This window comes from Lepidochelys olivacea (genome assembly GCF_965140295.1).
Source record: "Lepidochelys olivacea isolate rLepOli2 genome assembly, chromosome: 20".
In the NCBI taxonomy this organism is placed as follows: domain Eukaryota; kingdom Metazoa; phylum Chordata; order Testudines; family Cheloniidae; genus Lepidochelys; species Lepidochelys olivacea.
In genome coordinates, this window is record NC_140430.1 from 2,113,623 (window position 1) to 2,222,848 (window position 109,226).

Consider the following 109,226-nt stretch of genomic DNA (forward strand, 5'->3'; position numbering starts at 1 on the left):
ACCCGGAGGCAAAAACGGATAGTAGCAGCTGGCAGAGCATCTAGAGCTCTAGATGGAATCTAGACCTTTTGGTTCCACTCCTCCAGAGTGACAGTGGTTCCATCAGAGGGGTGTATGGGGGTTGGGGTAGGTCAGCCCACTTGTAACATTCCTGGTTGGGTTGGTTGGTTTACTTGGAAGGACAATGTCAAAAGTTTAATGAGCACTCGCTTTTGTTCTGGTCGCGTCTCCCTCGAGGCTGCTGGGAGCTGCGCCCTGCATCACCTGCTTTCCCCAGCACTCGGCTGACCTAATTCAGAGACAGAGGGTGCAGGCACGCAGGGGCATGGAGGGCAGACAAATTAGGACAGGGACAGAGCCAGTTACCTCCATCCTGGTGACCACCCACAGCCATGTCAGAGGGAGGGGTTGCAACCCCATGCCAGCTATGCCATAAACTGGCTCTCCTAACCTTCCCCCTCCGTTGCCTAATAAGACAGTCCACATGCAACATTCACAGTAATTATACCAGCAGGCAGGGAGCTTGGCTGGGATCCACTGATCCTGCTGACTCTGTAGCAGGAGACACCAGTGCTCCCTGTAAAGCAAGGACTGTAATGCCAGTAGCCGGACAATCACCCTGGAGAGGTGGGCACAAGCTAATGCACCCTGCCTCTGATAAAGCATGCATGGGTCCCACAGTGCTGTACAGGGCAGCAGCCAGTCCATGACACAACAGATGGTTTAGGGCAATTTTCATCCAATGGGCCCAGCCCAAACTCAGCTATGGGATGTCCTTTGATTGTCCACGGGCTCATGGGCACAGCCCGTAGACCCCATGGAACACAGCATATCACCGTGGAAGGACAAAAGGCTGAGCTGACCCTGCTGCAGAGCAGTTCCAAGCCGATGGTTAGAGCCCTACACCACCTCCTCCTCAGGGACATCCCTGTCTTCTAAAGGTTCGTCCCCTGTCAACCATGTCTTTATAAACCTCAGCCTACCAGCCAGTAGGGCTAAGTGGCAGCTTTACAGAGGGTGCTGGGACCAAAGCTCTGGAGAGCAGCTAAGGATCCATGCATATGGACACTTCCACCTGCCACTGTAGGTGCTTCGGAACCTTGCTTCACACCTGGGATAAGGTATCCTTGACGGAGAAAGGCCAAGCAGGCTGGGGAGCAGCAAAGCAAAGGGGCAGGTCACCCTGGGGCTGCCGAGAGCGTGGCGGGAGCAGAATGGCGTGCACACAACTGTGGAGAGAAAATAAAGATCCTCACTCTATTCCCCACTCCCCCTGAGTCTCTTTTCTTCCAAGGCACCTAGGATGAGATGAGGGGGGAGAGAAATCTCCCAGTTATTGAAAACATCTTCCCTCCTGAGACTCCCTGACAAGTCAATTACACCACATAGGAGCAACAGGAAACATCTAACATCTGACCTTCATCTCTGGGAGCTCCTGGCTCAGTCCCCTCACTCCACCCTTATACCTGAGCACAGGGACTGGGGGATTCTCCAGCCTGTGATATGAAGGAGGTCAGATTAGAGGACCATAGTGGTGCTTTCTGGCCTTGTAATCTCTGAATTTATGATACATCCATACAGCATCCAGCACAAGGGGGATCTGGCCTGGCTGAGCTCCGGGCACCATGCTTCCTGTGTAGCAGTGCCAAGAGCAAATACAGTAGGACAGCAATGAGAAGTGTGATCTGACAGCCAAGGGGCGAGGTGCTGGGGAGGAAGATTTGACTGCAGGAGCGATCTGGGGAAGAGAGGACAGCCCAGCTCACTCCCTTCTCTTCAGGCCTTTGCCAGAGCATGTGCCTCCCGAAGCATGTCCTGAAGGGTCATCACATGGCCAACCATGGCACACGCCTCTCCCTCCAGCTTCAGTGCACCTAGCAAACAGAGGTGCTGTGGGGAGCAGGTAACACACAGACACGTACTTCAGAAAGGGGCAGGACTGAGGGAGCAACCATGGAGTTGGTTAATGTCCAGACCCGTTCTTGCAAGGGAGGGGAGCCAGGATGCCTGGGTTCTACTGCCAGCTCCCTCCGAGTCAAGCCACTTCTGCTTTCAAAGGGTTTCGGAAAGCCACCATACAGCCCAAGTTTCCCCACACAGAGGGAGCCAGAGGCTCCCTGAAATGTCTTAACAGCCACTCAGCCAATCCAGAAGCCAGGACTCCAGACTCCCGGCCCCCACCCACTAGACATTACCGCTTCTGAAGATAGGAGTAGAACCCAGGAGTTCTGACACCAAAGCCCCTGCTCTAAGCCTTGGTGTAGAGATGCCAGTCTTCCTGCTTTAACTACTCAGCAACGTTCCTTCTGTCCTGAAAAATATTTGGGGTAGTGAAATTATATTCATTATATAGAAAATCCATCCCTGGCCTTGAATTCTGGAGGCAATGTGGGCTAGATCACCTAACAGGCCTTCCTGAGCTCCGATTTTTAGGGGAAAAGCACAGTTGACTCTCGGCCCAAGCAAGCGGCGTAAATCACACTTTAACTCGTCCTGAACCTCTTGGGCCAGCCAGAGACTCCAGGTATTGAGCCAATTGCAGCACCAGCTCACCAGGTGCTACCAGGGGGATATAGACGTATTTATTTTTTAAACAGTCCATTCAACTCCAAATGCAGGGAGGAGGGGAAGAGAGGGGTCAGAACTACAGCTGTTCAGGTGCACAGAAAGGGCAGCACCTCAAGACCCAGCAGTACAGAACAGGAGGTGCCCTTGCTGTGAAACTAACCAGCCCTTGTGACAATGGGGGGCAGGGGAAGAGGATAACCTGTAACCTAATCAATTTGAACGTAACACAATTTCAAGAAAGGGGGTTTACCTACAGTCAGCTTCAAGGCGACTCCAGAAGAGGTTTTAATATAGGCCTATAAGGTATTTTAAACTGTGGGGAGGGGAAGAAAGGGACAGAAGAAATCTTACTGTATTGCTCTGTATTAACCCCCCCCCCCCATGCTCTGCTTCGGTTTCCTTATTTTTCTGAATTTAAACTCAAGAAGTTTCCAACCCAGCCACAGACGACTCAGGGGCAGGAGGCCAGTGGGGCGAAGCGGACAGCGCGAGCAGGAAGATGATGTGTTTGTGTTTCTTTGTGAAGGGGCACGCACGCACACGCGCACACCCGCACAGTGCCCATCTCTCTTCTCACCCCACCTCCTCCTTCCCTTCACATTGTGCAAGCCCACCCATTTCTCACTCTCCCGCCCCCCACCCCCACTCCTCCCGCCAGCCTGACCTATAGTCCCACTTTCATTTTCAGCCCAAGCGTCTGTTGTGAAAAGTGACTTCATGCTGAATTTGGGCACTGTGCGGCGTTACCAGCTCTCACGCTGCAAGCCCTGGCCCTCCTTTTCTTTCGCTTGCTTTCCCACACTTTCCCCCGCTCATTGTGTGCCCGCTGCTTTTTTTCTCCACCTATTCAGCCCAAATTAGTCACGAGCGGCTCCCAGCTTGGAGAGGAAAAATAAATTAGGTGGTGTTTTAAACACAGTGTGATTAGAATGATTTCCCCCCCCACCCCACAGAGGGGAAAGCCCAGCATTTAAAAGAAGCAGTGTCCTCTACAAAATAAACTCCCACCAAGAGGGAAAAAGAAGCAGGGGGGAGAGAGAGGGGAGGGGAGATCTCTACAGGCAGCGATGCCCCCTGTAGCACTGGCTGCTGGAGGCAGCTGCTGGACCAGGGCTGGGAATACAGAAAGTGCCTATATCCAGGCAAAAGGAGAGAGAGGTTGATAAAGGAGAAGGGAGGGAGTAGACCTGGGTTCATCATTATGTTGCTCCCATGGCCAAAGGAAATGCATCCAGAACAAGGGGAGGGAGGTGAAATGGGGGAGCAAGAGACAGTCAGGTAGTTTTACCAGAGCAGAGGGAAGCTATCAGTTTGAGGATGGGTGGAGGGGAGAGAATGCCTGGGGAGAGGAGGGGGCAGAACATGCATTAGTGGCTCTAGAACGTCAGGAATTATTTGGAACAGCCGAGAGAACGTGCAATGGAGGCACTGTCCATGGTTGTAGTGATCCCATATGCCCAAGGGAAACTGAACAAGCTGTGCTTGTGTGGTTTCTAGAGGCAATAGGGGCTGGGTTCCAGTGGTCAGACAACAGGACGGCAAGACAGGATATTTGGCTCCTATTCCCAGCTCTGGGAAGAGAAAATGTTGACTAGTTAGAACAGGAGACTGAAGTCAGGACTCTTGGGTTCTGTTCTTGCCTCAGGAAGGAGAGTGTACTCCAGTGGTCAGAGCACAAGAATGGAAATTGGAACTCCTGGGTTCTACGCCCAACTCTGCTGTACAGTCTTGAGTCCCTTTACCGTATGTCAACCTGTACAAAGGGGACCCCACTTACCTACCACCCAGGGGGGATTTGAGTACCACCAGCATGCCTCCCTGCAGTACTGTCAAACAGCCGATCATTTATACCACGTGGGTAGTATACGGAGAAGTACAGGAAGTGATCAAAAATAAAGCAGCCAAGGACACAAAAGGATATTTGCATTTGCCAAGCAGACCAAGGGAAATCCTAGAATTGGGAGCATCTGACTTCTTAGTACCAAACAAACAACAAAGGAGACCTGAGCACTATATACACAGCACCCTGCATGTGTAAGATGCTTTACAGGACAATTAAAAGTGAAGTCCCTACTCAAAAGGGCTTGCAAAGTTTAATGAGGTCAACAGGAAGTGAAGAAGAATTCTGTATCCAACTGAAACTATAGGGAAGAATTTAGGGAGGCAGAACTGGGAACTAGGGTTTGTCCGGGATGCCAGGGGTTAACAAAAAGTATCACGGGATCTTTCATGACTACAAGTGCTCAGGACCCCTGTGTTCATTCAAAGGCAAGGGGCACTGTACACCGTGGGAAGTCATTTAAATCAGGGCAGAATGGACGTAAATCGCATTTTCATTTGGCCATGGGATTGACGTGCACTGTACATGGGTGTAAAGAACACCACAAGATGCAGAGTCAGAGAGAATCAGACCCCAGTGATGTCTGGCTCCTTGCTAGTACTGCCCAGCCCTGACACCACAGGAAAAGCACTGTTACATCACACACCAGACAGGCAGATACAGGTGTTGCCTTGAAGAAGCAGTTTTATTATGAAATCAAGAGTGAAATGCAGTGTTTGTCCTGGCACACTTCAAAACATTTCAAGCAAATAACCAGCAAAAAGTCATGAGCAGAATAGAAAATACATATTACAAAATCCTACATACAGAAAAAAACCACCACCAGAATAAGGTTATTCCACTAAGTCTGGATATAGACAGGGGGCTTCGGTTCATTCTACCATAGACACCCCAAGACACACACAATGCAACCTGGATCCTATAGCTGCTGGGCAAGCAAACCAACCTCAGATATTGCTTAGAATCGCCTGGGGCATACAGCGGAGACATCAGCCTGGTGCATCAGTGGTGCAGAGCACAAGCAATTTGAAGACCTCTACATTTAAAGAAAAATATACTGCTTTTCAAGAGTCTGTACACAGAGCTGCTGCTCTCTAGCATCTGAAGGAACTGCGTGCGACCAGGCAAACATCTTTCCAATAGAGGGTACGGCCAGAAGCAACAATCCCTGGATGCAAAGCTCTGAAGCACAGGCACATTCTAATCAAAATGGACATTTAAAAGCAAAGATCAATCAAGGGGAAATCTGCCCAGCTGTTCTATTTTTCTGGGGACCTTGATCTAAGTTTAAGGGTAAAAAAGTTACATAAGATGTTAGATGCACAAGGAATACCTGCGTGTAAAAGAACCTATTAAGCAGACGAAGAAAGGCACCATACGTCTTCCCTCTCTGCTGAATCACTGCTAATAACGTGGCTATTTGCCTCAGAGGCCTAGAGCAAAGCATGGGACAACAGCTCTCTGGTATTAGCACACACTCTTGCTCCATCTACACAACTTAACACGGAGAACACATTCCTACGGCTCCCTAAAAACAGAAGGTACCATTTGATAGGCTAACCAGACAAAAGGTGCATAACAAGTTGCAGCCATGCTGTGTTTCACTCCTGTACCAAGCGTGATGTTAAGCTGTGAAAGCAACGTTGCAGGGAAAATGGAGAAGTTAATGTGACAGGAGGGAGATTCAGTTCAGATGCAGAACAGGTTCACTGCAACGCTTTTTCAAACCACGTACTCCCAGTAAAAGGTTGCTGCTGTCCCCCTTTGCAAAAGGTGAGGCTGGGAAGGCTGGTATAAGAGTGTGTGAGGTGTTAACAAGCCTGACTGAGCTAGTCTGGATGTTAGATGAGGACAACACAAAATTCAACCTGGGAATAAAAACTGAGCAAAGGAAGGTTAGTGAGGTATTTCTCTTGCCTTTCAAAAAAATTCCAGGAGATCTGAACATTTATACTAAATGCCACAAGCCCCAGAACAGCCCCTAGAGGCAGGTGAAGTGCAGCAGCCTGAGTGGTTTAATCTGTAAGTGTTCTAGTATTGCCCTCTCCTTATTCCAAGGCTTTGGCTTTGATCTTCTGCCAATCACCAGCTGCTGCTCCCACCCATTCCCCATTAGGCCACCCCTGGGAGCAGAGGTAACTGAGAAAGACCCTTTAACATATAGGGTGGTTTGAGAAGTTTAAAGCCTCTCTCATACAAGAATTACTACTATGTTTTCAGGCAATATCATGCAATATATTAGAAAGGCCCTCCCAGGCCAGCTAGGCAGCAAACACGATGTCACAAGCTGAGAGGGGCAACTCAAGTAGAAGTTGATGATCCACAGCAGAACCTAAGTAGGAATGCATGGTGCACTTGAGCTGAAGAGTGTTTTTAGCCAGGCTATTGGTGTGCATGCCCTGATTCTGCTGAACTTAAAGAGTGATTTCCTCAGGCTGAAGGAGGGAGAGGAGGGTTTCTTTGCCCAGGGCAGCCCAGAGAAATGGAGAAAATAAAAAACAGCAACGTTAAAATAAAAGGGAGGCTCCAGGTAGTTCCTGCTTTAAGTGGCATAACCTGCTTCTCAACCCAAGGGTGCAATTCCCCAAGACATAGCAGGGAGATCAAACCCTTCTCCACCTTCATCCCTGAATGGCATTATCCTTTCCTCATCCTCCATCTGATAGATGCTTGGCCACTCCAGTTCTCCTTCCCCACTTCCTAGGTTCATCCCTGAACCTTGTATGGGCATTTACACCAGTGCACGATGGGTGTAAAAAACTTCCAATTTTGATGTGGTGGCATTACACACCTGCTTTGCACTGCTGTAAATAACTGCACAAGTGGCAGGGGAATGGAGAACCAGGCACTGGGATTTCTACCCACCACAGATATACTAAACATTTTTGCTCTTTGCGCTGTATATATATTTTTTTTTAAACTTCACAGTTGAAAAAATAAGCAGCACAACTGTACAGCTATCAGGGATTCTCTATTAGGTCCTGCACGGGGAAGAGAGCCTACACTCCTTACTAGTGCTACTGTGTGTGTGGTGGGGGAAGGGGGGGAGAGAGAGAGCGAGCGCACACACATGAGCGTGCTCCCCCACAACAGGTAAAGCCTAACATGGACAGATATCAGACAATCCCAAAGCGTTCTGCTCTTTTCCTCTTCTTTGCCTGCAAAAGGGATTGAAAGAAAAATCAAAACCAAAAAGAAACATTCACAATTCAAACCCCACACACATTTGGATGAAAACACAACACAAACCAAAAAAAAAAAAAAAAACACAACCAACCACCACACTTGATGGTAGAACATGACCCTAGTGCATGACTGACCCAGCCCCTGTCTAAATACGGGATCACAGGGTTAGTTCAAGAGGGTATTTGGTATCAATGTTTGGCAAGGAGCTACAAGATTTTAGTCCAGCATTTGAACAAACAAAGCTTGAAATCAAGTTGCAAAGCATACAGTGCCCAAGATACAGTGCTGCTGAAGTCACTTCATCTCGCTGGCAACAGTGCTACAAAAGGGAACAATGCCTACTTGAGAGGCCTGGAAACCCTTCCAGGCAATGGGGAGGTGGGAAATTTAAAAGGGCAAAGGGTTAACACTCTTCTATTCATGGAAAAGGTGAGAGGGACACACTAAACTGCATTAAATATTCTATTGCGTCTCTCAGATATGCCTTTAACTTGATACACGAGGGGTGTATAAATCTTAATTTTTAGCAGGATAAATAGCCTGGGGGCAACAAAAGCCCGAACCAAGAATCTCCAGGGGAAAGGTGCATTTGAGCGCACACAATACTAGTAAAAAGACCTTTTTGTTCCAGGCACAACCTGTAAGTGACCTAGTGGGAAAACATGGAATCCTTCACCCCCAGCCACCCCCTCTGCTCAGACTGAACAGGGGCTTGTTCTCCAGTGCTGCTTGCAGAAGGCTGGGAATGCCGTGCACCATTTCATTCAAGGGAAGCGTTTATCAAAATGCTACAAAAACAAAACAAAAAAAGCCCCCAAACCCCACCTGAATTGCTGAGATCACTCTTCGGAGCCAAACAAAAAACCACTTCTTGTATGTCAAATCCAGAAGCCATCTGGTTAAGTAGCTTCTGAGACCCCAACAGCTCACCCTCCCGCAACCTTTGCCAAATGATTGTTAAAATTAAAATCCACGCCAGCAGCTCCTCTGTGGACAGTGATGGGGGCTCAGCTCTCACTGATTTATGCTAGAGTAGGATTTATGCAGCACCACTGGTGTGCCTGGTACTCGACAAACAGGAACGTAGGAACTGCCACAGGACCATCTAGCCTGGTCTCTGGTACCAGGTGCCGCACAGCAAGCCATATAACTCCACAAATAAAATGGTGAGGCGCCGTCTTGCAGAGCTTACAAATTAAAAATCAGACCAAAAGACACAACAGCAGGACAGAGGTGTCAAAACAAAAGATGGAGGAGAGAAAAGCAAGGGGTGTAGTCAATTTCTTGATCCTTACTTGTTCCTTCCTTTTTTATGTTGTGAAATTTACATGCATTTTATGATGAAAGGAGTGAAGCAAGTTTAAAGCTCAAGGGCTTCCTGGATAAAGGAAGTTGTACGGAGGGATGTGAAAGGGAGGTGGTATAGTAGGCCACTCCAGGCATAAAGGGAGCAGTGTGGAGGAAACTGGAGGAGAACGGTTGCTCCCAATTTTCTGCAGGCATCCGTATTAGTTTGCAAGACTAAGAGCTCAGCTGCATTGGCCAGCGCCAGCCAGATCTTGTAGCTTGGGCTGCTCCAAACCAATCTGACAAGCTCCACAGGGGGGTTAGAATGCATGCAACCCAAAAGAGGCAGATGCTCATCAAGGTAAAGATGATAAATTATCTTTGCAATATCATTGGGGTACCTGAAGGAACTGAATATAAGTACTTGCTTGCGGACCAGTAGGATGAGATCCACTTGAGGAGCGAGAGGTCATGTGTGCAATAGTTACAGTGGAATATTCAACTCTCCTAATAATTCAGCATGGAAAGTGTTCTCAGCTGCCCTTCCACCCCCAAACTTCTTATCATGTGTCCCTCTGCTTGCAGGTTTGGCATTTTACCTCTGTGTCCTCTGTGGCTCCAGCCCCAGCCGAACTTGTTACAATGCCAAACCGCTCCTTCCTCTTCTTCAGCTTCTCATCATCTTCGCTCTGAGTGGAAAGAAGGTAGAAGATTTAGTTTGCCAGACAGGCCCAAAAGAATCATTTTAACAGTTGATAAGGTTCCTTTCCTTGCCCCCCAAATCTTCCTGCTTTTAGCTACAAGACCAGCTGCTAGAAAAGAGTAGTTGCAAGATGATTTTGAGGTGCACATGACTCTGCACAGAGCTGAACATACACTTTAGCAGGCATCATCATGCTGGCATGGTTAGGTGCCCCGTCCAGAGGGGATTTATTGAACAGATGCTCAAAAGAACCTCCCAAGGAGTATTTATGATAAGTAAGTTCCCACGCTAAACCTGCTCTCCCTCCATGGTAATCAATAAAAAGTGAAACCTATTTCTCTGGAGTACAGTGGTGAACTTCATGGAGTTTGTAGGATTAATGGCTAAAGCTAAGTAACCTGTGATTTTGCACCTGCCTAACTTTGCAACTGCTCTGTCCCCTCCACTTTAAATGTCTTTATCCTGTAACTGTCCACACCTTAACAGGTCAAGTCAAAGCAGAGCCGACCACGATAGCTAGTAAGGCATGGTGCAGTGAGGTAGGGAGGAAAAAGGAAAAGCTTTTATATTTCCAACAGAGTAAATGAAAGGCACTGGATTGGCAACCTCAGGGAGCGAGTCTCTGTTTAACCAAAGCAGTACAATTACCTGGCAGTTGCAGTGTAAGCTTCCAGTCAATGTGTCCCAATCCTGACAGGGAGGGCCCCTTACTAAGTTCTCCCTTACTGACCCCATTAAATCTTTGGCCTCAGTATTGTAACCCAAACTCATTTCACATAGGCCACTGAGCAGCAGACCAGGGTTGAATTTCAGTTAGGAACCTAGAGGTGAAAGCCTCTGTATCCCTATTACCAACCCAAGTGTAGGCCCAACATTGAGGATTTACAAGATCTCACATTAAAATAAAAAATGTTGCTCCAATGCAATGCTCCAATGGAAATGGTTTTAAAAACTGCCCTGTGAAGTTTGCAACATGAAGAGAATTTGCACTAGAAGCAGAAAGTGAAGCTGGCCACACCCTGCAGAATGAATGTAAAATACAGAATAGCATAAACACTCTTCAGCAGCTCTGGTGAAACTAGTAGCAAAAGGGAAGAACCCAATTCACTTTGATGAGGAACTGTCTGGAGCATCACCACTGACTAACACCAATCCACCTGCTGCATGTTTTTCCTCATTGGGAAATTAAGGAATGTGATAAATCAACATGATAAAGAGGATGCACCCTCAGAAGAATGCACAGATCGGGTCAGACCAGTGGTCCACCTAGCTCAGTATCCTGTCTTCTGACGTGGCCAGTGCCAGATGCTACAAAGGGAATCAACAGAACATGGCAATTGAGTGATCTATCCATCATCTAGTCCAGCTTCTGGCAGTTGGAGGTTTAGGGACACCCAGGGCATAGGGTTGCATCCCAGACCATCTTGGCTAATAACCACTGATGAATCTATCCTCCATAATCCTCTCTAATTCTTTTTTTAACCTACTATACCGTTGGTATTCACAACATCCTCTGGCAACGAGTTCCACAAGCTGACTGTGCGTTGTGCGAAGTTGTAGTTCAACGTGTTTGTTTTACAGCTACTGCCTATTAATTTCACTGGGTGACTCCTGGTCTGTGTGTTATGTGAAGGACTAAAGAACACTTCTTTATTCACTTTCTCCACACCATTCATGATTCTGCAGACCTCTCTCATCTCCCCCCACCACAGTCATCTCTTTGCCAAGCTGACCTGGCCCAGTTTTTTAATCTTACACTTGATCCTGCAGTGAAACCATAATGCCATGTTTGCAACATCACCTCTCTCTCGGAGCAGACGGTCAGCCACAGGACTATGTGAATCATCCAACATAAGCCAAGGGAACACTTTAATCCCCAGGTCTTATGTTGTATGGTTTCCTATGCCTGCCCCAATGCGATAGACCCTGAGCTTTAAGCACTAGCTGCACTAGTTTCCCATCTGCCCTTGAAGACTTCATGGATCATAATGATGGCCTCAACTTTTATCCAGAGAGCTCTCTGGCCCGTTCATAAGGGAGCGCTGATGTTACTGAAAAGTCTCTCGAGTTAACGAATGAGCTCTCTTTGTTGCTTCCAAGGAGGATTTTTATGGCTATATGGATTTATTTTATTATTATTATTTCCAACACTCAATTTCTTGCATTTTCTAATCCCGTATTTAGAGAGGTACCCACTGACCAGGAGGATGCCATCTGTCAGCGTATCCTTTCTAAGCCAAGGGAGAGCATTTTCTGCAAGGCAGCATTCCAGTGCAATAGAACAACCCTAAAAATCCACCGAAGCTCAATCTAGAGACACAGTCTTAGCATGGGCCCCAAAGATCTTTGGTTCAGCCTCAAGAGGACATTTCAGCATATATCCTATGTACATTTGCACAGTAGAGCAGGCAGATTAGACAGCATAGATATTGGTTTTTCACATTTCGACTCCTACAGACTGATGTGACAAATAATCCATCCCACAAAGAACCCTAAACTCTTACACTTTCAACAGACCATGAGGCTCGGCTCTGTGGTTCTATTGTTAATGATGTTAATGTAAACGGTGTACATGAGGTCACTCGGGATTTTTGAAAGGTACCTTCTGTTTGAAGCCTTCACAAAAAAACATACATCCCTTAAAACTGGGAATGTCCTAACTAGACTGTGGTTAATTCTCAGTTAAGGGTTTCTACACCTTTAACACTTACAAGCTTAGGGCTCTTTCCTGTGGATTGTTAGTAAGCAGAACCCCCAATAAGTTGATGGCAGCCTTGGATGAAAAAGACCAGGCCTGTAATTCGCTGTAAAATTCTACAGCTGCTCCTCCTCCAGGATCTGCACAAGCAAGGAATCTCACAATCCTGTCAAATGGTATTTTTCTATACCATTAAATATGAAGGCACCTTTCCTTTGAATTATTTGCTGCAGTGCCCTTGGATTTGTTAGCTGTGGTTCAATAAACCCCACGGGTAGAATCTGGCTTGCTATCCAGTGCTAGGGTCTCATTTCTGCAAGCATCACAAACGATGTCTGTCTCATGGAGCTTGACTCAATTCTTTTGCTGACATTCACTTTGCACTCCAAACTGTTTTAATGGGGGATGCTTCTGATTAGGATATTTTACTTCTTCACTCCTTGCTCCTTCAGCAAGAGCAGAGGGGTGGGCATGCGTGCTCAGAGGAGTCCTTCTCTTGCTATGGACACAAGACATTTGGCTACCGCTGGCAGGATGAGAGATCTGATCTACTAATGGTTTTCAGTCTAGCAAGAGGCAGTGGAGACAGTCTGATAAGCCAGACAACTACTCCTATACGCGTCATAGGTCTCTTGCCCCCCTTTTCTATTCACTGCACTGACCACCATTCCTCTCAAACGCATTTCCATTTTGACATGATCATCTCAGCACTCACTCAACCTACCTTCACAAATTCCATTTCAGTGATTTGCAGCCTGAATGGACAATTTTACTGACATTTCGCAGAACCGTCACGTCCCTACATTTCTTGAGATTCTCCACAAAACCAGAGGCTTTTATTTCCACTACCACTACCCACACGGATGCCTTGACTATCAGTAATAACCAAGGCCATCATTACCCTTTAAAAGCCTCAATGCATCCATTTTCAATGGATTTATTTCTAGCTTTGGCTATTTCAGCCCTCATTTAGCCAGTTGTGTCAACTCAGGCTGTCCAATTACCTTGCTACACTCCTATAATTTCTCCTCTGTCCCCTGTCACTAAGTATATTTCATGTCTTCCCCTCCAACACCATTTGTTACATTTCATGACTTGTGAGAGCATGGTCCGACAGAGACAATAAAAAGGCATTCATTTGCAATCAGGTGAAGCAAGCAGAGCCATCCTTGTGATGACATAAATAAGAGATGTAACAAATTGAAACCATCACCAATAAGGCAGTTGCCTGGAACTCCTCACTGGATGCACAACTTCCCACGTCCATTAGGCATCTTAAGTAAATGGGTATGAAATTGGTCGTCGTTTTGCTTTACTAAAAAGGCACCCCCCCCATCAGAGCAAGAACTCAAGAGGCCCACTGTCTACAGCTAATAGAAATGATATATTAGTAACAAGTAACTTCTAACCCCAATTGCTCCATTTTAATAAACTGATGTTAGCCAGGCAAGCAGAGGAAACAAACTAGACACTTAGAAAAAAGATCCATTTAAATGCAAACTCGCAAAACAGACCTAATGACATCACCGGTGTGGTGGCCAATTTTCATGACAAAAGTGACACTTGACACCCCCTCAGCGAGCAGCTGGACAGCCTTCGTTATGTCAATACCTTACATAAATGACACCATAGCAACCGGCTCAGTATTATTAATTATGACATCTCCATGTGTTGTGGCAACAGGGGCGACTGAAAAGTTTTAATTGAAAACTCAGCAATTTCTCATGAGTTTTGGCTCCATAGGCAGTCATGGCCTAAACAGCGCATTCACTTCTTTCTGTTCACTTACAACACTTCACTGGAGTAATTATTGCTAAATACAACTGCTAACTTTTCCTTTTGTTCCAGGGTCCCACTTAGCCCTTGAACATCCACAGACCTGCCATGTTTTTAGTCTCTAACCTCCCTTCCCAGAAGGGCTCTCGAGACCCTGACTATAAACAGTCATTTAAAGGAAGCAGTGCAACGTAGCAGCTCTGGCATCCATCTGCCTGCTAGGGACTGGGACTCTATTCTCAACATTACCACGACCTAGCGCCTTACCTAATCTCCAGCGCAGGAGCATCACAGCGCCTCTCCGGGCATGGCTGTTTAGCACTCTGAGTTTTGGTTCCCCATTTGTATTATCATAACATCTAGAGACCCTAGCTGAGCTCGCGTGCATGCATGCACGCACACACACACCCTGCACCCAAAGAACTTTTAGACAAGGCACAAAAAGGACTGGAGAAAAGAAATGGTGTTATTCCCATTTTACAGCTGGGGAACAGAGGGGTAGACAAATGAAGTGGCCTTCCCAAGACACACAGGAAGTCTGTTGTAGAGCAGGGAACTGAACCCAGTTTTCCTGTGTCTCAATCTAGGAGGCCATCCTCTCTAAGTGTGGTCATATCACCTCCACCATCCCGAGAAAGGTGGTTGTGAAGCTTAGAGTCTATGGAACCACCGACGGTGGGCAGAATTATGTATCATTTGGGATCATAGGGGCGGCAAAAAAAAAATCACTGTTTGGAGAAGTGTAATCTATAAGAACATAAGAATGGCCCTACTGGGTCAGACCAAAGGTCCATCTAGCCCAGTATCCTGTTTTTCGACAGTGGCCAGTGCCAAGCGCCCCAGAGGGAATGAACACTTGATGATTACCTGTTCTGTTCATTCTGTCGCTTATTTCCAGCTTCTGGCAAACAGAGGCTAGGGACACCATTCCTGCCCATCCTGGCTAATAACCATTGATGGACCTATCCTCCATGAATTTATCTAGTTCTTTTTTGAACCCTGTTATGGTCTTGGCCTTCACAACATCCTCTGGCAAGGAGTTCCACAGGTTGACTGTGTGTTTTGTGAAGAAATACTTCCTTTGGTTTGTTTTAAACCTGCTGCCTATTAATTTCATTTGGTGACCCCTAGTTCTTGTTATGAGAAATAGTAAACAATACTTCCTTATCTACTTTCTATACCAATCTTGATTTTATAGACCTCAATCATATCTCCCCTTAGCCATCTTTTCCAAGCTGAAAAGTCCCAGTCTTATTAATCTCTCCTCATATGGAGGTCGATCCCTACCCCTAATCATTTTTGTTGCCCTTTTCTGAACCTTTCCCAATTCCAATACATCTTTGCAAGCACTGATGCTGGTAGAGAAAATCCACTCCAATCTGCTCATTTAACTATCTACAACCAGGCTCTTCGATTGCTATGGGTGACCAAAGTGTTGTTCAAACCCTGCTGGTGGGAGAATGGCCCAAATACAAACTTCAGGAGAAACAGGAGCACTGTGTCTTTAAAAGGACACATGGGAGTGTCTCTTGGGGGAACTGCTCTGAGCTGCAGGTTATTTATTTATTTTTTCAGTAACCCCTCCACCCCCGATTGTGGCCCTGCAGAGAAAGAGTATAACAGTCTCAGTAAATCAACACTGTTCTAATGATCTTGCTCACTTGACCCCCTAGCATGACAGTGTCAGATGCAAACACGCTTACAATAAACTTCACTCCATCTTTGGCTCCTCGCTGACAGGTTTTGATTCATGGGGTGCTGAAACCCATCTGAGGAAAATTACCTCTATCAAAACACTGCTATCTCTGCATTTATCAAGCCCTGGGGCCATGCTTGAGTGTGCAAATGGGCACATGTGCATCTGCAGCGAAAGCTGACCTTTCCAGCAGCATCAGACCAATTTTCTAACCTCTCTGTTACTAGGTTTGCTCCCTTTGCACTCACACTAGGAGAGGTTTTTTATATTTAAAAAAGGGGGGGAGGGAGGGAGGTGGTGGAGGGCTTTCCGTGAAGGATCCAAGCCTGAGAGTTAGAAACTTTTAAAGCGTAACGGGCATGGGGCAATGTGCAGGATTTTAGACGTGTAACTACACATTTCTACAAAAAGAAAAGGAGTACTTGTGGCACCTTAGAGACTAACCAATTTATTTGAGCAAATTTGCTCAGATAAATTGGTTAGTCTCTAAGGTGCCACAAGTACTCCTTTTCTTTTTGCGAATACAGACTAACACGGCTGCTTCTCTGAAACCTGTCATTCTACTGCGCTTACCTAGCTGCAGCACTTTTGTTTCAATCTAGCGCTGTCCTGTCATTTTGAATGAAATAAGCAGCTAACCTCATCATCCACAGGGCCACAATCACACAGCTCACCTCAGTGCTATCGTCAATAATAAGGTCACCACACCACACGGATCTTCCTCAGGCTCTTTTCTAACCCCTTCAAGATTCTGGCTCTTTCTTTATAAGTGGCAGCTTTCTACAGCCAGCAACTGAACTGTCAATGATCCTTCAAATCAGCCCGTAGGCCTGTAAGTTGTTGAACATCCTCTATGCCAAACGACTTCAATGGGAGCGGCTAGAGCTCAGCTGAGCTCCAGGCACAAACAGGTAATTCATTCTGAAGGCGGGATTACTTCTATAGACTGTAAGCACCTTGGGACAGGGACCAAAATGTCTCTTATGGAACGTACCCACTGAGCATGCGGGCAGTGTCCAGTGAAGGGTTTTGATCAAACTGAAAGAACTACGACATTAACTGGACTGAGCTCTTCAGTCTCTCTGGGAAACACCTGAAAAGTGGTACTCGACAGTTGAACCAGAAGACTCTAGAACGGCCACACTCCCAAACCAGCATTAAAAGACCCGCTTTACTGCAGCCAAACAGGCCAGGAGCAGCCTTTTCGTGAAGCAACACTGACACACAGTGGGGGCAGGTGGGCAAACCCAACATGTACATCCACTGAAGAGGTTCAACAGTGAGGTGTGGCCAGCACAGCTCCAGATTTTAAAAATGCCTGAGAGAATTAATCAATCCCAAATTTATCTGGCCTTTATTTCGTACCCAGATTATTCCCAAAAGATAAAAGGACCCTTTAAAAAAAATCAGATCATTCCCCTCACCCCACAGGGTGGGCAAGTTGCCAGTTTCAGTGCTGGAAGGGTGAATGCCAAAATGCATTAAGTCTTGGTTTCCATGGTGCACGGAGCAGCTCTGGTACTAACCTCATCCCCACAAGCAGAATTGGATTTTAACTTGGAGGGGAGGGCGCAGCTGGTTACCTTTTTAAATGACACGCAAGAGCTCCCTGCAACAATGGCAGCTCTCGGCTCTGCTCCAACAGGAGAAGCCCTGTTCTTTCTCCCATCTGAAGTGAGGCAGCTCCCAGCTGATCCCAGTACAAGTGAAACCTCTTGGTGTCCTCTGTGTTAGGGGCCGGGGGGCCAGATCAGCTGCAACCTCCCTAGCAATTACTAAGGCTATGGCTACACTACCAAGGCTGCAATTACACCACTGCAGTAGAGACACTTGCTACAGCAATGGTGGGGGGTTCTGTCGCTGTGGTAAATCCACCCCCTCAAGAGATGGTGGCCAGATCAATGGAAGAATTCTTCTGTTAAACTAGTTTTGTCGGGCTTAGGTCAGTTTAACGACATCTCTCAGGGTGGAATTTTTCACACCCCTGAGCAATGCAGCTAGGCTGACTTAAACTGTGTCATGGAGGTCTCAGGAACCGGTGCCAGTCCATGGACCGGCTGTTGAGAAACACCGTTTTAGAGCACTTAAAGCTTTAGTGCTCTAAAACGGTGTTTCTCAACAGCCGGTCCATGGACTGGCACCGGTTCCTGAGACCTCCATGACACAGTTTAGGAAGGCAGCAAGCTGGTCCCTGGTACCAAAAGGGTTGAGAAACACTGCTCTAACGAACAGCTCATCTGAAGTGATGGGAGGACTCTGCACTGAGTCAATCACTGCAAACAAAGAAAGGGTGCTTCTGAAGGGACAGTAAGAGATGAGAACACGTATTAACACACATTTCTCCCTATGGTTAGCCCTAGATACCAAGGAAGCACAAGCAAGTGACACAGCAGCAGCTCCTAATCCTCAGCTGTTTAGATTTCATAGCAGTAGCCTGGCTGTAGGTGCTATGGAATGACACTTCGAGGATACAGCACAGGGCTCATTACCAATAACTAAGATAGGCAAAAATAAATGAAGGACCAACCTCTCTCTTTAGTAGCAGCAGACAGGTGATGAGCATTGGGCTCAGGCTCAATACAGGAAACAGAAGTGGCAGGGAAGGGGCTACACTCTGAAGAACCTGCCAATATTCTAACCTCATCTCTGATGGGGGCATCAGATCACAGATGATCAAAGCTGTGGGTAATCTTGGGGTCATGCTAGATTCACCACTAATCCTAGACCTTACAGACAAGAAACCATGGTACAATACCTCACACTGCTGAAAGCCAAGCCTCACAGTATTTTCGGGCAAGATGCCTTCTCCATAGATTAAGAGTCCCCTAGAGAAAAGAAGTCTGGATTTCCAGAACAACACTGGAGAGGAATTCTAATCATGAATGTAGAGATACAGACACAAACCTCCATAATCTCATCCTTGGAGCTTTCATTCTGAGAGAATGGAAGGGTATGCACGCGCATGTATGTATAAAAATGGACCCTTCTGGTCATCTACTCTCCTGTATCTTGCTGCAGCATGACGGATGGCAGGATGAAAAGCAGAGCCCTGAGGCTTTCAGGCGATGGTAGATTAATGATGACATGGCCTTGACCTCCAAAAGGTAAAGGTTATGAAACACTCAAGTGTAACTGGGCTTCCAATTTCATACCCAGAGGGTGAATGACAGCAACTGATGGTTTTATTCTCAGAAACACTCCAATCCTGGGATGCACAGCTGTCACCCACCACCTTTTTGAAATTCATCTCAACGTATTTATACCTCCTGGCTCTTTTGCCTTGCAGACTCCATTCAAGAGCTTCTAAGTCCATTTGGAGTTGATAAACTAATGTACATCAGCAAATATTTAGTAGGGGCTGTGAAACAATTGGAAATCCCAGGGGTTTTATGTAAGCATTCCTCATGTGGCTTACCTTTCAATTTGCATCCCCAGAATTGCTTTTCACATAGATATCACAGCGAGAGACCTCAGTTTCATACCATACACACACTGTAAACTATCTTATAGGAACAACCAAGGAGCTGTTGGTTTTATAGACTCCACTTCCCCACCCCCATTCTGCTGCCCCCAAAAGACCTCCAAACGCCTGGTTGTTTTCAAGCTGTCCCTTTCAACCCAAGTCAACACGGCTCTTTAATCTCCAACCTCATGAAACAAAGGTAAATAAAATATTGTAAGGTTCACCTCACTTCATGTCGTCATTCAACATTTGGAGCTAGTTACAGGGAGACATATGGTGAGATTGAAAAACTCTCTCTTTCCAGCAGCTCAAAGTCTTGTTAAAAAAATAATGCTACCCTTGAGAACATTCCCTCAACCTAGTGTGGAATACATTCACCTTTTCAACTCCATTAATATTAGATGCCTACGAAAGGGTTATTCATGAAAGGCTTGTAACACGGCCTACTTATAAAAAGACACTGCTCTTTTGTATCACCTTTCCTCCCAGGCTGGGCAGGCGGGGGATTATTTTATTTATATACAGTAGTATAAGAGATGTACACTGAAGGATCTCTCAGCACTTCACAAGCATTATTCAGTAGCATCCCCATGGGAAGTGGGCATCATCCTCATTTTGTTAATGGCTCACTCAAGGTTCCCCCAGCACATCAGTGACAGAACACAGAAGTTCCAGCCATAAGAACTGACCATCTGTGTTTCACTGGTGCAACTTTAGCTGGCCTCTCTAGGTGTGGGAAGTTTACTGACCAATCTCCCCTCTTGGAAGGTTCTCACACATTTTGCTGTCTTTAAGGACTAGGACTTTCACAGAATCAGCCTCTATATCATGTAAGTCTGGAGTGATGCTTCATTTGCCAGCTAACATGGTCTATTAAAACTTTTATAATATCACTAGCGACAAACCAAAATGTATCTAAGCCAGTCGCTTTTAAGGGCAGCAACTCTGAGTACATATTTTGTGAGTGCCAATACAACAAAGAGGCCAACTTGTTAAACTTCTTGAGCCAGATTCTGATCTGACAGTGGTGTGAACTAAGAGCATCACCATTCAAATCAGTGAAATTGTAAATGCAGTACAGGCAAGATCAGTAGCAGGCCGCTAAGCTGAGACAGCAACTTTGTAGTTCACAGTAAGCAAATTTCTGCTATAATACATTAATTGGGGAAAAAAGTGACCATGATGCTACCTTTAGCTCCTCTCCCCTTCCCCACCTCCCTTCCAGTAAAAATCCAGGAAACACAGATCAGGTAAGGGAAGGATGAAGGAATCTAGCTAATGTATTTTTTGGACGCTGGTTTTGATAGAGGGCAAAAGTTACAACAGCTGGCAGTTCTGAGGTTTGTGTGTCAAGATACTGAAGCCTTAACAGTTAAAAGTTTATGCTCTCTCCAAATGGAATCAGCAGGGGAGGAAGACAAAAAAGTCACAGCCATGTGTTAAGAGTACACCTGCAACTCTCCCAGAAGTGGAATACTGAAGTTGAAAAGCATTCTTTGACCTAGACGTCAGAGGAAGACAGACACACGTAAGGAATGCCACATGGCAGAGTGAAAGAGACACATCTCAGGTGCAGGGCAAGGCAAAGGGGTTAGGAAGCATCTTCACAGTCCCTTAAGAACAGCGTCCTAAACATCAAAGCATTTCAGCTAAGTTGTTTTTTAATTTACCAGCACAGACATATTTTGACAAGCCCACAACGTACAGAATCTCCACCGATGTGTAGATACCAGAGGCTTTGCTTGACAAAAACGTATTTAGGAGTTACGGTATTTATGGTAAACAAGAGGCCACCTCAAGTTAAAGCTACTTGGCACAGGGAAAGTTTTCCCTTGAAGCGTCCAGCTGTTATTAAAAAGGAGCAATCGGGCGATTACTAAACACTATTTGAATTGCACATTAGCCACAGATTTAAAAAAAAAATCCATCCTATTCAAAACCAACAAGCGCAAAAACGGCAACACCACAGCAATGTTAACCCTTCCTGTGCATTGAGACAGTTTACATCCACACACCTCTATTTATGGAAGGGAGAACTTTTTATCCGGGGAAGTGGATCATATTTCAACTGTATTTTATCAGTTGAGGCCAATATGACTAGCCATTCTACCAGCCAGCAATGGTGGAGATAAATGTAGAATCAAACCACATTACAAGGCACTGGAACGCCAGTGAATTTGGGGTGCAAGGAAAAACCTTCAGGGTGCATCCTTGCTCATTGAAATGGACAGCACAGTCCTACTGTGCTGAAAATGAGTGTGTAAAAGTGTCCATGTAGGGTCCCCAGATTTATCCCCCCTCCAGGATTTCAGATCAAACTGGCTCAGTTTACAAGTCAAATGAAGGTTCTTCTATCTGCAGGCCTCACGCACTTCCCCTGGGACCTAGAAACGCAGCTGGGCTCTTTCCATCTGTGACCCCCAATGGTAAGTGATTCTGCAATCAGTACTGAGTTACAGATTTGGACAGAGGCCAAAGAGAATCCCCCACACTCTCCCATAGCAGCACTGGGAGCTCATGCAGGGCTAAGTACTCCTAGGTATCCCAGTGACTTAATATGTCCATTCTATAGGATAGACAATAAATGAAAATTTATTAACATCAAAGCGATTTGATCCAACTCAGTACACAGGGAGTAGAGACTGGGAGTAATTAGTGGCCATTAAACTTAAAATCTATATATGGTCAAAAACTAAAAAGGCTATGGGATGAAGAACAAATGGCAATACACTATAGTACTTCAGAGCATTATTTCACGACAGAGATTCATTAGGACAGGCTTTGAATTAATCAGATTAATAAACCAGATTAAATGCAAGATTCCCAACACACACAAGCGAGAGAGTTAGCAATAGCTCTGAGTCCTTCGTTCACCATTTTATACTTGGTTTCTCTTTTTGCAGAGTGGCAGAGACAAAGAACGGGTTGATTAACTCCCTTCCATGACCAACTTTGCTTGGCTGAATTCCCCTGTAGGCTGGTGAGCAGAGGCATTATTGGCGTTTAATTATTTAAGGTGAACGAAGAATCGAAATATGTCATTTGTATGACAGTACTCCTTAGAGGTCCCAACCAAGATCAGGGCATTGTGCTGGGCACTGCCCAAACACGGAGCAAGAGACTGGCCTTGCATCAAAGAGCTAACAATCTTCATAGGCATTACAGAGAGTGGGAGAAAGGCGTTCCAGTGTCCAGGATACCAGCCTGCGACAAGCCGGAGACTCAGGTGCTCAACTCCCTGCTCCGCCACCAATGACCCATTCCTCTGGGCCTCAATTTCACCTGTACAAGGGTGCTAACAGCACTTCCCTACCTCACAGGGGTGCTGTAAGGGTAAATACAGCAAAGATAAGGTGCTCAGATGCTAGGGCAATGATGGCCATAGACGTACATTAGGTGGATTACGCTTTGCAGCTCAGAAAGAGGCAGAGATTAATCGACAGGCTCAAGGTAGCACAGAAAGTGTGTGGGAGAACTGGGAACTGAACCCAGATCTCCTGAGTCTTGGTCCAGAGCCATAGCCACAGCCACAAGATTGTCGCTCTGAATTCGGAAAGCAAGAATTTTATTATGCAAAATTTATCTGTTGCCATATTTAAAAGGCATGCAAGTACTGAAAATCTTGTCTATCATCAAGCATACCTGATATCATCCATCGAATTAGTCCAGCTACTCTGGATGTTAGCCACTTCAAACGCCTTACAAAATACTCAGGAGTGTCTCTCTGGTTTGGAATAACAAGGCAGTAGAAGTACACCCAGTAGAAAAGTAATACATATTTGTCCTTTTCTATTTGCTTCATGGCTTAAGGTTTCTGTGGTGCCAACAAAAGCAGCCACAAATTCAGGGAGATGGGAAGATCAATGAAGGAGCAGATTTTTTGCAAATATTTTGTCAGGATCAAAATGTTGCTAGTTTTTAAACCTCCACATACATTTTTCAAGGATTTCAGATCACATCCAGAGAAAAATTTGCTGGCCAAAAACATTTAAGACAGTTTAACCTCTAAACAAGATCCAAAGAGAAATGAAGAAATAGTAAGTGTTCCTTTTGCAGAAGACATATCTTATTAGAGGGAATAACCAGAGTAAGGAATAGATGTGTTAGGAATTTCCAAATTATTAGTAACAGAAGTCAGGTTTCAGAGTAGCAGCCGTGTTAGTCTGTATCCGCAAAAAGAAAAGGAGGACTTGGGGCACCTTAGAGACTAACCAATTTATTTGAGCATAAGCTTTTGTGAGCTACAGCATGCATCTGATGAAGTGAGCTGTAGCTCAGGAAAGCTTATGCTCAAATAAATTTGTCTAAAGTGCCACAAGCACTCCTTTAAAAAAAAATAAATAAAAGGGAGTGAGGTTAACTCCCAGACCCTAATGCAAATCACTTTTCCAACACCATCAAGCTTAGGAGTCTGAGCCTAACCACTCATGCATGAGTCCAAAAGACTTACTGCTTTTTGTTTTAAATAGAGTTAAAATACTCAGCAATATAAATCTACTATGTTTTTGCAAAAGACAGGTCAATCAGAAAATCCCCTTAAAGCTAAACTAATATTATATTTAAAACCACTTTATGCCTAGGGCAGTAGGGTTTTACACAGCCATTTCCTGTGGGACTTTTGTAGGAAAGCTGACACACAAAGGTATTACTCAGATGGGCCTGAACCTAAACCCAGATCCGTTTGATGGCGTTCTGATCTGGATCAATCCATTTTGCAGCTCTGAGCTGCAAAGTAGTCTCAGAACTTTTTTAATGCATTCTTATGCTATCTCCTTGAACTGGGATGAGAGCTAGGAAAGCCTTTTTTCTTTAATAACTAACTAAATCAAAGCAGGCTTCCAATAGTGAGACGAAGCATTTTCCATAAGCTGAATTAGTTGGGATGATAATACTCTTAACAGCCTGATCGAAAGCCCCATGGGAGTCTTCCATTGATTTAATGCATTTTGGATCAGTTACATTTAGTGAGGCTCCACAATGTTCTGCAAGACTGTGTTAAAAAGTAAATCCATCGAAGCAAAAGCGGTACTCCAATTCCAAATCAAATGCCATAGCAACTCACTGAAAGTGTATTGATTTGACTGCATGGTAGGTTTTGGAGCTCACAGGACTCCCTCCGTAGTTGGTACTTTCAGAAAAATGTTGGAGAAGAAAAGTAATCCAACGAATGAGGGAAGGGAGTAAAATCACAGCAAGCAGCACTCAGAGATGTTTGACAGTTTTCTTAAGAGCAATGGAGAAAGCTTCTTAAATATCTTTATTAAAAAATTCAAAGGGTGGTACCGCAAACAGAACTTTTATAGGCTTAAGACCTTTACTGAAAAAAGCCCTAGCAGTTCATGCTACCACCTCTCACACACACTCACTCCTTCATTTTATGTGGGTTGGGTTTTTTGGTTTAACTTTTGTCTTTCCTGATGAACAGGGGTTAAAGAGAAACCTGACTTCGTTTCTCTCCTTCAAATTAGAATAGATCCTTGAAGGCTAAGAGCAAGAGCACCGTTTGCCATTCTCCCCCAGTCGCTCCTCCAAATTCCTGCAGCCAAGTGGTTCAACAGCCCCTGAATGGCATACATAATGACATCATTGATTGAACCATAATAGAAGGGAAAGGGGGAGTGGGGAAAAGATGTATTTGTGTTACAGACAAAAGATAAGTTCTGTTTCACAGCAGGGACAAACGAAGAACCAGATGACTGGACAGAGTGAGGTCACAGAGTCCCCCCCAGCATTGTCTTCCCTTTAAGCAACCCCTTCCCCACTCCCTAAAGGTTTGTTAGGGACGCAAATCCTTTTCAAATGGCACCGTGGATAAAGAAAAGATCAGGAGTCCTGCTGACCCCTCGCAGCTCCTCGCCATTTATTTTTAAAATGACATCGTGTGTGTGTCAGCGTGTGCAAAGAGGTTACAGGAGGGGAAGAGACAAACACGAAGAAAGGAGTAACTGTAAACACTACATTACTATTAACATTAAAGCCGTTACAAAGAGGAAAGGCAAAGCAAAAGGACAACAAAATAATGGAACGCCCCCGCCAGAACCACTCAATTACCGTGTTTTTAGATTTCACCATTTCTTCCTCTCCCCTAGACTGGCAGCCGTTTGGGGAAGCAACCTGCCACGAATCTGAAATTGGGGGCATACTTTGGGTATTGTGTTCATTAAGTGATGGTCAAACTGAAATATGCAAAACACCCTGAAGTCTGGAGGACAGGAGTTGGTTCAGTCCATTTGAGAGAAGGCATTTGCATAGTTCACATTCAGACTGAGTACACAGCGAAGGTTCTGGACGGTTTCAATGCAGGATTTTGGTTTGGCCTATGCCTAGCAGAAACACACCAAGTGAAATTATTTAGAGTGCACTGTTCGGGGGTGGGGGAAGATATGCAACCCTCCCCAAAAAGAGAACCACTCACAAGCCGGTAACCAAAATGGGGAGACAAAAACAGATGGTGTCACCAGTGTGACAAGAGAAACAAGACAGAGGGATTCTACAGTCCAGTGTCTAAAGTCTGAGGAAGCGTAAGAAAGACACTAATATTATCAGGAGGGACTAAAAGACTTTCCATTAAAGAGGGAGGAAGAAAAATGCTCACAAACTCAAGCAGGACAGTAGTTCTCTCCCCTCCACACAGCACTCACTGGTCACATGATCCTGGCTCTGCCTCCTCCTTGTTTTCAGCTTCTAAATTGTATCCAACAGCCACAAATGCCCTCAGGCCTTTCCTGTTATTGTTCCATATAAGCTGCTCAGTTCTGGAGTAGCCACAGGGATGTAACATGAATAGAAAAGGAGAAGTCCAGGAGACCCCTCCCTCAAAGGTTTACCTTACGGAAGCATTTGAGAACCAGGAGAAAAGGAAAACCAACAAGAGTGGTATGGCATGGCACACAAACTGCCAGCAACTCAGAAAAGGGCTAACGTACTAAACAGACACAAGGGGTAAAAATCCTAGCCTAGACAGATACTTGGGCCTCAATGTCTGGATACCCCCAACTTAAGCCACCTTAAAGGGGCTGATTTCCAGACAGAAGTTCCTCAGCACTTTTGGAAAGTGAGGTCCCTTTAGGGTTCTGGCCCCCTAGGTCTTGGAATTTTTTAAATAGCTCCTACAAGTATGGGTTGAATTTGACACCACGCCTGCCTTGAAAGGGCACAATCCAACGCAGTCTAACGTGAATACATAAGGGGTAGAATGAGCTCCCAGAAGAGATAGGAGTAAACTAGAGGCCCATACATTTACTAAAGCTTTTGCCACAGAGACAGCACAACATTAGTAAGTAGAGGAGGGAGGACCTAGAACCTTGGAGAGGTGAAGAGTTCGCTAGACGAAGAAGAATGCCTTGAAGACTTTGCTTAGATACAACAGTGCTAGGCACTTTGGAAAAATCAAAATGTACACTGAAAGAGATGGTTGGTGGGACAGAAACAGAGGAAGCCTCCTTGGAAGAACTGGATTTGGAGGAAGGATTGAAGAAGATAGGGAAAATTGGTCAGAGCTTATGGGCATCATGGAGATTGGAAAGTGCAGGGCACAGGATGACCTGAGAACAGAGCTACGCAGAGCCTTGCCATTGTTAATTCAGCACCTTGGGTAATTTACAGACCTATGAGCAGCTTAAAATCCAAGTCAAGGAATGAGAGCATGAAGCTGATATGGAAGGAAAGCCAGCGACAGGGCTGGAGAGATGCGTGATGTGGTATGGGCAAGGCGGAAAATTATGTTAGCTGCAGAATTTTGGATCTAATGGAGAAGGAAATTCAGATGAGGAGATGGCAGCAGCTCCAAGATTACTGCAAAAGGAACATGAAGGGGCCAGCCAAAGAGAACACCAGGACTGCAAAGGAAGGGGCTTGAGAATCTGGAGGGGTTTGCTCTGTCATCCAAAGACCACTTCCAACCACCCTTCCAATGTAGGTGCTGGTGAGGGTCTGAATAATAGCTGCCTCCTCCTTCGGCAATCACATTACAAGAGAAGAGCAAACTGGACAAAACCCATAGAGACAGAGTGACTTACACAACACTGGGCGGAGTTTTAGCCTCCATTGGCACAATGACTTTTTAGGGGAATGCCAGGGAAGCGCCCTCACCACTACCAAGCCAGCAGGAGAGAGAGTTCCCAGAAGAGTTATAACCACATGGGGATGAGACTGGGATTCTGTGCTTGAAGGAGCACAGTTCAAAAAAATCACACCACCCTGAACAATTTGTTACAAGTAACACCTAAGGGCCCTACTACTTTGTGCATTTAACTGCACTTGTATCTCATCAGCTTCACTGTTTCCCATTTATGTGGTTCATTCAACAAAGCAACAGGGGCGAGGAAAAACATTTAAAAACAGGAAAATGTGATTGTAAAGCCACAAAATCTGACAAAGACTCGGGGGGAAGGTGTTGTACCTGGAGCTGCTTTAAACTGTTTAATTAGATTTCAAATTGATTATATCCCTTTCAGAAAGCAACTTTTTACTGATTCCTACTTCTTTAAAATGCCCTGGCTATAGAAGAGCCTCTTCAAAGGAGGTGAAAACTATTTAATTTTCACACACAGAGACAGAAAGGCAGATTGGTGTCATTGCAGCTTCTGCAAAGCATTCAGCATCCCTCAAGGAAACGTTACTTTTTTAAGTAGGTTTACAAAGATTTCCAACAAATACACAGATTTCCCTTCTTTTAAAAAAAAAACAAAAAACAGAACTACTTACATTTTTGCACTCACAGGAAATTAAAAATCAAAATGCATTTTAGGATAAATTGTTATTTATTCAAAATGTAAATGGAGGAATTATAGAAGTCCAGAATGAAACAGAAAAGTAACTTCATCCTAATATTTTATATTAGTGTCTCACTTTTAACCGTCGGGGAATAATGAATTCCATGCTGGAGCTCAAACTCATGCACTTAATCTTCAGGGGATATTCAGTCATTTGTCAAACTTCTCCTGTTACATTTTGATTAACCATGGGCACGTTTTAAAATCTGGTTTTAGATGGAGTGGGGTAGGGGTGGGGAATCAGCAATTTTCAAACCTACCTATAACTCCTTAAAAGGATAAGCTTATCTAAATTACAACAGATCTTCATCCACACCTCAAGCAGCAATTGTGCATAGGATTTTCAAAGCTGTCCAAGAGTGAAAGTCAGTGGGAACTGGGCACTTTGGTGTCCTTCAAAAACCCTGCAACAGGAATGCTACAGACAGGAGGGAAAGGATTATTTTTCCTTCAGTGTAAGAACACTGTTCTCACAAAACAGAGACAGCAATGGCTCTTTAGCCACACTTCCTGTACCTTAAGTTCAGATGTCGATTGCTGTACGCAGCGTTGGCTAAGTAGACCATACAGATAAGCTAGGTCAGCACAGGGAGATAGCTAGGTCCCGGGAGTGGGAGAACTTGGACACAACCATTACTAGTCTAGAATTCTTGCAATGGTGTTTACTTAGCACCCCAAAAAAACTGCTAGGTGCATTACAGGGCAACAATGACAGGACAGTCTGTCACAAAAAGTTTACAATCCAGTAAAGGAATTCTGCCCGATAGACAAACCTGCCCACCTTCAGACAGTTGCAGACTGTTCACATTTCCTATTATTTCATAAAGGCCCCTTTTATTCTGCTCTCTACAAAGGAATTAAACTGCATGCTTGCAGGCTCATAACAGCATCAAACCCACATTAGTTTAGTACAGCTTTAAGATGCTTTTGTGTCCACATCTAACAGTAATAAGTTATACTATAACCTTGCTATAAACTAGAGGCTAAGACTGTGGACTTGAAAAAACAAACATCTCAAAACCAGGACATTAGGAATAACCATGCTGGAAAACAGTGGTCAGGCTCAGTTTGGGCTGGGTAGCCATTTTTAAACATGTGTTGAGTAGTTCAAACAATATGGTGGAGAAGGCTAAAAGAAATATCAAACTGAGAAATCTGCTTTGATAAGATCATCCTTACATAACCCATGTTATGGGAAGTGACACTTTAGACGCTGATCCAGAAGAGTGCTGAGTGCCTTCTACTTCCACTGAGTAAGTTGGGAGGTTGCAGGTGCTCAGCACCTTAGGGTAAATGAACCAGGAAGCCAGTCTGGGCCTCTTGTTAAAGCAGTTGTCACCCAAAGCACACCTACCAATGTGTTTTTTTTTAAAGTCTCTGGTGGGAGCTCTTAGTAGCTTAGTCCATGTATCAACTACTCTGGGTAAAGAAATTTTACCTTTTCTTACCTTTGGTTCCTGTACTGATTGGACAGTAGCTCATATAATCAATGGAGCACACACAGCCTCCCCCTCCCCCCACCACAACTGGAGCTTTCAATGAGGTCCCTTCTTACAACCCCTATCCATGGATTCTATTCCCTCCAGTTTGGAGTTCTTGAAAATCCTCCAGGGGATAAGCTGCTGGATTTCACAAATTTGCCTATTTGCTTTCAGTGGGAGACACATGAGGACTCATCACTTACCATAAATCTCCCTCTACGGTTCCACTATATGCCAGCCAGGGTACATGGGCTCAGGACTGGTGTGAAATTTACCATGGGTACCACTGATCTACCTCTATTTTCCCCTGCAAGTTGTAGTTCTCCCCATGCTCATTGCCAGTTTAATATACTGCTTCACTCCCTCTCCAAAGCCTCACCACACACTCCCTTTTGTGAGGCTATTTTTATGAGAAAAATCAGCTATAAATATCGTTTTAGTCTTTACATTCACCTTGCACCTAGGCACTTACTGGTTTCACTAAGGGTACAGCCCCACTAGGATTTGGGTTTCTTTCACAGGCAAACCAGTACATTACCCACGTGTATGCTAGCTCTATGGAGTTATTCCTTCTCATGCCTACATCCTGAGGAGTCCTGCCCTGCCCTATTCTTAAGCAGCCCAGATCAGTGAGCGCATTTCTTTTTAAGCCCACTGTATTAGCCTGCATTTGAGAGCTTTCTTACTGACCTTTGTCAAGAGGTGGTCTGGTGCTGAACTTAGCAGCAAACCAATATGTGAAAACATATTTTTGCCCCCTCCCCGCCATTCCCGAGTCCAGTTTCTAATCAGGTCTTTGTCACAGAAAGCTAATGATCACACAGACAGCGGCTGCAATTAGGAAATACAATCATCATACGTATGGAGACGAAGTTGCTGGCAGGGTGGGGGTGAGGGGGGCCATGCAAGAGAGGAGACATGAGTGTTAAGTAAAAGACTAGAAAGCATTCTTATTACAGGAGGGAAAACAAATCCATGTTTCACACTCACAGCCCTCCTTTAGCCATGCAGCCTGTGCCATCAACGCAGCCATGTGCAGGCCATTAGGTAGAGAAACTCCTTCTCCCAGCAATCCAGTGGGCGGGGGAGGAGGCAGCCTAGCTTACTACACCCTTGTGTTAAAATCTCCATGACTGCCAGCACTATTCTTCACCTTGTCACTTCCCATTATCCTAAATCAACAGGCCTGCATTCACAGCTACTCAAGTTAGAAAATGGTGAGGTTGGTTTTTAAGGGGATGGGGGGGAAGGAGGAGCAGCAAGGGGTGCAAACATACCAGACTGCTAGTTACGGTGTTGTGTAAGTGTGTCTCTCTCTCAGACACACACACACACACAGTGGAACACTAAGTCATACAGGTATTCTATCCAAGCTTTTTCTGAAACAAACATGGAAATTAAGGCTTTCAAATATTAGTACATAGTATATATATGCTAAAAAAAATTCAGAGACAATCTGCAACTGTTAAGTGTAGCCACAAGCCCTAATTTAGGAAGTGGTATCCCCACATTCATATTTTGCCTTATAGAATGACACATCTTAAGTTGAAGGAATCACGGGGGAACAACTGGGTCCAAATGACAACGTTTACTAAAGGTTTACAACATGCAAGAGCTAACTACATGAAGCACTGCTGCTCTGGCAGGGTTCTAGTGGCTTCTGAAGGTGCTGAGGGCCATTACTGGGCTCTCAGGTTATGTAAAGAGATATTCCCTCATGCCCATACACTGCAGACAGTAGAGGTTCCTTTTTTAATATACGTAGTGATGTAATACAAAGGGGTTTAGCAGCGTGAATTTGGGACTCTTCCAGATCACGCACAAACAATGAAGACAAGTTGTGCATGGCAACCCAAATGAGGGCTCACAAGATTTCTATGCCACGCCACTTTCGCTTCCTATTGTGTGTTATAGCAAAGTGTTTTTCAAATGATTTAGCATTTTGTTTTGTTTTTTAAAATGGAACTTTTTTTAACCCCCCCACCTGTAAATCTCAATGCTCAAATAAATTGGTTAGTGTCTAAGGTGCCAGAAGTACTCCTTTTCTTTTTACAAGGCATCTGGTACTTTTTGACACGGTGGGGCTACAAACTGGAGCTGTGCCTTTAAAAAGGAAAGATTTTCAGGGGGATGCACAGTACTTCTTCCTAGACCTGAAACTCTCGTGATACTGGCTGTTTCAATCTTCTTATTTTTAGGTATTTAAAAAAAGTTGCTCTGGGTAATTTGCAGAGGATTTTCTGTTTCCCTCTGAGTAGTGTACAGTTGGGCTAAGAGTAACTAAGGCATTGAGATTTACAGGTGGGGGGGTTAAAAAAAGTTCCATTTTAAAAAACAAAACAAAATGCTAAATCATTTGAAAAACCCTTTGCTAACGGTGGGATGAGAGATGTGAAAGGGCTTTTCGAGAAATCATTACGAGTCTAACTCATGCTCCAGTCCTAGTTTTTGCTGACCCAAGCAAACCATTTATCCTGCATACTGATGCCAGTTTGGAGGGTCTGGGAGCCGTCCTGTACCAGGAAGTGGAAGGCAAACGTAAACCTGTAGCCTTTGCCAGCCGAGGATTGTCTGATAGTGAAAGGTTTCAGAGTAACAGCCGTGTTAGTCTGTATTCGCAAAAAGAAAAGGAGGACTTGTGGCTGTGTACTGTAGCTCACGAAAGCTTATGCTCAAATAAATTGGTTAGTCTCTAAGGTGCCACAAGTACTCTTTTTCTTTTTGCGAATACAGACTAACACGGCTGTTACTCTGAAACTTGTTAGATGCCTTGTAGTGCTCTCGGACTGAACAGTGACCATTCCTCCGAGAAGAAAAACGTTTCTGTGGCAGGCTGGTTTTTAAGAACTCCCAGCTGTAAGAAGCTGCTCAGACGTTTGGAATATTCAGAGCAGTCCTGGTGGGGAAGAGATAGCAGGCAGAACACTGGGGAGGTGCTCAAAGGTGCAGGATATACACAAGCTATTATATGGATCTAAGCACCACAATGGTGTAGGGATGTGCTTATATATGTATGTATGTACGTTCGTTCGTTCTATGCACGTGCACAGATAGTGAATATACTCTCCTGTAGCACCTTTTAAACAAACTGTACCACAAGGCACTACAGAGGGCAAAAACAATAGTGAAGGAGAGAAATTAAGAGGTGTGAAGATAGAAGAGATGTTTTCAGGTATCCTTTAAGTCCTTTAAGACTACTCCAGATGCTGCAGAGGAGAAGGCTACCAGGCCAACAGGGCTGTGATTGTGCGCAGGGATGGCAAGGAAGACCTACAACACGAGCAGAGGCAAACAAGGTCTAGGAATCAGCTGGAGTCCACAGAAAGTTTAAAAAACAAGACAACTGGGAATGGAGCTTGCTGCTAAAACAAGCCAGGAACCAGTCCTAATATCTCCTGTACCAACTACAGAGCTCCCGAAGACTGAGCTTTGTGGATTTATAGCTGTCTCCATATGAGAGGTCTCGAGGAAGCTTCATTCTTCACATGATACCTAAACTGATGGAGGGTTTAGGAAGTCTCAGATTGAATACCGACGTGAAGCTCATGCCCTGACACCATCCTAGCTCAGCATAAGCCATTTGCAATTACCAGCAATGTCACAGAGCACCAAGCTGGTCTTATTAAATATAAATGCTTAGTGGGTAAGCTAGAAGGGGCTTCTTTTTCAGGTAGTTTTCTCCTTCCTGATCTGCCAACATCAGCATTTTCCCCCTCCTTTGCTTCTTTGGTGGTTAATATTTTCACATCCAGCGTTGGCAGGGGGTACTGGCCTGCAGGCAGAAAAATTATCCAGGAAAAGGATTCCTCCTCAGCACGTTATTATAAGTTTGCTGGAAGCCAAACAATTAAGCCAACTGTTTTCTCTCTCTCATTTAGATATTTTGTACACACACAAACTTTCTGCTGGGCTCCTGACCCCTGCTCTCCCTCAATATCACACAAACGTCATGAAATAATCAGCCTGCCAGCTCTGTCCACCTAATCTCAAACGATGAGTGCAATAATTCTCATCTGCCACCTGTAAAATAAACCCTCATTAAAGAGAATTAAACCGGAGCAGTGACTGGTAGCCATGTTAATTCTTATTTAACTCTTCCAAACCACAAAGACGACTTTTTCCATCAAAAAGTGCAGCCTTCCATCACTGCTGACTAATAACCAAGCTGGCATGTCTATGGAGCTCTCAAAGCACTGCAAATGCATTACACAAGCGTCACAGTAGCCATAGGAGACGACCAAGTTCTCATTCCATTTTACAGATAGCGAAACAGACACAGAAAGGTGAAGCAATTTACCTGAATCAGTGTCAGTGTAGAGAATGGACCCCAGAAGTCCTGCCTTCCAGTTTTCCCCACTCTAACCCCAGCTGACCATATCATCTCTAAAAAGAGATGTAGAATACATAGAAGCGCTCTTCTTTGCAACTGCCCTCTTCCACCCTCACTCGATGTCATCACAACCTGGTGTTTTGGACATCACAGTACTCTCTGTACCATGAACAACCATTCCCACACATGGTATCACTGAGTAATGGGTAGAAACCTATGTGTGTACACACACCGCATTGCGGTTAAAGAGACTTTGGAGTCAAGATTCCCTTTTTCCATTTACAGCTCTGGGAGGGAGTGTTTCTAGTGCTTAGAGTAGGGAACAAGGATTCAGGACTCCTGGATTCGATTTGCAATACTGCCCCAACTTAGTGCATGACCTCAAAACAGTCACTTCATCTCTCTGATCTCAACATCCATGGGGCTGAGGGTTAATCAGCCAACTGTCTGTAAGGCAGTTTGAGACCTCCACATTAAAGGAGAGACATAAAAGCCAATTACTTTGGTCATCTGCTCAGATAGGGAAAGGTATTTGATAATGCAATGCAGGGCATGGGGGGGGCTTTGTGCTTTTATGTTATCCCTAGAGCTTTGACTTTACATTTGGTGGCAATACTCTCAGCAGGAGACTTACAAGGCTATTTTATAGAAAAAAAGCAAACCAACCCCTTCTAGAAACGCTTCTGCATCACCAACTACCACGAAGCCTACCTATAAAACATGCAGCTATAACTCCAGCCCATGGGGAGCCAAGAGCTCTCGGTGTTACAGGGAGAGGGAAATTTACAGGTATGTGTATGGGCTAAGTAGGAATCAAGGGATGGTAGCTTCAGGTCAGAGGAACTGTGTTTTAACAGGAGGCTTCACAAGAGAGGATGGGGAGGGTGGGTTAGTACTAGGGGGAGATAAACGCTTCCTTGGTTTTATTTTGAACATTAATTTGATGGGCCTGTACCGCCAAGACCCAAGCAAGCACCTGCCCTCTGTTCTGCCAAAATCAACCTTTTCCTGCTAGGTCCCTTCTGAAATATTGGGGACTTTCCTCCCTTTTAGGTGAAGAGAAAGAGGATTTTAAACTTGAAAGATTTCACCCTGGAGGGCTAGTCAGGGGGTTCAATGAGTACAGATGAGTTCTCAGCCACTAATGCAGCTCTGCATTTGCTCCCTTCTCTCAGCAGGTCTGAAATCCCCCTTAAGCAATGATTCTCTCACCCCACCCCACCCCCCTTCCCTTCTTCCAAACCAATTTGAATAGGAAATGAAGTGTGGCTCTGTGGAGACAATGGCTTATTGTAAAGTTCTTGCTGCTACGCGGAGTATAAAAACCTGCCACGGCACATGTAAACATTAGCAACTGCCAGGCTCCTCTGTAATGAAAAGCTATAAAGAACACCCAGGTGGGAAGCACAATACTACAGGCTAATTAAAGTAACCAATAATATTCCTCACAGGAATGTGAGAGTGTGTTCCGCTCAGTGGGAGAAGCCACTGCTAAGCCTATGAACTCAGCTTCCTGATGGAACAGAAACAAAAAAAAAAGACATAGCACTGCAAAGGCTGCCATCACTGCTGGACACCTTGCTTTGTAAAAGGCACAAGGGCGGCATCTGGAGTTAAATCACAAGCCTAGAAGTCGGGCAAACTGGATGCTAGACCTAACTCTGCCATGGATTTGTGACCTTGGGCAAGTCGTTTCCCCATCCTGGTATGCCACCATCTGTAGAAGGGGATCAGTTCATTAATGAACTTAGCCTGTCATTTATGTTTGTAAAGCACTCATTCAGATCAGGTGCAGCACGTGACTGCTTTCGATCTCTTCAAGATTCTGGAGCAAAGTGTAACCATTGAAGGCCCTCTCAGAAATGCTGAGTGTTATTACAAAGCCCCAGATCTACAAGCTGCAGCCATGGACGCTGACAAGGCATATATCCTTTCTGAAAAACAACAGTTCCTAGTGACAGGGTTAATGATGTTTGAGCAGCCTCTCACCCTGACCTGCCCTTCCACATATTCCAGCTTTAATGCACTTGCCCGACTCCCCCACCCCCAAAGGGATGTGTGGGGGAGGAACAGTGGCCTCCAACACCAATTATTTTCTACATCACTGAACTTCCTGGCTCCACATTTGCAGAGTCTAGCATTTCACTCTGACTTGCTGAAGAAACAGATGCAGTAAAATGTCCACGGTACAAACCCCATGAGAGAAGAGGGGGTTATATATCAGTGGTGGAGGGAAGGGGACAAATCCATCCCCTTACACTCTTTCAAAGAGAGAAGAAGGGTTTCCAAACCCCACTGGCACAGCCATTGCAAATGGACAAGATTTTTCTTCACTTCCTGTCCTAGAGAGCTGTGCAGTGTCATTGTGCATGGTAAATCAAGGCTGCACTTCACCCCAGAGGAGAAGGTTATTCCTGTCTGATGTTTTGTGATTCAAGCTGCTGTATCAATGTAATAGGGTATTACTGATCTCCCTCTTTTCTATCTGTCTCCCCCAAACAGGACTAGATGAGGCTCTTTTCCCCTGTCCATTTTAATCTCTCCTACTGCAGAACATTTCTATGCAGGGGATTGTTGTACTGGTGATGATGCCTGTGCTCCCACACTCTTCCTCTTCCTCCTGAAATGTATACTGCCCTTCCCAGCTCACTCAACATCCTGTCACCAAAAAGATCCAGTCTCTCCAGGCAAGGTGGAATTGTGCTTCGTTCGCTGTAGTTCCAATCAGACGCGCTCAGTCAAATCCTGTGCGGACACACACACGAGCCTTTGAACCTAATGGCTAAGGGGACCTAGAGCTCTATCCGACATTTTCAATCATTTGATGCATTACAGTTTTGAGTCACTTTTCAAACTGAGCTCTGGAGCCTCCGATCCCAAGGGAAGTCATTACCTTGCGGAAAAAGATCAGTTGTGAAGACCGATCAGGTCTACCACCTATAGAACACAAGTCAAATGCCTGAAAACAATCCAATTATAAAGCCTCCTCAACTGTCTCTCCTTCCCACTTGTAACATTTTATGAAGACTATCTTGACAGCCCCTGGAAGGAAGCCCTCTATCCACCAGCCTGGCCTTGGCAGTCAGGCTTCCTCAAAACCAACAAAATTACAGCCAAACAAAGAGAGGAAAGGACTGGGGGTAAGGAAAACGATGCTGACAAGAGTCTTCATGTGGCGTGATGCATGGAGCCCTGTATCAGCAACAGGAGGTAAAAATCTCAGGAAGCAAGACAACTTAGAACTTTCACTATTCTGAGCACTGTGCTAATCTGTAGGTGCAGACAGTGTCCTAGAGGCCAATGCACCTTACCTTCTTGGAGGCTGAAGAGACATTCAAACCAAATCTTTGAGCCCTTTCCTTTAATTTATCCATGTTTACCTACAAAGACACAGGAAACAGTTTAACGTTTAAGTCATTGTCACTTGAACTGTAAGATAGGAAAACTAAAAGACCAACTGTGGCTGGGAGAGGGCAGCTCGTGAGAAGGGTCCCAGGACAGAGCAGCCCATTCTGATGGGTCTGTGGAAAATGTGGTCAAGCGAGAGACACTCCTGTGAGCACTCCCTCTCTGTGCTAGATCGGCAGACTCAGCCGCGACAGAGGGGAAGAAGAGCCACAAGGCAGAAATCTGTGCCCCGAATGAAACAGCCAAGAACTTCCAGAGAGCTGTATTCTGCTCAAGCTTCATTAACAGACATCTCTTAAAGCTCCAGTATTGGCCCAAAGGACAATGCTACAGATGGTGAATTCTCCCACTGAAGGACCAGCTCATTCAATGGATTCCTCTTTTTTTTTTTTTTTTTTACTGTAAATCAAATGAACTTAGTACTCTTCCTTCAGCAGCCAGATACAATTAACATGATGGAAGGAAACTTCCTGCCTCTCAGACAAACACACCAGCCATCTCTCTCCAACTCTTGTCGTTTTCAGTAACCACTGTGTTTCATTCTTACTCTTCAGGAACTATAGGACACATCCAGTCAAGCCCCATGTCAAGTTATTTTCCCTTGCTTTGCCCAGGTCACAAGCAATAGGGTTTCCCTTTGGGGAAGTATCCCACAGTCTAATGAATCCCAGTTTTGGATTTCATTGACAAGTCTTCTACAGTATGTGGTGCCATGGAAGAAAATGGGGTCCCTGACGCTAACCTACTTCTGAGCAGTATTTGAAAAACATCTTCCAAAAACACTCAGTACAAGAGAAACCTGGATTAGACCCCAAACTTGCTTAAATTAGCTTTCTGTTGCATCTTGCACCAATAATTTACCATGATCAAGCAGCAAGGTACTAAGCAGACTGTGAAGAAGTGGGAATATTCTTAATGTTTTTTCTGACTACAGTGTGGGTGCCTCAGTTTCCCCTACACATTTCTTAAGTATCTAGGTGGTGGGATAAGGGTATGTGATTGTTACAGAGCCCTAGAGGGCCAGTGTGATGGTGTCTGCATAGAGAATGGCCAACACCCTGTCTCCTGGCAACTGATGCCCTGGGCCCCTCCTCTGCAAAGGTGCCAACTGAAGGTGTTGGAGAACAAAGATCAGGTGGCCTCCTGGCCCAGGAAAGGGACAAAGGCCAGAGGAGGGGCTGGAGAGTTACACTTTGGAGCTAGCTGGGGAAATGGAGGGAGACCCAGATGAGGCTCTGGCCTCCCTGCCCCCCAAGACGGACCTGACTAAGGGGTCCTGTTCTCTGTACCTACAAGTTCAGTTTTAGACCATGTTCCTGTCATCTAATAAACCTTCTGTTTTACTGGCTGGCTGAGAGTCATGTCTGACCGCGGAATTGGGGTGCGGGCCCACTGGCTTCCCCAGGAGCCCTGCCTGTGCGGACTTGCTGCGGGAAGCCCACGGTGTGAGAAGGGGATGCTGAATGCTCCGAGGTCAGCCCCAGGAAGGTCGAAGCTGTGTAAGCGTCTTGCCCTGGAAACAGTCTGCACAGAGACAGGAGGCTTCCCCAGAGTCCCGATTGGCTTCGTATGGAGTAGTTCCAGAGCATCGCCCGGTGACTCCGTGACACAGGCTACCCATGCAGCTCAGAACTTACATTTCCAGTTGAAATCTGAGGTAGAATAGTGCACCATTTGGACATTAGAAAGAAAGGGTCATTTACTGTAGGAAAACAGGAGGCTGTACAGAATCTAGGTTCTTGGAGCAATGCATATAACAGTTCAAGCAAAAAGGGCAAAGAGAACACCAGGCACACAAGCGGGAAGCTCACATGCAATATTAATAAAATATTTGTCTTTATTCCTTCAGGCATTTAGTTCTAAAGCCAGCTTATCCAGGAGTGTGGTCAGCTGAGAGAGGCAGCCAAATATTGCACAGAGGAGGGGGTCCTAACAAACTTAATGCCTGTATAACCTTAAGCAACCTCATGCATATCCTACCTGGTTTGTTTTGGGGGTTTACTATTTACTCCTGGGGATGGAGACTTGTCTGAACAAGCACTTTTGATATTGTGATTAAAGGGCATGATCAGCTATAATTATAAGCAATAAGCATTCCTTACCGTAGGCTTGCTGTCTGCAGACAGACCTGAGATTGGGGAAGGGGAAGACACAGTTAGTGATCAGAAATGGCAAGAACAGTTTTAAACAGAGTTCTCTGACCCCCTTGGCAAAGATGTAGTTTAAGCAATCTCCACTGGATCGTGATTGAACAGAACTAGCTGGGTATCCCTCATGTTCTAGTGAGCTGAACACAAGTGAGAGTGCCAGGAATTAAAGTCCATTTTAATCCTGGCTGACACTGTCTCGCTGTGTGACCTTGGAGATAGTCACTTCATCCCTGATTCCGTCTCCCCATATGTAAAAATACAGATAGCCCTCTTGTGAGGTAGCAGAGGGCTTTGACAATTAGGAGTGGTATTTTTAAAGGTAGCCCAGCTCCCAATGATTGCTCATGGCAGCTGGGCGCTGTACAAAAATCTGGCTGTTAGCGTCTAGCCACGTTCAGACACAAGAAAGACACACTGGACTAGGTAGCTCAGAGCCACTCTGAAAAAGGACAAGGACGATGCATTTCCATTTCCTATCCTGGTTTCTTCCAGCTCACTGATTCTGGTGATCACTAGGGAAAGGGACAAGCAGTTGGAAGAACACGAAGTCCCATTTGGCTTTTTCTGTATAGGAAGCTTTAAATATCTGCTGAAGGGTTAATTCTACAGATTAGCTCTACTTGATTTGCTTACCTTTAGTGGAAGCTGTGGACATACCAAACCTGTAGAAAGTAAATAGAGTTTTGTCAGAGACTCAGAGCTGCACTATAGGGTAGGAAAGCATCTGAGTCGCCAAGCATAAGATGTAGGGGGAGCGTTTCCTTCAAAAATTCTTCATGAGGGCACTTGAGACAAATTGATCTTTGGGTGGGATTAGCTTCCAGTTAATGCTACGACTGTAGTGATTACTGCTGTATTTACTTTGCAAAATGGAAAACTCTGCAGAGCTAGCATCAGCACCATTGTTCCATACAAGCAGCCTCAAAGCCCCTCAGTATACCACCTTTCCCTTTGTTATTCTACATCACAGGGAGTAGGCAGCATAAATTTCCTGGTATTTTAGGATCAAGGTAAGTGACACGGATTACATACACAAAGCATGCTGTGCTAGTGATAGCAAATCAGGTTTAAAAGTATAGTCCAGGTGCTGAATACCAAACACTTGCCTCATATTTTGAGCACAATCTTCCCCTGCCTTAGCCACCTGTGACACTCAGGAGGGCAGCCAGGCAATGTTACCTAGCAGTTAACTCGCAGGCTTCTGCTCTAAGACTCCCATCTTGCATTCTGAGCTCTGTCAATAATAATCCTGGTCAAGCCCCTTCCCAAGACTCAGCTTCCCCATCTGTAAATGGGGATAAAAACCACTTCCCTCTCCTGTCGGGGAAGGCAGCAGTATAGGGGTTGCGAGGCTTCAATCGTTAATATTTGACAAGTGCTTTGATATACTAGGACGAGAGAGGCTTAGGCAAGCAACAAGGACTACAAAGTGGGCAAAGCCTTCCAGAAACTCAGGTAAGCAGCTTCCCGAAAGGCAATCCAGTTAAGAAGCAGCTTTCACCTCCTCCTTATATGCCTCAAAAATCCAGAGACTTTCAATCCCCAATGCTGCCCCAGATCCCCACACACAGAGCTGTGGCGAGGATCCATGTCAGTATGACCTATGAATGAGACAAGAGTCTAGCATTCTTCCACCAAATAAAAAAATTGTGACAGCGCTCCAAGCAGAGACTTACCGAGCTGCTCGTGCCGCCTTCTTACTCTCCAAGCTCACAGGGACATTGAATCTCTCAGCCCGTTTCTGCATTCTCTGAAACAGGGAGAAGAAAAAGAGCAAAACTTAATCCAGCCATACCGGCAGCCAGTTCGGGGCACATCTTAGACTGGGGATGCCCGCATTCAATTCCCAAGAAAGCATTACCAGCTTTCTGAGCCCACTCTTAATTTGCGGCCTAGTATTTAAACACAGGGATCAGAGTTCCTGCGCTCCATCCCCAGTTCTGCCAGAAACTCACCAGGACTGAGCAAGTTTCTTCACCTCTTTATGCCTCAGTTCCCCCTCCCCGCTTAAAACAGCTATTCCCCATCCTCATTGTGAGGACTACAGATCCTTGGAGAGAAGGCACTACAGAAGGGAAAACCAAACAAAAGTGTGTAAAATTGTCACAAAATCATCTGAGATCTGCCTTAACAGATCATTAGAGCAGAGACCTGCAGCTGATCAGCTTTGCCCTCATCCCACAAACAGTGGGAGAGAGTTGCTATTTGCATGGTCTGTATCATGGCCATCCCTTAAACTTTGGGATACAGGCCTAGCAATGTCACTCTCCTTTATTTTTATGGCAGTGATGAACAAACATAGTAATAAAAATCTATCTAATCCTAGAGAAAGCTTTTCTCCGGTGAAGTCCGGGGCACCTGCAGCTCCCCAACTTTAAATCTGAGCAGAGGGTATTCAGCACCTCACCTGACCAGAGCAGGACACGACTTATTAAACATCTGTATGCAAAGGGAATTGCCAAAGGAGGCACAGATTAGCACACTGACCCAGAGGCAAAAGGATGGACTTTTTTCTTTTTTAAATTAGCAATACACAAATCTGCTGCTGGGCGAAGACTGGCATGCCAAGCCGGTGAGACAGAACCTTGCACATCTCATCCGGGGAGAACCTTGTGCCAAAAGGCAAAGAAGCAGAAGCCCTGGCACTGAGCAACTGTGACTTGCCCTCCAGCGGCAGGAAGAAAGCAGCAAGCTTAACGGGCCTCAACTGATTTCCAAAAAAATGCAAACAAGAATTTTTTTTTTTAAAAGTGAAACACTAAGAAGAAATATGTTCGAAAAGAAGGGTTATTTCAAAAAATGGAATTTGTCCCTTAAATCTTAGAACAAGTCTTTCTGAGGGTGACAGGCACAATTCACACAGCTGACTCAGCCTTTCAAGTGGAGTTTATCACTTAGCAGTGAAAATACGATTAATGCTGAAATTCACAATCATGGGAAGGACCCAGCCTGCCATCCTTTCCCCACAGACAAAGCTCCCACAGACCAAGATGCAGTCTGCCTTGCTTGGAAAGGAGCGAAGGACTAAAGTGTTGAAATCACAGGGGTGCTTGTGTGTTCACACACATACATACTTATTTACAACCCTTTAAGTATTTTTATACCTAAGAGGAAAGAAATTTGATTAGCTATTTAGTGCCTTATTATTATTTATACAAGACCATACAAGTTAATTTGGTGCTTTACAGCTAAGAGCAACTGGGAATTTTTTAGTGCCCCTGACTAAAAGTAGCTGTAGTAACCATTCCCTTGACTATTGTCAAGCATGGAACAAACTTCTGTGTGAAAACAGACTGAAACTGTTTACCTTCAAGAGGAGAGCAATATGGGGGATGCAGTAAGAGGTATACAAAATCATGGTCTAGAGAAGTTAGACCGAGCTCTGCAACTCACCCTCTCCCATAGCACAAGAGTATGTTTAATGAAACAAAGGGAATATGTTTAAAATCTATAAGAAATATTTGTTCATGCATTAGCCTGCTGAACTCATGGCCCCCAAGGTAGAATTCAGGCCAAAAGCTTAGCGAGATTCAAAAAGGGATTGGACATTTATATGAACAACAAGAATATCCAGAGTTGTTATAGCAAACAATATAACCACAGACAAGAGCTTTGGAAGGCACACTCCTGCTTCTGGGTACATGCCAGCCTGAGTATTACAGGCTAGGAGGGGGCAGTTTATGTGCAGATTTTTGCACCTACCACTGAAAGAGCTAGTATTGGACACTGTTGGGGGTAGGATATTGGACTAGATGGAATACTGGTCTGATCCAGGTAATTCTTATGTTCTTAAAGACTTACTAACCCTTTGTTACACTAAGCTCCTTATGGTATTAAAACAGAATTTTAAAAAATGTGATTTACTTATGCTCTTACTTTACACTTGCATTTCATTCCACTTGGACCAATGAGGCCCAGGAAGGTGAAATGACTTGCCCTAGGTCACATGGCAAGTCAGTGGCTGAGCTGGGACTAGAACCCAGGAGTCCTGGAAACATCAGTGGGATGCCATCTACACAAATCTACTCCAGTAGGTGTCTATAGACCTTGATTAAAAAGGTAATTTACATGACAAAAACATACTTTCTTTGTGAATAGGTCTTGGCAGAGTTTGGAACTGAAAACAAGGCTGTAGATATGATGTCAGCAAATGCATTTAATGAGCTGTTTAAACAGCTAATGACAAAGGCATCCCACAAAGCGTGGAAGACGACACTCCTTCGTGATTTGTTCTGGCTCCACATCAGATCAATTTTTATGTATTTCTCCTCATTACTCCCCCAGCTGAAGTCATAATCCTCCATTTGCGACATCACCCCCTGGTTGCTGTGGAGCTGTTCACATCACAAACAGAAGATTAGAACTTCAAGGTGGTGGCTGACCAGCAAGGAGACACAAATCGTGTTTTCATACTAACTCCCGAGTTACAGCGAACAAGAGAAAAAAAAATCAAGACAGAAAAAAGCATTAGAGGAAGCAGAATGTGTTTTGGAGAATGAAAAATTTTGCAGAAAGTTTCCACAGGGGGACTGCATCAGCTGCTTCTGGTGTGTGTATTTTAAATTAGACCAGTAAGCATAAAAGAAGAGAGAGACTCACGAAAGGTAAAGATGAGAATCTGTTAACTCATCAGTTAATCGCAAACAGGATTATTCACTACAGCGTATTCTCTGCAGGTCTCTATCCTCTCCAGTTTGACATGTCTCAAGGAATCCAGGATATCAGCCTACCATAGCTGGCAACAGCAGTCCAGTGATAGGGCTTTAGAGACATCAGAAACCAAGATGCATCTTACATAGCCCATGTGATAATGGAGGTAGGTCTGTCTTCGAGTTCCTCTCTAGCAACCCCTTCAGCCAACTCACATCAGAGAATGCCATGGACTAAGTTCATCCACTGACTGCAATACAGTTACAAGCTAGGGATGAATTTAGCTCCATGTCCTGCTTGCTGTTGCCAGGCAGGTGGCACTGATGCGTGGCCTGTGATGATTGTTGGCAAGAAGGAATAAAGTGGCAGAAATGAGACAGGAAGAAAGGAAAGTGACATACACTGACAGACGATGGACAGGAACAGACCTTAAAATCTGGTGTCCCAATCAAATGCATCAAGAGCTCAACATCTCTTAAAGACAGTCTACAGCCTAAAGCAATTCAGAATCACAATATAAAGCTCTGAAAAACCTCACAGGGTTTACAACAGAAATACTGATAAGGAACTTAAGGGAGGGATCCCCAAATGTGAAACACACACACACACAGGTTAAAACAGATACCCCTAAAAGGAGGGAAGGGATGGGGTGGTGACAGGATTCTTACCTCCATCTGTGGTATTTCTGATGTTATTTTCACCACTTTCTTTTCTGCAGTCCTAGAAGTTTGGGGGGGGGGGGGGAAGGGAGGGAAGAGAGATGGATCAGAGCCAGGAAACTACACTCACCAATCTAATTTCCAACCAGTGAATTCCTATTAGTTTAAGATAATATGTCCCAGTAGCAGAGATAGTGGGTTGCCTCCCTCCACCTCCGTAAGTAAGTATAACCAACGGATCTCAACCATCATTGGGTTCATGGTCTACAGAACAAAAGCACCCTCAGCCATCACCCCTAGGATACCAATGCCTCTCTAGCCCCTTGTAAGCATAGCGTGGCACCTAGGCGCCAAAGAGAACATGAGCTATGGAAGTACAATCCTTACCCAAGGTTAGGGATAAGATAGAAAGGGAAGCACTCTCTTGGTGAGGCCACAGCCTTGACAATCAGGCCCCATGGGTCCTACCTATAGTGTGACTAGTGGGGTGGGTTAGGGCTCTGGCAGTCAGGACTTCTAGATTCCATTAAGGGCTCTGATAGTAAGTGTGGCCTAGTTGCCACAGAAGATCCATGGGGACAAGAACTCTGGGGTTCTTCTTCCTGCTCTGTCACCAACGCAGCCTCAAGAGGGAAGAAGTCTCTTCCGTGCTGAGGAAAGTGTTGATACTTCCCAAGTCACAGTGGGGAGGTGAGGATTAACCAGCATGCACACAGCACTCGGAGAAGCTTGCTTGAAAGGTAATATGGAAATGCAATGTACCACAAGCCTTCCACACACCCAAGAATGACCTATCACTTATTTCCCAGAGGCTCTCAATAGTAATATTCAGCTCCCCCATCAGAAGCCCAAAGCCTGCACCGTGTGAACTTTATTCCTTTACAGCTATTCGTTTACAAAGGATTGCTCTGTTCTAGTTCACGGCACAGCCACAGGTTACTTTCACCAAGTCAGCGCCAGCTTCCTCAGCTCTGGCGATATTTCAAATGCACGCTTCTTTAACAATACACAGTTGGCTACAGTGAAGACCCAGCAAAGAGACTAAACACAAATATAATGGAGTGGGCGTGCTCCAAAGTTTATGCTCTGAAAATAGGGCTGAGGTTTGAGGTAGAAAACAAAGGAGGAAAAGACAAAGTTCGGAAGTTCCCAGGGTAAAAGAAACAGCATCCTCCTCCCCCAAACAACTCCCATAAACCAGTGGGTCATAACCAGCCTCATTAAGGTCTCCCATTTAGAGAAATGTGCTGCCTTTGTTCCAGATTCCTGGACAGTTTTCCTATTTTATGCCCTGAAAGGTAGTAATGGTTTAATTACACTTTCACAGGAAGCAATTCGGAACAGGAACCAGGACTTGTTACTCTCCAGCCTCCTCAGGAGCTACTTGTTTGGGACGCAGATAAAGGATGCCCCCTGCTGTTCAAAATTAAGTACTGAACTCAAATTAGCCTGAAGCAGTTCTACCACCTTAGCAGACAGTTGTACATCAGAGTTTGTTCTCTCTCATGTCTTTCATAGTAACCATTTAAGTACCGGTAAGGCAGCAATCATGCAGGCAAACACTCAGCCATGACACACTCAGCCAGAGCTCCCAGGCAGCCAAGGACATCAGAACCTGATTTATAGTTATGGGGGATGTTGGTTGGGACACAAGGAATTATCCCTTTTTCCTTACAAGACCTTTAACTTACAGCTGGACCAGTGTCTACAGCTGAGATGAAGGGCCCCAGAACATGGTTTCATCTGAACTACATCACTCACATGCACCCACAAGCCAATGTGCTGAGCTACAGTCTCATTTCAATGCAGAAACGGAGAACAGAGCTCTAAAGAACCCTTCATTCTCATTGCTGCAGCTTCCCTCAGGTATCCCCAACTGCCCAGGAGTGAGCATGAATGTAAGCAATTAAGGTGAAATTCACCCTTATGCAGAGGGCCAGCACTAGGCCTATGCACCACTTTTGTGCTATCCTGATGGCTTAAGTGAGGCTTTGTTCTGACCCACAGCACAGGAGTGAATGTCAAGAGCGCAACATTAACAAGCTCATGTTGACTACTTACACACAGTAACTGGCAAGGGAGGACAGCAAAACACAGGCTGGAAACACCCTCCCGTAGCAAGAGGTGGGGGCTAAGCAGAGGAGTGGGAGGAAAGAAGTCTTGAATGCCAATCGCAGCAGGGACAATACCTCCTTTTGTGGTCTTGGACAAGTCACTTCACCTCTCTGCACCCTAGTTTTGCCATCTGATGAAAATAAGGGGGATAAATACTTCCTTGCCTGCCAAAGAGTGGTGAGGGTTAGCAGCAAAGGGCTTTGCAGAGGAAAAGCACCACATGAAGGTCAGTTCAGTGTTGCAGAAATTTGCTAGCAGTAATGCACTGGGGTTTAACCTCCACCATTCAGTTAAACTGAAAGAGGGCCTCTCTTTATACAGACATGATGCATCTTCTCAGATCCGAGCAAAAACAAAAATTGCAGGCTAATTTCCTATTTCCCTTCTGCCACTAAACCCTGTGCATTCTATATCTGCAGTAACTACTAAATCACACTCCCTGCGTCAAGCAAACAACTGTCTGTGGATTAATAAGGAAACTCAACTCAGAGCTATGGAAGCAAATGCTTAGGAACCACAATGAAAGGAAAAAAGCCTGGAAAGAGACATCCTGTGCTGTGACTTGTTGGCATGATGCAAAAGTGAGGATACTAATTTACTAGTCTGATCCTCTTCCATCCAACTCCACGTCACTGTGCGTCGCCTGAGCGAATGAGAAATATACAGCATAGATACTATCACAAGAGAAGGAAGAGGACAACTAGGCCAACTGACTGGGAATCAGATGAATATTTCCACATTTCTATAGTATCTTTCATCCCAAAATCCTTCACAAACTATACACAGCTCCCCTGAAATGCAGCTGCCCCTGAGGTGGACAGCAGTAGCCAGTCCAACAACAAGGTGTCACGGAGTGTGGGGGAGTCCAGGCCCTGCACCCCTCTTCCTGGGATCCACTGAGACTCTCAGCCAGCCAGTAAAACAGAAGGTTTATTGGACAACAGGAACACAGTCCAAAACAGAGCTTGTGGGTACAACCAGGACCCCTCAATCACGTCCTTCTGGGGGAGCAGGGAGCTTAGACCCCAGCCCTGGGGTTCCCTGTGTTCCTCTCCCCAGCCCCAAACTGAAACTAAACCCACCCAGCAGGTTCCCTGCTGCAGCCCCTGTTCACATTCCTGGGCAGAGGTGTTACCTCCCCCTCCCCCTCCTGGCTCAGGTGACAGGCTCTCAGGTCTCCCCTCCCCAGGGCACATTCCCAGGTCAACACTCCCCCCCTCCCTGCTGAGTCACATCGTCACACAAGGTGAGGCCAAGGATACCAGGCTAGAATTCTCCTCTCACAGGTGTCAGGGATGTTTGGTGAACACACAGGGCAGCCAGGGCCTTGCTTTTCAAAGTCTCCTCCAAAAGATCTAAACTGCTTGGAAGTCAGTTTATCTGCCGGGGAGAATGAGGGGCAGAGCCTACCCTGCTGGGATGTGAACCTGTGATTCCAGGGAGTCCAAGGTACTGCACACCTGATGTTTATTCCACTATGCCCCCTCCACACACACAACTATGATACTTGTCTTTGTAGATTTCAATTCCTTTGAAGCAGGTTCCATGGAACTAGTGAGCGTTCCTACAGTGCTACTGTCTCCATACCCAGACATACCCCCTCAGTTACAGCCATGCATTCCCCAGAAACATACACATCAGCTGATTTTTCAGGAGGTTCTTCCTCTTTAGCAGGAGGCTCTGCCGGTTTCTGTTCTTCTTCCTGTAATTCAATTAGTTGAGAAAGGGGGTCAGGTTAATACTCCCGTCAAGTGAATGGAAGGAAGAGGCATTGGAGGGGGACACTCTCAATATTAATGGATTTTGATTGTTTAAAAACCATCTACTCAGAGCTCTAGGTGCTTGGAAACAAGTTTTTTCCACGCTACATACAGAATTCAAATGGAGACAATGTCCCCAGTCAGTGCATCCTTCTCCCCCTGAATCTCTGCACATCAGATCTGGCTTTCCCTTTCCACCCAGTCCCTGGGAACAGAGACAGGCTTTGCAACATCTGCTGAAGGTTAACAATCTCAGACTCTGGCAAACCAAGGAAAAAATTACTGGGAGCCCCATGTCACCAGACCTATCTCATTTTAAACCAGAGGGCTGTCAGCTACATTTCATCAGCTGCCCTAGTAACACCTGAGGAACGAGTCTCTCTAAAGGTTAAGAGGCCCAAGAATGAACCTATTTACCCATTTTAATGTACTTTAAGATTCCTCCTCATCCAAAAAAAAAAAAAAAAGGCTAAAATTGCTGGGCTTTCTGCATTCTCACTGCTGGCCTCTCCCCTTAGAGTACTCAGAGGGCAGCACAAACTCTGCTTCCCCACAAGTCTGTGTAGCCTGGTCAATGAGCACCTCGCTGTGGGATAACGTCTGTTGCAAAAGCCTTGTTAGAATTTATTAGAGGGGGCTGAGGTCTAATCATCAGAGCCCAGGGCCAGACTGCTGACCTTCAGTAGCTATTGCAAAGCCTGTCTCTAGTTTTGGTTCTGAAACAGTGTTCCTTGGTAATCGAGGCAAGTCACTTTACCTCTACCTCACCTTTACCTCTACCTCATCTACCTCATGTAAAAACAGTGATAACACTACAGACACCCCTACTGTATGGAGGGTGCTGCGAGGATAGATACATTGGGAAACAGCTGAAAGCTTTACATAAAAGACTATACTTAGTGCTTACCCCATAATGTAGTCACTATACCTATCTGTAGTGATCAGAAAGTGTTAATTTAAATGCCTGAATTTTATATTCTGGGCATTTATTTTGAAAATTATAGGGCTGTCAAGCAATTGAAAATATTAATTGCAATTAATTGTGCTGTTAAACAATAGAATACTATTTATATAAATATTTTTGGATGTTTTCCACATGTTCTAATATATTGATTTTAATTACAACACAAAATACAAAGTATACAGTGCTCACTTTGTATTTATCTTGTATTATAAATATTTGCACTGTAAAAATAAAATAGTATTTTTCAATTCACTTAATACAAGTACTGTAGTGCAATCTCTTTATAAGAAAGTTGAACTTACAAATGTAGAATTATGTACAAAAAATAACTGCATTCAATAATAAAACAATGGAAAACTTTAGAGCCTACAAGTCCACTCACTCCTACTTCTTGTTAAATCAATCGCTCAGACAAACAAGTTTGTTTACATTTGCAGAAGATAATGCTGCCCACTTCTTGTTTACAGCATCACCTGAAAGTGAGAACAGGCATTCACATGGCACTATTGTAGCCGGCATTGCCAGATGCACTAAAAATTCATATGCCTCTTCATGCTTCAACCACCATTCCAGAGGACATGCGTCCATACTGATGATGGATTCTGCTCGATAACAATCCAAAACAGTGCAGACCAATGCATATTCATTTTCATCAGGAGAGTCAGATGCCATCAGCAGAAGGTTGATTTTCTTTTTCGGTGGTTCAGGTTCTGTAGTTTCCGCATCAGAGTGTTGCTCTTTTAAGACTTCTGAAAGCATGCTCCACACCCCATCCCGATCAGATTTTGGAAGGCACTTCAGATTCTTAAATCTTGCGTCAGGTGCTGTAGTTTTCTTTAGAAATCTCACATTGGTACCTTTTTTGCGTTTTGTCAAATCTGCAGTGAAAGTGTTCTTAAAAATGAACATGTGCTGAGTCATCATCCGAGACTGCTATAACATGAAATATATGGCAGAATGCAGGTAAAACACAGAGCAGGAGACATACAATTCTCCCCCAAGGAGTTCAGTCACAAATTTAATTAACGCATTATTTAACAAGCGTCATCAGCATGGAAATGTTTAGCATATCTGGCACATAAATACCGTACCTTGCAATGCCAGCTACAAAAATGCATGCGAACGTCTGTTCTCACTTTCGGGTGACATTGTAAATTAGAAGTGGACAGCATTATCTCCCATAAATTAAACAAACTTGTTTCTCTTATCGACTGGCTGAAGAAGAAGTAGAACTGAGTGGATTTGTAGGCGGTAAAGTTTTACATTTTTTGATTTTAAGTGCAGTTATATAACAAAAAAAAAAAATCTACATTTGTAAGTTGCCCTTTCATGATAAAGGGATTGCAATACAGTACCTGTGTGAGGTGAATTGACAAATACTATTTTGTTTATCATTTTTACAATGCAAATATTTGTAATAAAAATAATATAAAGTGAGTACTGTATACTTTGTATTCTGTGTTGCAATTGAAAGCAACATATTTGAAAATGTAGACAAACATCCAAAATATTTAATACATTTCAATCAGTATTTTATTAACAGCGCAATTAAAACTGCGATTAACGTGATTAATTTTTTTTAATCGCAATTAATTTTTTTGAGTGAACGATGTAAGGGGCTAAGATTTACCCTGGCTTCTCCACACACTAATATTTTGGGACATGATTCTGCAACACTGAAGACCACTCACATGAGTAAAGTCTCATACATGTTTTCAGGATTAGAGCTTTTTTCCCCAACTGAATTTATAGTATTAATAGTAACGAAAATTCTATTGACACCAAAAACATAAAGTGCAATAACAAACAACTAAATCACAATGTATTTAAAAACAAAGACATGGGGCCAAATCTAGAGATTACATACAAAGATACAACTCTTTTGACTTCAGCAGATACACACCTGGATATGTCAGGTCCGAATTTAACCTAGATGTCATTGGCAAGTGATTTATTTGGCTCTACTTTTCCTCTAGGCTTGCGGGCAAGGACCTTATTATTCATGCTAGGTCTTTTTATGAAGTCTTAGAGAGATTTCGTAAGTGTTAGGATGAATGATTTATTTTATGTATATCTATTTGTGGGTTAGATTTGTTTTGACAAGGCTAATACTTAAAATAAAAAATCCACATTTTCTGAGGACATAGGAAATGTGCTTCGGATGAGAACATTCTCAAGTTTACAGTATCCTACGTTCTCACAGCAAGGTAGCTGGCAAAGAGAGCACACACAACATGTATGATCCAAACCTAGCATTATGCTTCTTCATCTGAATATTTTTCTGCTTTAGGTACTTAAAATAAACCCACAAGGATATATATTCACACATAGATATTTATCTACTTAGTAGCAAGGAACATGACATTTGGGGGTAGATAAAAATACCTAAAGAGACTAGTTTTCCTAACACTAACTAGGCGCTTTTCTTAAGCACAATATTTTCTAGTTGATAAGATCAGCTCTTCAGTGGTGAGGCCTAAAACTAACTCTGTTATTTCATACTTAGGGTTAGTATTAAAAGAGTCCAATTCTGTAATGTCAGCCATATACCACAATTATGCAGTCCCCAAGAAACCCCATTAGTAACAATGTCAAATACACTACAGTTCATTCACGGTGGAGTTCCCCACAATTGCGACAGTGGTTGACATGATATAGAGTAATTAACCCGTACATTGCCACCAGACTGGAAACTGCTCAAAGATCAGATGACGTCAGGCAAACTGACACACAGCTACACCTAAAATAGACTGACAGTATGATAATCTGCTCATAGTAATAGGATTTACCTCTGTTTCTTCTCCCAAAACATCTTCTTCATTTGCTTCTTCTTCAGCTAAAAGAATTTTTTTAAAAATCCACAGATTAGTGAGAGATTAATTCCTAGAAGGCTGATGTTCTCCACACTAATAAGTAAGTTAATGTTGTAAAGATTCTGTTCAGGGTCTTACATCAGGTCCATCACCACAATGTGTAAGCATATATTCTAGGAATCATTTTGGAGAAGCTCTGTAGCCTGTGTTACACAAAATGTATACACAGACACTTCATAAACTTGGGGATTTTTAGGGGGTGGGAATTGGGAGCAAAGAAGAAAAGAATACACCTTGAATTACTCAATATTACAGTCACTCTCCATACATAGACTTGGATGGGAGGTCCACATGAGGAACACCTGAAGAATTAGGCCTATCACCAAGAAAATTCTGAGGACTGTCTCATTAGGGAGATTCTCAGAGGCTACAGCCACAGGACAGCTCTTATTGAAAGAATATCACAGCAAGCCCATGTAATGGGGACCGTTCACAACAGCTAGAATCCTATAAAAAGGAACCAATTAGGGAGAGTTCAAAATTCCTGTAAAAACAAAGAGGCCACAGCTGGGCCTTGAGTCGACCTTGCTAGAGGGACCCTCGATCTGCAACGCTTGCTCCAGCCCAGCACGTTACCCACCGTGTTCATCAAGGTAGGCCTGGAGTCTGTTTATGAGATCCTGTTTGTTTCCTTTCACCTCCAGGCCACGGGCGAGACATTCTTGTTTCAGTTCAGCAAGCTGCGTACCAGAAGAGACTTCCCATTAGCATACTTAATTCATTCAAGTTTGCAAAGAACAGGAGGAACACCACCAAAGCAAAAGGATCAAAACAAGCAAACAATAAGCAGACCAGATAAACCATGGGCATTGGCACTGACAAAAAAAAGACATTAAGACTAGTGGTTAGAGTTGGGGGGGGGAACAAGGAGTCAATGACTGGGTTCTTTCCAGCTTTTTCATTGGTTCCCTTTGTGTAGCCTTGACATTTACTTTACCACTGACATCTAGGATTCCACAGAAAAATGTACTAGAAGGGAACAGTGCTGCACTAGAAGGGAGTCGGATAATCTACTGGAATGTCTTCATCACAATTTCTGTAATTCTCTCTGTGCCTCCATTTCTCCCATTTGTAGACAGGCACTTCACAATACTTGGACAAAAAAAGCTTGAGAAAGACATCATTATTATGAGGATCTGAATCTGTGCTATGCTCCCCCTGAGAACTGCTTTACATCCTGCAGATTCTGAGTTCCTCTGGGGACTGGAACAGAAACAGCTGCAGACATTACACTCCACATTGAACAAAAGCAGCAGAAAAATTACATCTCTCTAGCCATACTCCTTAAGTATAAACCTTCCTACACTCACCCCAAAATACCCAAGATATGAAGAACTTCAAATCATTACTTGCTACCATTAGTGTTATCGTAATAGTCAACTGAAAATTCTGAAGATAAGAGCATAGAGGAGATGATGCCTAGTGCCCAGGGACTGGGAGTCACAACTGCTGGGTTTTGAGAGGAGTGTGTTCTAGTGGTTAGAGCAGGAAACTGGGAGTCTGGAGTCCTTGAATCTACCCTCAACTGTGCCAGTGATTTATTGATGCCTTGGACAAGTCCATTCATCTCCCTCTGATCAGTTTCCCCCCAAATCTAAGAAATAAAAATATTTGCCTCTCTGTTTAACTGTTTCAGAGACATTAAGATGAAAGGCCCTTCTGTATGACACCATAGTCATGTTACTGAAACCACAGAAGTCAGAAACAAAAGAGCCGTTAGATTATCCAGTCCATCTGCCTGGGCCCAATGCAAGATTATCCCCTAATGAGTTCTTTGTAGTGTTCTGTGCAGGCTAATTTTAAGAGTCCTAAATACAGGCTTCAATCGCAATCCTCGCAAGATTATATTACAGTCAAACATCTTGCTGGCCAAGTTTCTTCCCCTGCAGAAATTTGACATTGCCTGTTTATTAGCATCACACAGGTCTGGTGATATGTCTTACTAAGACAAAGACGAGAAGATCCAGAACGTTGATTATTCTGGGTAGGCGAATATAGGTACCTGGTGTGCAATGATTGACGTTTAGCTACCCTGCAATCCTCATTCTTTTGCTGCGGCGAAAGTAGCCTCAGTTAGGCGTTCTTCGAGCAGTGCCCGCGCTAGGGCGTGAAAGCCAGAGCGAGCACAGGCGAACAGGTGGGGGAGCTCACCACCACGAGCTGAAAGAGGCTCCACTTCCGAAGCCCACACCGCCTTGTGGAAGTCCCGTGCCAGCGACCGCATCTTCCCCCGGGCCCCGGCGGGCGGGGTTTCTCGGCCGCGGTAGCATTTGAGGTGGGCGCCCTGCCCCCGGGGTTGGAAGGCGGCCTCCGGCCCCGGGTTGTGGGAGCGGCCCCCGATTTTCCTCCCACGGGACACCCAGCCGAAGCCCGCAGTTCGCACGCACTGGGGGGCAGGCCCAGTCCATGGCTGCAACCCCAGGCCTCGCCCGCTCTCCCCACGGCTCCGGCGGGGCCCCGAGCGGCGCAGGGAACGGAGGAATGACCCCGGGCTGGGGCACCCGCTGTGGGGGGGGCAGCGAAGCCCCCAGAAGCAGCCCGGGGGGAGGGGCCGCAGCCCCCTGGGGTGCCCCCACTCGGGGCCGCTGGGAGGCGCCACGAGGACGGGAGCCCGCCCAGGAGCGCGGGGAGGCTCAGCCCCCAGGGAAGGGACGCGCACGTGCTGCCGGCGGGGGCGCCCGGCCTATCCCGCAGGCGGGGGGGGGGTCAGGCTGCCCTGCGGTGAGGGAGACCGGGCCCCTCGCCGCGCCCCCCTCCGTTACCTTCAGCTTGTGGAGCTCCACGGTCTCGGCCGCCATCTTGTCGCCTCCTCAGGTCGCTCCCGCCGGGCCCCGCCCGCCCCGCCAATGACCCGCGCTCTTCCTGAGCGGGCGCCCAACCCGCCCCTCAATATCGCGCCTTCCTACTGGCCCAGCGGCACCCGGCCCCGCCGCTTCCTATTGGTAGCCACGGAGGGAAGGGCGGGGACAGAGGTCAGCGACGACGACGGTGACCAATAGGTGCGCAGACGTCGGAGGCGGGCAGCCAATAGCGGGCGGCAACGGGGGAGGGGCGCAGGCAGCGGCACTTCCTGGAGACGAGCCGGGGGAGCTGTGTGGAGGTTCGGCGGCAGCCGCCGGGTGGGTGAGCGCCGGGGGGCCGTTAGCGGGGCCCGAGGGCTCTGAAGGGGGAGAGCGGCGCTCAGCGCCTGCCTGTAGGGGGCGGGGCACCTGGGGGTGGGCGGCAGGAAGCTAGGTAGGGGGCGGGGGCACTGATGGGGGCGGGGCGGCCGGGGCAATGGTAGGGGCGGATGGTGGGGGGGTGGGGCAATGGTGGGGGGCGGGGGCACTGATGGGGGCGGGGCGGGGCGGCCGGGGGGCACTCACGGGGGCGGGGCAATGGTAGGGGCGGATGGTGGGGGGCGGGGGCACTGGTGGGGAGCGTGGCAATGGTAAGGGGCGGGGCGGACGGTGGGGGCACTGATGGGGGCGGGGCGATCTGTGGGGGCGGGGCGGACAGTGGGGGGCACTGATGGGGGCGGGGCGATCTGTGGGGGCGGGGCGGACAGTGGGGGGGCACTGATGGGGGCGGGGCGATCTGTGGGGGCGGGGCGGACGGTGGGGGGGCACTGATGGGGCGGGGCGATCTGTGGGGGCGGGGCGGACAGTGGGGGGCACTGATGGGGGCGGGGCAATGGTAGGGGCGGACGGTGGGGGACACTGATGGGGGCGGGGCAATGGTAGGCGGACGGTGGGGGACACTGATGGGGGCGGGGCAATGGTAAGGGCGGACAGTGGGGGACACTGATGGGGGCGGGGCAATGGTAGGGGCGGACGGTGGGGGACACTGATGGGGGCGGGGCAATGGTAGGGGCGGACGGTGGGGGGCACTGATGGGGGCGGGGCAATGGTAGGCGGACGGTGGGGGGCACTGATGGGGGCGGGGCAATGGTAGGGGCGGACGGTGGGGGGCACTGATGGGGGGGGTTGGCAATGGTAGGGGGCAGGGGCGCCTGTAGGGGGCAGCAAGGGTGAGAGCAGGGTCTAGTGGTTCCTGCAAGAAGCCAGTCCTGAGCCCCATTTCTGACAGGGAGGCAGTGCTCAAACCCCTATAGAGGTACTAGTGGCTAGAGCTCTGCTCAGGAGACCTGGGTTCTGTTCCCAGCTCTGCCATTGGCCTGCTCGGTGACCTTGAGCGAGTCATTTCCTCGCTCCGTGCCTCAGTTTCCCCATCAGTAGAATGGGGAGCATGATACTGCCCTCCTTTGTAAAGAGCTTTGAGATCCACTGATGAAAAGTGCGATTTAAGGAGCAAGGTGGTGGCATTATTCTACTGGAAGGGGTGACGGGGCCATATAAGGGCTGAAAGGAGGAACAGGGGGAGGAAGACATATGGGATGCAGGATGAGCAGTAGGTACTGCGGGGGCAGGGCAGTATGGCCATAAAGATGGGGAGAAACTAAGATCTGAATTACAGAGCAAAAACAACTCATAGGGTCCCTGCACTTTCAGCTTTGCTTGTGGGGTTTCCAGAGTCACTAACAAGTACCGTACAGTGGATGAGAGTGGGGGGGTAAATGGAGGGGAGGGGAGGGGAGGGGAGGAGGCTGGGAGTCAGGATGCCTGGGTTCTATTCCCCAGCCCTGGGCAGGGAGTGGGGTCTAGTGGCTAAAGGAGGCAGCTATGCCTGGGTCCCACTTCTCGTTGCCGCTACCTCAGTTTGTGGCCGTGGGCCGGTCATTTCCCCTCAATGTGACTTGATGTTCTGCCCATAAGATGGGGATACAGAGACTTACCAACCAGTCCAGGGGCTGTGATGATTCATGCATTAATGTTTTTAAAGCATCTGCGCATGGCGGAATCAGAAAACCTTGTCCTCTCAGATGAGTAATGTTTGACTCTTCTCCTACACCCATCTCTCTTTCAGGATGAATGTTGGGGTGGCCCACAGTGAGGTAAATCCCAACACCCGAGTGATGAACAGCCGTGGCATCTGGCTGGCCTACGTGATCTCGGTGGGAGTTCTCCATATCATTCTCCTCAGCATCCCGTTCTTCAGCATTCCAGTGGTCTGGACCCTCACTAATGTTATACACAACCTGGTGAGTCAAATCTCAGCCTCCCGACTCATTTTCCTGCCCTGCTAGAAAAAGCAGCGTTAGACTCGGCTCTTTGGGCCCTTGCCCACTGGGCCTGGAGGAGCTGGGATGAGGCCCAGTCCCTCCCTGCTGGGTCAGCACTCAGAGAGATGTAGCTAGAGGGTGCTGTATTTGGGAAAACTTAAGGTGATATAGGAAGTACTTTCCTGACTCCCACTGATGATCAGCTATGGCCTGGTGCACGACATTTCGTTATCCTTTTCCTATTTTAGGAGCAAGAACTCCTGAGTTCTGGTTCCAGCTGCCACTCTCTTAGGCAAGTCACTTTACCTAGGGAGAACTTACCTGCCCAGCCAGCCCTTTTCTAAAACCAGACGTGGTGTTTGACTCTGGCCTCCTGTAACAATGAGTTCCACAGCTCAGCGGCCCTCTAGCTTTGTTTCCTCTCCAATCCCTGCCCCCCTCTTGTGTTGATGATACAACAGTAAAAGGACCGAGGCCCTCTCCTTACATCCTCCCTTCTCACCATGGAAATTGCAGGTTATGTACTGGTTTCTTCACACTGTGAAAGGAACCCCGTTTGAGACGCCAGACCAGGGCAAGGATCGCCTGCTCACGCACTGGGAACAGATAGACTATGGGACGCAGTGCACCTCCTCCCGCAAGTTCCTCAGCATCTCGCCAGTAGTTCTGTGAGTGTCCATTCCTGCTGCAGCAGGTCAGCTGTTGACCTGCCAGGACCTGCTTGCTCTGGAGGAGGCCTATGGTAGGAGTGCTCCAAACCTGCCCAGAGCTGCAGCTCCCAGGCATTCAGTGGGGCTCACTGCAGTTCCCTTCCTCTCGATACCCCTGCGTAGCCCACGGAGACCAGAAGCACACTGTGTAAGGCTCCAGCTGTAGGGGGGCAGGCGTGAATGGCTCAGGGAGAAGATGGGATTGCTGTAGTCTGCGTGAAGCCATACTGAGAGACTAGCCTATGCTGGGCTTCCCGTACGCAGGGAAAGCCACCGCGGCTATAGAGTACGTTGCTTTTCAATGGAACTGGCCAGAGCCCTGCATGCCTTAGCTAGGTGACTGCCCTCTGCCTACTGCACTGGAGGGCACAAGCTCTCGGGCCTGAAATGAACCAGTGGGCATCAGGCTAGTCCTTGAAGGCTTGTGCACTGAGTACCCTGACTGCTAGCAGCTGGCCCCATGGCTGGCAGCACAGAGGCACCAAGGGCAGCATGGGCTTTGGTGACTGAACTCTGCCCGTGCTGGGGAAATGGTTCTGCATCAGGCGTGAGGTGCGTTGGCTGGGAAGTTTGCATCACCGCTTCTGCTGTCAGTCAAGCCTCAGAAATAGCTTTCATGTGCCCTCACCCCAGCTGGGGGCTGGATGGCCACAGAACTAACCCTGCCTTTGTCTCTCTTCCAGTTACCTCCTCACCAGCTTTTATACCAAATACGACCCTGCACATTTTATAATCAACACAACGTCCCTCCTCAGCGTCCTCCTCCCCAAGCTGCCTCAGTTCCATGGCGTGCGCGTCTTTGGCATCAACAAATACTAAGACTCAGCGAGCCCAGCGCTGCCAAGCCAGCTGCGAGGGAAGAGAGAGTCCATCCCAACAGGCTCCTGCTCTGGCAAAGAAGTAATGAGCCCAGCGTGAAGGTGCTGTCCTGACTGTGAACTAGGGCGGCGGCGCAAGCGAGGGACCAGCCATTGCTTGAGCCCCTTGCAGGGATTAAGTTACTCTCCCTAGTAATCATCGGTATTTGGGCTTTATCTTTTGTTTGGGTGGAGAGAGAGAGGCAACTGAGGAGGGAGGGGGTCTTAGTGTCTCATGAGCTACCCTGTCAGCTGCTCATGTAACTGCAAGAGAGGAGAACTGCTGCCCAGCAGGGGGGAAAATAGCCAGTTTGTGCATCCTCCCCATCCTTGTGTTTTATTAACTTCTACTGTAATAAAGACGTTTGACAGACAACAGTGGTGTTCTTGCAAGAGGGCCCTAGGCTTAGGGGAATCAGTCAGGGGTGACAGTAAAGAACAGAAGATATTCACTGGTGGGAGAGGATGTGGAGTGGATCCCACAATCCCCTGCTTGTTCCTTCCCCACCTCCCAGAGGAGACAGGCTTCTTCAAATCGTATTTTAATTTAACAAAAGTGATAAGAAAGAGATACACAATCATCTTAAAAACCTCCGTGCTCAGCCCTCAGGACAAAGGAGGTGAACAGTGAATACACCCGACATCAAACACTCGCATGGCAATACAGGTCAGGAAGAGTGATTGATTGTCCAAGACTTATTTTTTTGCAAAACGTATTTAAGCGTCTTAAGGCAGCTCTGCCCCGCAGCAGCCCAAGCAGATGCGCTTCCAGCCAGTCCGCTTCCCCAAACCTCCACTAGCACCGAGAGGCTGCAGAGCTACATCGACAGGAGCTCAGTTGCTCGGAGGCAGGGGGGAGAGGGAACGTGCCTACAACTCGGTTTCTGGCTCCCCCGGCGTGAACTGAGTTAGGCAGCCCTGGCAGCAGAGCCGCAGAAGCCACGCAAGCTCAGGGAGCAAAGAACAGAGCAAGCTGGCAGGTGAGACCAGGTAAGTGTCCTAGGGCGTGGCTGCTCAGCTCAAAGCAGCAGCGGTGAGCCTGTGGCTTTGTGTACAGGGAGGGAGTCCCCAGCGAAGGAGAGGCTCTGGTGTCTGCCACCGGCAAGCTTTACTCTACTCGCTCATGATGAAGAGACAAGCGAAGGAGGCTGACAGCCCAGCAGTAGACAGACTCCCCCGTAAACGTGAAGGGGTAAGGAGCAGCAAGGTGGCTGAGGCAGCTGCCCGAGAGGAGCCAACAAGAAGCCCCGAGCATACAGACCAAGGGACATTACAATGCTGGAGTTGCTTCATTTCCTGCCCCATGTGATCGCAGCTAGAACATGACTGGAGGAGGGGTATATTTCCAAGGCCCCTTAATGTACATTTTGGGGTCACCAAGGCACTACCAGCCAAGGTGTCCGTTGCAGCTGAGAACTAGAGAGAGCAAATCCCCAGCAGCCCGGTTCTCCATGAGTGTGAGCCAGGGTGGGTCTCCCTTGGGGAGAGCTTCCAGGTCAGGAGATTAAAAACGGGATGGCTCAGCTTGGAAAAGAGATGGGGGGTGACAGAGGTCTGTATAGTCATGACTGCCGGGAAGCAAGCGACTAGGGATGTGCTATTTACCCCTTCCCATAACAAACCAACCAGGCATCACCCAATGCCATTAACAGGCAGCAGGTTTAAAACCAACCATGGATCCCACAACACAGTCAACTTGTGGAACTCCTTGCCAGGGGATGTGGTGAAGGCCAAACCTAACTGGGTTCAAAAAAAAATGAGTTACGTTCATGGGGAAGAGGTCCAACAATGGCTGTTAGCCAAGATGGGCAGAGACACAGCCCCACGTGCTCAGTGACCTTAAACCTCTGACAGCCAGATGCTGGACCTGGAAGACAGGCTGGATCTCTCAATGTTTGCCCTGTTCTGTTCACTCTCTCGGAAGCACTTGACACCTGCCCCTATCTGAAGGCAGGACACTGAGCTAGCGGGACCATTGATCTGACCCAGTCTGGCCGTTCTTATGATTAGCTCCCTTCCTGGCCCTTCCAAATGATCAGTTGTATGCGCAGCAGGACTACACGGCTTTACATTGTCCATTCATCCCTTGTGCACCAGTGACCGTGATTGGCCCTGTGTTAAATACAGCTTCCTCCTCCCACCACCTCCAAACCTAGAGCTAACGTCTGCCTGCTCAGCTCAAGGTAACCGAGCCCAGGAGAGGGGATGGGGCGCCCAGGAGAGGGGATGGCCACCTCTCCACAGCCCAGGTACAGCCCTGGTAGAAACAGTCCAAGCTGCCCCCCCACCTCAGAGGGAGCACAGCTTGCACCTCCTCAGGGGTCTGGTCAGGCCCTGCGGTCCTGCATACAATCATGCTGCCCTCTCTGAGGACACCACATTTGCACCCCCCATAGCTGGGATTTTTAGGGACATGGATGCACGTCTGCAAGGAACCAGCTAAAGACCCTTGATTCACTTCACGTAACACCCCCCAAATAGCCATGTGATGCTGAGACTCGCTCCCAGCTCAGTGGCCCTTAGAACCAGTTCACCAGACGGAAAGAGCTCTGCAGCCCTGGTCCCCGCGTCGTTCAGTCCTGCTGCCCAGAGTTCACCCTGGGAAGAGGAATCAGGGTTTGCAGGTGAGTGACACCTGGGGGGAGAAACAGTTGACAGAGAAGCCAGCCAGGTGGTTCCCATCACACCCTTCAAATAATGAAAAGGGGCTCAAATAACAAAGCTCCTAGAGGAAGGCTGAGCTGGGAGGGCTTGTTTTAAGAGCTTAGTCTTGTCATTCTAAGGACGGTGATGAGGAAATACCTGCCCTCACCCTCTGTTCAGTGCGGCCTGCTCAGGCGTTAGTTAACCGACAGGCACCACAAACTACAGTTTAGTGTGTCCGACCCCAGCTTGGCGCCTGCTGGCTCATGTCACTTTGAGACAGTTTTGATAAATAAGGACGAGTGCCTGAGTTACTGTCCTAGTTTTCTTCCACTAGCCCGAAATCCAGCTTTAGCAGGGGCCAGGCCTCCTGCTTGTTATGTCCCCCTTTTTCACAGCTGCACAGTGGTGTCTATACACAAGTTGGGTGTGTAGAGAATACTCTTATGTAATCCTATGGGGGTTTAGTTTGCAGGGGATGGGTAATTGTAGAATATACACTCACCAGTTTAATCCTAAAGCAGAGCTTTCTGCTCACACCCACACAATTGTTTGTGTAGGCCCTACCCTAAATCCAATTCATTTTGGAAATTCAGCAGTGAAATGCCATAAACACCCTGACAAGGAAAACGAGTCTTACTTCCTGGAACAACTTAAAAATCAGCTTTACTCCAACTGGGGTTAGAGTAATTCCGCATCAGCTCTGTGAGCTGGGTGTATGTTAGCGACCGGAAGAGCAAACCTAAGGAGGTTACAGAAAGTGCCTACAGAAAGCCGAGGTGTAATACATGGAACGGACTGGCGCTGCCCAGGGAAGCGGGGGAAGCACTCCCCCAGCTGCTCTCAGGGATTGAGCTAGATTTATCACAAGGGGTTTGCACAGGGGATTAAACAGAGATATGTACAGACAAATAGGAACCGGCTGTTAGAACCCAAGACCAACCCTTCAGTAAGAGGCTGGACAGTTACAGACCCGTCTGACTGACTGCCAGGAGCTTGCCCAGCAGAAGCAGACCAGGGTTTTGATGGGTTGGGGCTGGGCTTACAAACTTGACCTAGCTTCTTTGGAAAGCCTAGTCCCCGTATGTGAGCGGCTGGCCCCAGCCAGCATCCCTGTGAACAGTAAAGTCAATACTGGCTGCACAGATCAGAAGACTTGTGCAGACAGCATCTCACAACTGAGCTCCCAGAGCAACCCGCTGGGGAACCGCTCTCCCAAGTCTCAGGACTATGGCTGAGCCCAGCTGGCAGAAAAGGTGTCCATGGCCGGGAAGCAGGGCTGAGGGGGAATCAGCAACAAAAATCCGACGGGGGGGTCAGCATGAAGCTAGGGGCCAGCATGTGCTACCAGCACAGTGGGAACGGAGCCAGGCACAGCACAGGGAGCACCCACCCACGCCTCATTTCACCTCTGGGGCAGCAGGGCTCGGCAGAGAGCACAGACAGATGCCCTGGCTCCAGGAGTAGGCATGGATAAGACCCTGCAAGAGTTAGACAAAGGGCTCAGTCTTGTCTGCCGGGGCCAAGGCTGGGCTGCTCTCTAGGAGCATTCTCCAGTCAGCTGAGCAAGCCGCCCTCCAGCACCGGGGTTCAACGCTTGGCGTGGTTCTTCTGGGGTGATGAGCTGTGCAGATGGGAGGGGTCAAGAATACCATCTGCTGCAGAAGCTTTAGAGGCCAAATTGCGATTCAGTTCTAAGGGATCCTGCTCAGTGCTGTGTGTGACCCATTACGGCTCCCTGCAGCTCTCGGAGGGCTGCAAGACGCAGACATCAATGGGCGGGGGAGTGAAGGGGAGCTGCGCATGAGAAATGGGGGGCAAGCGGAGGGAAGGGACATGGCTGCCTCCCAATGGATCCCAGATGTGGCCTTTATGGAAATGAAACATCCCCTGATTTTTAAAGTAACCCTGAAGAGATTCCATGGCTCTGTCCAGCTTCCCCACCCCCCAACTGCAGGGACACCCTCCTTCCACACACACTGGGCTGGTGTCTCCAGGGATCCTGCAGGGCACCCCCTGCTGGAGTTCTTTGGTATCACTGGGTCTGGTTCTTTACACTAGAAGTTAACGGCATCAGCCAGAAATTCCCCAAACGCCTGGTTGGCTTTTAAATATCTAAAGAAAAAAATAGATTCTTCTTCTTGTAAAGAGCCCTTTTAGTGCCCGACCTAGAGCCCAGGACGCGCCCAGCTGCCTGCTGGGACATACACAGGAGCTTCGTTTCCTGTCAGTGCTTGTGGCCTCCTGCCGGGCCAAGAGCAAAGCAGCCCCCACCCGGTTACTCTCCTGCACTGGCCATGCCGCTCCTCAGCGCTGGAAGGGACGGCGAACTTTCTTCCGCCTTTTCTGCTTTGAGTCCCCTTTTGGGGCTGCACTCTCTGTCTTCGGGGCTGAAGCAGAAGGAGCTGCTGCCTGGGGGTTGGGCATCTGCCCCGGGGTCCCCTGAAATACGCGGTTGAAGAAGTCCTGCAGGTCTGCAGCTGAGGCGGGGCTGCCTTCAGAGGCAGTTCTGGGGGAAAACAAGTGTTTATAGACACGACACTTACACATGTAGTTGGGTCTCAAGAGGCAGTTCAGTGGGCTCTAGTGGTTACAGCAGGGAGTCAGGACTCCTAGGTTTGCATGGGCTAGGGGGTTAGAGCAGAGGGGTCGGTACTCAGGACTCCTGGGTTCTGTCCCCACCTCAGGGAGGCAGTGAGGGTCTAAGTGGGTTTGCAGGGGCTCCTGGGTTCTATTCCCAGCACTGTCATGGGCTCTCAAGTCACTCCACTCCTAGTCTCCTCACCAGGGAAAGCACCCACACAGCAAGGGAGCTGTGAGGCTAAGGGGCCAGATCCTGCCAGGGGCTCAGTGACCTGCCCTCTGTTAATTTCAGCAGCATTGGATGGCACTTGGCAGGGGTGTCTGGGATCAGTGTGCTCCCGTGACCCTTCCACCCAATGGGGGAGGCAGCTGGAAACGCAGGATGGGTTGACAGAGCGACAGATGACGGATCGCTGGCCGGCGTTGGTTTAAAACGCATCTGCAAGGACCCGGGACGGGCGGGGAAGAATTCCTCCAACAGCCCACAGAAGGGGGGGGGATTTTTATCTATGCAGAATCACCTGTCCTCAGACCACATGGTTTAAAGCAGCAGTGCAGTACTCTGCCACAAGGGGGCAGTGCTCCAGAGCCCAGCAGTAGCACGATTAGGAAAGGGGGGAGCTTTGCTGACCCCAACAAGGAGACTCCCAGCGAACACTGAAAGAAAAGGAGGACTTGTGGCACCTTAGAGACTAACCAATTTATTTGAGCATATGCATCCGATGAAGTGAGCTGTAGCTCACGAAAGCTTATGCTCAAATAAATTGTTAGTCTCTAAGGTGCCACAAGTACTCCTTTTCTTCTTGCGAATACAGACTAACACGGCTGTTACTCTGAAACCAGCGAACACTGAGTAACTCAGCTCCCTTCGGCCCTTTGATAGGGGGAAGTGGAATGCCAGAGGGAACTTATGGCTGGCCACAGCTCCCCCAGAAGTGCTCAAGATTGGAGATTTGACCCATCCCCACCCACTCAGACCAAGGCGAGAGCATGAAGAAACCAGAACAGCATGCAGTACCAACCTCTGGCGTCCACCCAAGCCGGAGGTCCTTGATCCAAACGATATGTGATACGGGGCACGGTGGGTGTCGGGAGAGATTCCAACCCGCTGACAGCCAGCCCACTCTGCAGACAGACAGGCAGGACACACCATCAGCCGGCAGGAGGAAGCAACCGCAGCCATCACACCTCCCGGCCTCCGGAGCACAGGAGCAATGACACAACCCAGGAAAAGGAGGAGAGAGCCGCAACCCCACCAAGGGCTGGCATCCTCCTCTCCAGCTGGGCTAGGGATCCTGAGGGGAAGGATTGCTAGTCCCTGAAACATTAGGAGCAGGGGACTGTTTAAACCTGGTTCATCAGCCTGGTGTAACTGCAATTCAAGGGGCTGGCAAACAACTGGTCAGTTTCACGGTCTGGTCAGGCCGCACATCCTGGCCCCACGGACGCCTCCCGTACCTGTGATGTCATAGACTTTCCCATCCATCAGGGCGAAGTAGGTGATTTTCAGCCCCAGCATGCTTGATTCGGCCCAGAAGTCTCCCTCCTTGGCAGGGTGCAGCTTGCCGCACTCCGCGCAGTAGCGAGCGCTGAGCGGATCTCGGTCCATCTCGAACCTCCTAGAGCAGCAGGGAGATTGCCAAACGCTGTTAGAGTGGGGCCAGCTTTGCCATGTCCCGTCCCAGAGGGACGCGTCCTCCCTCCCACAGCACTCGAAATTCCCAGGATGCTCTAGGACAACCCACACCACAGAACACTTGTGCTTAAGGAAGAAGCACAATGGTCTTAAGCGCAGCTAACTGGGAAAGCCAGGACATGAGCCCACCAGCTGCAGGACTGTCTGGCTGATCCATTCCGGCCGCCACGCAGGGCCAGACCCACTCCTGAGCTCCAGGCCCCAGGGAGGGGTAACGCTTGGTGCCCCAGGAGGAGGCAAGGCACCAGGGCTGCAAGCAGGGGGTTAAAGCAGTCACCGAACGCCAGCACCTACTTGTGCTTCCCCTGGCACTTGCTACACATCATGGTGTTCATGGCCTCTTTCAGGTCGTCCCGCAGCTTGGTGAGGAACTCATTCATGGATTTTGTCAGCTCACTTTCTGCCATCTGCTTGCTGCAATCACAACGGCATGGGGGTGAGTCACACCCCAGGCAGGGAGCCCACAGGAGGAACCGGCACAGGACAGCCTCTGCACCCAGCAGTCAGCCCACGCCCCTCCCTGCTGGGCTCAGCCCCCGTTGGCAGCAGGGCTGGCTTGCACGAGGTTCTTGCTGCAGCCAGCGTGGGGGCACACACCCTACCACCTCCCCAGGCCATCGCTGGCCGAGACGCGGCGTCAGGAGCCGGCAGAAGATTGGCACTCACAGCTCTAGGGAGGTTGCCACACCGGGCAGCCGGGCCTGGAGAGCCTCAGCTTCATTCCATCGGCCCAGGCCTGACCCCACACCAAAGCCCCACCCACGCACCCCGTTCGCTCCTGTCACCTATGGCAGCTCCCCATTAACCCAGGCAGTAAGCTCCCTAGGACACATTTGTACAGCTCCTTGCACAACAGCGCCCGCACCCTGACCTGGGCCACCGGTGATCGCAGGCAAGAAGAGAAGAGCAGCTGGAGGGATTTCACTTATAATAGGACACCTCAAATTCCCACCTGCCAGTTCTCTGACAGAGACTCTGGCCCCCTAACAGCGACTTCTAAAGGGTATTTAAGTACAGGAGGTTTCTCGGCTAAAGCCCTCGTGCTCTGCCTTTGCTCTCATGACCCACGGCTCATCAAAAGCCCTTGGTGCCTCACTCAGAAATTCCTGGCTGTGTCCTCCCAGCAAAGCACAGGAGCATCATCCACTCGGGCCTCAAAGCAACGTCTCGCAGTGGCGAGTACCGGAAGAGGACCGGTCCCACTCAAGACACCAGTCCAAAGGTGCCATCCTTGCTCCCCCAGTCAGCAGGGGAAGTAACAGCCCCAGGGCAGGCCTGAAGCCAAAGTACAGACTTCGGTGGGCAGATCAGATCAGCAAGTCACGGTGGGGCTGAGCAGCACAGCCCAAGATCCCAGCCCACCTTCCTCCCCGTCACCCGTCCCTCAGGTACACAGAGATGTGACGGAGGAGGCCATGTTCTCTAATCCGCCACCAGCAACTGCAGGCTCCCCTCCATCCCTCGCCCCCGTCCTGCCTTAGGGGGTGGGAAGGGGCCCCCAACTCACATCTCGTACTCTTTCCTCTTCTCCGGGTTGCTCACGATATCCCAGGCAGCTCGCAGCACCTTGAAGGCTTCCTCCGCCCGCGGATGCTCATTCTTGTCGGGATGAACCTGCAAAGCAAGACATGGGAACCTGAGACCACCAAGAGGCTCCTTCGGCGCTGACCTCGTCTGGTGCGAGGGGTCTGGCCGGGACGGAGCCCCCTCCAGGGACAGGACAGGACAGCACCGCCAGATGGGTCGGGGGAGGGGGAGAAAGAAGGAGTGGGTGCTACATGTCTTCAGACAAGGCCAAATGGGCCACTCTGGTCTGGCCAAGGCCAGGCTGCTGAGCCTCGGCCCCCACCTGTCGCTTCCTGTCTTCCTTCTCAGGCACCACAAGCAGAGCAGCAAAGGCAGGAGGGCTCCCCATCCCGGCCAGGGCAAAAAAGGGGGTGCCCAGCTGATGAGCTGGGGCAGAAGGGACAGCCAGCACCCAGGGGAGCCTCAAAGCCATCAAGCTCTCCCAGCGCGGCCCACGCCACAACTCCACGGTGCTCACATGGCGACTCCAAGTGACAAAGCAGCATCAGTCCACTGCCCCTAGCCATCAGGGCCGGGAAGCACGCGAAGGCTGCCCTGCACCACGGCTTGTTAGAGGAACCCAGGAAAACAGGAAGAACATGGGGCAAAACATCAAGCAGAAGTTTCACTTTATAAAAGGACAGCAAAAGCCCAGCATCCCCCGCTGAGATACCAGGCAGCTCCGGGGACTAGAGTCAGTCAGCTGCTCAGTCCTGCAGCCCACGCCAGGCTCAGCACAAGCCTAACTTGGGAGCTGCTGCCAGTTATTAACACCGATCCCCATGCCTCTGGCCTAGCAGTGGACCCACCTTGCGGTGGAGGCCTTGCGGTGGACCCGCCAAAGCAAGGAATTCGCAGGAAGGAATCTGGGTCTCAGCCCAGCTCTGAAACAGACACGTTACGTGGCCTTTGGACAAGTCACCCTAACAGTGCGTGTCTCAGTTTACCCATCTGTAACATGGGGGCAGGGGATTAAGCGTATTGAGCCTCAGTGGGGAGAGGCTAGAGAAGAGTGGCTCACTCTCTCCCCGTACGAGGACAATGCAGCTCAAATGGAGTTCCTGCCTCATGTCCCCCTAGGTGCTCGGGTGCCATGGGGCTGGGTGCGATGTCCATCCCCCGCCACGCCAGGGTACACTCACCAGCACAGCCAGCTGACGATAGGCCTTCTTCAGCTCTGAGTCTGAAGCAGTCGCCTCCAGCCCCAGTACCTGAAAGGGGTTCAGCTCTTCCTCGGGCACGTCGGCCAGGGCCAGCAGCCGTGCCACCTCCTGGCTGGGCTGGTAGCGCCCCCCTGCGCTAAGATCCGGGCCAGTCGCAGCCGCTCCCAGCTCATCGGTCCTTAGCCCTTTGGCTGCCCCAAGCAGCCCTGGCCACTTTTGCAGCAAGTGTGACACGTACTTGCAAGTCCTGGTTTCTTTGAAGAGAGCCCAGGTTCTGCGGAGGAAGGGCGAGCCCAGGAGCGAGAGGAGCCAGGCCATGCTGCTGGTTCTGCCCAGCTTACCTACCCCAGCAAGAAGCAGGGACTTGGAGACTCGCCAGCACAGCCGCAGGCTGCCCAGGAGCAGCATGAGCACCAGGAAGAGCAGGGCACCCAGCATCCTGAGCAGCCGCCACAGCCAGTTCCCCCAGGAACCCAGCCACCGGGCTGCCTTCCCCGAGCTGCTCTTGGCCCGCTGGATCCACGTCCTCGTGCTGCCTTGGGCTAAGCCCAGGGCCCAGGCGTCGAGCTGACAGCACGAGTAGAGGAACCTCCCACCAGCTTCCACATACTCGCCGCACTCATGGGTGATGACCAGCACCAGCTTGATGAGCTTCTTGAAACAGGAGACGCAGACCCGGGCCAGCTCTTCCAGCTGCTTGGGGACCTCAGCTTTTAAGTGGCGCCGCCGGTCCACATGGCTCCTCTTCCTGGCCTGCTTGTGCTTCCCACCAGCCGGCACAGACCTACCCTCCCGCTTGGCATTCTCCTTCCCCTCCTCCTTGTCCTTCGTGCCAGAGCGATGCCTCTGGCGTCTCCCATTCTTCCTACCACTGAGCAGCCTGCCAGAGCTGTACAGGTCCTCACTGGCCTTGGACACTCCGTCATCTTCCTCGTCTTCCTCCTGGCCCTGCGGCCATGGTGCTGAATCAGGACCAAAGGCTTCATCCTCAGCTGCAAGGGACTCCGAAGCCCAGCGCTGGCAAGTGAAGCTACACGAGCAATTCCCCTTCTCCAGGTAAGTCCTGGAGGGATCCAGACTCTCCCCCTGACAACTACAGGAACGTTCGTAACTGGACAGACAGGAGCCAGAGGCACTGTACTCAGTGAAGTGCAACAACCTGTCCCCTTCCAGCAACCCCATCGGTACTTGGTCACAGCTTCCATTCCAACCAACATCCTCCCCTGTAGTGCAGGAAGTCCTCTGCTCTCCGCCTTCTGGAAAGCCCTGAGGGGGAGAATGGCCGGCCTCCTCCACCTTCCCTAGCCTCTCGGCTGATAGTTCAGCTAGCAATGTCTCACGTACACTAGGAGTCCCAGTAGCAGCTGGCCCCCGAGCCTCCATCGGTTCCAAGCCTTTGGCGGCTCTGTGGAGTTCTTTCGGCCAGCTTTGGCTTGGAGACATACGTTCTGGGCCTTAAGAACCGCAGCATTCTTGGAAGAACTGGCAGCCGTTAGGCCCAGTGCTTCCCAGATCCCCAAAACTTGAGAACAAGGATCTGTTATGCTCACAAAGGCTGGCACCTGGTGCACCCCTGCTCCGGGAGAGCTTGCCACTCCAGCAGCAGGAACTATCCAGTTTGGTTTCACACATCCCTCTTCCTCCAGAGATCTGCTTCTCTATTGCCTTGCCCCAAGAGCTGTCCTGGACCAGCAAGGGTTAAGTTACAACTGTCATTTTGTAGCCTTTGTCCTGCAAATTAAACAAAATAAAATAAAATCAAAGGCATCAAAACCAGGCTCAAGGCCAAGACACAGAGCATGAGGGATCAAAGGGCAGCCCTGGCTGTGAATCAAGAGTGGTCTCCAAGGCTTGTTCTCAAATCCACAGTCCATGCGACTGGACCTACCTTCTGACACACACTGAGAGCAGAGCGGACTGGGGGCCCCTGGAAGGGGAGACAGAGCTTCCCCCACCTCAACTCATTCGTAGCTCAGCAGCAGCCACCCAATAGCTGCTTGCGGCTGAGCCACTGAGATCAGCAGACGGTCGTAGTCCGGATCCCAGGTATTCAGATCTCAAAGATCTACCACCGCAAGTGCCAGTGAATTCCCCTCTCGCCCCACATGGGAAGCCGACGTGCTAGCCGTGGCGATACAGAACTTCCTTGCATGCAGCTTTCACCGGCACTTGGAGAGAAATCCACTGGCCAGTGCTTAAATCACCAGGTTTCCTGCCCTGGCCCCAAGAATCAGAAGTGACCCTCTGTGAGGCTGTTCCTGCAACCCAGCAGGGGTCAGTACAAAAGCACAGCCGTATAAGTGCCTATGAGGAAAAGAGATAGTAAAGTGCAGTCATTTGACTCTGGATTACAAACAACCCACACGAAATGGCAGAGTCCCAGTGAACCCACGCTCACTATTAGGACAAGCTTGAGCTCTCTTGCTTGGATTTAACCCTATCAATGGCCCTGAAATCCTTGCCCAAACCTTGACTAGCGAAACCAACCTAATCCAATTGGGTGGTGGCATCTCTGTACCAGACCCCTATTTCTAGAGGGCCTCTCACCAGGGTATCAGGGCTCTAGCTACTTCACATTCATCCTGCGTCAGTTTCCTGTTTTGCCAACTGCACTCAGATATCACACTGTCAGGCCCCAACAAGTGGTGAGATTGGCTTCAAAGCCGGGAGATTTCAAACAAAAAGCTTGGGGGGGGGGGGGAGCTTTTTATTTGCCTTGGGCTTAGGAAGCGGAAGGACAGAGCAGTGGTTAGAGCAGGAGCCTCGGACTTGGTCCCATTCACTGCAGGTGTCACTCGGCCTCCCTGTGCCTCGGACCCCCCCGTACAATGAGGATACCACCACTGCCCAACCGCACCGGGCCACAGGCACCAGAGAGCGGGGGGCCGGGGGGATCAGACAGACCCGGCCAGGTCTTGGTCCTCTCCCCCACTGCGGGGCCTCAGCTCTGACAGGCTCCCCACATGCCAGGGGCAGGAGACAGGCGAGTCGGGGGGGGGGGGGTCTGACAGCCCCACTCGCACCCCTCGGGCTGCTGGCTGAGGTGGGGGGGAAGGGAAGCTGCCAAACTCGCAGTGATGGGGGGGCACAAGGCCTCCGGGACCCTCCCCCCACGTCAGCGCCCGCTGAGAGACCCCTCGCCTGGGCCCCCCACCACAGGGGGCAGCGGGGGGGCAGCGACCCCCGCTCCACGGGTAGCACCATGAGAAGGGGGCTCAGCCTGGGGGGGAGGGGCTCCCCCCCGTGCGGAGTGGGGGGCAGACCGGGGGGGAGGGGCAGGGGCTCCCCCCCCGTGCGGAGTGGGGGGCAGACCGGGGGGGAGGGGCAGGGGCTCCCCCCCCGTGCGGAGTTGGGGGCAGACCGGGGGGGGAGGGGCAGGGGCTCCCCCCCCGTGCGGAGTTGGGGGCAGACCGGGGGGGGAGGGGCAGGGGCTCCCCCCCCGTGCGGAGTTGGGGGCAGACCGGGGGGGGAGGGGCAGGGGCTCCCCCCCCGTGCGGAGTTGGGGGCAGACCGGGGGGGGAGAGGCAGGGGCTCCCCCCCCGTGCGGAGTTGGGGGCAGACCGGGGGGGGAGAGGCAGGGGCTCCCCCCCCGTGCGGAGTTGGGGGCAGACCGGGGGGGGGAGGGGCAGGGGCAGGGGCTCCCCCCCGTGCGGAGTTGGGGGCAGACCGGGGGGGGAGGGGCAGGGGCAGGGGCTCCCCCCCCGTGCGGAGTTGGGGGCAGACCGGGGGGGGGAGGGGCAGGGGCAGGGGCTCCCCCCCGTGCGGAGTTGGGGGCAGACCGGGGGGGGGAGGGGCAGGGGCAGGGGCTCCCCCCCCGTGCGGAGTTGGGGGCAGACCGGGGGGGGAGGGGGAGGGGCAGGGGCTCCCCCCCGTGCGGAGTTGGGGGCAGACCGGGGGGGGAGGGGCAGGGGCTCCCCCCCGTGCGGAGTTGGGGGCAGACCGGGGGGGGGAGGGGCAGGGGCAGGGGCTCCCCCCCCGTGCGGAGTTGGGGGCAGACCGGGGGGGGAGGGGGAGGGGCAGGGGCTCCCCCCCGTGCGGAGTTGGGGGCAGACCGGGGGGGGAGGGGCAGGGGCTCCCCCCCGTGCGGAGTTGGGGGCAGACCGGGGGGGGGAGGGGCAGGGGCAGGGGCTCCCCCCCGTGCGGAGTTGGGGGCAGACCGGGGGGGGAGGGGGAGGGGCTCCCCCCCGTGCGGAGTTGGGGGCAGACCGGGGGGGGGGGAGGGGGAGGGGCTCCCCCCCGTGCGGAGTTGGGGGCAGACCGGGGGGGGAGGGGCAGGGGCTCCCCCCCGTGCGGAGTTGGGGGCAGACCGGGGGGGGGAGGGGAACTCACCTACTCCCGGTGCCCGGGGGGGTGTCCTCCTCCTCTTGCCCCCCCGGGTCCGCCTCTCTCCCCACTTCCGCCTTCCGCCCGCCTGTGACCGCGGCAGCTTCCACTTCCGGGGCAGAGGGCGGGGCTTCCCCTTAAAGGGCCAGCGCCCCAGGAGCCCTCTGCGGTTCTGCGCCTTGTGCTGAGCGCGTCGGGCCTCAGCCTGGGGCTGGGACAGAGGCAGCGGGTTTGAATCGGGCCCCAGCTTGGCCCCGGGCCCCATTCCCCGCCCCCCCGAGCCAGCCAGTCCCCTGCCCTGGGGCCAGCCGGGCCCCTCCCCGGGCCAGCCAGGCCCCCCACAACGCTCCATCACCCTGGGCACTGCCCAGCCCCCTCCGCAGAAAGAGGTTCCAGAGAGACGGAGCCGGGACTTCTGGGATCTATTCCCGCTCTGCCCCGGCCTGCTGGGTGACCTGCGCAGGTCACGACCCCGCTCAGTGCCTCGGTTTCCCCACCTGTAAAACGGGGACCATGACTCTGTAACACACCACGAGACCCCCTGGTCAGCAGAGCTCAGTGGGGCAGAGGCGATCTCCTTGTTCCAGGTCTGTGCCCCACCTGGCACAAGGGAGCTACCAGTGCCTGACCGGCGCTCCCATGACACGAAATGGGTGTTTCTGCTTGGAGAGCCCCCGATGAGAAGCATCAGCCCTTTCTCCAGCAGAAAGCGGCGTGTGCCTTCGAACCCCACTCCAGCCTGCTGGCAGGGAGGCAGCACCCACGGCTATTTCGGTTGGCTCAGGGAAGGGGGAAGCAGATCTGCACTGGGTGGCACGGCACTCCAAGACTAGGCGCTGGAACTGGGGGTGCTGGGGAGCTACCGCACCCCCTGGTTTGAAGAGGTTTCCATCATATGCAGGATTCACAGTTTGGTTCAATGGTTCTCAGCACCCCCACGGTACGAATGATTCCAGCCCCCTGATTCCGAGTGCGACTCCCGAGTGACTGCTGGTGGCCCCTGTAACCCAGGGAGGCAGAGACAGCCCTCGGGAGAGTCCCGGAGGCTTCGCAGCTGGATCACGGGCAAGACAACCTGATGGAGGGGTAGGAGCAGTCGTCTAGGCTGCTAGGACTGTAACAGGGTTTACAAGGGAGCTGGACACATTCATGGAGGTGAAGTCCATTAATGGCTATGAGCCAGGATGGGTAAGGAAGGGTGTCCCTGGCCTCTGTTTGTCAGAGGGGGGAGACAGAGGGCAGGAGAGAGGTTCACTCCCTCCGGGGCCCCTGGCACTGGCCACTGTCGGCAGACAGGACACTGGGCTGGATGGACCTTTGGTCTGACCCCGTCTGGCCGTTCTTAGGTTCTTATTCCCACACATGCGCCCCCCACACAGCTGGGGCCAAACTTCTCCCCGGTGTAACTCCACCGGGGCCAACTGAGTTGCACTGGGTATGAATTTGGCCCATGATCCCACACAGGTTCAGACTGGGGCCTTCCAGTCTCCCAGCTGCCCCTTTCCTCCAACCCTTTGGGACTTTCCTTCCGAGCCCCTGAGAAGATAAAGTCCAGATCTTGACCTCGGCTGTCCCACTGTAAATCCACAGTATCTCCATTGGAGCCGATCTGGATTTACACCCATGTAAACAGGACCAGGAACTAGCCCTACAATTGGATGTGGATAGGGGCACCGAGGCTTTGGGCTGGCTCGTACCTCCTAGGTCAATCCCCTCCAGAGATGTGAATCCTGGAGCCAGTGGGTCCTTTCCCACCATGTGACCTTAATTAACCAACCTCAGTTCCTATTGTTTCCATTGGATACAGTCTTCTTCCTTTCTACCATAATGTGCATCCCACTGCTACCTGCTGTTAAACAGACGGAGTGCTCCACCCCAGAGACAGCTGCAATTCCCTCCTGGGTAGCTGATCCCTGTTCATTGTTGCTGTGCACTGGTAAGTAGCTACCATGCTCCACCCCAGGGACAGCTGCATTTCAGTGTTGGACAGCTGAACCCTGGGAAGTGTTGCTGTCCTGGGCGAGGCGCTTGCCATCTGAACTGTGTAAATCATGTTAGGCTCCCCCATGAGAAGGGCTAAACAAAGAAAGATGGTATCAGGGGTTCTCTGTGTTTCCTTAGCACAGGGGCAGTCACCAGGCAGCCTGCGGGCCAAATCCAGCGTGCCAGGCACGTGTGACCAAACCCCAACTTCTTCTCATTTACCTACTGCCATGGTTGTTCTTTTTGCATCATTTTCTCTGGAGTCTGGACCTTGAAAAAAGATAATTGGCCCCCCTGGTCTTAGCAGCGTCTTTCCAAGGGCAGCGACTAGCTTCGCCCGCGTTAACGCCGGCTCTGCCCCCCTCCGCCAGGTGGGGCCACTACGCCCCTGGGTCTCCAGGCCGGGACGAGTGGGGCACTAGGGCTGTGCCTAGGTGAGGCAGCAACTCAGTAGCAGAGCCCGGCCCTCGCCATGTGAGAAAGAATCTGACATCTAGAACTGGGCCTAGGACCCCACTCCCCTCCCAGAGCTGGGGCGAGAACCCAGGAGTCCTGGCTCCCAGTCCTAGGGACCAATCCACTAGACCCCACTCCCCACCCAGAGCTGGGGCGAGAACCAAGGAGTCCTGGCTCCCAGTCCCATGGACCAATCCACTAGACCCCACTCCCCACCCAGAGCTGGGGAGAGAACCCAGGAGTCCTGGCTCCCAGTCCCATGGACCAATCCACTAGACCCCACTCCCCACCCAGAGCTGGGGTGAGAACCCAGGAGTCCTGCTCCGAGTCCCACTGCACTAACCTCCCCCTGTGGTGGCCAGAGGACATTGCTGACCCTGTTGCTAGCATGTGCAGCCCTCCTGGGGGTGCCGGGCCCTGGCAGCTCAATGCGGGAGGAGGCTGCCCATCACTATGAAGGTGGAGCAGGCATTGGGGAGGCCCCTAAGGCTGCCCCAGCCCCTCTGCCAGGAGGTGCCCGCTGCCTGGCTCTGGCTGACGCAGTGGCTGTGGGCTCGGCTGGCGGATCATGTGCTGTGCTCCCTCGACCTCGGCGCTGGGGAGACACAAAGCTCCCTCTGTCTCCAGTGTCGGGGCCTGAGAGCTTCCACTGTGCCATGGAGGAAGGAGGGGGCGGGAGGGGGGAGGGGTGCTGTTCTGCATTGTTCCAAGACACGGCGTCCCCCGTGGCCTCCCGCTCCCACAAGGGCTGGGGCGTGAGAGACAGCGAGACCGAGGACTGCGTTAGACCGAGGTCTGTCAGTCCAGGCTCCTGGGTTCTATTCCGAGCGTCCCCACTCTGTGCCTCAGTTTCCCCACAGGTAACATAGAAAAAATGACATTGACATGCCTCTCTCAGTCCTGATCCAGCCCTGGGCTCCCACACCTCACCCCTGCAACTGCTCTGCCGATGCCCCTCACTCCCAATCCGCAGCCCCCTGCTCTCCCAGCCCTGGGCTCCCCCCCAGCTCTGCCGGTGCCCCTCAACCCTGACCCACAGCCCTCTGCTAGCCCGGCCCTGGACTCCCCCCACCAGCCCGGAGATCTGCAATGCACCTTGCACCTGATCCACTCAGAGCCAAACAGACAGTCCCTTCACATCCTGGCTGCAATCCTGGGCGGGAGGGCAGGGCAGGGTGCACTGGGCGAGGGATCAGCTCTGAAGCGGGGGGAGCGAGGCGGGTGGCAGCCTGCTTGGGGGAACCCCAGGGCCACGGGGCCCCAGGAGCGTGGCTCTGCCACGTGCTTGGCAAAGCTCTGACCCTGACCCCCCAGGTGTGGCTAATAGAGATAGCTCCGGGCAGCTGGTGCTTCGTGTTCCTGCCCCTCTCGCATGCTGGGGGGGAGGGACACCCGTGCCAGCCCCACACTTCACCAGTGGGCAAGGGGCTGCCCTGGCCCAACTCCCCTATTCCGCAGCCCCCTGCCCCTCGTCCGCAGGAGCCAAGCCCAGGCCTGGAGGGCTGGTCGCAGCGGGTCCTAGTCACTTCCTGGGCCTGCCCCCTGCCCCTTCCCCCCACTCAAGCAGCGCTCTCTAACTCCAAAGGAGGCAGGCTTGTGGGGCGATGAGTGAGGTGTTTTCAGCGGAACCCAGGCGTCCGGGGATCCCATAAGGAGGAAGATGAGATCCATCCGCTCCCCAGGCCTGGACGGCAAAGAGACTCCTGGTGTCTCTGTCCCGTGGATGCCAGCTAGTGCCCTGCTGGCCCTGTGGGATCCTGGCACTGCGCTGGCGGGGAGGCCGGGTCAGGGCTGGCCCAGCTGGCTGGGGAGAGGGTGAGAAAATCCGGCTGCCAAGAGCCAGGCTTTGGCCGCAGCTCAGGCTCCCACAGGCTCCTGGCTCCTGTGAATGGGCCGGGTGCTTCTCTGCAGCTCTCCCTGGCACCGGCCCCGGGCAGGGAGGGCACCGGGATGGCAGGGGGGGGGGAATGGGCAGGCTGGGGGAAAGGGCTGGGGCAACACAGACCAGGGGAGTAACCTGCCTCTGGGAAAACGAGGCGGGGGGCAGGATCAGGGGGATGGGGGGCACCCAGGTGTGTTGGGGGAGATGGGCAGCTCCCAGGGCGGTGTTGGGGCATGGTCACTCCTGGGACTGGACCTACTGCCCCAGGGCCACTAAGGCCCCTCCAGGCCAGGCCAGGGAGGGAGCTGGTCTCCCCGGGGCTCAGTGGTTGCTGGGGCTGGGGCAGAGGCAGGGCCTGGGGGCAGGTTCCGGTGACTGTTGGTTGTTGCTGGCACCATCTGTCCCCACAGCTGAAGCTGGGTCAGAGCAGATTGCAATGGGGGAGGGGTGTCTGGGAGTCAGGACTCCTGGGTTCTACCCTCAGCTCAGGGGGGGCTGGGAGCCAGGACGCCTGGGTTCTATTGCACAGTGCTCTTGTTCCCATTATAGCCAGGCCCTGGGAAGGAGCAAGGGGGCTGCTTGACCCCGCGAGGCCCTCCCCTCCCCACAGGACAGAGGGACCCCTCTGCTGCAGCCCAGCTGGCGTCTGGCTGGTTGCTGGGACGCTGGCGTGGCTTCAGGCACCTGCTTGGGCCCGTGGCCAGCAACTGCAAGCCCCCAGGGAGAGGCCGGGCCGCCCAGGAACGGGGCCAGGGCAGCGCCGCATTCCAGGGAGGGAAGCTGAAAGGGCCCAGCTCCACCTGCAGCTAAACCAGGTCAGTCACCACTCGGTGTAGTGTAGACACGGCCAGGAGCCCTGACTCCAGCGTCCCCTGCCCTCGCCACTAGACCCCACTGCCCTATAGCCAGGATAGAACCCAGGCGTCCTGACTCCAGCGTCCCCTGCCCTCGCCGCTAGACCCCACTGCCCTATAGCCAGGATAGAACCCAGGCGTCCTGACTCCAGCGTCCCCTGCCCTCGCCGCTAGACCCCACTGCCCTATAGCCAGGATAGAACCCAGGCGTCCTGACTCCAGCGTCCCCTGCCCTCGCCGCTAGACCCCACTGCCCTATAGCCAGGATAGAACCCAGGCGTCCTGACTCCAGCGTCCCCTGCCCTCGCCGCTAGACCCCACTGCCCTATAGCCAGGATAGAACCCAGGCGTCCTGACTCCAGCGTCCCCTGCCCTCGCCGCTAGACCCCACTGCCCTATAGCCAGGATAGAACCTAGGCGTCCTGACTTCAGCGTCCCCTGCCCTCGCCACTAGACCCCACCGCCCTATAGCCAGGATAGAACCCAGGCGTCCTGACTCCCAGGGCCCCCTGCCCTTGCCGCTAGACCCCACCGCCCTATAGCCAGGATAGAACCCAGGCGTCCTGACTCCAGCGTCCCCTGCCCTCGCCACTAGACCCCACTGCCCTATAGCCAGGATAGAACCCAGGCGTCCTGACTCCCCGGGCCCCAAGGCGCCGGTGTCCTGGGGGCAGAGGGCAGGCAGCTTGGCTGAGGAGCCAGAGTCCAGGCTTGGCCACGGGGGAAGTGACAGGCCTAATTACCTGGCTCTGGACATCCTGGGCTAAGGCCCCGTCCATGGGACGCTGGCTCCAGGCCGCGGGGGCCTTTGCCCGGGCGACAGCGACGGGGCCAGGATCAGAGCCCGGGGCACCGTGCTCCAACCACCAGACAACGCTGCCCGCTGAAAGGTTCGGATTCCCGGTTCTGCCTAGGGCCCCGCGTTAACGCAAGATGGGCCCTGCCCCGTGGCCTTTGCAGTCCTGCCCAAGGGGAACCGAGCCCGGACTCCAGCCCAGCCAGACCCACCCTGGGGCTGGGGTCCGGGAGCAGGAGCCTGGGGAGCCGGGGCTGGGCGTGAGGGGCTGGGCCCCGGGCAGCGCCCTTGGGTCCGACGGGCCCCTGGAGCCCTGTGGCCCCTGGGAGCCCCCCCCCCAGCCCCCAGCTCGCCCCTTTCCCGGCCAGAGCCTCCAGCTGGAAGCATCCGGGACCCGCACCCAGCGAGCGGCGGGGGCCTCCCGGGGGGGGACGCCGGAGCCGCCCCAGCAGTGGCCCCTCCCTGCCGCTCTCCCCGGACCGGGGGGGGGGGAGGCTCGGCCCCCTGGGTCCCCCCGACCCCGCCCCCTGCCCCGGCCACGCGGTTTGCGGCCGCCCGCGGCTGATGTCACCCCGCAGCTGCTGCCGGACGGAGCCGTTGGCGGAGTTTAATCCGGAGCCGGACCGGAGCGGGCCGGGCTCGGGGGGCCCGGGCTGGCGGCGCTTTGCGGCCCCTTCCTGGGACTCGCCCCGCAACAAAAGGACCGAGCTGGGATGCGCCGCTAGCCCCGGAGCGCGGGGCCCTTCCCGGGCAGCCCGGCCGGCGGTGAGTGCTGGGGGGCCGGCGGTGAGTGCTGGGGGGCCGGCCGGGGCTGGGGGGCGGGCCGGGGCCGGGGCTGGGGGGCCGGCGGTGAGTGCTGGGGGGCCGGCCGGGGCTGGGGGGCGGCCGGGGCCGGGGCTGGGGGGCCGGCGGTGAGTGCTGGGGGGCCGGGGGCTGCCCGGGGCGCTTCTGAGAAGTTTGGGGAGCGGTCGGGTGCCCGGGGGGGTCGGTGACTCCCCCCGCTCTGCCCCCGGCTCGCACCGGGAGGCGAGACCCGGCTCTGGGGCCCCCGCGGGAGGTTTACAGCAAAACAAAGTATCGAGAGAGCGATGGGGGGGGGGCCCGAGACCCCTCAAACTTTTAAACAATCCCTGAGTATCGGGAACCCCCCCCGTGTCCCGTCCCCCGGCTCCCGGACCGAGCCTCCCCCCACCCCTGTGTCCTCGTCGGTCCCCGACCAAGCCCCGCACCCCTGTGCCCCCCGGGCTCCCAGACCAAGTCCCCCCGCCCCGTGGGCTCCCGAGCCGAGCCCAGCCCCTGTGCGCTCCCCAGCTCCCAGACCGACCCCCCCATCTGTGCCCCCCACTATTCAGCCTTGTCTCCCTCGCTCCCAGCATTTCCCTGGTCCCGTGGCCCCCGAGCCCCTCTGGCCAGGAGCCTCATCCCCCTCCCGCCGGCCCTGTGCAGGGTGCCCAGAGGGGGCTGGGGGCTGGGCTGGTGTCCCTGAGCCTCTGAGGGCAGCATGTAGGGTGCCAGTCCTGACACAGAAGTTGTGCCCCAGAATCTCAGCCCTGCCCCCCCGGGCGGTCTGCCGGTGCCCCTCACTCCCGACCCGCAGCCCCCTGCGCTCCCAGCCCTGGGCTCCCCCCCCCCAACTCCGCCGGTGCCCCTCACTCCCGACCCGCAGCCCCCTGCGCTCCCAGCCCTGGGCTCCCCCCCACCCAGCTCTGCCGGTGCCCCTCACTCCCGACCCGCAGCCCCCTGCGCTCCCAGCCCTGGGCTCCCCCCCCCCCAACTCCGCCGGTGCCCCTCACTCCCAACCCGCAGCCCCCTGCGCTCCCAGCCCTGGGCTCCCCCCCCCCAACTCCGCCGGTGCCCCTCACTCCCGACCTGCAGCCCCCGCTCTCCCCGCTACAGAATGGTACAGGATGGTTCACAGAACGGGTCCCATTTGCTGGCATTTTGGTCTGTTGTGGAATTTCTCTGTCTCCTTGGTTTAACCCCTTTCCATTAAATCCTACAGGCCTTTCTCCGAAGAGCAGTGATCCCCCCTCGCTCACAGGTACCCACCTGGGCTCTGCAGGGCTAGTGCACAAAACCTGAGTCCTTGGGCCTGGCCCTCCCAGTCCTGCTCCAGGTTACTAGTGAAATGAGTTTAGTCCCGTCTATGTCCCCACTGGTTTTTGTGTCTCCTAAACTACCTCACTGTCGGGTGCCTCTGCAGCCAGAGAGAGCTGGGGCTGCGGGGCGGGAGTGAGGGGCATGGGCAGAGCTGGGGGTTGGGGGGGAGCCCAGGGCTGGGCTGCAAGTCAGGAGTGAGGAGCATCAGCAAAGCTGGGAGGAGCCCGGGATGGGCTAGCAGGGGGCTAAGGGTCAGGAGTGAGGGGCACTGGCAGGTCTGGCTGCAGCAGAGCAGGGCTCTGGGATGTCATAAGGCCCCTATAGCCCCATCAGGGGGAACCCTGGGATGTGGGGGCTCAGGGCCCTCCTGCCCCCCCTCCCCCAGCTGGGAGGGACTGACTCTTTCCCCTCTGGGTGATTAATGATCGAGAGAAGCACAGCCCATCCCCCACCCCAGCTCTGGCCCCAAGGATGGTGGGGCCCTTTTGCTCCTGGCGCCCTGGGGAGGGGGTTCATCAGGATTCATGCGGGGGGGGGGATGACTGTGGGCTGGGATCAAATAACAGGGCCCCCTTCATGCAGGAGGCCGCCTGCTCCACGCCCCCACTCCCCTCCCAGCCGGGAGGCCGCCTGCTCCACGCCCCCACTCCCCTCCCAGCTGGGAGGCCGCCTGCCACCCCATGTCCCCTCTGTCTCTCCAAACCCCGCCTGGCTGAGAGCCCTGCCATTTTGGCACACCCCCATGGAGAGATTAAACCCCTGCAGGGAGAGGAGCCCCATTCCACAGAAGGGGAAACTGAGGCATGGAACTAGGGAAACGGCTTGCCAAGCAGAACCCAGTGTGGGGGGACTCTTCTGATACCCCCAGCAGGGCAGGCGGGTAATGGGGAGCTGAGAAAGGCCCCATGCTGCTCACAGGCTCTGTCTCCCCTGGCTGTGGGGGGCCGGCCCAGTTCCCACATCGGGTTCTGACAGGACGATGCCTGAGACCCTGTCCCCAGAGGGAGAGGCTGCCAGCCCCTGGATTTTGCAGGATTCCCTCATTTTGGGGGTGGATGGGTCTGAGAGCAGCAAGTCATGGACATTAGCTGGGGAGGTGAACCCTTGGTGGGGGGCTTTAGGGCAGGTGGGAGAAAGCTGGGGGGAGGGTAGCTGTAGGGAATGAGAGGGGGGTGTCTTCCAGGGAGCTGTGGGGCCAGCAAGGGTGCAAGTGGGAAGCAGTGGGGATGGGTGCAGTACGAGCACCCAGGGGAGATCCCCCTTGTGCTTCTCTGATTCCCCACCCCATGCTCGCCACGCCCCGAGGAGAGGCTGCCAGATGTGTCCCTGTGTCCTGGCTCTGGAGCAGCCGCCAGATGTTGGGGGGGAGGGGCTGGCGTTTTGCGTGTTGATTCCAGCTGTTGGGGGGAAATTAGTCATCTTTTCCATGCCTGGGTCGTGTGAAGAGATTAGCCTCTCCTGGGCAGGAGGATGGGGGGCGGGGAATGGATCAGACCCCGGGAAGGGGGTGCTCAGGGGAGATCTGGGCCGAGAGGGTGGGGGTTAGAGGGAGGGGGTGGGGCGGGGCGGGGGAGGAGAGGTGCGGGGTTGACGTGACTGGCTCTGGCTGCACAGGGGGGTCGGGGGAAGCCAGGAGCTCAGCCCTAGAGATCTGTGACCCCTCCGAACACCAGGCGCCCCCCCACAGGTTCGCTGTGTGGATGGCTGCAGGGCCCTGGCTCCCACCCAGCATGGAGCCCGACCTCCTGCCCCTCGTCCTGACAGCCGAGCCCTGGGGCTTTAACCAGCAGGCCACGGAGCTGGGGCCCAGCGCCCCCGGCCTGGAACCCTGCAGCCTGGAGCTGGAGCGTCGCTACCAGGCCGTGCCCGCCGCCGTCTGCGCCCTCTGCTGCCTCTTCGGCGTCATCTACAGCTGCTTCGGTGAGCGGGCGGCAGGGGCTCATGTGGGGCTGGATCCTGTGGAGCTCCCCCCAACTTCCACTGCTGCCCCTCACTCCCGACCCGCAGCCCCCGGCTAGCCCAGCCCTGCCGGTGCCCCTCACTCCCGACCCGCAGCCCCCGGCTAGCCCAGCCCTGGGCTCCCCACTTCCCCAGCTCTGCCTGTGACCCGCCCTCCTGACCCACAGGCCCCCCCCATCTCCTGCCGGGGGGAGGGATTGCTCAGTGGTTTGAGCATTGGCCTACTAAACCCAGGGTTGTGAGTTCAATCCCTGAGGGGGCCATTTAGGGATCTGGGGCAAAAATTGGGGATTGGCCCTGCTTTGAGCAGGGGTTGGACTAGATACCTCCTGAGGTCCCTTCCAACCCTGATCTTCTATGATTCCTACACACACCCGGAGCCCCTGCCCCACGCGCTGGGTCCTGCTAACCTCTCCCCCTCCCCCCCGGCCCCACTTCCCAGGTTACCGCTGCTTCAAAGCCATCATGTTCCTGTCGGGGCTTCTCTTCGGCTCCCTGGTCATCTTCCTGCTGTGCTACAAGGAGCGAGTCCTGGAGACGCAGCTGAGCCTGGAAGTGAGCGCGGGCATCGCGCTGGGCATCGGGGCGCTGTGCGGGCTGGTCACCATGCTGGTGCACAGCGTGGGGCTCTTCATGACGGGGCTGCTGCTGGGGCTGCTGCTGGCCACGGCCGCCCTGGTGGTCACCGAGCCGCTCTACCAGCCGCAGAGCCTGTGGGTGCCCGTGGGCAGCCTGCTGGGGCTGGCGCTGCTCTGTGCCCTGCTGGCCCTGCGCTGGCAGAAGCCGCTCACCGTGCTGTCCACGGCCGTCTTCGGGGCCGCCGTCATCGTGGTCTGCGTGGACTATTTCGTGGAGCTGCTGGCCCTGCTGCACCACGTCTACGACCGGCTGCGCCTGGCGCCCTCCTCCCCACTCTGCTGGCACAGCTGGGCCGTGCTGGGGCTCTGGCCGGCTCTCAGCCTCCTGGGCCTCCTGCTGCAGTGGAAACTGACGGCCGGGGGCTACTCGCATGCGGACGGTGAGCGGGGGACAGAGGGGCAGCGGGGGGGACGGGGGGGCAGGGATGGAGCGTGAGTGGGGGTCCTGTGGGTGGGACCCGGGGCTGCAGGGCAGGGGCAGAGCAGGGGTGCTGGGAGGCAGTGAGCCAGCCTGGGGGTGGGGTAAGGGGCACAGGGGTGGCGACCTCCTTTACCCCTGGCTCTTTTCTCCCACCTCCGCAAGCTGTATTGAGACCCCCTTCCTGGAGGGGCTGGGAGCCAGGACTCCTGGGTTCTCTCCCTGGCTCTGCGAGGGGAGTGGGGTCTGGTGGGTTAGAGCCCAGGGAGGGTGGGGTCGGGGGAGGGAATCAGGACTCCTGAGTTCTATTCCCAGCCACTGACCCTCTCTTGAGTAATTCCCTCACCTGGCCGTACCTCAGTTTCCCTGCCACACTGAAGGAGCGAGCCCCAGCTGGTCCAGTGCTTCCCACATATGGGGCCTGGTGCGGAGTGGGGGGGCAGCGCAGAGCGGGGGGGGTGCAGAGCAGGGGGGCCCTGGCGCAGAGCCAGGGGGCCCGGTGGGGGGGCCGGCGCGGAGGCTCACGCTGACTCACCCTCCCAGTGATCATCAGCCGGCGGCAGCAGCGGTTGCAGCTGCTGCGGATCCGGCAGAGGGAGGCCAAGAAGCGGCAGAGCCTCCCCCCGCAGGAGGGCAGCTACCGGCGCAAGCCCAACCCCGTCAAGCGCTACGCGGGCGACGTCCTGGCGCCGGTAAGTGGGGAGCCCCCTTCTCTCCTTCCCCGGAGTGATCACGGAGCCCTGCTCCCTTGTCAGAGGCCGAATAGCTCAGCTGGGATCCACGTTATACTTGGCTGCCATGCTCTGCCCCAGAGCCAGCTGGATTTGGGCAGGGGAGAGGCCCAGGCCGTCTGTAAGGGGTAGGAATGGGGATGCCGCACGTCCAGTGTATGGGGTGAATGCTGGGCTCTCCTGCCTAGCCAGGGGTTGGGGTCCTGGCGCCGTGGGATGAAGGGGGATCTTCGTCCGCGGTGGGTGGGAGGCAGTGGGCCCCCCTCAGGGTGCACCCTGTGTTGACCTGTCCCCTCCGCGCACCCAGAGCTACATCCAGAGCCTGCGGGATCGCCAGCTGGGCACCGGCACTGCCCACACCATCCTCGACCTGGACTACGACTGTGGCTCCACCGTGCCCCTGACGGCCCCCACGCCCGGCGGGCGCCTCTGACGGGGGCAGGGGCTTCACTTCATTCCACTTGTGCCTTAGGGGTGGAGGCGGCAGTGGTGGGGGGAAGGCAGGGGGACCGTTTTGCTGGTGACACTTGACCCTCCCTCGCCCCTCCTGGCGCCCTCTCCCCAGTCCAGCAGCTGCGCTGCCCACGTGGCCTGGGCACCTGCCCGCCTGCCCCTTTAAATATTCAAAGCAGCTGCCTTCCCTTGCCCCTATTGGCCTGTCCAGAGGGGAGGCGGGGCTCCGGGGCCCACAGCTGGTTCCGTTCGACCAGTGTCAGGTTGGGGACCCTCCTCTGGGTCCCCCTATAACGTCCAGAGTTTCAGAGTCCCCTGTTCCCCCCCCCCCGGCACTGCTGCCCATTGCTGGGGGGTTCTGCCTTGGGGCCCTGAGTTAAATCTCTCCCAAGGCCGGGTGGGGCCGGTGGGGGCTGCGGTGGAGCAGCTGCAGGGGCCCAGACGCCGTGCGGAGGGGCTGGCCTGGAGCCCTTTGCTCTGGGGCAAGCCGCTGCCTTGGTACAGAGCATTCTGGGAAGTCAGCAGCCGGCCCCAGGGGGCACAGGGAGCGCCCAGGCTCGGGGCACTGGAGCCATCGGAAACACCCTGCAAGGGGGGCGTCCCAGCGTGGTGGGGCCCAGATCCCCGCCCCGGCCTGCGAGGATGCCAGCTGGAGCCCGGCCCTGCTAACTCTTCTCGCAGTACTTTGCTTTTGTACTTTTGTAACCCGCGGGCTCTGGCACTGGCCATGGGGGTGGGGGGGCCTGGCCCCACATCTCAGCCCTGGCTCCAGGGGGGAGCCGGTCCCCGTTTATACGCTATGTACTGTACAGGGGGGGCCCATTAAACTGCCTTACGGAGCGGATCTGGCCGCCTGGCTCCGTGTGTCTGTCTGCAGGGTGTCCTCCAGGCTGCGAGCCCTGGGGGCGCCGGTTCTGCCCCCTTCGGCAGGACCCCAGGGGCCAAGCAGCTCAGGGCTGGGGTTCGCCACTGCAGGGGGTGCCGGATTTCCAGGGCGGGCTGGCTGGTGTGGCGACTGGGGGGCAGAAAACAGCCAGGCCCCCATCATCTGTCACTCCTAGGAGGCCCACCGCCATGCTGCCCTGGCGCAGAGCTCGCAGGGTCCCCATGACGCTCAGCCCGCTGCCCGTGCCCTGGTGACGGGGTTTATTGTGCAGGGAGGGAGCAGGGGCTCCCTGGGGTACAATGCCCAGGCAAGGCCCCCATTCCCCCCCAATGTCCTGTCCCGGAGCCGTTCCCGCCAGCTGCCTGCAGGTGGCGCCTCTGGCCCATTAAAAACCCCTCCCCCCCTTCTCCAATCCCTTGGCCCCGATCCCAGGGCGCCCGGGCCCATCCCGCGGGGGCGCCTAGGCCTCGCAGTGCATCCAGCGCTCGGCCGTGCTCAGCGGGTAGCCCTTCTCCACCCGCAGCTGCGTGTTGACCCGCCAGTACTGGCCCCCCTGGAAGAAATAGACCCGGCCGTTCTCCCAGGCCACGGCCGCGTCCAGGTGGGAGGGCACCCCGGTGAACAGCTTGGCGATCTTCTTGGGGTAGCCGCTGAAGTCGCTCCAGGCCAGTTCGTCCCACTGCCAGTAGCCGGTGCCCTGCGCAGGGAGGCAAAGCGGAGGGGTGCTGGCGGCTCGGCTCTCCAGGGCTAGGTCCCCCTCCCCCATGCCGGCTGGGGGCCCCCCTTTGCCCAGCGCCTGGCTTGGAGCCAACAATGTGCCAGACGGATTCTCCCAGAATGCATCTGGCAGGATGCTGGGGCGGGGCGGGGCGGAGGGAGTTCCTCAGGACCAGCGTGGAAATGGCCACTGCAGGAGGTGAACTACACTTCCCAGGATGCTCTGGGCCCAGGCGCTATTATATAGCCCAGGAGGGGGGGCATGGTCCTGCACAAAGCGGGGCTGCGTTGCCATTGGCCGACTGGTTATGCCTGCCCTGTCGGAATCTTTGCCAGCCAACCCGCGTCCTCCTGTCCTGGGATCAACCCGCCCTCAGGACGGAGGCAGCTGGGCACCATGGGAACAAGGCGAAAGGCGGGGCCCGGAGCTCCCTGCCCCAAGGGGCTGGCAGGGCAAAGGGGCGGGGCTGGGAATTCCTGCCCCAGCCGGCTCCGCTTGCTGGGTCCTAAAGCCGGAGTGGGCCAAGGCTGCCTGGGCCGGGGGAGGGGCGGCCTGGCTCAGGGGCCAGAGGGGAGGCTGGGGCGCCCCGGGCTGGGGCCCTTGAGAGACCAGCAGCACCCGGGCCCCGGCGCCTACCTTGAAGAGGAAAATCTTCTTGTTCCCTGGCCAGTAGAAGGCAGCGTCGATCTTGGCCGGGACGCGGGTCAGGGCCTTGGGGTAGCCGGGGTCCAGCTGGAAGCCTCGGTACCGCCAGACCTTGTCACCTGCAGCAGAAGCGGGGGTGTCTCTGCGATGCAGAATGGTGCCCCCCACGGGGCAGGAGCCAGCCCCCCCAACCTACCCTTCCCCATCCCCCATCTCCCCTTTGACACCCCCTGGCAAGGCTCATCCCACCTTTGAAGAAGTAGCTCCTGCCGGTGCGGGGGGAGTGCACGGCCGCGTCCAGCCGCTCGGGGAGCCCCTTCCACAGGGCCGGGATCTCCTTCAGGGGGCCAGTCCCGAAATCCGTCACGGTCCAGACATAGCCCCCCTTGAAGGCGTAGGTCTGCTCATAAGGGCCTGGGAGGCAGAGGGGAGCAAAGGGTTAATGCCCTGTGGGCTGCCCCCAACCTCACAGATGTGGGGCGCTGGGGGGAGGGCTGTGCGGCCTGGAGCGATGACACATGCTTGTCTTTATACAGAGACGGGTCGCAATGCGAATTGGCCCCAAAATCTATTTCCTCGCTCGGCATCCCCTGAGCCGGCGCAGCCTGGGCCCCCTGCAACGACGGCACAGAAGTCGGGGCCCAGCCCCAGGCCCTGCTGCAAACGGGGGCTGGGCTGCACTGGTTCGCACACACGTTTTAGCTCCCGGGGCTGGGCTGGCAAACGCTCGTGCCGCTGGCGTGGGGTTTACACAGGCTCTGGGCTGAGCCCACGCTGAATGCGCGGAACCAGGGACACGGCCCAGGGTGGGCGACCGTTAGTTCCTCAGCAGTGAGCAAAGGGGGCACAGGCTCAGTTTTAGGTGGGTGCTGCCTGGCCCCCACCACTCGCCAAAGGGTCATAAACCCACTCGTCCTGCTCAGGGCCCCATCCCCCCGAACGCTCCATTTCAGCTCAGGCTGGCAGCAGCGGGTGGCCCGGTTCCCATGCCCGTTGGCTCAATTATTTTATATTCACGTCTAATTCAGTCCCTCCCTGGGCAGCCCTCCCCGAACACCCGGCATCTGTCTCCGTCCCCAGGTGCCAACCCTGGAGAATCCCGGGGGCTTCGGTTCCTTCTCTTTCATGGCCCGTTGGGAATCCCCCCACAAAAGAGCCCCTCCGGCTCACCGAACATCAGGGCGTCCAAGCCGTCAGTGCAGGGGTCGGGCACCTTGGCGGGCGGCAGGCTGGGGGAGGTGGGTGACAGGCTCGGCAGGGTCCCAGGCAGCGTCACTGCCGGAGTCTTTTTGCCTTGAAGTAACACCAGACAGTGATTATTCTGGCCCACTACGGACTGGGCGGGGGATGAAGGGGCTCCAGGAGGGCATGAGGGGAAGGGGAGCTGGACCCAGACCCAGGGGGAGACATGGGGCAGGAGGAGTGGGGTCCCCCCGTGGAACACCAGAGGTGGTCAGGATACCAGGCCCAGCAGGACTTGGGGGGGACAGAGCCAGTGGGATAGTGGTGTGGGAGGGGGAAGGACCCGGGCGGGGGAGATCCCGGCATCCCTCACCGTACAGGGCCCGGATGCCGTCGATGTCGTCGAAGTGCAGGCGGAAGTGGGGCCGGTAGCCACTGTAGACAGGGGCCATGAGGGCGGCGGGGTAGCGGGAGTGGCCCAGGCCCAGGGCGTGCCCGATCTCGTGGGCCGCAATGATGCGCAAGTTGACACCACGGTACGTCCCCTCCGTCCACAGCTCGTCCTCATCGAAGTGCACCGTGCCCTCCTCGGGGACGTCGGCGTGAGCCAGCACCTTCCCTGCGCCCAGAGACGCGACATGAGGGCGGCCCCCCCAGCCCGACGGAGCCCCCCGCCCCGCTCCCTGCCGCACACTGCGGGCAGCACGGCCTGCCGGGGGGAGCGCCCCTCCCGCTCAGGGCAGCACCTCGAGGGGAGGTCTCCCGTCCCCGACCCCTGCCCCGGGCGGCTCCGTGTACCAGGTCCGTCGAAGGGGCGGGAGCAGGTCCAGGAGTAGGCACCGTGGAAGGAGAGGCGGATGTCGGCCGTGCCGTGCCGCACCTCCCGGAAGGTCAGCGGGGCCACGTCGCTCCAGTACCGGAAGGCAGCCTGGATGGCCCGGCGCGTAGCGCTGGCCGCCATGTCCGGCGTGGAGCTGTAGATCCGGTAGGTCAGGTTCTTCCTGCGCCAGCGGCCTGGGGGGCAGAGGGAGGAGATCGGCTGTGCCAGCAGGGAAGGGGTGGGAGCCACCAGCCCCCTTCTGAGGCCGCAGGGGATGCTGGGGCCCAGCCTCTGGCCCTCAGTGCCCAGTGGCAGGAGAGCACCGGCCCCTCACTGCCCTGGCATTCGGGGTCGAAGGGACACCCTGATCCTGGCTCCATCCCCCTAACTTCCACCTCTGGGCCTAGCCCCATAACGCCGACTTGACCCCCGCCCATCCCTAGCGCCAGAACCTGGAGCCCCACCCAACATGACCCTAACGCCTTAAAGTAGCTCCGGCCAGACCCAGCTGGACCCCCAAGCCCCTCATTTGACTCCAGGTCTGCAGAACGGAGAAGTCCCCCCACCATGGGGCGCTGAGCACCTTGTGCCCCCGACCCCACCAGGCGGCCCAGCACTCAGCTCCCCCCACCCCCACCGGGCGCATCGGGTCACGCGCAGTCTGTCCGCCCCTCACCCAGGAGCAGGTACTTGAGGATTTTCTGGTTGAAGGGGTCCTCGACCCCGCAGCGCGGCTGCCTCATCTGCGCCAGGGTGGCATCATCCAGGAGGCCGGTGGCGGGCAGCTCGGAGGCCAGCTGGAAAGACCTGGATGCGGGGGGCACAGACAGCAGGGTCAGCTGGGGCGGTGATGCTCGAGGGAAGAGGACTCCCACATGCAGCCTCGAGGAGATGGGTTCCCCCCTGGCGCAGGCTGGGGGGGGCACCAGGAACATCTGGGTACGGCCTAGCCAAGGCACCCGGTGGCATCCCCTCTCTGACATGGCACAGCACGCACAGGGGGCAGCATGCCACTGGTCACGCACACGCCACGCCCAGGCCCCGCTCTGCCCACGTGCCCCAGCCTGGCCCTGTCCCCTCCTAGGGCGCTTGGCGCCCGCGTTACCTCATGGCCTCGGTCAGCTCGGTGTTGGTGAACTCCTCCGTCAGCCTCTCCAGCGGCTTCTGCAAATACCCGAACTGCTGCAGGAAACGCTGGGGGGTGATGGGACATGGGTCAGCAGGACACTTCCTGCCCCCCCGTCGGTCACCAGGGACCTGGGCATCGCTACGCAGGTGGGAAACGGGGCCCTGACCAGAGGGGTGCAGTGCCGCCTCCAGGCTCTGGGCCTGGCAGGAGAGGAGCTGCGGGATCTCATGCTGGGGCACTTAGGGGCTAGCATTTCCCATCGTGCTTTGAGGAGCTCAAAATGCTGTCCCCTTAATTAAGGTTCACAGCCCCCCGGAGCGTGTGTGTGGGATCATTATCTTCATTATACAAATGGGGAAACTGAGGCAGGGGGGAAGAGACTTGCCTTGGGTGCCAGAGCCGGGGACAAAACCCCACAGTCCTGGCTCCCAGTCCCCTTGCTCTAACCACTAGACCTCACTCTGCTCCCAGAGCCAGGGATAGAACCCAGGCATCCTGGCCACCAGGCCTACGTGGCCCGCACAGCTGGGTGAACAAGCTGACAGGAAATTCCCACGGCCTGCTTGGCGCATCGGCGGGGGGCCTGGCCAGGCAGTGAGATTGGCCTTCTGTCCCAGTCGGGGACAGGGCCCCCTTCCCATGTCCAGCCTGGGTTCGCTGCCATGTCCCGTTAGCCCCAGGGGCACAGACCAGCCACGCTGCAAGGCCCCTGGCATGTGCAGGGACCCTGCACTGGTAGGTCGCCCCCGTCCCCAGCTCACCCCCCACCTCAGCACAGATTGGAAGAGGTCTCAGGGCTGGCGTGGGAACCCTGGCAGGGTTGGGCTGGGGAGCCCCGGGGGACCATCAGATCAGGGTCGGTGTGAGCAGCAGCTGGCGGAGCGTCCCAAGCCCCAGCTCTGGGATAACAGGGGGCTGTGGGGCAGGAGTAAGGGGCACCGACAGAGCTTGGCGGCATGCAGGGAGTCCTGGGCTGGGATGGCAAGGGGCTGCAGGTCGGGAGTGAGGGGCACCGGCAGAGCTGGGGGGATCTCAGGAATGGGATAGCAGGGGGCTGTGGGTGGGAATTGGGGGCACCAGCAGAGCTTCCCTTAGGCAGTTTCTCAGCACTTGCCTCTCACTTTGCTCAGCAAACCATTCCGCCCCATCCCCGGTCCCCCCAACGCTCCCTTTGGGGCAGGAGACCAGCCCCAGCTCCGACTCACCACGGCTTCCTGCTCCTCCGAGGGGTCGCTGGCAGCGGCCCTGGCGAAGAGGGCGAGGGCACAGACCTGGCAGAGCAGCTCCAGCCCAGTCATCCTCCCCTGAGCCTCCAGCCGCAGCGGCAAACGGCGGTTTCCAAGGGGGGGGCACTAGATACTCCTCAGAGCCCTTGGAAACCGTCTTTCTGGGCCTTGTCCCTCGTCCCCTCCTACCCGCCGGGGTTCCTGCAGCCCTTCTCTCCTCTCCAGCCCTCCCGTCCCTTTCCCAAGTTTATAAACCTTGAACAGCCCCGATGACTCATTCCAAACTAAACCATGTTGCAACCGCAGGCCAGAGCCCCTGGGATGGCGGGGGAGATGGACAGTTAACCCCTTCCCCAGCGGGCTGGCGGTTCCTGACTGCAGGATGGACGGAGGGCCCGTTAGGCCAGGTGCTGCAGATACAGACCACGGGACGGTCTCTGCCCTGAGCAGTTTGGGCACCAGAGTAGGACACAGGACTCCTGGGTTCTAATCCTGGCTCTGCTGCGTGACCCTGGGACAACCATGCCCCCCCCGGCCTCAGTTTCCCCTTGTGTACTCTCCCTGTAAGATGCTGCCCAGGCCCAGCCCAGGGTGACTCATGTGGGATGCTCTCAGGTGTCCCCCTGGCCTAACCCTGGGGGCAAAGTGGAGTTCAACAAGCCAGTAGAATGAACCCTCTGTCCCCGGACCAGACAGCCCCAGCCCCTCCCCCACCGGGATCTCTCCAGCCCACTGGCTCCCAGCTGGACACCCAACATTGGGGTCAGCTGCTAGGGGTCTGCAAGGTGCCCCTAGGAACTGGCTGGGACCCATCCCCCAGGACCCCAGTGGGTGTAAAGCTGGTGAAGTCAGTGGGGCGCCGACCAAGTCGCGCCAGCTGGGCTCTGGCCCCATTGATGCCCCGGGGCGCCGGCCGGGGCGCCGGCCGGGGCGCGGCAGCCCATTCTCCTCGCAGACTTACTCCCTGCCCAGCAAACCTGCCCCTCAGAACAGCTGCCAGGAGAACTGCAGCAAAGGACCAGGATGTGACAAAGTGGGACTGTTCTTAATGTTTCCTCTGAATAGTGTGGGGGTGCCTCAGTTTCCCCTAGGCAGTTCTTAAGTATCTAGGGGGTGGGATAAGGGTGTATAATCATTGCGGAGCCCTAGAGGGCAGGTGTGTGCAGGGGTCTGGACACAGAGAATGGCCGACACCCTGTTTCCTGGCAACTGAGGGCCTGGGCCCTTCCCCCCTGCAAGGTAAGAGCTAAAGGGTTGGAGAACAAAGGAATCTGGTGACCTCCTGGCCCGGGACAGGGACAAAGCGGGGGCAGGGGGCTGGAGGGAGTTTCAGTTTTGGGGCTGGCTGGGACATGGAGTGAAGGGCAGACGTGGTTGTCTGGCTCACTGCCCCCAAAATGGACCCAGCTGAGGGGTCCCGTTCTCTGCACCTACAAGCTCTGTGTTAGACCATGTTCCTGTCGTCTAATAAACCTTCTGTTTTACTGGCTGGCTGAGAGTCCCGTCTGACTGCGGAGTTGGGGGGCAGGACCCTCTGGCTGCCCCAGGAGCCCTGCCTGGGTGGACTCGCTGTGGGAAGCGCACGGAGGGCCAGAGGATGCTGAAGGCTCCAAGGTCAGACCCAGGAAGGTGGAGCCGGGGGAGCTGTGTGTCCTGCAGACAGGCTGCTCCCAGAGAGGAGACTTCCCCAGAGTCCTGACTGGCTTCCTAGGGAGCAGTTCCAGAGCATCGCCTGGGGACTCCGCGACACAGGGCTCCCAGCAAGGCCCCGGGGCCCACCCCTCGGGACAAGCGTGGTCAGTCTCCCCTCTCTGTCTCCGGCCCCTGTGTCATGGGGTCCCCGGGCGATGCTCTGGAACTGCTCCCTACGAAGCCAGGCAGGACTCTGGGGGACCCTCCTCTCTGGGAGCAGCCTGTCTGCAGGGCAAGAAGCTTCCACAGCTTCCACCTTCCTGGGTCTGACCTCGGAGCATTCAGCATCCTCCGCCCCTCCGTGCACTTCCCACAGCCAGTCCGCCCAGGCAGGGTCCTGGGGAAGCCAGAGGGTCCTGCCCCCCAACTCCGCAGTCAGACGGGACTCTCAGCCAGCCAGTAAAACAGAAGGTTTATTAGATGATAGGAACACGGGCTAACACAGAGCTTGTAGGTGCAGAGAACAGGACCCCCCAGTCAGGCCCATCTTGGGGGGGCAGGGCTTGCTTTCCCCAGCCAGCTCCAAACTGAACTCTCCAGCCCCTCCTCCGGCATTTGTCTCTTTCCCAGGCCAGGAGGCCACCTGATCTCTTTGTTCTCCAACCCCTTCAGTTGGCACCTTGCAGAGGAGGGCCCCAGGCCATCAGTGGCTAGGAGACAGGATGTTGGCCATTCTCTATGCAGACTCCATCACACTGGCCCTCTCGGGCTCTGCAACAATCGCACCCCCTTATCCCACCACCTAGGTACTTAAGAAATGCATAGGGGAAACTGAGGCACCCACACCGTATTCAGAGAGAACATTAAGAACAGTTGCACTTCATCACACCCTGTTCCCCCCAGGACCGGGCATCAGGGAATCAGCCGCAGCCATGGCAACGCAAGCCCCATATGCACACCTGGGAATGGGTAGCTCCTTACACAACCAGCTGCTGGGCAGCCTGAGGCTAAGAGCTGCCCCCCTTTCACAGCATGTTGAGGAGGGTACCAGGGCAGTTCAAGGGTCCCCCCTTCCCCTCCACTCACCTGCAGAAAGGGGGGAAATAATTGGGGTGTGATGGGACAATTAACCTGGGAAACTCACTGCAACAGGATAGCACAGAGGCATCGGATTAAAGGGGGTTAGATATGTATAGGATTAAGGACAGGACCTAGCCATGATAAAAGTTACAAGGGCCCATGAATCCACATAGCAATCAGTTCCTCCACCACTGAAATGCAGCCACCTCTGGGTTGGAACGTGGCAGCTGTTAACTCCTGCACAGCAGAGCTGCCAAAGCCCATAGACAGGCAGAACCCCACCCTGGCTGAAGCTGCAGAGGGATGTAGGGAGGCAGACGGGGAAGACGGCCAGGACACTGGCTCCCACACCCCAGCTCCCTCCTTCTGCCCCACATTTGCTATTTTGAACGACAGGTATTTTCCATGCTGCCGGCTCCTGCCAACTCCTCAGCTGAGAAAACCATCAGGGCGCGGCTCCAGGGCTCCCGCCATCACCAGCTGACAGGGAGATGCAGCCTGGCCAGGGGGATCAGAATCTGGCACCACACCAGCCCTGCGGGGCTAACAGGAATGAGGGATGGGGCACAGCATTGGGATCAGGGAACAGGGGGAGAAAGAGGGCCGTACCAGAGGGAAACTGAGGCAGAGAGGGGCAGGACCTTTCACTGTGCCAGCTTGGGTAAGTTAGTGGTAGGAGCTTGAAGTGGGTCTCCAGAATACAGTATAAATGCCCCAATAGAACTCGTTCAGACCTCTCCCCCAACACATGCTGAGGACCCGGAGTCCTAACTCCGAATCTGCCCAGGCCCTGTCCCCCTCTAACCATTAGGCCTCCTCACTCCAGGAAACAGAACGCAGGAGCCCTGACTGAATCCCACTCCCTGCTCTGCTCTAACCCAGACGAGCCCCCTCCCTTCCCAGAGCTAGGGCCAGAACCCAGGAGTCCTGGCACCCAGACCCCACTGCTCTAACCACTACTATCCCCAGCTCTGGGGTCAGAAGCCAGGAGTCTCAACTCCCCCCTAATCCCCCTGAGCAGCACCTCCTCCAGCCACCCCACCCCAGGCCATCTGCCAGCCCAGCCTAGCCCCCAGGAAAGAGTTTAACCTTCAAGCACAAAAGCCGAACAAACACCCGCGTGGCCATTCAGGTCCCTGGGGCTCGCCCCCGCCTTGGGCTGGTTCAATTGGCATGGGCGAGCAGCTGGGCAAGGGGCAGTCAGTGAGCCAGCACTGCCAGGAACTGCAGGCAGGCGATGACTGGTCTGGCAGAGCCAGGCGCATCACTGAGCGGGAGAGCAGGCCAGGGGATGACACATGGCCTTTGTATCCCAGCCCCGGCTCCTGCTCCAGCCCGCTCAGCTGCTTTCCTCCCACTGTCCAGTGGTTAGAGCGCCAGGGTGGGAGTCCGGACCCCTGTGTTCTACTTGCTCTTCAGCAAGTCACTTTCCCAGCACTGTGCCTCAGTTTCCCCATTTCCACCTGGGTCTGTGCCTTTAGCTCTCCACGACAGGACCTGGTCTCTGTGTTCGCCCAGCGCCCGACCCACAGGGACCCCACTCTCAAAACAATGCTAACGGGTTCCCACAGTTGGAAGGGGCTGCAGGGAAACAGGGTTGGGGGGCCCATCAGGTCACCCCAAGCACCGATACTGGCTCAGCTCGAATAGACGCAGCGAGGGGTTTCATGCCCGGCGACAAGCTCAGCGGTGGAACGGAGCCGCATGCCCCGGCCGCTGCATAGCCCGGGGAAAGGCCAAGAACCGTCTGCTTCCCAGCCAGCCCAGGGTCACTCACAGCCCAGAGGCTCTGCGAGGAGTCCAATCTCACAGCCAGCAAGAGTCCCGCATAAGCTAGTGAGCCCCCCTCCGCCCCCTAGAGGTGGGGCAGGAGCTGGCACAGGGGCAGATATTTACACAGCTGTGGGCCCAAGGCCACTTCTGCCACCACCCCCGGCAGCCTCCCGCAGGCCAAGCCTGGCAGGATCCTGCTCTCCCCTTGCTTTGGCCCCACGCAGCCACGTGGTCTAGGGGTTACCACAGGCAGAGTGAGAGCCAGGACACCTGGGTTCTGTTCCCAGACCTGCTGCTATCTCATTGCAGGAGTTTAGGCGAGTCACACCCCCGCCCCGCGCCTCAGTTTCCCAAAGAGGCAGCCAACCTGGTAACAAAGTGTCCTCTGCACACCCAGGAGACGCTCCTGCTGACCAGGCCCTGCAGAGCAGCCCCCCCGCCCACCCACACGGTGACACTGACCAGACCCAAGCCAGTCACGCTGGCATCTCTCTGGCTTAGTCATGCTCCGCTCGCTATGGCAGCGAGCGAGACAAGCTGTGTTCGGTGCAGCTTTCAGTCAGTCACCACATCTGTGACCTAAAGACCCATCACTACCCAAAAACCCGCCAGCCTGGGTCATGCACAGGGGGCTGCTGTCCCAGCCCCACAGCTGCAGCTCGTTAAGGGCAAGGGAGGGATGACTCAGCCATCTGTCAGGGGGAGGAGGGACATATCATTCCCATGAGACACGGGGGGGCTGCTGCCCCTGGCAACCCTCATCCCACACCAGAGACCACGGGGTCTGCACAGTTCCCACCCCCTTTGCCATCCATCGCTCTCCCAGTGCTGGCTGGGGAGCAAGGGGGCAGATGTCCCCACATCTACCCCCTGCAGGGTCTTCTGCTGGGAGATATGGGGCGAGATGGCCCCGACTCTGAGTCGCTCCAGCAGCTGTTGTGTTACGGCGCAGCTGGGGAAACTGAGGTACTGCCAAATCACCTGCCCAAGGTCTCCGGAGGCCAAGTCGGAACTAGACCCCTGCTCCCCCCCAGGCACCCCACGCCCACTGCGCCACCTCTCCTTGGCCGTGCTAACGCACTACCTCTGTGGGACCTACAGGCCAAGCTGATTCTGAGCCCTGATCTGTAGGCCACTTACAGCCCGTTAATGGGGCTGGAGCTTCCCGCCTGGGCCCTTTGAACACCCGGCTGCACCAACAACCCCGAGTGCGTCAGCGCATCACAGCCCCAGGGCAGGAGCAGACAGAGGGGAGATGCCGACCCGATGCTGAGGGGTCCGCTGAGCTGCTCTTGAAGCAAACTGGCCCTGCGGTGTGGGAGTGCACACGGGCGATCAGCCCCAGCTAGTTCGCAAGGCAGGCAGGGAAGGATGCTGGTGGCAGAACTGTCCTCTCACAACCAGTCTGCGCACTAAACTGAAGAGGGGTTGGCTGGTCAATAGCGGGTGGCCGCAGGCAGAGCTGTGGCTTGCAGAAGACTCGGCCCTATTATTTGCACCCCAGAGGTAATTGGGGGCCCAGCATGCTGCACAAATACAGAATAGCTGCCCCCGGGAGCTCCCACCAGCATCCCCACAAACCCAAGGCAGACAGGCACTGCCAGGCCCTGGGCATTGGAGGAGACAAACATGCCAGGGGGATCTAGGCACTGGGGTCATGTCCAGGCCAGTCACCATTGTCCATTAGCACCACCTATCAAGGTCTTCCAACCTTTCCCATTACAAGACCCTGTTTTCTTGGCTTAGAACTTGGCTAAGCTTTAAATTTCAGCTCGAGCTGAAATTTCCCACGCCCGGCATCTGCCTCCTGCTGAATTCTCTGGGGGAATTTCAGCCAAAACTCTCCAGCTGTTTCTGAGAGCAAGGCGAAGGGGAGCAGGAGCCATGGGCCGTGTTCTGGAGAGCCCAGGCAAAGGGGATCGAGGCCTTGCTCCCTCAGCTCCCGCCGAAGCCACCAACAATCCCAGAAGGGTTTTGTTTAAAGCCCTTCGCAACCCCCTCTCCAAAAAGAGACACAAATCAACGGGATCCAAAGCTTCATTCGGTGTCAGCAGCAGTAGGACACACCCGCCCACCCAAGCCCCTGACTCCCTCACCTTCCCAGCAGCGCTGCACTGCGGCTTGGCCTCCCACACCCCCCAAAATGCAACACCCACCCCCGCCTGCACTCTAAGGCCAAGCGTTCCTGGCTCCCGCTGACGTTGGGCTGGCAGAACCCGCTCACGGGCCCGCACTGCACGACCAGACGAGGTGGCTCAGATTTTGCTCTTGCGGGCCCCCTGCCCGCGCTGCAGGGGGACAGGCAGCATTAGGGCTGGCCACCACACTCGAGGGACTAGACAGGCCCTACAGAGCCCCTGGTGGCCAGTGCCAGGCAGAACAGGTCCCCGTTCTCAAGCCAGTTACTCTTACACCAATATACCCCCAACACACGAGGGGCTGTGCTCACCTTCCTAGGGGTGTGCTAAGGACCAGCCGGGGCAGTCAGCCCCCGCTCCCAACAGTTCTTCAGCCTCAGCCCCCGACTGTTCTTGCAGTTATAGGAGGCTCTAGCAGCGAGACTTGCACAGAAGAAACTTGGAAAATTGGATCTAGAAATTGGAGCAGCACCTTCCTGAGTTTGCAGAGAGCCTAAAACAACCACTGTGGGTCACTCCAGTGGGTGCTGTCTCAGACGCTGATGAAGATACGTTAAGGGCCAGCAACTGTTTACTAGTTCTCTGCTCATCAGATCATGGAAGACACAGAGCAAGCATATATTCCAGAAAGCTACACAATCTACTCTGGGTAGCCACGCATTCTGGGTAGGCCTTTACCACACTGTGGGGCTGAAGTGGGAAGGATGGGCGTGTTCTCCTGAGGGAGGGGCGTGCGCCTCAGCTTTCCCTCCAGCACGCAGAGCACAGACTCTCCAGAGAAGCCAGCGAGACTCTGCAGGGGCCCGAAGGCAGCTTGGCTTGAAGGCAAAACAAAATCCCAGACGCCGAGGACACTGCTGCAATTTTATTATTGCGTCATTTTTAAAAATCAAAGGAGGAGTGAGTGGCTGGAACACAGAACACTGAGGACCTGGGAATCCTACAGGGCTGGGGAAACAGCCATGGGATGCCAACCCCGCCCACCCCATCCCAACAACATCCCCAGCCTTCCCTCCCCCCACCCCCCAAATAAAACAATGGAAAAGGAGAGAGGTACATGAAGAGTTGTCGAGTTTCTAACCTCGATAGCCGGGAAAATTGTTCTTAAAAACCGGGCAGCACCCAACCAAAAACCCAGCAGAGAGCAGCGGGGCAGCTGGGGCTCTGGTCAGCACAGCTGGCAGAACTCATTCACCCTGCGTGCACCGAGTCTGGGTCAGAGTCTCCCCCCCGTCCCGTCCCCCACCCCCTACAAACCCAGCTCCAGGTCCTCCAGCTCCTCCTCCAAGGCCTTCCGCCGCGCCAGCTTCTCCAGCTGCTCTGCCGTCGGCTGCTTTATTTCCCCGGAGTCCAGCCGCCGCTGCAGCTCCTCCACCTGCCGCAGCTTCTTCTGCAGGTTTTTCATCTTCTTTGTTTTCTCAGAGGCTGAGGAGTCCCCATCCCCCAGGGCCTTTCCGCCGCAGGCCTGCTGCCGCCGTGGGGCTGACTTACCATCCCCTGGGGGGGGCCTGTCCCTGCTGCTGCCCCCCGAGAGGGTGGCCTTCTCCAGCGACTGGATCAGTTCGTCCGTCTCCCTCTCCCCTTTCTCCTGCTGCTGCTTCCTCTTCTCCTTACGTTTCAAGTTCCTCTTGGCTGTCTTGGACAGTCCTGTCTCGCTGCTCTCCGCCTTGGCGGCCTGCTTGCCTGGCTGCACGTTGGCCTCGGGGCTCAGACCAGGGGGCAGGTCTGGTTTGCTTTTGAAAAACTTCACATACTTATTCTCATACCTGCACAGAACAAAATCCATCAGGACTTTCCTCTCCCACACACGAAGAACAGGAGCCAGCCAGCTGGTACATGTGGCGGCCATGAGCTCCAACGCTCTCTAATCCCACTGCAGCGGCGCTTTGGACACACCCAGAGCCGCAAGGCCATGCCCCTGCAGATCCAGCCCACCGCAAGACGTGCTGAGAACCCACTGGTCCAATCACCACCCAATGAGTCATGAGCGCTCAGCCCCACTCTTCAGGCCCCACAGAACAGCAGCATCACTGAGTGAGAACTCTAAAGGGCAAAGGAATCACAGCACTTGGCCGCCACCCTCAGGGCGGGAGGAGACGCCCAGGACCTGAGGAGTGAGCCTCCATGGAACAGACACACTTTGAACATTACAGGATTTGAGCACTGTTTGCGAGTACCTGAGCTCTATGCCTGAGACTAGCAATGCCAGCTGAGGTTATCCTCGCAGGCAGGACCCATCCAGAGCCCTGCTGAAGCCACCCACCAGAATGATTTATAAGGGGAGTTAATACATACCGCCAGGTTACATCTTATGGTATAAGAAGGGGTCAAAGTTGGTCAGGCACCTGAAAAAAGACTCAGATCTCACGATGTAACCCAACAGTACATACACATGGTTATAAATCATTACAGCCGAGGGGGCACTGGGGGGGGGGGGGGATTTTCAAGGGGCTTGATTTGGAAACATGGGACAGCCTCTCTGTTTCACCGTTCCTGACAGATGTTGCCCAATGGGAGACAGGAGGTTTTGCTGCCCTGTGGCCCCTCTCAGATCAACTCGCGCTGGGCCAGCATGAGGATGTTTGGTGTGTAAGTACAGCACTAGCATGCTGAAAACACCTCACAAGATTCCCAAAGCAGAGACTCCCTCTGAGGCAGGGCAAGGCCTCGAGAGACGGGGGCAGGGAGGCCATCTTTAGTATTCCCCAAAGGGTTTGGAGATGGCAGGTTCAACTCCAACAAATGGTCACATTCCCAAAACTTTGTGGCCCAATCTGGAAGCCTAGAAAGTTGACAGCCAATTGGCCTTGGGTTATAGCGAGGAGTGGGAGCCACATCCCACGTTTGAGAGTCGATGAGCCCCCATGGGGGCCGACATAGATCCACAGCGCCATGCTAAGCCCAACCCCCATTTGAGCTCACTAATTACCTGTCTGGGGACATGGGAATTCTCAAGCCAAGCCAGATGCCCTGGGAGCTCACTGAACATGCTCTGCCACGTGAGAAGAGCTGGGATCAGCACTCCAGGGGCTGACAGGAATGCCTGGCTTGCATTAGGGAACGAAGAGAATTCATAGATTTAAAGCCAGAGACACCCTTGGGATCACCTAGTCTGGCCTGTGGAGCACTGAGCTCTCCTCTCTTTTTAAAGAACGTGTTTCAAACTCTGCCACAAAGCCTCCCATGGATCCTTGGGGGAAAGCAACCCCAAGCAGCGAGCAGGCCCCAAACGTACAACTGCCTGGCTCGTCACGCTGCACCCAGCTAAGAGGTGGGCCGGGAGAGGACTGACAATGGTAAGATGTGCCGTTACCCTAAAGGGAAGCTAGCTGAAGGAAGGAGGGGTCTCAGACCTACATGCAAAAACTGTAGCAGTTTAACCTATATCAGTGCAAACCCATGGGGACAGTTATTGCGGAGACAGTTATTGCGGAGAGACTGGCTTTCTTCAGGCTAGTTTATGGCCTTTAAGAACAGGGTTAAGCTAAACCAAAAGAAAACGCCCCGAATCCAAAGGAGTGCACACACAACAGTTCGCACCAGCTTAACATCACACCTTAAGTGAAACCAGTGCCACTTTCTTGGGTAGCCCAGCTGAGGAAGCAGGCTACCTGTCTGCCGAATGGGCTGAAGCTCCAGGCACACATTCGGTGCTGTAGAAGCAGACAATCTCACAGCATTAGGAGCTGTCGAGGTTTCCAGACGTGAGGAGTTGGACTGTGTAACAGCCCACACACTATGGGCCATACAAGAGATCCCAGAGACCCTCCCCTGCTCTAGGGAGGGGTCAGCCATAAGGACTAGAATTCGACTTACACCGGCACTTCTTCTTGGGGCACGTATCCCTCCTTCACCTTCCTCTGCTTCCTCCAGGTCCCATCAGGGCGCTGTGTGGAGGCAATGTACTTCCCTGAAACGTTACAAGCATCTTTGTCTGTGATGGGATATTTTAAAGAGGGGGGAAGGGAAAAAGTGATTTCAATATTCACCTAAAGGCTGCTCAGTAAGACACGGCCAACCAAGAGCCCCCGTCCAATAAAAGAGGTCACCTGCCCCACCTTGTCTCTCTGGCAACGTTCAGACAGCTTACAGACAAACTGAAGACCAGCTCCTCCCCGCCACGCGCCCCTGGTCAGCGCTGGACCTTCGGATGGGGAAACCGAGGCACAGGGCAGGGGAGGGAATTAGGTCACCCAAGGAGTCAGGCCTCCGAGGATTAGTCTAAGGCTGCGCCAGGGCGGCCGGCTCATTGGGGCCGTCCTGGAGCCGCCTCCTACCGCAGAGGAACCCCCGTTCCTTCGCTACCCCAGGGCCTGCCCCGCGGCCCCTCCACCAGCGCAGCCCCCCAGGCCACGGACCGGGATGGGGCTCCTCGGGGCGGGGGGGCCACAGGGAGGAAACAGCCCAGCGCGGTCCTGAGTGAGGCTGAAGGGGGGGCCCGACACGTGACTGGTTAAGGGGGGCAGGGGACAAAGTGGGGGGCTGCACGACACCAAGGCACGGGGGAGGCAAGGGGCAGGATGGGGGGGGATGCGGGCAGGGGGGTAGGGGAGCTGGGGGCAGGATGGGGGGGATGCGGCCCAGGCGGGGGGGAGGGGGAGCTGGGGGGGATGCGGCCCAGGCGGGGGGGGAGGGGGAGCTGGGGGCAGGATGGGGGGATGCGGGCGGGGGGGGAGGGGGAGCTGGGGGCAGGATGGGGGGGGATGCGGGCGGGGGGGGAGGGGGAGCTGGGGGCAGGATGGGGGGGGATGCGGGCGGGGGGGGAGGGGGAGCTGGGGGCAGGATGGGGGGGATGCGGGCGGGGGGGAGGGGGAGCTGGGGGCAGGAGGGGGAGGGGGGATGCGGGCGGGGGGGGAGGGGGACCTGGGGGCAGGAGGGGGGGGATGCGGGCAGGATGGGGGGGATGCGGGCGGGGGGGGAGGGGGAGCTGGGGGCAGGAGGGGGGGATGCGGGCGGGGGGGAGGGGGAGGATGCGGGCAGGATGGGGGGGGATGCGGGCGGGGGGGGAGGGGGAGCTGGGGGCAGGAGGGGGGGATGCGGGCGGGGGGGAGGGGGAGCTGGGGGCGGGCGGGGGGGATGCGGGCGGGGGGGAGGGGGAGCTGGGGGCGGGCGGGGGGGATGCGGGCGGGGGGGGAGCTGGGGGCAGGCGGGGGGGGATGCGGGCGGGGGGGGAGCTGGGGGCAGGCGGGGGGGGATGCGGGCGGGGGGGGAGCTGGGGGCAGGAGGGGGAGGGGGGATGCGGGCGGGGGGGGAGCTGGGGGCAGGAGGGGGAGGGGGGATGCGGGCGGGGGGGGGAGGGGGAGCTGGGGGCAGGAGGGGGGGGATGCGGGCGGGGGGGGAAGGGGAGCTGGGGGCAGGAGGGGGGGATGCGGGCGGGGGGGGAGGGGGAGCTGGGGGCAGGAGGGGGAGGGGGAGCTGGGGGCAGGAGGGGGGGATGCGGGCGGGGGGGGGGAGCTGGGGGCAGGAGGGGGGGATGCGGCCCAGGCGGGGGGGTGAGGCCGGAGCTGGGGGGAGGGGCCCGGGCGGGGGGAGGGGCCGGAGCTGGGGGGGCTCCCACCTCCCGGAAGCGGTTTCCGCACTCACCGGTCTCGTCAGTCACATAGGGAGTCGCCATCTTGGAAACGCGACCCACTTCCGGCCACTCTGCCCCGCCCCCCGGAAGGGGCGTGGCGGGCGGGGGCAGCCGGGCCGGGGGCCATCTTGTTTTTAAAGAGACACCGACCGCCAGAGGGCTCGAAGGGGTGGGGAGACATTTCCCAGAATCCTTTGGGGCTCAGGCTAAGCCACCCCCCACACACACACAGAGAGTCACGTGGGACACAGGCCTCCACAGGGACATCTTGTGGGGGGGGAGGGGTTCCGGGTTCAAACCCTGCCCCAGGGGGATGGGCAGAAATGGGGCAGCTCATGGGGGAGTCAGGGGTTCGAATCCTGCCCGAGGCTGGGGGAGACGGTGCTGCCCGGGCATCTCGGGGGGGGTGGGGGAGTGACTAGCCCCAGGCTGGGAGAGGAGGGGGAGGGAACGGGGCATCTCCCAAGGGTGGGGTGCAGGGTCGGAGGTTGAAACCCAGCCCCACATTGGCCTGGGCTGGGGGTCAGCACCTGCGGCCCTCTGCGCCTCGTGACAGCCACATCCCCCCCACCGCCAGGAGCCGCAAACAGCCCCCGGCCCCCCCATCCATCACACTCACACGCAGTAGCAGCAAGGAGCTGGGGGGCAATTCTCCCTCTGCACAAGGCCCAGCCTGGGGTGGGGCGTTTTTAAAAGGATGCCGAGGAAGCGGAGATGGCGCCGCCCAACCGCCACGAGGGCTGGCGAAAAGGCTCCCGAGGAGATACCCGGAGCTCAGCCTGCTTAGCGCCTCCAAGAGACCGGGAAGGTGATTTTGGGTCACCAGCCAAGCCAGGCACAAGAACCTGCCTGGAAGCCAAAGCCAGGCTGATTCCAACGGGACATAACCCCCTCCCTGCTAACGTTCTGGGGCTAAACCCCTGGACTCAGCTCCCCACAGTGGTGGGTGATCATCCATCGCTTGGGGTCTCCTGGCTGCCTTAGCCACACACTAGCTCTCCGGCTCCACACAGGGGGCACTGGGCGAAAGCCTCTGTTCTGTGCTAGGCAGCAGGTCAGAGCAGGTGATCGAATGGGCCCCTCTGGCCTCCAGGCTCTAGAATGGATTGTTGGACACTTGGGGTTGGAAACCCCGTGTCCATACACTTCCCCCACCGCGAAAAGCCAGCCCCCACCTCAAGGCGCTGTCAACCCAAGATCTGACAAGTGGCAGCGGGGCGGGGAGGCAGGCCAAGGGAACAGCACGCTAGGGAAGCTGTTACAGTGGCTGATCACAGCACAGCAGCTGCCTGATCACTTTTGGCAGTGGCAGACGGTATTTCCACCCTTGCTGAGCTGGCTGTCATAGGCACGTATTCAGCCCCCAACAGTTAGTATCGGAGCCTCTCACGTTCTTACCCCACACACCCAGTGAGGCTGGGAAATGCAACGATCCCCGTTCTACAGGAGGAGAACTGGCACAGAGAGGCTCTGGTCATACTCCCAGGGCAAAGAAAGGACATAACCTGGGTTTCCCCCATCCTAGACAGCACCATAACCATTGGGCCATCCTGCCTCCCCAGGGAAGCGAGCAGACGGGCCGAGCAGACCTCTTGCGGCATATTCCACCTTCTGATTAACACTGGGGTTGACGTTTGCAACCCAAGAGATTTGTGTTTTGTTTTGTTTCTTTAGTTAGTGACAGAGAAGAGCCGCTCGCCCTGCCCAGCTATATAGCATTTCCTCCCTGCCACCCTTAACAAGGCATTAGGACAGCTGGAGAGCCAGGCCAGATGGCAGGGAAAAGACAATTTCCCCTGGAGATGCAATAAAGCCTCTGATTTGATTCACAACCTCCAGGTCAGTAGATAATTATTTCCATATCAGCAAAGAATCTGGTTTGAAAAGATCGGCTGGAGTTCATTAACTAGTTACAGTGATCAATCCAATTAGTAGAGCATGGGGTAATTTAGTTACGCAGGGATTAGATCCATTCCTCAGGCAGGGAACACCCATAATTTATTTAGGCAAAACCCAGGCACTCCCTATGCATTTAAAGCCATAAAGTGCACCTTGCTTTTGGAACAGAATGACAGCAGCTTAAAAATAGACTCTGTAAACAGCAATGCCATGAGGCCAGCCTTCCCACAGGCATGGGGCCAGCCTGCAGACACCCTATGGAGCCCCCCTCTGCACCCCAGCAGCTGCCAACTAAACAGAGAAGCACCTCTCAGGGAAATAGGATTCTCACGCTATAGGGATCTCACTACCCTCACCTGTTGCACTAGGGTCTCCAGCAGCAGCCATATTGGGGAGAAAGACAAGCGGCTGATTGGACTTTATAGAGGCCTTGTGGGTGGGGCTGTGGGCTAGGCTCCACCCTTCCACTTTTTCTTTGTATGCTGCGAAATTTAGTAAGACTCTAATGGGGCAGGGGGGCCTTAACACCGCTACTACTACCTGGTGGGGGGGGGGACTTAACACCGTTTTCCCTGAGGACTGGGCTGTATGGAAGTTTCTCAAGGGGAGCAAAAGGGAGGCAATCCAGCCCCAGGGGAATTTCTGGCAGCAGGGGCAAGGGAGGGTGAGCATGTGTTAGCCAGAGAACCACAAGGCACCTGCGATCCAAGGAGCTGGCCCATCCGTGAATGGCTGCTCCCTGGGGCCCTGGTCAAGATGTGCGCTTTGTCACCCTCATTTTACTGCTGGAGAAACTGAGGCCGAGGGAGTGGAGGTTTGTCCCCCAGGGGACAGAAGCCAGGCGCCCCAGGCCCTGCTCTCGCTGCGTGACGTTTCTGCCTTTCTGCTGTTCCTACATGGGGGCAGCACAGTGCCAGGACTTTACAAGTCTCTGTATTCAAACGCTATGGACACAGACAGCAGCTGCTGGGCGCTTTATGCAGCAGCTGATAAAGGGTGAGGGATAAAAGGCCTGTTGGGTGAGGGATAACGGGCCTGGGTACGTCCCTCCCTTCCCCTCAACTGCCAGCGCACAGCTGTGCCGGTGCCCCTCACTCCTGAGCCCTCCCAGCTCCCAGGCTGAACTCCCTCGGTATCCCCGCCAGGTGGGCAACGCCAGCAGCGTCCCAGCCAAGCAGCCCTCCCGCCGCGGGGCTTGTGGCACGGGGGCGCTGCTGCCAGCCTCGGCACTCAATCAGCGTGCTCCAGTCATCGGGGCACACCCTGAGGAGCCTCTGTGGGTGATCCCTATCTGCAGAGATTTGAGGTTTATCAGTCAAGTGGCCAGCAGGTAGGGAAGCCGTGCTGGCAGGGCTGAGCTCTGATGTCAGTGAGAGATACACACATGCCTGTTCAGGAAGCGGAGCTGCTGATCTGTGTCTGCTTCCCTCGAGCGGCTGCCTGCACAGACCCAGCTTGAGCTCAGGAGAAACCAAGGTCCCAGAGAAGGTCCCTCCGCCTGCCTTATGCTGCTCCCGCCTCACCGTCCTGCGGCAAGTGCCCAGCAGACGTTGTGCTGAGCGCTGGGGAGACAGGGCAAGACAGCACGGCTTTGGCCTGATCATTTCCACCTGGGCGAGGGGCCCAATGCTTTGGCTCTAGTGGGCCCAGGAAAGGGGGTGGGGACAGGCTGGATGCCCCCCCTCATCAGTCCCAAACCATGGCTTGGACACAGCTGCACTTGGCCCCCGCAGAGCCAGACCGGGCTCCGACTCCCTCGTCGCTTACACCAGTGCAAACCAGTGTGAAACCCACTGGTAAACTTTGCACGGGGGCAAGGCGTTTGCACGCTCGCTTGGCTCTAGTGTAAACAACGGCACGAGGGCTCAAACACATGGTCCGTCCGGGCACTTGCAGGGTGGGCTGGGCTTGAGCCAGTAGAAAAGCAGCGTGACACAGGGGATCAAGCCTGATTCCCACTTACACTCAGGCTCTGGCAGCAGGCTGGGGCCTGAGAGGGGCAGCGTGGGGGAGTGGCCAGAGCATGCTGCACTGTGGCTGTTCCCTGCTCCCCAAGGGCCAGAGGGAGCCAAGGGAGTTTGAGTGTAAATTAGACCAGCCTCAGGGCGTCTCTGTGTCTGTCTGGTCTGTCTGTCTGTCCAGGTAGTTCTGGAGCGCTGCTCCCCAGGGTCATGCGTTCTAACACACACACACACCTCCCTGCCTCTCACTCCATTCCTCCAGTCTGCCACTTTCCCCCTTCCCCAGCTCACAGGTGCAGGGAGACAGACCGTGATGAAGCTAACATCCAGGCCATGTGCATTTCGTAGAGCAGATGCTGCCTGTGAATTCCCACATGCCGTCAGGCTGCATCAGTTAGCTCCGAGCCTGGCGCTTTCGGGGCTACGCGGAGATGTCGGTGGGCTGCCCAGAACAACGATTCTGCTCCTTCTTTTTTGTGTGTTTTTCAATCATTAGCAAAGCGAGACAAAAACCTCGCAGCTCTCTGCTCCAGCGCTCTGGGCCAGGCAGAAATCCACAGTGGGACTACTGCATCGTTGCTTCTGTTCTAGTCTTGCTCAGTAATTTCAGTGGTTAGAAGGGAGGGCTGTGAGTCAGGACTCCTGGGTTCTCATCCTAGCTTAGGAGAGAGTGTTGTCTCATGGCCAGTGCAGCGAACTGGGAGTCAGGACTCCTGGGTTCTGTCCCCAGCTCTGGGAGGGAGCATGGGCTCATGGCTAGAACACAGTGGGGCGGAAAGTCAGGGCTCCTGGGTTCTAGCCCTGCTTGAAGGAAGTAGAGCTTATCTGTGGTGACGTGGGCGCCGGGGCCCCGCTCTGCAGAGTGCGGCTCAGTTGTTTTCAAGCAGCCTCGCTCCTCCTTTCCTTTCCCTTTGTTCTCTGGCAGTTTCTCGCTCTTGCTCAGACGTGGGCAGCGGCACTGGGGCTGGCAGGGAAGTGGGTGCCACAAGTGGGCAGGGCCCCACCCTGTGACTCATCCCAGGGCAGGAACATACTTACTCCTCTGTACCTGGCTTCTCTGCACTTCCCCACGTCCACCCCCTTCCCTCTGCCATCTTGGTCCCAATGGGGGTGAGCCTTCCAAACACCATCGGCGCCGCTCTGTTTGCAGTCTCTAGGGCGCAAAGCTGGCTCCTGCCAGCTGTTGTCATTGCTCAACAGAGTCAGCCTCAGCAGGCTGCCTGTCTGTGCATGGGAAGGCTGTTGGCCTGTGCTGGAAAGGCTCTCCCCGAC

At 53.5% G+C, this 109,226-nt stretch overlaps 6 protein-coding genes across 13 annotated transcripts; 2 read left to right on the plus strand and 4 right to left on the minus strand.

Annotated features, from left to right (window-relative positions):
- Positions 1-5,066: 5,066 nt before the first annotated feature.
- SARNP (SAP domain containing ribonucleoprotein) lies at positions 5,067-55,279 on the minus strand. Of its 2 annotated transcripts, XM_084610611.1 has the most exons (11): positions 55,144-55,279; positions 52,962-53,061; positions 52,298-52,344; positions 48,419-48,486; positions 44,679-44,730; positions 41,037-41,110; positions 39,994-40,022; positions 39,313-39,338; positions 37,114-37,182; positions 9,481-9,570; positions 5,067-7,566 (listed from the first exon to the last, which is right to left on the minus strand). In XM_084610611.1, exons 1-11 carry the CDS (start codon positions 55,177-55,179, stop codon positions 7,525-7,527), a joined length of 633 nt encoding a protein of 210 aa, XP_084466737.1. In that variant the 5' UTR covers positions 55,180-55,279; the 3' UTR covers positions 5,067-7,524. The 2 variants fall into 2 exon arrangements, with proteins under 2 accessions (XP_084466737.1, XP_084466738.1); XM_084610612.1 differs by lacking the exon at positions 37,114-37,182.
- ORMDL2 (ORMDL sphingolipid biosynthesis regulator 2) lies at positions 55,246-59,425 on the plus strand. 2 transcript variants are annotated; one of them, XM_084610614.1, is made up of 4 exons: positions 55,246-55,380; positions 57,287-57,461; positions 57,999-58,150; positions 58,876-59,425. In XM_084610614.1, the coding sequence occupies exons 2-4, from the start codon at positions 57,288-57,290 to the stop codon at positions 59,009-59,011; spliced, it is 462 nt and encodes a 153-aa protein (XP_084466740.1). In that variant the 5' UTR covers positions 55,246-55,380; position 57,287; the 3' UTR covers positions 59,012-59,425. The 2 variants fall into 2 exon arrangements, with proteins under 2 accessions (XP_084466740.1, XP_084466739.1); XM_084610613.1 differs by lacking the exon at positions 55,246-55,380 and adding an exon at positions 55,430-55,500.
- A 150-nt stretch (positions 59,426-59,575) lies between these two features.
- On the minus strand, positions 59,576-73,187 carry DNAJC14 (DnaJ heat shock protein family (Hsp40) member C14). 2 transcript variants are annotated; one of them, XM_084610578.1, is made up of 8 exons: positions 73,030-73,173; positions 70,589-71,004; positions 68,680-70,431; positions 67,479-67,585; positions 66,266-66,385; positions 65,734-65,894; positions 65,298-65,400; positions 59,576-64,201 (listed from the first exon to the last, which is right to left on the minus strand). In XM_084610578.1, the coding sequence occupies exons 3-8, from the start codon at positions 70,141-70,143 to the stop codon at positions 64,000-64,002; spliced, it is 2,157 nt and encodes a 718-aa protein (XP_084466704.1). In that variant the 5' UTR covers positions 70,144-70,431; positions 70,589-71,004; positions 73,030-73,173; the 3' UTR covers positions 59,576-63,999. The 2 variants fall into 2 exon arrangements, with proteins under 2 accessions (XP_084466704.1, XP_084466703.1); XM_084610577.1 differs by lacking the exon at positions 70,589-71,004 and having other exon boundaries at positions 73,030-73,187.
- Positions 73,188-79,496: 6,309 nt separating this feature from the next.
- Positions 79,497-86,137, plus strand: LOC311510697 (transmembrane protein 198-like). Of its 2 annotated transcripts, none has more exons than XM_084610600.1 (6): positions 79,497-79,780; positions 80,997-81,035; positions 82,768-83,014; positions 83,496-84,071; positions 84,653-84,801; positions 85,148-86,137. In XM_084610600.1, the coding sequence occupies exons 1-6, from the start codon at positions 79,559-79,561 to the stop codon at positions 85,271-85,273; spliced, it is 1,359 nt and encodes a 452-aa protein (XP_084466726.1). In that variant the 5' UTR covers positions 79,497-79,558; the 3' UTR covers positions 85,274-86,137. The 2 variants fall into 2 exon arrangements, with proteins under 2 accessions (XP_084466726.1, XP_084466725.1); XM_084610599.1 differs by having other exon boundaries at positions 79,620-79,759; positions 82,782-83,014.
- A 287-nt stretch (positions 86,138-86,424) lies between these two features.
- Positions 86,425-92,155, minus strand: MMP19 (matrix metallopeptidase 19). Its single transcript, XM_084610586.1, has 9 exons — positions 91,879-92,155; positions 90,650-90,738; positions 90,221-90,351; positions 89,523-89,738; positions 89,098-89,343; positions 88,713-88,835; positions 87,792-87,956; positions 87,534-87,661; positions 86,425-86,876 (listed from the first exon to the last, which is right to left on the minus strand). Exons 1-9 carry the CDS (start codon positions 91,969-91,971, stop codon positions 86,640-86,642), a joined length of 1,428 nt encoding a protein of 475 aa, XP_084466712.1. The 5' UTR covers positions 91,972-92,155; the 3' UTR covers positions 86,425-86,639.
- A 7,217-nt stretch (positions 92,156-99,372) lies between these two features.
- PYM1 (PYM homolog 1, exon junction complex associated factor) lies at positions 99,373-106,422 on the minus strand. Of its 4 annotated transcripts, none has more exons than XM_084610610.1 (3): positions 106,350-106,422; positions 102,339-102,432; positions 99,373-100,288 (listed from the first exon to the last, which is right to left on the minus strand). In XM_084610610.1, exons 1-3 carry the CDS (start codon positions 106,378-106,380, stop codon positions 99,772-99,774), a joined length of 642 nt encoding a protein of 213 aa, XP_084466736.1. In that variant the 5' UTR covers positions 106,381-106,422; the 3' UTR covers positions 99,373-99,771. The 4 variants fall into 4 exon arrangements, with proteins under 4 accessions (XP_084466736.1, XP_084466734.1, XP_084466733.1 ...); XM_084610608.1 differs by having other exon boundaries at positions 102,339-102,456; positions 106,350-106,396; XM_084610607.1 differs by lacking the exon at positions 106,350-106,422 and adding an exon at positions 104,106-104,167 and having other exon boundaries at positions 102,339-102,456.
- Between the last annotated feature and the right edge of the window lie 2,804 nt (positions 106,423-109,226).

What these genes read in the sequence shown, in the direction of transcription:
- PYM1 (XM_084610608.1), bottom strand. Translation starts at nt 106,380, where the DNA reads ATGGCTGCTGCTGGAGACCCTAGTGCAACAG. An exon ending in TGGAGACCCTAGTGCAACAG is followed by an intron (nt 102,457 to 106,349) that starts GTGAGGGTAGTG and finishes ATCCCATCACAG; the next exon opens with ACAAAGATGCTTGTAACGTT. An exon ending in CCCCAAGAAGAAGTGCCGGT is followed by an intron (nt 100,289 to 102,338) that starts GTAAGTCGAATT and finishes TGTTCTGTGCAG; the next exon opens with GTATGAGAATAAGTATGTGA.
- MMP19 (XM_084610586.1), bottom strand. Translation starts at nt 91,971, where the DNA reads ATGACTGGGCTGGAGCTGCTCTGCCAGGTCTGTGCCCTCGCCCTCTTC. An exon ending in GAGCTGACCGAGGCCATGAG is followed by an intron (nt 90,352 to 90,649) that starts GTAACGCGGGCG and finishes CCCCGCATCCAG; the next exon opens with GTCTTTCCAGCTGGCCTCCG. An exon ending in CCGCCCCTTCGACGGACCTG is followed by an intron (nt 89,344 to 89,522) that starts GTACACGGAGCC and finishes CTCTGGGCGCAG; the next exon opens with GGAAGGTGCTGGCTCACGCC.
- DNAJC14 (XM_084610577.1), bottom strand. Translation starts at nt 70,143, where the DNA reads ATGTCTCCAAGCCAAAGCTGGCCGAAAGAACTCCACAGAGCCGCCAAA. An exon ending in AAGAGGAAAGAGTACGAGAT is followed by an intron (nt 66,386 to 67,478) that starts GTGAGTTGGGGG and finishes TTGTGATTGCAG; the next exon opens with CAAGCAGATGGCAGAAAGTG. An exon ending in GAAAGTCTATGACATCACAG is followed by an intron (nt 65,401 to 65,733) that starts GTACGGGAGGCG and finishes GTCTGTCTGCAG; the next exon opens with AGTGGGCTGGCTGTCAGCGG.
- ORMDL2 (XM_084610614.1), top strand. Translation starts at nt 57,288, where the DNA reads ATGAATGTTGGGGTGGCCCACAGTGAGGTAAATCCCAACACCCGAGTG. An exon ending in CTAATGTTATACACAACCTG is followed by an intron (nt 57,462 to 57,998) that starts GTGAGTCAAATC and finishes TGGAAATTGCAG; the next exon opens with GTTATGTACTGGTTTCTTCA. An exon ending in AGCATCTCGCCAGTAGTTCT is followed by an intron (nt 58,151 to 58,875) that starts GTGAGTGTCCAT and finishes TCTCTCTTCCAG; the next exon opens with TTACCTCCTCACCAGCTTTT.
- SARNP (XM_084610611.1), bottom strand. Translation starts at nt 55,179, where the DNA reads ATGGCGGCCGAGACCGTGGAGCTCCACAAGCTGAAG. An exon ending in CTGCAGACAGCAAGCCTACG is followed by an intron (nt 37,183 to 39,312) that starts GTAAGGAATGCT and finishes GTGTCTTTGTAG; the next exon opens with GTAAACATGGATAAATTAAA. An exon ending in GAGCCACAGAGGACACAGAG is followed by an intron (nt 7,567 to 9,480) that starts GTAAAATGCCAA and finishes TCCCTTTTGCAG; the next exon opens with GCAAAGAAGAGGAAAAGAGC.
- LOC311510697 (XM_084610600.1), top strand. Translation starts at nt 79,559, where the DNA reads ATGTCACCCCGCAGCTGCTGCCGGACGGAGCCGTTGGCGGAGTTTAAT. An exon ending in TGATCCCCCCTCGCTCACAG is followed by an intron (nt 81,036 to 82,767) that starts GTACCCACCTGG and finishes TCCGAACACCAG; the next exon opens with GCGCCCCCCCACAGGTTCGC. An exon ending in GGGCTACTCGCATGCGGACG is followed by an intron (nt 84,072 to 84,652) that starts GTGAGCGGGGGA and finishes TCACCCTCCCAG; the next exon opens with TGATCATCAGCCGGCGGCAG.